Source organism: Alternaria metachromatica, assembly GCF_023757995.1.
Source record: "Alternaria metachromatica strain BMP 0045 chromosome Unknown scaffold_16, whole genome shotgun sequence".
In the NCBI taxonomy this organism is placed as follows: Eukaryota; Fungi; Ascomycota; class Dothideomycetes; order Pleosporales; family Pleosporaceae; genus Alternaria; species Alternaria metachromatica.
Genome location: NW_026055507.1, coordinates 1 through 119,143, shown reverse-complemented (window position 1 = coordinate 119,143; position 119,143 = coordinate 1). Strand labels below are relative to the sequence as shown.

General features: G+C 53.1%; 29 protein-coding genes across 29 annotated transcripts; 16 read left to right on the top strand and 13 right to left on the bottom strand.

The window, feature by feature from the left end:
- Positions 1–4,593: 4,593 nt before the first annotated feature.
- Positions 4,594–6,628, top strand: J4E83_006824 (uncharacterized protein; the record flags this gene model as incomplete). The annotated part of the gene is made up of 7 exons (XM_049333734.1): positions 4,594–4,832; positions 4,880–5,037; positions 5,090–5,259; positions 5,315–5,523; positions 5,575–5,654; positions 5,705–6,386; positions 6,439–6,628. The coding sequence occupies 7 exons, from the start codon at positions 4,594–4,596 to the stop codon at positions 6,626–6,628; spliced, it is 1,728 nt and encodes a 575-aa protein (XP_049186990.1).
- Positions 6,629–8,602: 1,974 nt separating this feature from the next.
- On the bottom strand, positions 8,603–9,986 carry J4E83_006823 (uncharacterized protein; the record flags this gene model as incomplete). The annotated part of the gene is made up of 3 exons (XM_049333733.1): positions 8,603–9,317; positions 9,368–9,680; positions 9,728–9,986. The coding sequence occupies 3 exons, from the start codon at positions 9,984–9,986 to the stop codon at positions 8,603–8,605; spliced, it is 1,287 nt and encodes a 428-aa protein (XP_049186989.1).
- A 2,423-nt stretch (positions 9,987–12,409) lies between these two features.
- Positions 12,410–15,333, top strand: J4E83_006822 (uncharacterized protein; the record flags this gene model as incomplete). Its single annotated transcript, XM_049333732.1, has 3 exons — positions 12,410–12,755; positions 12,817–14,068; positions 15,189–15,333. The coding sequence occupies 3 exons, from the start codon at positions 12,410–12,412 to the stop codon at positions 15,331–15,333; spliced, it is 1,743 nt and encodes a 580-aa protein (XP_049186988.1).
- A 1,867-nt stretch (positions 15,334–17,200) lies between these two features.
- J4E83_006821 (uncharacterized protein) lies at positions 17,201–20,557 on the top strand (the record flags this gene model as incomplete). The annotated part of the gene is made up of 1 exon (XM_049333731.1): positions 17,201–20,557. One exon carries the CDS (start codon positions 17,201–17,203, stop codon positions 20,555–20,557), a length of 3,357 nt encoding a protein of 1,118 aa, XP_049186987.1.
- Positions 20,558–36,108: 15,551 nt separating this feature from the next.
- On the bottom strand, positions 36,109–36,675 carry J4E83_006820 (uncharacterized protein; the record flags this gene model as incomplete). The annotated part of the gene is made up of 1 exon (XM_049333730.1): positions 36,109–36,675. One exon carries the CDS (start codon positions 36,673–36,675, stop codon positions 36,109–36,111), a length of 567 nt encoding a protein of 188 aa, XP_049186986.1.
- A 2,065-nt stretch (positions 36,676–38,740) lies between these two features.
- On the bottom strand, positions 38,741–40,234 carry ARP2_1 (Arp2/3 complex subunit, actin nucleation center; the record flags this gene model as incomplete). The annotated part of the gene is made up of 4 exons (XM_049333729.1): positions 38,741–38,905; positions 38,955–39,746; positions 39,804–39,950; positions 40,010–40,234. The coding sequence occupies 4 exons, from the start codon at positions 40,232–40,234 to the stop codon at positions 38,741–38,743; spliced, it is 1,329 nt and encodes a 442-aa protein (XP_049186985.1).
- A 481-nt stretch (positions 40,235–40,715) lies between these two features.
- On the top strand, positions 40,716–41,863 carry RPL5 (60S ribosomal protein L5; the record flags this gene model as incomplete). The annotated part of the gene is made up of 4 exons (XM_049333728.1): positions 40,716–40,724; positions 40,869–40,941; positions 40,992–41,145; positions 41,197–41,863. 4 exons carry the CDS (start codon positions 40,716–40,718, stop codon positions 41,861–41,863), a joined length of 903 nt encoding a protein of 300 aa, XP_049186984.1.
- An 856-nt stretch (positions 41,864–42,719) lies between these two features.
- On the top strand, positions 42,720–46,488 carry J4E83_006817 (uncharacterized protein; the record flags this gene model as incomplete). The annotated part of the gene is made up of 3 exons (XM_049333727.1): positions 42,720–42,810; positions 42,907–45,756; positions 45,806–46,488. 3 exons carry the CDS (start codon positions 42,720–42,722, stop codon positions 46,486–46,488), a joined length of 3,624 nt encoding a protein of 1,207 aa, XP_049186983.1.
- A 4,552-nt stretch (positions 46,489–51,040) lies between these two features.
- On the top strand, positions 51,041–52,434 carry J4E83_006816 (uncharacterized protein; the record flags this gene model as incomplete). The annotated part of the gene is made up of 5 exons (XM_049333726.1): positions 51,041–51,332; positions 51,380–51,403; positions 51,457–51,765; positions 51,829–51,925; positions 51,981–52,434. The coding sequence occupies 5 exons, from the start codon at positions 51,041–51,043 to the stop codon at positions 52,432–52,434; spliced, it is 1,176 nt and encodes a 391-aa protein (XP_049186982.1).
- A 762-nt stretch (positions 52,435–53,196) lies between these two features.
- J4E83_006815 (uncharacterized protein) lies at positions 53,197–53,871 on the top strand (the record flags this gene model as incomplete). Its single annotated transcript, XM_049333725.1, has 1 exon — positions 53,197–53,871. One exon carries the CDS (start codon positions 53,197–53,199, stop codon positions 53,869–53,871), a length of 675 nt encoding a protein of 224 aa, XP_049186981.1.
- A 1,298-nt stretch (positions 53,872–55,169) lies between these two features.
- Positions 55,170–56,093, top strand: J4E83_006814 (uncharacterized protein; the record flags this gene model as incomplete). Its single annotated transcript, XM_049333724.1, has 2 exons — positions 55,170–55,189; positions 55,241–56,093. The coding sequence occupies 2 exons, from the start codon at positions 55,170–55,172 to the stop codon at positions 56,091–56,093; spliced, it is 873 nt and encodes a 290-aa protein (XP_049186980.1).
- Positions 56,094–56,554: 461 nt separating this feature from the next.
- On the bottom strand, positions 56,555–58,498 carry J4E83_006813 (uncharacterized protein; the record flags this gene model as incomplete). The annotated part of the gene is made up of 1 exon (XM_049333723.1): positions 56,555–58,498. The coding sequence occupies one exon, from the start codon at positions 58,496–58,498 to the stop codon at positions 56,555–56,557; it is 1,944 nt and encodes a 647-aa protein (XP_049186979.1).
- A 1,683-nt stretch (positions 58,499–60,181) lies between these two features.
- Positions 60,182–61,275, bottom strand: SPE3 (putrescine aminopropyltransferase; the record flags this gene model as incomplete). The annotated part of the gene is made up of 4 exons (XM_049333722.1): positions 60,182–60,459; positions 60,557–60,945; positions 60,997–61,177; positions 61,245–61,275. The coding sequence occupies 4 exons, from the start codon at positions 61,273–61,275 to the stop codon at positions 60,182–60,184; spliced, it is 879 nt and encodes a 292-aa protein (XP_049186978.1).
- Positions 61,276–61,805: 530 nt separating this feature from the next.
- J4E83_006811 (uncharacterized protein) lies at positions 61,806–62,753 on the top strand (the record flags this gene model as incomplete). The annotated part of the gene is made up of 2 exons (XM_049333721.1): positions 61,806–62,036; positions 62,091–62,753. 2 exons carry the CDS (start codon positions 61,806–61,808, stop codon positions 62,751–62,753), a joined length of 894 nt encoding a protein of 297 aa, XP_049186977.1.
- Positions 62,754–63,011: 258 nt separating this feature from the next.
- J4E83_006810 (uncharacterized protein) lies at positions 63,012–64,067 on the top strand (the record flags this gene model as incomplete). Its single annotated transcript, XM_049333720.1, has 4 exons — positions 63,012–63,036; positions 63,089–63,461; positions 63,522–63,657; positions 63,708–64,067. 4 exons carry the CDS (start codon positions 63,012–63,014, stop codon positions 64,065–64,067), a joined length of 894 nt encoding a protein of 297 aa, XP_049186976.1.
- A 966-nt stretch (positions 64,068–65,033) lies between these two features.
- On the top strand, positions 65,034–67,010 carry J4E83_006809 (uncharacterized protein; the record flags this gene model as incomplete). Its single annotated transcript, XM_049333719.1, has 1 exon — positions 65,034–67,010. The coding sequence occupies one exon, from the start codon at positions 65,034–65,036 to the stop codon at positions 67,008–67,010; it is 1,977 nt and encodes a 658-aa protein (XP_049186975.1).
- Positions 67,011–68,406: 1,396 nt separating this feature from the next.
- J4E83_006808 (uncharacterized protein) lies at positions 68,407–69,662 on the top strand (the record flags this gene model as incomplete). Its single annotated transcript, XM_049333718.1, has 4 exons — positions 68,407–68,575; positions 68,628–68,815; positions 68,863–69,042; positions 69,096–69,662. 4 exons carry the CDS (start codon positions 68,407–68,409, stop codon positions 69,660–69,662), a joined length of 1,104 nt encoding a protein of 367 aa, XP_049186974.1.
- A 341-nt stretch (positions 69,663–70,003) lies between these two features.
- TUB4 (gamma-tubulin) lies at positions 70,004–71,535 on the top strand (the record flags this gene model as incomplete). The annotated part of the gene is made up of 4 exons (XM_049333717.1): positions 70,004–70,011; positions 70,067–70,661; positions 70,707–71,096; positions 71,146–71,535. The coding sequence occupies 4 exons, from the start codon at positions 70,004–70,006 to the stop codon at positions 71,533–71,535; spliced, it is 1,383 nt and encodes a 460-aa protein (XP_049186973.1).
- A 1,629-nt stretch (positions 71,536–73,164) lies between these two features.
- On the bottom strand, positions 73,165–74,133 carry J4E83_006806 (uncharacterized protein; the record flags this gene model as incomplete). Its single annotated transcript, XM_049333716.1, has 2 exons — positions 73,165–73,941; positions 74,035–74,133. 2 exons carry the CDS (start codon positions 74,131–74,133, stop codon positions 73,165–73,167), a joined length of 876 nt encoding a protein of 291 aa, XP_049186972.1.
- Positions 74,134–75,860: 1,727 nt separating this feature from the next.
- Positions 75,861–78,015, bottom strand: J4E83_006805 (uncharacterized protein; the record flags this gene model as incomplete). Its single annotated transcript, XM_049333715.1, has 5 exons — positions 75,861–76,198; positions 76,250–76,813; positions 76,858–77,120; positions 77,171–77,605; positions 77,654–78,015. 5 exons carry the CDS (start codon positions 78,013–78,015, stop codon positions 75,861–75,863), a joined length of 1,962 nt encoding a protein of 653 aa, XP_049186971.1.
- Positions 78,016–81,306: 3,291 nt separating this feature from the next.
- Positions 81,307–82,877, bottom strand: J4E83_006804 (uncharacterized protein; the record flags this gene model as incomplete). The annotated part of the gene is made up of 2 exons (XM_049333714.1): positions 81,307–82,629; positions 82,698–82,877. 2 exons carry the CDS (start codon positions 82,875–82,877, stop codon positions 81,307–81,309), a joined length of 1,503 nt encoding a protein of 500 aa, XP_049186970.1.
- A 1,157-nt stretch (positions 82,878–84,034) lies between these two features.
- Positions 84,035–85,021, bottom strand: J4E83_006803 (uncharacterized protein; the record flags this gene model as incomplete). Its single annotated transcript, XM_049333713.1, has 2 exons — positions 84,035–84,624; positions 84,676–85,021. 2 exons carry the CDS (start codon positions 85,019–85,021, stop codon positions 84,035–84,037), a joined length of 936 nt encoding a protein of 311 aa, XP_049186969.1.
- Positions 85,022–86,830: 1,809 nt separating this feature from the next.
- On the bottom strand, positions 86,831–88,096 carry J4E83_006802 (uncharacterized protein; the record flags this gene model as incomplete). Its single annotated transcript, XM_049333712.1, has 5 exons — positions 86,831–87,178; positions 87,226–87,484; positions 87,532–87,689; positions 87,739–87,923; positions 87,976–88,096. The coding sequence occupies 5 exons, from the start codon at positions 88,094–88,096 to the stop codon at positions 86,831–86,833; spliced, it is 1,071 nt and encodes a 356-aa protein (XP_049186968.1).
- Positions 88,097–90,729: 2,633 nt separating this feature from the next.
- Positions 90,730–92,747, top strand: J4E83_006801 (uncharacterized protein; the record flags this gene model as incomplete). The annotated part of the gene is made up of 3 exons (XM_049333711.1): positions 90,730–91,332; positions 91,397–91,942; positions 92,001–92,747. 3 exons carry the CDS (start codon positions 90,730–90,732, stop codon positions 92,745–92,747), a joined length of 1,896 nt encoding a protein of 631 aa, XP_049186967.1.
- A 3,689-nt stretch (positions 92,748–96,436) lies between these two features.
- On the top strand, positions 96,437–97,684 carry J4E83_006800 (uncharacterized protein; the record flags this gene model as incomplete). The annotated part of the gene is made up of 4 exons (XM_049333710.1): positions 96,437–96,616; positions 96,666–97,124; positions 97,175–97,413; positions 97,465–97,684. The coding sequence occupies 4 exons, from the start codon at positions 96,437–96,439 to the stop codon at positions 97,682–97,684; spliced, it is 1,098 nt and encodes a 365-aa protein (XP_049186966.1).
- A 909-nt stretch (positions 97,685–98,593) lies between these two features.
- J4E83_006799 (uncharacterized protein) lies at positions 98,594–99,018 on the bottom strand (the record flags this gene model as incomplete). Its single annotated transcript, XM_049333709.1, has 3 exons — positions 98,594–98,625; positions 98,682–98,820; positions 98,965–99,018. 3 exons carry the CDS (start codon positions 99,016–99,018, stop codon positions 98,594–98,596), a joined length of 225 nt encoding a protein of 74 aa, XP_049186965.1.
- A 2,174-nt stretch (positions 99,019–101,192) lies between these two features.
- On the bottom strand, positions 101,193–104,775 carry J4E83_006798 (uncharacterized protein; the record flags this gene model as incomplete). Its single annotated transcript, XM_049333708.1, has 3 exons — positions 101,193–101,275; positions 101,326–104,631; positions 104,691–104,775. 3 exons carry the CDS (start codon positions 104,773–104,775, stop codon positions 101,193–101,195), a joined length of 3,474 nt encoding a protein of 1,157 aa, XP_049186964.1.
- Positions 104,776–113,546: 8,771 nt separating this feature from the next.
- Positions 113,547–115,258, top strand: J4E83_006797 (uncharacterized protein; the record flags this gene model as incomplete). Its single annotated transcript, XM_049333707.1, has 4 exons — positions 113,547–113,853; positions 113,915–113,990; positions 114,048–114,862; positions 114,915–115,258. 4 exons carry the CDS (start codon positions 113,547–113,549, stop codon positions 115,256–115,258), a joined length of 1,542 nt encoding a protein of 513 aa, XP_049186963.1.
- A 1,568-nt stretch (positions 115,259–116,826) lies between these two features.
- J4E83_006796 (uncharacterized protein) lies at positions 116,827–118,770 on the bottom strand (the record flags this gene model as incomplete). The annotated part of the gene is made up of 3 exons (XM_049333706.1): positions 116,827–118,002; positions 118,056–118,580; positions 118,717–118,770. The coding sequence occupies 3 exons, from the start codon at positions 118,768–118,770 to the stop codon at positions 116,827–116,829; spliced, it is 1,755 nt and encodes a 584-aa protein (XP_049186962.1).
- Between the last annotated feature and the right edge of the window lie 373 nt (positions 118,771–119,143).

Sequence of the window (119,143 nt, the reverse complement as noted above, 5' to 3'; positions counted from 1 at the left end):
TTCATCTCGCTCACTATGAAAGATGTGCAACTTCCCGCATAGTTTCTCCTAATCTATTACACAAAACTTCTGGTACTCTATTACCAAAAAACGATCGTGAGGCGTCAGATGGACTTGTCGTTGCGTTGGTCTCTCCAAAACTCTTTTCATGTGTTCTCATGCAACGAGAAAGAAGCCTCGTCCATTCCTTCAGGATACCAATGTCAAAATCGCCGAGACTTTCAAAACAGTGCTATGAAAGACTATGTCATGGGTGTTCTCTGATTAGAAAGCAAGATACGGACCCCTCATGAAGCGGGGGCACTGGCAGCTAAAGCGCATACTTTCAGTATCATGTGTCCACCGAGGACCACCACCACTGCGCGAAAAGCAGTCGCCCAAATCAACGCCAGCCTCTATATTTACCTTCACGTCTTACCCAGATTCTGTGATTTACCATCATTGCTCTTGGGGGGAAAAGTGAAAATAGGAGGCTCAGAATCGATGTGTGGTGGGCTGGCCTGCTGTCACACTTACAGGGTCGGGGGGCGCAGTGGTAACTATGCAGACGCCCGCGATCGACACCTTTCGGAAAGTTACCCGATTAGGAAAGTATCCACTTACTAAAACTCTAGGGATATTACGATACGAACACTATTCTACAGTACATGGAATGGAATACAGTAGAGCCGAATGAGTCTAAGACGGCACACGTACTGTCGATATGGTTATCTCTGCAGCCTAGCACAATAAAAGCATCTTTACCAGTTATCTATTTCCTTCCAACCTGCAACTATCGCCGATATTTCCAAAATTGACAGTGAAGGTAACGATGTGGCGACTGCGTCCTTCCCAGCGCTCTATTTCTTCAAAAAAATAAATCCCACTCACATTCCATGTCTGCCCTGGCGTCCGAGATCGACCGAAACATCAGCAAGAAACCCAGCGACGTGTCTCTGGGACTACAATAAATACGTATGCACCACCGTGATGTCTTCCTCGCCTCCATGAGCGTATGAATACCTGCTTCCCTCCTGCTGTCCTCTTGCTTACCAACTAAAACATACCTTGGGTACCTCGATTCTAAAAAGATGAATCTGACGCCGCATGGTGCGAGTGCCTTTCTGGGACGCTTCGCGAAATGAAAATGTGGACGATGATCTCCGTATGAGGATCGCTGGGCGAACGGGTCCTCAATTCTCATTGAGACGCCGGAATCGAGCCAGACACCTGCTAAAGGGATACTCCGGTCTGAGTCATGTCTCCTTCTTGGCTTGCAGGCTACATCAAAAGCAGCTTTTTCCCGCTGTATGATTTCTGTGCAATGACTCCCTCAGAAAGCGCGTTGTTGCTTCAAAACATGATTAGGAGGTATTCATGTCTCCTACCTTCTTTTTTCTGATTAGCACACAAAGCTCTCTACCAAAAACTACAAGAATCGCGCTCATGGCCTGCCCGGGTTGTCTTCTCCATATGAAGATTTTCTACCCTTCCCAAATTTGGCCAAACATCAACCAGCTTGATCTGATGCGACCGGCTTTGAGCACATTAGGGTATTATATAACCTACCACTCCTAGGATCCCCTCTCATTCTTCTACACCCACCGGGCCTCCTCGCGTTCTAATAAAAAGACACCACAATGGCATCCATGTGCTCTTCGCTCCTCTCCCTCGTTGTACCAAAACGCTGAGCTCTTCGAAAAATGGTATGAGGACTCATTGCTCTATATTCATCCCGATACCATGTCTTTCCCAAAATCGCTAAATCGGCCGGTCATGAGTAGCAGTGACTGCGCTCGCGCAATAAGCTTAGCGCCAATTCAAGTCTGTATTAAGATCGGGAATCTTTCTCCCTGCATCGCTATTACCCACTCGAGAATATTCCAAACAAAAAGGAAGTACAAGAAATGCCATGTGTGCTGGAGTTCGGGTTAAACTTTACTTCCAACCGAAAGAACGAAAAGTCGCCAACGACGAATACCATGGGTGCTGTCGAGCGGGTTGCGATTCAACGGGACGAGAATTGGCGATGACGATCACCATCATCACCATTGACGACAGCATTCAGATGGACGGGTCATGGGGTTAAGCAGAGCCAGACATGTGACGGGTCCGTATGGAAACAAAGTAAACAGGAAGTATGACGAGAGTTGACAGAGGGCAATGCAGGATCAACAAGAATGTGATTGATCTAACAAACAGCATGCCACATCGTACAATCGTAGCCAAGTCGCACTTCGACCACACGTATAGCTTCTCTTCATCAAGATTTTGCCAGCACAGCCTCGAGTCATCAACATCTGGCGTCGTCATTGAAAGGTCGACAGCTAGTATATATTCTGCTCTTTGGTACGTTTTCTTCTCCTCAACACACATTCCAACTTTGCAAAGTAGCAACACTCACATCACCTTAAACAAATCACTCTCCAAGTCAATTAACAATGGCGAAGAAATCGAAGAAGGCACCAAGCCGGCAACACATATTAGACGGCGCCTTCGCAGCCAGTCCTCATGCTACTTCAGAAGGCCCATGGACACACCATTATGAGGACACAAATGGGCGCACATCCACGGCACAGTACTGGCCGCCAGGCCAAGATCCCCCAACGGGCGACATGCCACGCCACCCCAAAAAAGGATACAAGGCAGGCCGTGAGCGGGCTGAGAAGGCCGGCTGGGACCAACGTGGTATGAGAGAAGGTTTCCCCATGGGGCATTTCCAGGGGTTTCATGATGCATACGATGATGTGGAAATGGGAGGGCAAGCTTATGCGAGGGGGTTTCAACGGGGAATGCCCGTTGGAGGAATGTTTGGGTATGATAATGGGTTTGAGGACTATGCTCCTGGTGGATATTTTGATGACTATGATGGAGGATTCGATGGGTATGGCGGATATGGCGGGTATGATGGAGGGTACGGTGGATATGGGGGAGGGTTTGACGGTGGATACGGAGGATACGATGGCGGATATGATGGATACGATGGCGGATATGATGGATACGATGGGTATGGTGGGTACGATGACGGATACGGAGGAGGATATGGCGGAGGATACGGTGGTTATGGCGGAGGATTTGGAGGCTATGGGTTTTACTAGGCATCGCGAAAAGCTCTAGCGCCCGAAGGCGATGAGTGCTTTATGCCGAAATTCGAATGACTGCTTCAGTTTGATACGACGTTATTGTCTAACAGTAGTCTCTCCAACTCGCTGTTTTTCCCCCACGTAGGGTTGCTTTGCCGAAATAGGATCGATCAAGAATGCTACCACCCAACGGTGATATCTGTACAAAAGAACTTTCAGTACTTGAGCTGCTAACCTGACCGAATTAGACAAGATGTGAAAATATTTCGACTGCTGATATTTGCAGCGCATTCGGCCGAATGATAGGCTTTGCAAAGTCGCAACTTCGTATACTTTCTCACGCTATGCAACCGGGTCTCTTAATGCATGGACGCATGACTTGGTTCCATCGTCAAAACAACAATCAGCCATGAGATACCGGTGCCCATATACCACTCGGGCAGTATCGATATCTGGAGGGCGTGCATTTCCCATTTCGATGATCGATTGCCGCTTCGTGGCCCTACCGCGTCAACGGTGGCAATCTCCCGAACCAGATGTATAGAGCGTGCCGTGCCGTGCCACCACATAAAATGCGGTATTCGAAGCCGTGATGCCGATCATGGCAACAAGCACGGTGGTAGTGTGGCAGGTGCGACATGCCAATAACTCGGGGCCTCGCGTTCAGCCTCGTTATCGTGCTAGTGCTCGGCTATACAGCAAAAATAGACATCGAGGTGCTTTTTGTCAAGATTGAGAGATGTGGAGACCGTGAGGCGATGCTTGGCCGAGCTACAGCATCTGGCGAAGTGTTGATCAAAGATAGGAGGGGCACGAGGGAGGGACTGACACGCAACTATAAGCTTCGTATCTGGCGATCAGAGATAAGAGAACGCATGTAGAGGTAGTGTCAGGGTCTTGCGCAAGCGTTGGTGATGCGTGCGGTTACAATGCGAGAAGACCGCAGTGTCAGGAGGAAGAGCAGCCAAAGAAAGCATTAGCGTTACCGCTTTAAGCCTAGACATCACCTGCACGCGGGAAGGGTCCACAGATCATCGCAGCTCCTTGTTCACGACATCAACTCGTGCGCCACGCTGTAATCGCATACCCGGCTCAGGTAATGAGTGATGAAGAACAATATAGCGCTTATCTCATGTCTAGATCTAATAATGCCGACTACACTGACTACAACCTCGTGGCGTACCGCCGCAGATCCCCCTTGACTTTCTTTTTCTTAGCTTTTCTCAACTCAACTCAACGTGCAATCTTCGATGGCCCAACTCTCCTTAACTTCCTTTCCCAAGATGGTGGATCCTGGCTCGATTAGAGGAGTCACTACATACTGATCCGCATGCTTGGGAGTCAGCCACAACAGTCCCTGCGCCTGTCCTTCGTTTTGCGAGATACGCAGGATCTATCACATGGCCCATGCCTCATCAAACGATCGGTTCTGTTCTCATACGTCAACAACAATGTTTGATGGCTCTCTCCTTAAAGCTTTCGAGATGCCTCGTCATCCGCGGAAGCAGGCTGGTCGAGTTTCCTTCCCAAGATGCATTCTCCCTTTGTCACTCGTTCATTTCTTTTCGTCGGCTGTTTGATACACAGCATACGTGCCACTCCTTTAGCCAACGTAACTCTGCCTTCACACATTCCAGTTCCTAGCCCGACCGGCGTACCACCATATGACACGATACCCTCAAACAACAAGACCGAAAGATGGGACAGCCCAGAATACACATGGATCTTCCAGTATCCCCTACCAATACCTGCTGTGAAGGAGGCCAAATTGTAAGTACTCATCATGTTGAAAGTGGCCGAACGCTGACAGTGGGTAGCACCTACACCAATGAGACTACCGGTGCTGTTATCGACTACTACGAGGTGGAAGTCAAGGCTGCCACCCAACAAATATACCCCAATCTACCAGCCACTACTCTATACACATATGATGGGTCGTCACCGGGACCGACATTTATGATGCGAAAAGGGCGAGGTAGGTCTCGGCTTCATTATGTCTATGAAGTCAAAGCTGATTCAGTTATCAGAGGCAGTAGTACGATATACAAACACCAGTCCAACAAACTCATCAGTTCATGTTCACGGCCAGTACAACCGTGCTCCGTTCGATGGCTGGGCCGCAGACTACGCATTCCCTGGTCAATACAAAGATTACTACTATCCGAACGCACAGAACGCTCGAACTATCTGGTACCATGTCAGTCTCCATTGATCTCTTTCTACCTTTTAAACCACACGTTGACTTTTAACAGGACCATACTGAGCGCCAGACCGGCGAAAATGTATACAGGGGCCTCTCTGGCTTTTACATCATAACGGATGAAGACGAAAAAGCCCTCGGTTTGCCAACCGGTGACCACGATATCCCGTTATCCTTGAGCGCGAAGACATACAATCCTGATGGCTCGCTACTTTTCGATACGAACAACAACACTGGACTGTGGGGCGATGTGATTCATGTGTATGCGCACATTACTCTGGATAGTTGATTTTTGAGCTGACCCGGAAACAGAAATGGTCAACCATGGCCGTACATGAATGTTGAGCCACGCAAATATCGCTTCCGCATCCTTGACGGTACTATCAGCCGTTGTAAGTCACCCTACGAATCCTCCAGTTGCAACTTTGCTAACGGCATCTAGCCTTCGTTCTATATTTGCAAGACGATACAACTGAAGAGACCGTGGACTTTACCATGATCGCCTCCGATGGAGGACTGTTCTCCTATCCCGTCAATACATCGAGCTTCGCTATCTCCGAAGGTGAACGCTACGAGATCGTCGTCGACTTCGCCGACTTCCAAGGCAAGAACATCACAATGCTCAACGAGCGCGGAATGGTAGGAAACCTCGACTTCGCCGCAACTGATCGTGTCATGCGCTTCGTAGTTGGTGACACCGTGACAGACTGCACCAACAACGACCCCATACCATCCAAACTTCGCTACATCCCTCCTCCCCCGGAAACCAACGTCACTAAGAGTTTCAAATTCTCGCGAATCGACGGCGAGTGGTTGGTCAACGGTGTAGGCTGGGAAGACATCGAGAACCGCATCTTGACAAGACCTGTCCTGGGCGAGGACGAGATCTGGGAGTTGAGACACGGAGGTGGAAATGCCTCGCACCCTGTTCACATCCACCTGGTCGACTTCCAGGTGCTGTCTCGTACGGGGAATCGTAACGAGGTGATGCCATATGAGGCAGCAGGTACAAAGGACGTTGTGTGGATCGCTCCTGGTGAAATCGTCAGGGTTGTGGCTCGCTACGCACCGTGGGCAGGTGTTTACATGTTTCATTGTCACAACCTCGTCCACGAAGACCACGAGTAAGTTTTCTCGGATACTGTAGTCACGAAGTTTCATACTAACAACATGCAGCATGATGGTGGCATTCAATGTCACGAACCTTGAGAAATGGGGCTACGACAACTCCACTATGTTCATCGATCCCATGGAGCCCAAGTTCCGGCCAAAGAACATTGACGACGCGGACTACACAGAAGGGGCTATACGAGACAAGCTGGACTGGTTCTACAGTCTCAACGCCTACGAAGAGCGCTCTGAGTGAGGGGACGTGGTTACATATCGCCAAGCCTTCCTCGTTGTCCATTCTTCTTCTTCCGTATATACCAATGCCATCTATTTTTCTCATCTTCCATGGCACTGAGACCTCCACAGTGGAGTAGTGTTTGAAACTAAACATCTGACGCGTGACAAAACAATCCACAGATGCATACGTGTATGGAATGTGATCTTTGTTTTCGTTGAGTCCTCTACACGCATGCTCGCCAATCGGATTCGAGAAGGGCAAGAAACCTACCATTCAGCCAAACCTTCACCAACATCTTGGCCTTGACTAGTGGTTCACACAGTACCACCCTCACGTACGACAATCATTTCCCAGCCCCAGCTTACCATCACATGGAACTCTGTATAAGAGCGTACACGTTGACTGCCGAGCGGACCATCGGCCATTTGCATTAGCGACCGCTCATCTGCAACCCTCAACTGCAGGGTCCAGCATACCTATCGGCGCAGGTCGAACAGCCTGCCGCAAGGCTTCATTACGGACCGACGAGAACCAAAACGCCTCAGCCAGCGGGGAGACGGTAAAATCTGCTCACTTGCCAGAAGGGGAAAATGAGACAGACGGGATCTTCAGTGTCAGATTGGCTGTCAATCAGGATCACTGGTCTCATGTTTGACCGGCTACCCCCCAGCCTCTACATGCTTCAGCCTTGAAAGAACGCGCAAGGTAATTCCTCGTTATTTGACGTCCAGCATCGCCTGCAAGGCCACCCCAGATCGTCAGCGGCCGGCTGTTGTCAAACGAGTCGCGGGGTCCAGGGCCATGAGTCAAGCGCGAACTCAGACTGTCAGTGTCGTGTCGGGCTCATCTCGAGAGTTTAGAATATAGCCGTATGTTTGTCTCAGAATTGTTTGTAACACAATTCCGCCGTCGTCCCTCATCCACCCGTTGGAGAAACGATAAGATTGCGCGAAAGTGGGATGAGGATGGTTCGTTCGTCGTGTGCCCCTCGCAATGAGGGGGTCCACATGTGGCCCATGTTGCAACGTCGCCTCGTCGATCGATTCGAAACATGTCCGAGCTGCTGTGCTGTGCTCTACATACGGTACACCACGGCCGTTGGAAGATGTGTTATCCGTGCCGAGGACATGGTCCACCTATGCATGTCACATGCCGTCGTATCAGCATCTCGTAGTGGAGCCAGACACGAAATCGCGATGAGGGACCTAACCGTGTCTTCGCAACTTCCTCTTACAGTTGCGGAACACGTTCCGCCATTAACAGTCACGCAATAGACTCTCTCACAATCCTTCCAGCCCACAACACCCACAATTAACTTCCCACAGTCTCACTCCACATCTCTCTCTCATCGCGATCCCATCGGCAAGGCTGTTCTCGGCCGTTTTTCGTTGGTGACGTGGGCTGATATCATGGAGGCCGTCGTAATACAAGTGGTCGCTGGTCGCACTAACCGGCGACTACGAGCCACCTCGGCCCGACTCAGGCGGTTCGCAATACAAGCTTCGCGGTGTTGAGCGCCGTGTGGAAAGTGCCGGGTAACGCGGCGTTGCGCTCCTCGTCATTCCGGGTGGAAGTGATCGAATCGGAAGTTGCCGCCGACACTCGCTCGCTGCCTTTTGGTAGGATCTATCGTTGAGGCATTTGTAGGCGAGGTGATGGGATGAATAAGGCCGGATCGACTTGCTTGCGAATGCAGACGTCGGTAGTTGGTTCATGTAGATGGTCATTTGGTCTGAAACACGCGAAGCTCTTCGTTAGTGATCAAAGTGAGGATATGCAATAGGGAGATTGGCTGATTGAAGTGACGAGGCAATTTGTGCCTGCCGTGTATGAATTGTGTTTGTGTCTACTATTGCGCGATCTAGCTATGTCTATCATCTATAGCGACTGCTGCAGTGACTCTTGCCGAAATCAGATGAGGTACTACCCAAACGCCGTGCTATGCAGAAGGGAAAGCAAAGAAGAAAAAGAGAGAAGAGAGTCGAAAGACTTCTACTCCTCAAGCACACCAGTCTCCATCATGCTCTCCCGGAGAGCCTTCTTGTACTCGCGCTCCATACCGTGCCTGACGGCGTCGAGGACGTTCTTCACAATAGCCTTAGGCTCAAAGCGAGGTGTGGTGCCGCGCTGGTAGACACCAGTCTCGACTAGGATAGAGTACCAGTTTGCGGAGTCGGTGTGCTCGTTGTACTCGTTGGTACCCCTCACATCGGACTCGGGTGTGTCACCTACAAAGTAGACGGTCGAAGGAGCTGAGTTAATGCCGTGGGTGTCGCGACGCCACTCGGCAAGAAGGCGGGTGGCGAATTCGAAAGTGCCAATCTGAGGCTTGCCAAATGCGGTTGTCTTGAGCTCGCGGCCAGTGACAGCCTTGAACATGGCCTCGAGTGAAACACGGAGAGCGCCCATACCAATACGGGTAAGGTCATGCGAAGCACTCCAGACGACATCGTTGTGGGAGAAGAAGACTGGTGGGCCTTCGTCAAAGTTGGCAGATCGGGTTCCGAGACGACCGTTCTTCGACATCAGCAGGTCGAGGATGATCTGCTGATCCGATGCCCAATCGCGAGAATCGGCGAACACGAAAATGGCGTCAATGTCGACCTCAGCGAAGTTGCGGACTCGCGAGTTCTTGTATTCTTCCTCTGTGAGCTTGCGGAAGGGCGTAGTATCTTGGTTGTCTTTGATGATGTCTCCTGGAGTGACGCTGGAGCGATGTTAGTCGATGTCATGGACAGGTGTTGCGGGCGAACTTACACATCCTTGAAGCCGTAGCCCTCAGCAACAATGCGGCACTTCTCGCCCTCGCCTCCAACGACGAGGACGGTGTTGTACTTCTCTGCCATCTCCCTCATGGGTGTGTGCCCGCAAATGAACTGTCCAGGTGATACTTCCATCTCCATTTGCTTGCTGAGTTGAACGCATCGCTCGGCTTCAGTCTTGCCACCACCGTTGGTAACGAAGATGTATGGTACAACAATGCCGTACTCGTTTTCACCGTTGAGCATCTTCATGGCTTCAACGGCTTCTGGGATGGGTCGTCCACCTCGGATGAGGACACCATCGATATCTAGGATACGTTAGAAAAGACATGCTTTACCATAGTGACTAACATACCAAAAGCGAATGCGTATTTGTCCGTAACTGATGTCTCTGGGGGAGTGTAACCAGGAGATCCAGGAGTGTTGGCAGCGTCAAGGTGATGCCTGGCAGTCTCGAAGGCACTGGCGATCTCTGATGCTTTTGATGAGGGGGCCATGAGATGTTGTGGGGGGACGACGACTGTTGGGCCCATCTTGATGTTGTCGCTGGTAGCCTCACTGGCAGAGAGGCGACGCATGCCCGTTGAAGGGGCTGCTAGAGAAGGTGCCGACATGATGATGGAGTGTGTGGAGTTTGGGTTCGTGGAAGTTTGCAACGTGTTTGTTGCAAGAAGTTGTACAGTTGTGGTCTGAGCAACTCTGGAAACGCTGGAAGTCCAACAGCCTTTATAGTTTGCGAGCCCGATAGATAGGTAATGTCTCCAGAAAACCCCTCAAAGGAAGCGGAGAGAACTGTGGGTATGTGGATAAGTGGATATGTGGAGGTGGGTTGATGGTTGGTTTGCGCGCAGATACCCAGAGTTTTATACCGAAGAGACAAGGTAGTCTGTACTTCGCCCCCTACACTACTCAAACGTCCACTGCAACTCTAGCGGCACGGTACACTGCGCTTCTGCGTAAATGTGCCGGACCCTGGACGATAAGGGTATGGCTTGGGATTCTGTTGGATGGCATTGCGTAGATCTATGGCGTCACTCGGGCAGATTGAGGGCAAGGGACGGTTTTGCAACACCGGAATTCGATAGCGGTAGGGAGAGCCCAGGCGTGCGCTTCTGACATGTGGTGAGAGATTGTGGCATGTTTCTCGATGCCCATTCGACAAGTAGTCTGGTAATGTTGCAATAATAGTGGGTATGACAGTCACGGTACAGGGCCTCCTGCATCTCAGGCGGTCTCAAAGTATTGCCGTCCCATGCGCGCCATGTGGTAGACGGCCGCGGTTGGTGTTGCTGTGGAACTGTGTTGCAGAGTTTTGAGGGTCTTTTGCGCTAGTGATGTCATATCTGATTAGCTCGCATATCGCTTCGGCGCCTTGGAACAGCCATTCGAATCGGCTGGGGCATCCGCAAATGAAGAGCCTCAGGGACTCAGGGCAGGCGATGCTGATGAGTCCATCTGAAGTCTACCAGCTCCGATCGATAGCTCCTCGTTTCCGGCGAGAACCATCCGGCCGACAATTATCGCCAAGTATCGGAAGCTAGACGAGGCAACTTGAGGCTCAAACGTAGGCTATCTCGGCAGACATGCCAATCCGTCTTAGGCTCTTAGGCTCTTAGCCTTCGTCCGTCGTCACCATATTGAAAACTGACCTCGACTGAATAATACAGCATCGATAGAGACGCAATACACCTGCGATTCCATGCGCGGGCCTTATCGCTGCCTTTCACATGTCGAATGAGACGACTGACGCACCTCTCTTCCGAGTTTAGGCGCGTGCATTGAGCCATATCTCCCCAGCTTACATGTGGTGGGCCGCGAGTAGAACCAGTACCCACAGGCATAGTCTCAGGCCATAGCGCTTGACGTAACTGTACATGAATGTACACCGCAACTGGCGGCGCATGTGCAGTACGGACTGCGGCGCCAGGAAGCATGTATGCCATCATTCCGCATTATAGGATCGGGCTGCCATTGTGGATATGGGTGGTATTTACTCAAAACCAAGCTCAGCACCTGGTATAGAAAAAGACGAAAAGAAAACCCCGAGAACGAAAGCTGAACGACTGTTGACGATTAGTGGTTGGCGTAGTGGACGTAGATTGAGGCATTTGGGTGGGAACGCAACACGAGTGCCTGGTCAGTTTGGGAGAACACATTTAGCGGCCAGTCAAGTCACGCATCCTGTGCACATTGGCGCTTTCAGAATGCCGCAAGACCCGTTTAGGACCGGAATCCCCTCTGCAAGGAGCAATGATCTGAAGTAGCTCCAGCATTATGCAGGAAGCGCACTTATCGCGACCGGTGTTTTGGCTGCGAATTCTAAAGAGACGGATGAACGGGGTTTCGTTGGAGGTGGTGGACCTTTGTATGGGGCTTTGGTCGTCGAGCACGTTCTTCTCCACCTCTCCACGATTTCCCCAGGAGTTGCCCCGAAGTTTTCGAGTTGTGGATAGCTCTAAAATCGGCTTTGCAGAACTGGAAGCCCTCGCATATGTTGCTGTATGTGTTGAAGATGGTGTAGCAGCGCGATGATCTTTTAGGTCCCTTCTCCACCACCCTCTGGCCATGAACGTAGAAGATTTTCTACACCCACGGGGTTCCCGTCGCAGGGTCTCGGCACATCTGCGGCGGTCCACTAGTTTTGCGGAGGGAAGATGGAGGAGGCGCTGATCGATCAGGAGATTGGACCCTCGCATCTGTAGTCGTTTTGCCGCCGGCACGACAGATCCGAGCATGAGTCGCACAAGACACTCGAGCTGTACAGCTGAGTCTAACCGAGGAAGATGAGTAGGCCAGCGCTACGAGAGGCGGAGTGGCGTGCTGCAGTTGTGTTGCAGCTTCGGGATTCATGAGGGTGACGTGAGAGAGGAGCCGCTGAGGGGAAGGAGCAGCCCATCGCCAGTCGGCAAGCGCGCGCGCAGCACCTGGGCAGCTGCAACGAGCAAAGTGCTCATCCCCCAAGCACAACTCAGGATATGCTCTCCATCGGCCCGCGCATATCCAGAACAGCTCCAGGAGAACTGCGACGCGTTCGAATATGAACTGGACAGGTGGCTCGCTACAGCGCACCAAGAAAGCCAACACGGGCGTGGTCCAACAGCAGAAAGCATACTTTGCCCGAGCGCGGACACAGCTCCAAAATGATACCAACTCTCCCGTCGCTCCATTTCGCCCTAGCTACTTGCAAGACGATGAGGACTCCTACCTTTTAGGCATAGCACCATTTGGCTCAGGCTCTCTGCGACACACGGGGCACGCAGCAAAACGTCGCAACGAGAGCACGCAGCCTGAGCACACGCCAGGCAACTATCAGCCAACCGCAAAAGGTCGTGAGATAACGCCGCATGGAGAGTCGCACTCAGACGATCGGCTTACTCACAAAGGTAGTAGTGACAGCTTGTCACTCACTTGCCCGAGTGACCGCAGATACTAACAGATAGATAGACTTGCGTAACGGAAAACGCAAGGCCTCCGAAGTGGATACGGAACTGCACTTGCTCGAAGCGAATAGGAAGAGGCTCTTAACACAGAAAGATTGGGTCGGCATCGACCCATCGAAGCCGGTCAGTCTGCGGTTCCGCTCGAGCAGAGAGAAGAGCAAGATCGGCAAGCGCAGAAGAACGACAAGAGGACGCGGTGCAGCCCCAAGACGAAAGAACAAGGATGAATTCGGGAATGAAGTCCATAATTTTGCAGACGACGCCTTTGCCCAGGTCCATGGAGATAGTGGTCCACGCCAGCGTCTAGATGATGTTCGAATCCGGATTGGCACAGATGCAATGACAAACACTTACTCTACACAATTGGACCAATATGCGCAGTCGCATGCTTCCTCTGAATCCATGCTTTTCGACCAGGAAGAACCGCTTGCACAGCTACGCTCAGCGAAGCCACCTGCCGACCTTGAGCTTCTTGCAGCAACTAGTGCTTTCGAGCAAGCTGATGTTGCTTCCCGTGCGCCATCGACCGGTGAGCAACCTCAGCACTATGGCCTTGCTCGGCGCAGTGTAGCTAGTCCTTCTCCAGACGCTTCTGAGCAAAAGAGCTTTACGGGTGACCAGTTTGAGCTGCAGTGTCAACCTGCGAAGATGACTTCTCTTGAAAACGAGAGCTCTACGCATGACTTCCGACTCACACACCATGCTTACGGGGAAGAGCGCGCATTTCGTCTCGCCTTCAGCGGCTCCAACTCTACTGCAGGTGCCCGTGGTCGCACTGCATCGGATGGCAACCAGATCGGTGAGACAAAGCCTTTTGACGATCCAGACTCGGTAGGTGAGTCCAAGATGGGATATGTGCATCAGCACGATATTGATAGGGAACGATCAGTCGGCGTTGACGTTTCTGCTGCCAATACAATCGTCGATGAGGGTCCCTGGAAGACGTATCTCGCAATCTCCGATGGTTCAAGCCACTCCGACAAATCCATTCCATCCAGAAGCAGCGTCCCGCATGATTACCCCACCAAGAGACATAATAACGAAGCTGCAATGGACTGGTCACAGCATGCCACTCAAGGTCAGGGCAACGAGAGTCGCATTAGCTCGTCCTCCGTTTCCGCCTCTTTGCCGTCTTTGAAGAGAGGTGTAAGAATACCAATATCGGCGCATGCCTCCGACATGGCCCTCATTCGTCGGGACAGACCGGTCAACGCTGCTGTGCAAAGGCTGGACGAAGACGAGAAGAATTGGCAAGCGTTTGTTTTCCAGACCGACGATAACGATCAAGGAATGCATGATGATGCATGCAAGACATCCCCGCTGGTTCCAAAATACTCGGAGAATTCATCCTCAAGGTGTCTGCCACTATCTCGTGCCGTCAGCTCTGTCAGCCCTGCAACGTTCGAGTCTAGACCTCGAATTGCTTCTGGCACGGGCTATGACGCCTTGGAATCCAGAGCTTTAACGCCATCAACATTCCTCAACGACGGTTCATTGGGACATGGTGGATTTGTTGAGGGAGTGAGCGGGAATAAGCAGGGCGAGAAGATGTCGGGTCGCAAAGTGTTCGACGGGCAGTCCCATGCATCTCTGCAGAACCACGCTTCCTCAGACATCATCTCCTCAAGGGTCTTCAGTAGCACAAAAACGTCCCGCAACCTAGATGGACATGCCAGCGCCGTTGCACAGCATCCAACATGGTCGAACAGACGCATATTGTGCGGAAATTCGCAAGGGTCTTCCTCTGGCTGCGATATCCTGACGAGCGATGATGGGGCACTCCACCTCGTCGATCCTAACAAACGTTGACAAGGTACATGCTGGTTGGCCGTCTCAGTGCGGACGCGGGATGCCTGAGGCTGAAATTTGGTGGAAAGTTTCGGCTCTTCCTGTAACATGGATTCGCCATTTCATGCCTATCGATATCGCAACGTAGTACCGTGGTAGGCTAACAATCGGCGTGCGACCTACTGCCATGAGCGAATCAAAATATTTTATGGGGCCTACACGTTCTCATTGGCGCAGATTGTGTACGATGGGCAGTTCATGCCGCAGTCCGGTAGCATGAGCTCAGCTCAGCTCATGGACACAATAAGATTCCGATCGTCCGCGCTGCTCAACATCCGGACAGCATCGGCAGCGCAAACATGGAGCAGCAGAGTGATGCAAAAGTTCAATGCAGAAAGCCATGTGAAGATTTCGATATGAATGTGTGGAGGCATCACCCTTCGCACGGGAATGGGTACAGGGCACTGAATGCATGGTATCTTGGCCAGAGATGCATGTCATCGTTGCAAATGTTTCGAGCAGGCTCAGAGCAGGCGGGGCTACGTGCAGCGCTATTTCGGGTGAGCCCTACGAGTTGTGACAACACAGTGCCGGCCATCCTTACTTAGCGAACGGCAACGACGACAACGGCGAGCCTACCGGATATGCGTCCGAGGGGCTACGAGAGGCCGCTGGTGCCCAAGGGCCGAATGCGGTGCCACGACATCAGGGCATGAAAGGAATCAAGGCATGAAAGCGGCAGCTCAGAATACCTACTGCGCATCAAAGAAACGATTGGACAAAGCGCAACGATGGACTTTGATGCATCACACCGCCCCAAGTCACATGGACAGGACGAAAGTGGAAAGCCCGGCACGTTGGCATCGTGTGCGGTTGATGTGCGGGGGCGGTCGTGGTTTGATTGGCAGCAGGGCGCCAGGGGCAGGAATCCTTCCTTCTCGAAGCTGTGGAAAGTTTGTGGAACAATCACGCGACTCGCAGTGGCAGGGCGATGCGGATACGAGCATTGGGCGCACCGCATTGTCGCGCCATTCTTTGTGAGGAGCGGGACGTGCTGGAATTGTGAAGCAGCCGAGTCGGCTGCAGCAAATTGAGGGGCCAGCAGAAGGTTGGAGGGCGTCGACGGCGGATCCCTGACTCTGCGCCGGCCGTCAGAAGCCGGCTATGATGATGGAACCGTTGTGCCGGCTTCGCACTTGGGTTTCACTTGCCCGCGCGCCACGTGTGAGAGATGGGGGATTCCACCGCCACACATGGGGCGTTTGCAGCGCCGATGCGACTGGCTGGCGGGTTGTTTCCAGCGACTGTCGGCGGAATGCAGTACACTCGTTGCTTCGTGTGACTCGGACTCACCGTCTTGCTGTGCCAGGCCAGTCAGAGCTAGCATATTGCGCGCACACGATGTAGCAAACATGACGACGGCGCATCAAAGTTTTAACAGGCCAGCGCAACATACCGGTGAGTCAAAGTTGATCGACGACACACGAACCGAACAGCATCAGGGCCGCTGAGGTTGCTTCTTCGTGCAGCCATGCCATGCCCGCTCCGGAAGGCACGGCATCGTGACAATGGGCGATGGATCAGACTATGGAGCATGGCTCCCTGTGATGCAACTCGGTGGACAATGAACAAGAGCAGAACATGCACTGCCCTGTCATCGCATTGTGCCATGCTGCCGCGCTGGGTGCCTGTGGAATGCCGTGGCCGTGATCCTCAGGCGTCGAACGGTGAGGCGCCATGATTGGCGGACCCCATAGTATAACCATGGGCTGCGTCATACAGGACACCGTTGCTCAGTGGGGCCTTAACCAGTGTCGCGGCTCTCGCAGTCGAGCGCTAGGCCAGGAGACAAACAGGGAAGTGCCCTCGGAGCCCGAATTGAGCGGAGGCGGATGGAAGCCCGAATGACTAGGAGTCAAGGGATAATCGTGTGCTTGTAAGATTTAGCTGAAAATTCGGTGAGCGCCTTGTCTGTTCCTGGCCCAAAGACGGCCGCCAAGCGCAGCCGTTGCCCATATACTACTACCTGTCTGCCCTACAGCCCACTCCTCTCGCACACTATCCACCAACTATCCACACTACGCCCAATTGCAGACGCACAAGACCCTCACACCACCGAGTATTCACCACCAATTCCACCACCTCACTCACGATACGCCGCCTCACCACACCCTTCTCCGCATTTCCTGCAGCGCCCACTCGCGCGCTGACTGATTTTCGCCCGCCCTGGTCTGCCGACGCGATTCGCTTGCAACCCCCACGACTGCTCCGGAGTACTCAGATCCCAAATTATCCATGCAGAGTGCATGCAAGTCAATTCTCCAGTAATCCCAGCTGACCTGCGTCTGCATCTTCGCGCAGCGCGCGCTTCCCAAGCCCGACTCGTCATAGCCCAAACGCATTCCGTCAGTCTCACGATGCGAAGCTGCTCCTAGCCTACGCTTTTCCACCAGGACCCAGCAGGCTGTTGATCCTGACTGCTTTTATTACCCAGAGGCGCCCGCTCGCCGTTACGCTCCTTCTCCCTCACCACGGCCCGCGCCATGAAGATTTACTAGCCCGCCCCGTCACATCCTCTTGCTTGTTCCACACCACCAACCATGTCGCTGCTGCACGACGCCATCTCGCGACCGCGCATGCCCTCGCCCTCGCCCAGCTTTGGACGCGCCATCACCATACCCGCCCGCTCCAGTCCCGCGCTGACGGCCTCGTACCTCAATGGCTCTCTCAATGGCTCCCTGCAGTCCACGCCCGAGGGCATGGTGCCCGTCTCGTCCTCGCTGCCGGCCATTCCCTCCTACACCCTGCCCGAGTCGCTCCTGCCTCCACCACCCGTCCAGTCGCCGCCCACGTCCTCGCCGTCAGCCATGGCCGAGGCCCTAGGAAAGGGACCGGGCCTGATCCGCAGAGTGAGCCGCGGCGCGCAGGGCATTCCAGGTCGCTTCCGCCGAGGCAATGCGTCTGCGCAGCGCGACAAGAGCTCCGGCCCTGTCATCATGCGCCGCCGCAGCGACAGCAGGACTGCCGCCGACGCCGACACCGGCATCTCCGACTTCGACGCCTTTGAAGAGGAGGAAGCCGTAGAAGACCCCTTTGAGCCCATCCACGGCCTCGGCATCTCACACCCAACCCCCAGCTTCAGCTCGATACCAGACGCCGCCGTTGTCGCCCCCGTACGCAACTCGCGCCTCGAGCAAGGCACCGTTCTGAGAAAGATTACCAAGAAGGAGAAGAAGGAGATCAACCTGCGGCTTGATCTGGAATCAGCCAAGGTGTTCTGGGATTCCTCGCGCCCCTCCAAAGCCTTCTACATCGACGATGTCAAGGAGATCCGCTCAGGCCCGGAAGCTAAGCACTACCGCGAGGAGTGCAACCTGTCCGAGAACTGGGCCCCCTACTGGTTTACCATCGTCTACACCGACACAACACGCTCCAAGGGCCGGATACGGACCATGCACTTGATTGCGCCTGACGTTGGCATCTTCAACATGTGGACTCAGACGCTCGAGTCTGTGTCGCGCAACCGCATCGACCTCATGGCCGGCCTCTTGGGCTTTGCCGACAAGAGCGCAAAGCTCGTCTGGCAACGCGCAATGAAGAAGCGTGGCGAGGGCGACGAGACACTTGACTTCCCCAGCACCGTCGAGCTGTGCCGAAGTCTACACATCAACTGCACCGAAGCCACCCTTCGCGCCTACTTCCAGAAAGCCGATACCCTCGACGCTGGAAAACTAAACCAATCGCAATTCTTGTACTTTGTGCGCCGCCTCAAGGAACGCAAAGACATCAAGGCGATCTACAAGACCTACACGTCTGGCTCAAAAATTGAGATGGACAAGTACACTTTCTTCGACTTTCTGCAGCGCGAGCAAGGCGTAGACGTGAACGCCGATCTCGAATACTGGACCAACACCTTTGAGAAGTTTGCGCGTGCAACAAGACCCAGGATGGCTGCTACTCCGACCGAGGGCGGAGAGGTCCCATTGCCATTGGCCATGAACTTCCCCGCTTTCCAGACGTACCTGACTTCGGCTGCCAACTCCATCCTCAAGCCAGCCGGCCAGCCACAGGAACTCAACCGACCATTGAACGAGTACTACATCTCCAGCTCACACAACACTTACCTGCTCGGCCGTCAAGTTGCAGGCGAATCAAGCACTGAGGCGTACATTACTGCGCTTCAGAAGGGCTGCCGATGCCTTGAGATCGACTGCTGGGATGGCGCCGACAACATTCCGGTCGTCATGCACGGCCGCACTCTGACCAAGAGCATCCTCTTCCAAGACACCATCAAGGTCATCAACAAGTACGCCTTCACAGAATCACCCTACCCAGTCATCCTCTCGCTTGAGGTGCACTGCTCTCCGGTCCAACAGTCTGCCATGGTCAAGATCATGATGCAGGAGTTTGGTGACAAATTGGTTCTCCAGCCACTAGACTTCGAGTCGCAGTCGCTACCCTCACCAGAAGAGCTGAAGCACCGCATCCTCATCAAGGTCAAGCGTGCTGCTGGCGATGAAATCGACACCAGGGCTCTTATGGGCGAAATCACTTCCCGAAGACAGCGCAGCTTCAGCTCCCCTTGGTCGAGACCTGTCATACTGAACGACAACCTCATCCCAAACTCGCCTCTTCTTTCCAGCCCGCCTTCAATGAGCCCACCAGAGCGAGCAGCATCCTTCTGGGCAACACCCCGAACTTCAAACAACACGCTACCCACCTCCGCAGCTGTGAGCTCAGCTGAAGACAGCGACAGCCCCAATGCAACCACTGCCGAGACTGCTGAGGTAGTAGATGATCGCCGTAAGCCGAAGAAGGCCAAGACCAGCAACATCACGAAAGAGCTCGGCAACCTCGGTGTCTACACAAGGGGAGTTAAGTTCACAGACTTTGGCAGCATGGACGCAAACACCTTCAACCACGTCTTCTCTATCAACGAGCGTGCTTTTGAGAAGCTCACCAAGCCTGGAGCCCGGGAGAAGCACTTGCTTGAGGAGCATAACATGCGTTGCCTCATGCGCGTCTACCCTCACGCCTTCCGCATCAACTCATCGAACTTCGATCCTCTCAAGTTCTGGCGTCGTGGCGTCCAGATGGCTGCGCTGAACTGGCAAACCTATGACCTCGGTCAGCAGTTGAACGAGGCTATGTTTGCTGGTGGCGAGGATCGCACAGGCTACGTGCTAAAGCCCGCCGCCCTTCGTCTTGAGTCACAGACCCCAGTCATTGGTCACAGGAAGGCACCTAAGAAGGAAGTCAAGTTCACTGTGCAAATCATCTCTGCTCAACAGCTCCCGCGACCCCGCGGCCTCGGACAGGAAGCCAACATCAACCCGTATGTTGAGTTTGAGATGTACTGTGCCGAAGACATGGGTGCGAATGCCACCGGTATTGGTGGACAGGACGCATCTGCTCGCAATGGCCACTCTGGTATCGGCAACCCTCTGCGTAAGCGAACACGCATCGTAGAGGGCAATGGCTACAACCCCGAGTTCGGCAACGAGATTGATATGACAGTTACGACTAGGTACCCCAGCCTTGTCTTCGTCCGCTGGACTGTCTGGAACTCGCTCGATGCCCGAACCACCAATCACGCCCCTCTGGCTACATTCACGGCCAAGCTCAACAGCATCCAGCAAGGCTACCGCCATCTCCCACTTTACGACAGCAATGGCGAGCAATACCTGTTCTCCACTCTCTTCTGCAAGATCAAGAAGCAGGACATTGTCGACGCACCCGAGCCTGCCGCCAACGCTTCTTGCGGATCATCCATTGAGCCTACCAGCCCGCTTCAAGAGCCCACCAACACCAAGGCAAGCCGCAGCTTCGTGAGGCGCTTGATCAGCCGTGCACCCAGTGAGCGCAGGAAGCGCAAGGAAGAGCAACAACGCGCGGGAAGCGAGTCGCGCGAATCCGACCTAGACTCCATCAGTCGCTCGAGCACGTTCGAGCGATAGTGTAGCATGACGCCACTGCTTGCAGCTGACGACGCGCCACGCGTCGATCCGACTTGTATCATACATCTCATCTGTACCGACCTCTACTCTGTTATCCCACGGCGTTCCGGTTCGGCATCTTCCATTGGTGCCTGGCGCCACGACAAGGGTCACGGCAAACAATTCCGACCCATCCTCAATCCAAATACCGCGTCCTGGCGCAACCGCATTGTGTTGGCAGGCCCGCTTCCGACGGCTATCAAAACTCCATCGAACCGCAACTTGGCCTCGGCACTCAAAAGTTATCGTTGATCATGTGTCCTCTTGGACACTGATCGCCTCGTCCCACTCTTCGCTTCTAGCATATACCCGTTTCTACAACCAATACTTTGTTTTCACATCGGTCATCGGCGCAACACTCAACCATGGGGGACCAACAAGGATAGTTTGCCGGCGAGCAAACTTTGACCTTAGTTACTGCATCTTGGCGATATCCCATAGACTTGCTTCTTGAGCTTCATCGCTCGATCATTACCTGTACAAAGCTTCTACTGTTCTCTCTTATTTCCTTTGTTAGCAAACTCTTAACGACGCTACGACAACATCAAAACTGCTTTGCATAGCATTGTTTACAATTGCCGAGCCTGCGGTGCGGGGTTTTCGCATGGACGGTCGGCTGTTGACTTTTCGGGTTGTTTTCTTTCTTTCGTCTCCTCCTTCCGATAGAGGACGATCAATTTCGCTTCGATGCAGGACATGGTTTGGTGCAATCTTTTTCTCTTCACTTCTATACGTGGGCCGGCCCGGTCTTGCATGCTAGTCTTGCAAGGAAGAGGGGGTGGGCATTGGCGCATGTTCACTCTTTGGCCCTTTGGCTTGTTGTGGGTAATGGGCATGGCATTGGCGTGGGATAAGGTTAATCATCAGGAAGATACCACTCAACAAACATTTAGAAATGATACCACACGGCTTCAGCGCCACGATTGCGCAGATTTGGAAGTCAAATTTCCACACAACCCTCCTTCTCGATGCTTCCATGCTCTGACCACCGTGAATGATGACCACAGAAAATATTTTTCCCGTCGCTCAGGAGACTGGGCTGGACAGGAGCTGGCGGAAAGGGGCGATGGGTTGGGAGCGGGCTGGTCTTGCAGCCCGATCGACGCAGCCGTTCACGATCTTCGTCTCGAGAGCACGAGCTACGCTCCCTCTCAACCACTTCCTCGGAGCCGCACAAGGCCGCCGCAACGCATGGCGCACGGCAGACATGGTAATTTGAACAATGACATTTCCAGCTAACCTCTGCCTGCCACCACGGCCGTGGTTGACGTGGCTAGCTTCCGTCCTAACCTCGTGTTCTCTTCCAAGCTTTTAACCATCCGCACGCACACTACAGCTGGGCTTTACTATTGCAGTAGCTTCTTCGCGAAAATGAATGAATGACTTCTGTTTGCCAACACACCCCACACTCACTCTCCACATGCAGCACTAAACACGTCTTACTCCGCACCCCGGCTTCACTACATCATGACAACACTATACACTTACATCTGCAACCAACAGTGCCGTAGTATACCGCCCTAGCTAACGTGCGGAGAAAACCACAAGCTTAGCCACCTATTTCGTTGGCGTTGACAAAAAGGAAAAAGGAGCAAAAAGTCCGTCGTGGATCTGGACCGCTGTGGCGCACGGGTAGGGTTGTGAAAGAGCAAAAAAGTGTAAACCTTGCGCACGCATGCCCGCCCGAAAGCTGTTCGCTCGCTGGTTCGTAGGTTCCAGTGACGGCGGACGGAAGTGTGGGTTCAAAGTTCCCCGCAGAGCACGGGAACGCAAAAGCCACTATCCGGTCTTGCGGGTGTTGCGGATGTGGTTCGGGCGCAGAGGCTGGACTGGGCCATGGATTTGAGTGGGAGAGGTAAGGCTGGCCAGCAGGAAGTGAGGCAAAGTGGTGAGGTAAGGGGAAAGAAGAGATTGGGTTTGGGCAGTGGGCCTTGCGCGAATGGATGGAGATGCGCGATGGTTGGTGTTTACTGTACTGATGATGTGATGATGCCTCCGTACCGAAAGTATGGAAGGAACCGTTCGAGGCTGGCAGCCTGCGCGTGCGTTGGGGACACGCGAAAAAGCAAAATCCAAGGGCGGAACCAGGACGGCACGATCCGATCACCGCGGTAACGTTACACAACCTCCATGGCGTATTCAACCAAGTCAAGTCAAGTCAGGTATACGCAGACGAGTCAAAATTCGATAGTCTTGCTGCCTGCCTGCGGCTGTGCCTGTGTGACGCGAACTCTGGTCTTTTGCGGCTGTGCGTGCGCTCTCCTCTGCGCATTCGTCCACCTTCCTTCGTTTCGTTCCTTCCCGTTTCTGACCTATGGCCGTGGATTACTACGGAGCAGTGTGCAGCATGCAGATGGGCTTGGATCATGTACCGAGTCATGAGCCATGTGTATATATGTATAGTATGTTACACAGCATGCACGCAATACGTAGTGTCCGAGCGCAACGCAGCGTTCCTTCGGCCTGAGGTGTTGCTAAGTCTCGCTGCATGTACGCACGCACGCAGGGCACGCATGTCGCGGGTAGGTAGACAAGGGCACGTGTTGAATAGGTAAGTAGAGTTTCGGTTTCCCGCTGCTGGCGCTCTGCTCGCAACCTCTCGGAGGAGATCTTGGGCTTGAGGCACACATTGGGCATCGGAGATGGTGGATGCGAAAGCATGCAGAACATATGCGAGACATTTACGATGTGGATGTCACTCCCTCAGTACGTGAATGGCTCGCCTGGCAAGAGCTATCACGAATGCGACTGTCGCTTGAGGGAGAAAAACTTGGAAAGGATTGCGGGGCCGAGCTTTCATGTACGTGTTCATGTACGACTGCCCTGCGAGGCGGGTGGATGCGGAGCTGAGAACTGCCATGCGTGATTTGTTCGAAAGTCTATTTGCTCGGATGGTGATCCGATGTGTTTTACATGTCACGAGTATGCTGTGTGATGGGTATGTAGCAGCGGGAAAGGCAGGTGGGTGTTGTGCCTTGCGTTTACGATGCTGTATGACCGTGGAGTAGGACCGATTACACTATCTATTGCGGAGGTTGCAGCATGCACGAGGCTGAGAGTGGATGTTCGCTGCACCGAAAAAAGAAGATTCGAAAAGGTGAGGCATATCGGATTTGTGTCACCGTGATTTCTGATCGGTGAAGATGATGCTCCGATTCTCTCGTAAGCATTAAGCTGAGTTCTGAGTTCGCACGAGCCTCGGGGCGTTTGGTATGGGTACCTCGCTTCTGCGGGGCGTAACTGTTCTATGTAAGGACTTTGCGAAATTGGTAAACTCCGCAATTTGTGAGATAAGCGCGCTCGACTCAGTGGTAGGTGCTGAGTATCCACTCTGTTCCTTGACTGCGAGGCTTGCAGCGTGGTGTTTACCGCACGTGGCGCCGTACTCCGATCAAACGTCAAGCCATTGACTTGAGGCTGGAATGTCCTTCCCGCGCCTTTCGCATTCGCCGATCAACTTGAGCAGGCGCAAGCCGCGGTTACTCAAGACTTCTTCATCAAAGTCTTCACCAAGCAGGGTCCCACAGTGGATATGCGAACCAGGCGCTGAACAACGTGGTACTTCTTGTGGGGGCGGCGCATGAACTGATAGCCGGTCAGATGCGAAATCTTCCGGTGGGCTGTTGATCTTGTGAATGAGGCGTCCTGCATGATGAAGGCGCAGGAAGTCGACGCCTGATGGAGTCGATGTGAGATCGTATATGCATGTGGAGTTAAACATGAAGCTCAATGGTGCCGTGTCTCGCTTCGCATTGTCGGAAATATCGGATTGAGAGATGAGCGTAGTGCATAAGCTGCTGACTAGCAGGAGGCTTGCAGATGCGTGACATTATCATTGCGATAATGACGAGATGACCTACTTCGGATTGTTCTGCAGTACGGTGGTAGGGATCTTCGTGTCTCATTAGGCATTGTAGGTCAGAGAAGAGACTGCTTACTAACATATATCCAGGTAGCCGGTATATTTGTTCACCTGTTGAAGCCGCAAGTGCCGCGAGTAGGTGATCAATCAACATAGAGTGATTGATTCTGATGGCCCAAGTGTCGATCGACATTCTGAGTACGAAGCTCATTCGATAATGTTGATGTGGTTATCTATGACACGACTGTTCGAGCTGGCTGCATATGGCGTGGTTTTCAATGCGCCAGATATCATTGGCGCGGTACAGTCGATCATGTTGCTTCACTCCTGTTCCTTCAGCCCGCCGTAATATCGAATAGTCTGGGGCCTTATCCTTCAGCGAAGCGACGGAGTAAGCTGCGCGTGGACCAAAACGTGTACACGTAGCCTGGCGGCATTATACGGAGAAGTTTCATGCCTCAGCCAAGTCGTAACATGCGCCGTTTACGTATTTCGGGTCGCACGCCATTTTCGCTAGATATTGTGAATTTGCGATACACATGGACCGACGTACCTCGCGATGCTCTCTGAGTCCATGCAGCAAAGTCATGAAGTAGTGGCTTGCAGCTTGGAGGCAACGCCACCCCTGCTAAAACTATATCGCAGGCTGGCTGATACAGTGTGCGCATGTGGCTTGGAGGCAATGCCAGTGGTAGAAACGCATGCAAGTCGTGCCGCAAGACTGCACCCCGCATGAGGTAAAGAAGCGGTGATCGATCATTCGGCCAGTCCCGTGCGGCACGTTGTTGCCTTGTCTCCTGGAACCAACGAGTCTACCCGTGTGGATACTGCGGCTGCCGCCACTTCCAATGAGTAGGTGTGGGGCACTCGGATGCTCTCCGGCGATAGTGCTCGGCGGGTTGGCATCGTATTGCGTCGGCAGTACGCAGCATCGATGTAAAGAGACTGAATATATCGTCATGTATCAGTACATTGACGTTGTACCGTTACACAGACGTGGGGGTTGGAAAAGCTCGCTTCGTAGAAGAGCTGTCAGCAGGGGTGGCCAAAATTTGTGTCGCATTTCCAAGTCGCTGCATACACACTGTTATATCTTAGCAAGTAGGTAGTATGCAAGACTATGTCTTACATGTTGCTTGTGAATTGCGATACAAATTGTAGCCACCATAGTGCTGTTCCGGAGTTGGCAAACGTCGTCGATGGCGTCCCTGTCCGTTCGCTCTTGTGAAATGTTCTGCAAGCCGCGAAGACCTAGCTTTACGAGTTGTATAGAGTGCTCGGATAACGTAAGCCGCGCGCCCTTACTCGGTCATCGCGAAAGCGAGATATGGGGTGACTGTTGAGACCTCCGGGTTGGCATTTGGGCAAAGTTCCATACAAGAAAATCATACCAACCGCTGCGTTTGACTTCATACAAGAAAATGTACGCGATAAACCCGATAGATATCCTCTGAAATATGAGGAATCGGTGAAAGCCGTGGACGGTTATGGTGGGCATAGTCGAGTAACAATAAAGTAGTCCTCAACTCACACTATGTCGAGCCTTGCAAGTAAAGACTCCAAGAGAGTGTGCATGAGGGCGTATGGCTTCGACACATCCGTACGAAAGACGTTGGCACTAGAATAAAGGGTCCATTAATGCGGCTCTGCTGCAGGTCATTCCAGTGACGATCAAAAGCCGTTGTGAAACCTAGCAGAGCGCCACTGCCACAGAGGCGGGTCCTGAACTGACGAGGTATATAGAATGGCGGTATTGGGCGGACAAAGGAGAAAGAAAAGAGACTCGACTCGAGCTATGGTGTTTGAACGCGGAGTGAAGGTCTTGTGAAGGAAAGAGCGATGCCTCAGGTAAGAAACGCGCTAAGCCTTGTGCTCCGACATTCCGACCCCGCTGAATTGCTGCAACCTTGAGACACAATCTTTCGCCGCCACCACCTCTTGCGCGCGCAAACACGCCAAGCGCTACCACACAACCTCCCGCTGGAAATGGTGTGAGCAGTCGACCTGTTCATACTCTACCCACAACACCTCCGGCCGCAACTGCCCCCGACCCTCTGATCCCGACCCCACAAATTTCGAATAAAGCAGGAGCCTTGGACGCGAACCTTCATCATGGAGGGCGCCTTTACGCACATGGGCAACCACCTGGTGTCCGACTCGGCTGCCACCATCAACGCCGGTGACGTAGACGAGGGCATTCTCGACGGCGATCTTGCACGCGGTGGTCTTTCGCGTAGGCGACGCGCAGATGATGACGAAGAGTACGATGAAGACGACCTGGAGAGCATGGCCAGTATGCCAGTCGGCGGACGCAACGGCCAGTCTGCTATGCGAGCGGAAGACGCCGAGGTGGAGCTACCAGCACACGCTTGTAGGTAATGATGGTTTGGGAGGGAATGAGAGGCATACTAATGTCCCGACTAGGCGCATACTGTGGCATTCACAACGCCGGCAGCGTTGTTAAGTGTCTCGCCTGCAGCAAGTGGTTCTGTAGCGCCCGTGGCAACTCGTCCTCCTCGCACATCATCAACCATCTCGTCCGCGCCCGTCACAAGGAAGTCCAGCTCCACCCCGCCTCCTCGCTCGGCGACACGACGCTCGAATGCTACAACTGCGGTACCAAGAACGTCTTCCTCCTCGGCTTCATCCCCGCCAAATCAGACACCGTCGTCGTCCTTCTATGTCGCCAGCCATGCGCCTCCATGCCTTCGCAAAAGGACATGAACTGGGACGTGTCGCGTTGGCAGCCGCTCATCGAAGACCGCTCTTTCCTCCCTTGGCTCGTACCTGCCCCAAGCGATCAGGAGCAACTCCGCGCTCGCCACCTCAGCCCCCAGACTATCGCAAAACTCGAAGAGCTATGGAAGGACAACGCGAATGCTACGATTGCCGATCTTGAGAAGGGCGCTGGTCAAGAGGAGGTTATCGCGAAGGTCCTGCTCCGCTACGATGACGCCTTCCAATACCAGAACGTCTTTGGTCCTCTAGTCAAGATCGAGGCCGACTATGATCGCAAGCTGAAGGAATCGCAGTCGCAGGACAACCTTATCGTTCGCTGGGACATGGCCCTGAACAACAAGCACACGGCCAGCTTCATCCTCCCCAAGCTCGAGCTGGGCGACGTCAAGCTCGCAGTCGGCGACGAGATGCGCTTGCGCTATACAGGAGAACTCCGTCCACACTGGGAAGGCGTTGGATATGTTATCAAGATCCCAAACAACCAGTCCGATGAGGTGACGATTGAGCTGCGCACCAAGGGCGACCACAAGTCCGTCCCTACCGAGTGCACCCACAACTTCAGCGCCGACTACGTCTGGAAGGCCACTTCGTTCGACCGCATGCAACATGCCATGAAGACCTTTGCCATCGACGAGATGAGCGTTTCAGGCTACATCTTCCATCGTCTTCTCGGCCACGAGGTTGCTTCCGCGCCCATGAAGATCCAGATTCCCCGCAAGTTCAGCGTTCCAGGTCTTCCTGAATTGAACGCCAGTCAAATCAACGCTGTCAAGAGTGTTCTTCAAAAGCCACTCAGCTTGATCCAAGGTCCTCCTGGTACTGGAAAGACTGTCACCTCAGCCACCATCATCTACCATCTCTGCAAAATCAGCGGTAGCCAGGTCCTGGTTTGCGCACCTTCCAACGTCGCTGTTGACCAGCTGTGCGAACGTATTCATCTTACTGGGCTGAAGACTGTCCGTGTCACCGCTAAGTCTAGGGAGGATGTCGAATCTCCTGTCGGCTTCCTCTCCCTCCACGAGCAAGTCCGCATGAACGACACCAACGTCGAGCTCAACAAGTTGAACCAGTTGAAGAGCGATGTCGGTGAACTGTCAAGCCAAGATGAGAAGAAGTTCAAGCAGCTTACCCGAGCAGCGGAGCGCGAGATTCTGAACGCAGCCGATGTCATCTGCTGCACTTGCGTCGGCGCTGGTGATCCTCGTCTCTCCAAGATGAAGTTCCGCACCGTCCTCATCGACGAGTCGACACAGTCAGCCGAGCCAGAGTGCATGATTCCCTTGGTACTAGGATGTAAGCAGGTCGTGCTTGTTGGTGATCACCAGCAACTTGGACCTGTCATCATGAACAAGAAGGCCGCAACAGCTGGTCTCAACCAGTCTCTCTTTGAGCGTCTCGTCATTCTGGGATGCTCTCCTATTCGCCTCCAGGTTCAGTACCGTATGCATCCTTGTCTGTCCGAGTTCCCTTCGAACATGTTCTACGAGGGTTCTCTTCAGAACGGTGTCACCATGCAGGAGCGCATCCGTCGCGATGTCGACTTCCCCTGGCCCGTCGTCGACAGCCCTATGATGTTCTGGTCCAACCTCGGTGCCGAAGAAATCTCAGCCTCTGGAACATCCTACCTCAACCGTACCGAGGCTCAGAACGTTGAAAAGATTGTCACTCGCTTCTTCAAGGCAGGTGTACAACCTGGCGATATCGGTATCATCACTCCATACGAAGGTCAACGTAGTTATGTTGTCAGCTCCATGCAGGCAACAGGCAGCTTTAAGAAGGAAAACTACAAGGAAGTCGAAGTTGCCTCCGTCGACGCTTTCCAGGGTCGTGAGAAGGACTTCATCATCTTATCTTGTGTCCGTTCCAACGACCACCAGGGTATTGGTTTCTTGAGCGATCCTCGTCGTCTCAACGTCGCCCTGACCCGAGCCAAGTACGGTCTCGTCATTCTGGGCAACCCCAAGGTCCTCTCGAAGCATCCGCTATGGCACTACCTTCTTCTTCACTTCAAGGAGCGCAACTGCCTTGTTGAGGGTCCTTTGACCAACTTGCAGGTTTCGCTTCTGCAGTTCAGCCGCCCAAAGCAGACTTACCGTGGTCCTCAGCGCTACCAGATGGCCTACCAGCACGCCAATGCTATGACTTCCGGTCGTCAGGCTGGCTTCAACGGCAACAAGCCCCGCCAGGAGTACAACGACAACGGCTCAATTGTCGGCTACATCCCAGATGACGTCTCTTCAGTCCACTCTTCTGCTCTTGGTGGTGTCGGTGTTCCCTCCAATTACCCTCCCATGTTCTCCAACTTCCAGGAGTCATGGCCTCTTCCTGGTCGCCCCAACGGTAAGGGCAAGAACGGCGCACCTGCAAGCGTTGCTGGTGAGTCGGTCGCCGCTAGCGAGCTTACCGATACTCGCAGCGATGCACCAGGCGGTATCAGCCTGTCTGGCCTGAGCTTGAACGACTACAACAAGCCGACCTCCCTCAGTCAGTCTGATCGTCTCAACCGCTACGTAGAGACTACCCGCCAGGGTCCTAACGTTGGCACTGGCTTCGGTGCCGGTCGCGGCCTGCGCAGTGGACTTGGTGGCTTTGAGGATGACGATGCTCGTAGCGTTTCTACGGCTTTCGCCAGTCAGATAGGCACTGGCAATAACGGATACGACTGATCTCTTGTCTTATGATACCGTAGGAATTATTCCTACTGGGTACGTACCACGTTTTGGCTGCGAGCCTCTCTTCCACCCAACGGGGCAAGATGCTTCACAAGGGGTCGCCCGACCCACAGTGCGCTCCGTCGGCAGGACCAAAGAAGGCGATCGCCAGTGCGTTAGCACAGATATCGATATTGGATCAGATCCGCCCTGCAACCTGGCTTGCCGTCTTACATGCAGGTGCTATGTTGCATGCGACTGCGCCGACACTCGGCCTTATGCCGATATCTGTGCCAGCAAGACATCGTACTTCAACGTCGGCCCGGCAGAGGTGTACAGAAGACGCAAAGCAGGATGAGGATTCCGGTCGCAGTGCAGAGGTCTTTATGGACTATATCGGGGAAGTAGCATTCGATTCTTCACACTCCTTATTGCCCTTAGGGCCTTATCACGATGCTTGCATGTAGAAAAAAGGGAGAAAATCATACTACACTCGTGGCTAGAGAATAGAAAACATTGCATTACTATACCTCAGTACCTGAGCTAAATGATGACAGATATTGGAGATCAATGATTGACATCAATTCAGGTCGCTCTGCTTATCAAATGAAGCTATGGATATCGAGCAAGAATTTCGTGGGCTGTCTTTAATAGTCCAAACGCAGTACTCGACTATTCATGAGATCTCAGTAATAGTCGTATCCGCCATATCCACCATGACCACCATAACCGCCATACGCTCCATAATCGTCGTACCCACCATACCCTCCACCATAGTCATCATACCCCCCGTAGCCATACCCTTCATAACCCCCATATCCGTCGTGGAAGTCGTCATACCCACCATACCCACCCATGCCACCACCAGTGAAGTCATCGTAACCCCCATAACGATTATACATATCACCGTGAAAAGCACCTTGCTGATACATTCCTTCGTAACCATAGTCGGCACCCTCCTGATATCCATCGTACATTTCATCAAAGTTCCCTTTCCTGAAGCCGTATTGTCCACCTTGGACGTAGCCGCGGCCGTACCTAGTAAGATGTATAAGTCAGCATGGCGAGAAAAAATTGCGAAAAAAAGAATCGATTCTACTCACCCGGCCGCCCTTCCGCCCATGTGATTCTCAAAAGCCGCGTGAGCATAACCCATCTGACCGGCTTCGTCGTAGGTCGGCTGCCGTTCGCCGCGACGACCACGGTTTGGTGCATCGATGTGGCCTGAAGAGTAGTCGTGGGTTCCGTCGTCGTGTGTTGTGTGGCTCATTACATAGTCGCGGGGGTCGTTTGGGTCGTAGCCTGCGAAGGGGTCGGGGTGGTCTTCTGTGCGACGGCTTCTGCGAGAGCTTTTTCGGGCCATGGTTGATTTTTATGTGATTGGGGTTGTCAGGAGTAGCTATGAGAACGCAATTAAGAGGGTAATTGCTTTAGAAATAGAAAGAGAGTAGGTACTCGAATCTTTAGGCAAACTTATATATGCATGGCTACGATGGGAACGCTCCTTGATGACCAGGTTACCCTATTGAAGAACAATTGATACAGCGGTCTGCCAGCGTACAAAAATGGATGCCTTGACGTTGCCGCGTTCGCTGTACGATGTGCACTCATACCAAGCTGAATCATTGAGCGGATAGACTCATAGTGCTCGTAGCCAGGTGAGGCCACTGACGCACTCGCTGAGCAGAGTTCTGTGAAGCACACACGTTGCTGCCATCTGTTCGCAATGGCCGACACACCAAATCGACTTGAATGCAAAACACTCCAACACGTTTTTTGTCACAACCGCCTCACCCGACCAGATGCTCATCGAAGTCCTTCGCCACCGCAACAGTACCCATACGCGGCTCGCTCGTCTACTCTTGAAGCCTCACAATTGTTTTACTCCTCCACATATGTCGTCTCCATATGTATCCATCAATATGGAGACCTCACCTCACCATCGAGCAACGATTACCCAGCCAACAAGCGAGCTTGCCGCAAACCAACGCGCGTCGCCATGGGCCTGTATCCTGCTATGCTCGAGGACCCCACGCAACCGTTGCAGCAAGGAAAGCGGGCATGCCCGACGGCCTGATCACCCAAAGGAAACTAATCCCGAGTCGCGTAGAAATTTGAGACGCTTGATCCCACGCGTGGTTGCCGCAAAGATATCCATGTCCCGTTCGTGCATGGCGGGTCCCTATACGGTCCGATAATAAAGGCCCGACGCGGCTGATCTATGCTGGCGATCGCGATCGTGGAGGAGCGGTACATGTGACTATAGGAATACTGCGATCGAAGATTGCTCATTGATTTGTGTTGGGCTGTGGTTGGGTTTTCTTACTGTAGTCGTAAGCAAGGCTGTTAGTGCTGGTCAGGTTACTTTGACAACCTCCACCTGGTGGATGAGGTACCTTGTCGGTTGCTCCCAATTCTTGGGTCAACATCCCACGCTGACGTTCTCGACGCCTCTCTCTTCATAATCCATGACGAAACAGTCTCCTGCGTGAGTTCATGCTATTGATGGGAGACCTGGCGCAGTTGCATATTGCAGGTTTCCCCGCCATGCCATGCCTAGACGAGAAAGGTTTCCGTGCATGTAGTGCTTGACCACATCTAGGATGGACTCTTGAGCAGGCTCCGTGTATCTTTTTCATGCAATCCTTGTACCATTAGTGGGAAGCCAGCGATGAAGTGGCCCGCGCCCACCTAGGAAAACAACGGTGTTCCGTGATTGTACTTGTCCGCCTCTTGATGTCAACAATGACGCATAGGTACAGGTGAAGATGACGATGCAACCTGAACTTAACCTTCTGGATCCATCGTTGCATAAGTTGACTACGCACTGCGAGCCGACGGGTTGGTAAGACGAGAAGTCGGTGAGAAGATCTGACCACACCCTCCGCAAAAGCCCACGCGGCATTGCGGGGTCGCAGATGATGCGGCTCTCAAGTGGGGTTGTGGAAGATACTTGTTGATGTGCGCACTGTATTTCCATGGTGGTTATGATGTGGAGAGGGTTTAGCTGTGAGGCGGCTCAAGGGAGACTCCCGAGGCATCGTCAGGATGACTTCAAGATTCTGTGGAGCGCCGCATCATCGAAGTGTATGTCCGGACCATCGCGATGGTAAGATTGTTGATGTTTACATGCTCTTGCATCTTGAGGTATCCTTCACCCAAAGGAGCAGCGGAGAGCGGAGGGAGTCTAACTGCATGAGGACTAGCCTTGTTTGCGCATCCCAGATCCCAGCCCTGGAGCGCGACCGCCGCTGACGTAGTTTCTTTCAATCGTCATTTTGACTTTTTGATCCCCAGTGCCTTCCACATGCGAAATGATTGGCGTTCCTGAAACACATCCCCATCGTTCCTGGACGTTCCTGAATTACGTTCGACTTACAAATCGCGCTGGCTGTGGAGTAAGAAGTGGACCTGACTCTCTGCTACAATCGAATCGACATTTTCCAGACGAGGGTCCGACGACGACCCGATTCCTGGGCCTTCGATTCGTGTGTCGTCATGTCATCCGTCTCTCAGAACACTAGCTACGGTTCGAACCAAATTTCCCAAGATTATGGCGTGAGAGGCGCAATGGGAGAGTAAGCGGTGAAAGAGCGGCAAACGTACGGCCACGTGCGTCGACGTCGGCATGCTAACAACTGACAGAGTTCAGCAAGTCGACTTGGGCAGCGTACGCTAATGGCTTTCGCGTCTCGTGAAGTGGAGGCAGTGTCGATACGAAATACCTATCGTGTGCCGTCTTGTGGAGTTTGAAAAATACCACCGGTTACTCATCATTACCTGGACATGCACGTACTACTGCACCAATTATGCTCTAACTCATTGTATAGTAACCGAACCGAAGGTATTAGACGATAGAGCGACTTGCGACAAATGACGAGTAGCAGGTGCGGCTCTAATCTACCCTGGAGTACGAGCGATTGGCTCGAATGCAACTACTGCAATGTCGACTCAAGATGGACGACCAAGCGATTAGTATCTTCAAAATGATTTCCCTGATCTTCATGAGCGCACGCACGTGATCTGCAATCATCTCGGCGGTCCACGAGTAAGAGGCTGCAATCGCACCACTTCCTCCATCTCGAGGTTTCCCTGGCTCTCCCAGCATATACACGCGTCTCTCTCTGCATCACTCTCATCATCACGCGTCATCAGGGTGCCACGACCTTTGCGCACCACATATTTACTGACAACAGCATCGATGCCCGGGAGCTCGCAAACAGCCGATGCCGAATCCCTGCATAACTCTTGACCCACACACATGGCATTTACTCGGCATCTTAGATCCGTGAAGGAAGGCGCACGGGGCACAAGTCTACCACACCACACCAACCAACGGCTTTCGTATCAAAAGACGCAGGGAAGCCGGCCCCAAAACGAAATAACACGGCGATAAGAAAGACCCTGTTTTTCTGTGGCATTCCTGTGCGATCTTGAGCGGGCTGTGCCAAAATAGCATGTGCTGGCAGACTAAACGCAGTCCAACTTTCATCTCTAGTGCAGCTTGCGTTGGGTAGATGTGGGTTTAGGACAACAAAGAGAAGGTTATTACCAGCACATTTGTTGTACAGCAAAGCCCTAACCTCAACAACACAAACAATATGCGCAATACATGCATATTCCCGCAAAAACAACCGCCCATGCGCAACATGCAACACATCAATCACGGTTCCCCTCGAAAGCATCACGTCCAAACCCCTTCCGGGCCAAGATCACCCACCCGGCACACTTCACCCCAAGCAGCAACCCACCATGAAGATCCTTCACAGCACTGCGGGGCACCTTGCGCTTGGCAAATCTCACATCCCCCATCACCCATTCAGAATAAAAGGATGATCTTTAGTTAGACCATCTTCCTTTGTTCGCAAACACATGCAGGTTTACGCGAACGGCCTGCGGCGACCAACGCCAATGTCGCCGCCGAATGATCAACATGAACAGCGATATCTCAGCTGATATATGGCCATGTGTTGGCGATGATCGAAACATTTGGTCAACGGGCCGTCTAAACCTGCTTTTCGACTATCCCTTTCCCTTGGTTTTTGGAATCACGATTGACCCGGACATGTGGTGGTAAGTGCCGCTGGATGCGAAGCGAGAGTGCAACTGCAACCATAGCGGTAGCAGACCTTGGTCACATAGTAGTAGCCCATTGAAGAAATCGAACCAACCCAACCGTGGACATTTGATAGTAGCCCATCATCAAAACTGCCAGTGCAAAGCTGGATTGGATGCAGAGCGCAGATTAGGAAATTTCCAAACTGCAAAGAAAGAATCAGGGTCCGCTCGCACGGGTCTAGTCGACGCTACGATGCGTTGGCTTGCAACCTTAGTAACTATGGAGTGATGTGGGGAATATTCTGCATTCTCATTGCCGTGGTTGATTACATTAGGAAAGTGCAGGGAATCACGTTAGCGGTGGTAACAACGACTCAGTACACGTCTGTACACACGTCCGCTGGTTTCGGCGGCTAGCAGCTGATCGCGTGTTTCAGAGAGGCGAATGTGGCCGGCGCGCGCTGCATGCTGGGTAAAAGGATACGGGGTGGGCAAGTGGAGGGGCGTGATTTTTTAATGGGGGCGAAAGAATGGGGAAGGGAGGACATGAGTCGGGTAGGTCGGCATGCTCGGGTTGTACCTATCTGGATATGGCGGAGAGGGAGGGAGGGTGGAGGTGGCAGTGTTTGTTGGGTAAGATTTGTGAGATTGTAGATCGAGGCATTGTTGGCATGCATCACGGAGGCAAAAAATCATATGATGAATGGGATAGAGTTGAATTGTCATTGCTAGCTACATGAAGAAACAAAAGAAGACCCGTCATCTGCCCAGCTCGACACCAACTGGTGGAGCGCTTACAGCGAAGCTATGGACAGGCGAGATGCATGCATGCGGTACGTTTGTATACTCCGAGGATGAAAAACGCATAGTTGGGTATTTGAGAAAAAGCGATCGGGTTGCCACGCTCCAGCACTTGGAGTGTGTGGTTGAAGAAGAAGAATGTTGCGAGTCTGTGTTTGCTAGAACGAGCCGTTCCATCCGTTCTCCGTCTATTGTTTGTGTACGATTCGTGTGCTGGGTTTTTTGTTTGTTTGTAATGGTGATGAGGATGATGAACGCCGTTGATGCTCCGTGCCGTAGATGAAATAACTCCGAAATTGCTCGACAAATAGAAAGGCGTAGAGAGGCTAGTTGTTTCGGTGCCGTGTCCGAGTGCCAGTGCTTGAGTGGTGGTGTGTTTGCTTTTGCTGGTGGCGGGATAGTCAATGGCCACCAACGGAGGTTGCACGGCCAGGAGAGTACTCTCCCCTTCGACGAGCCTCCTCGCGGATGTACTTCTCAACGTGCTGGTCGGCTTCGGCACGGCTCACACCAGCCGTAAGGTAACCGCCGGCGTCTTCTTCGAGTTCCAAGGGAGTGACTACCCCAGGGCTGGCGAGTGGCTCCAGGCGTGGGCTCGTTGGCTTCGGTCCAAAGCCCCTGTGTTGACGGCTGGTGTTGGCGAGGAGTTGTTGTTGGTAGAGGTACATCTGTCTCTGGACCTCGTACTGCCTGTTGGATGATCGAGGCGAAGCGGGCGAGTTGGGGCTGTCAGGACCAGCAGTAGGTGTGTTTGCATGGCTTGAGCCTTGGGACGAAGCGTAGTTTGCTGGGTGGAAGCGGGGCAGAGAAGGAAGCCTCAGGTGTGCAGCAGGGCCGGTGTTGCTGGATTGCCGTGGGTTCATGGCTGGTCGACGTCGAGCCTGGGAAGGAATGTCGAGAGGCTGTGATCTGGGCGAGAGAGGCGAGCTGATGGCAGGCATGCTGCGGTCGGCAGTTCGAGAAGACATGTTCTGGTGGGAGGTATCGGATCTGAAGATGACTCGCGAAAGGGAAGGCGACGTTGGCGGAGATCGCATATGACGAGTGGCGAGTATATCTCGCGTTCACCTGGAGGAAGGAAGGGTGCGGCTCCGGTGAGTTGTTATATCAACTTCTCCTGAATGACAGCGAGGAGAGGGATAATCGAAAGATGGAGTACCGTGCTTGCAGGCAGCAAAGCACAGAGCAGCGGCGGTGTCTAATATATCTAGCAGCGGGAGGGTCCAGCAAAGGCTTGGGACTTGGTGGCAGGGCTCGGGGATGGTAGCCGATCTTATTGGAAAGGTACAGTGTTGATCTTCCGCTTGAAGGCGCACCGTCGTGCGGTAATCGTTCCTGAGAGGGTAACGAGCCTGATGCACGGCTCAAGTGGACCCCGTTTCAATGTGGTGGAAGCACAGGCGCCTGCTACTGGCAGCACACCAAGCCGGTGTCTATCAGTTGCAACAGGTGGCTGCGGGCCGGTTATGGCGGAGTACAGATGGCGCGTGTGTTTTCCCGAAACCTGGGTCCACAATCAAAGTAAGATGGAGTGCAGTGCGTCGGCTAGTCTGAGGGCGGCGCAGAGGAGGGAGGGTTGAAAGCTAATCTAACAGTGAATAGGATAACTGGTACACAGCGGCCTTTACATAGCTAGTACCGACGGAGGACAAGGCCGCTACAGCGAGGCGCGCCATGATAGCAGGCGCTATAATCTCGTCATTTCACCTCGCAGGCCTTGGTTTCGCGGTTTGGGCGGGGCGCTGAATTCCTGCCTCGCTAGCCATGCGAATCGTCCAACACGCCTAAGCAGCTTGTGCAGCTTGTCCGTTATGACGCAGTGCAGCATGCCCGGCTCATGATTAAGACCGAACACGTGCCCGCCTTAGAATGCCCGGCGCTAAACGCGTGGTGCGAAGACAGCATTGCAAACTGCCCTCCATTGCCCTGCAGCGCCGTGGAGGGTGTGATAGGGTACCGTTGCATCTGCAGCAGAGCCCTGCGCCAGGTTGCAGCAACGTCTTTTTTCTTTCACGTCCGCGCGCGTGCTCTCCAAAGTACGGTCTGATGAGACCAAACGGTAGCGCCTACAAGACATGACACCACCACATTGCGGCCGCAACGCCAAGTGCATTCCACCTGTGCAGCACAACTGCGACATTCTTCGCAAAAGGGCATGCACATATTGGCTGGATGTAACGACGTGAACCGATCGTGATCCATCATGCGCCTTTTTCTCTGTCTATCCCGAAGTTCACCCTAACATCGCCGAAGAATATATGTGCGATATTATTTGGAGGGAGAGCCGCTCGCACGGTACAGACAACGCTGCACAATCCCATATTACCCAACATGCGGAAATACCGCCTGAAGGGACTGCCGCCGAAGCCGCTCCTACACACAATTCTTCCATCGTCTACTGAGCGCTGACCGATGACGCCAGCGCACGAACTTTAATGTATGTGATGTTCTTCTAGAGAGGGTTCGGCTTTGCTCGCCGCGATGCGATGCCGTCACGTAGTCTGGCTTGGGCACCAGAGGACAGAGCTTAGCGCGGCAATCAGAGCAGTTGTTTGGGCATCCCGTCAATGCGTCAACTTGCGATGGAGAAGTTGTACTGTTGTACAGCTTGGTAGATCTCCCGCGTGCGGCTCAGGTAGATGAAGCAATGCAGCCGCCGGAGGAGCTCGGCCACATTGAGTCGGCGCACGCATTAGCATGGGAACAGGCAAAAGCAATCACCTCATACAAGAGAAAAGCTGAACAGGTCTGCAGACTACATTAAGGTGAGTACACGCAAAATGGATCTGTTAACATCGATTTAGACTCCAGGGTGTTCACTCTTTCCCTAGGTTGACGTGCAATGGAGATTGAGGCTGCTTATGGAACACCGAGGTAAATCGCGGCAAACAAGACCGCTTTGAGAAGGTGTGACAGGTAGTAAATCACCAGCGACATGTCTCGGATCACTCATGCTATTCGCGGTACGCAGCTCGTGTCGTGAAATTGTTGGATTTGTTGGTTGATGTATGTCGCTGCATGCTTTCCTTAGTATCATCTCGCGCCCAGCTTCTCCAGCGCCTTCGCGCCCTGTTCCTCCCACTCTGCCTTTGATATCCACATGTTCTCTTTGTCGGCCATGATGTGCGCGAGCACAGCTCCACCGAGGAACACCATGTGCCTTCGCCGTGGCGGGTCTTCGATGCGGACCTTGAATTTCTGTGTCTGTGTTAGCAGAGTTTAGCCGGCATAGTAGGTGTGTACCCACGTTGAGTCGCTCCGGGTTTCCGCCCAAGACCTTGGTGAGCCACAGCTGCTTGAGCTCCTTCTCCAGCCGACTTGGCAGACCTGGGTACATGCTGCTACCACCACTGAGCACGATGGCCTGGTATAAACTGCTCCTGACATCGACGTCGGCCGCTTGGATCGTGTTGAACAGGAACTCGGCGATACCGGGCTGCTCAACGTCCACGAGATGCGGCTGGAACAAACATTCGGGAGCCTCGAAGCGCTCGCTGCCAACCCGGATGACACGACCATCAGGTAGAGTGTAAGATTCCACCAGCACGGTTGTGTCTTCGCTAAGGCGCTGGTCCAACTCAAGGTCGTATGAGACGTAGCAGAGCTTTTCCTTGATTTGACGGACGGTTTCGAAGTCGGCGGTTCGGTTGAGCGCGTATCCTCTCCGCAGGAGGAGGGCGATGAGGTTGCGGGTCACGTCGCGTCCGGCGACATCGAGACGGCGTGTGAGATGGTTGAGGACAGTGCTTTCGTATACGGGCACAATATGCGTGACACCATCTCCCGAGTCGACGACCACACCAGATGACAATCCCTGCGCGTATAGAGCTAAGACAGCCTGGATCGCCACGTATACACCTCCAAATCCATAGCGCTCGAACATGACTTCGCACATGGTCTCGCGGTTCTTGAGCGGGTTCATCGGCGGTTCGGTGAGGAGAATCTTGCGGCCGGTAGTGTCGAGCTTCATCTTGTCGTGGAAGGTGTAGTCCCAGACGTGTTGCATGTCATCCCAGCGCTTGACGATACCATTCTCCATCTACGGACAAGACAGCGTTAGCTCGGGGGCAGCTTGAGATCTCGACGATGCACATACAGGGTACGTGATCTGAAGCATTGAGCGCGCTGCCGCTGCTTCGTCACCGCACATTATGTCTTTGAGCTGGATGTCACCGCCATCTCGCTCTTCGGTTCGCAGGATGGGTCGGCCGACTATCGAGGGAAACTGGTGGTCGGGGAAGTTCTGAAGAGGGACCTGTTAGCTTTTGCCGTGACCAGTCTGCGGCTGTATATAAAACATACCTGTCCGGCGTAACCCGCCTTGAGGAAACCGGTACCGCCATCGAGGACTAATTGGAGGGTAAGTAGAGCTTCACATGTAGCTGAGGCAGCTGCGCATACCAATGGGAGCTTCAGCCATCCTGTGCAAAGCTCGAAAGGGTTGTTGGGGCTGAAGGAGTGGATGTTGGAAGCTGGCCGTAGCTCGGGGCTGCCTGCCTTGAGGTTGACGACGTTGGCGGGGCGCATGGTTGGCCAGGGGTCCGTGAGCACTCAAACGGGCAATGCGAGGCTCACAACAACTTGAAATGCGTCACTTCATGTCTCCGAGATTACGAGATAACTGTAGAATGATAACAAGCGAAGAACAAAAGCAATGTACAGCATGTCTGATATGCTACACATCTCATGGCGCTGCAGAGCTGGCGTACGAATGAGGTTTCAACGTCAATAACCCATACAGGATAATTGACATGACTGCACCCAGAAGCCGTTCATTTCTTGGAGTTCTACATGTCTCTACAATCACTGTTTAGAATCATCCTTGGATGATGCTTAGACGTGGTCACCCACCTCATGCTAGTCGCATGGTCACCCACCTGGGAACTTGGGGAAGTCGCGACTTGCGCATCGCTTAAGGCATGGTCCGAGCGCCTCCTGCCCACTTCAATATCGTCGTTCTGCAACACCGAACTTTCTCTCCAGCCAGTTCAACTAACAGCAGGTCAAGATGCCTTTCGTAAGTACGCCCTGAATTGCGCCCGCAATGCACCCCTCCATTCCATTGCCATACGGCAACCCCGCTTCGACGAAAGTCGAGTGGAGTCTTTGCGAGATGCTTCGAATGCGGGTTTGAAGCGCCAATCGCTGACTCTGTCAAAAGTCCAAGCTCCAGAAGAACGATGCCTACTTCTCGCGGTACCAAGTCAAGTACAAGCGCCGCAGGCAGGGAAAGAGTACGTGTTGATCCTACTGTTCAAATCGCGACATCTCTGACAATCTGCAGCCGACTACTACGCCCGTAAACGGTTGATCACCCAGGCCAAGAACAAGTACAATGCGCCCAAGTACCGCCTCGTCGTCCGTTTCACCAACAAGGACATCATCTGCCAGGTCGTCCACTCCGAGATTGGCGGTGACAAGGTCTTCATGGCTGCTTAGTACGTCCCAGCGACTCTGTTTCTGCAGACACTCGACTAACAACAATCCAGTGCCCACGAGCTCAAGGCTTACGGCATCACTCACGGTCTTACCAACTGGTCCGCCGCCTACGCCACCGGTCTTCTCCTTGCCCGCCGTGTCCTCAAGAAGCTCGAGCTTGACGAGGACTTCGTTGGTGTAGAGGAGGCTGACGGTGAGTTCACCCTCACCGAGGCCGCCGAGGTTGACGGCGAGGAGCGCCGCCCATTCAAGGTCTTCTTGGATGTCGGTCTCACCCGCACCTCCACCGGTGCCCGTGTCTTCGGTGCCATGAAGGGCTGCTCCGACGGTGGTGTCTTCGTCCCCCACTCCGAGAACCGCTTCCCCGGATACGACATGGAAGGCAAGGAGCTCGACGCCGAGACCCTCCGCAAGTACATCTTCGGTGGTCACGTCGCTGAGTACATGGAGACTCTCGCCGACGACGACGAGGAGCGCTACAAGTCTCAGTTCAGCGGCTATATCGATGACGACATCGAGGCTGACGGTCTTGAGGAGCTGTACCAGGACGCACACAAGCAGATCCGTGAGGACCCCTGGAAGAAGGAGGAGGGCGAGGCCCCCAAGAAGTCCAAGGACGAGTGGAAGGCCGAGTCGCAGAAGTACAGGAGCAAGAAGCTCACCAAGGCCGAGAAGGAGGAGCGCGTCAAGGCCAAGATCGCCGAGATCACTGCTTAGGCTGTTCCTTTCTCTTGTTCCTACTTTGTTCTATCATGACAAAAGCACGGCTCTGGCGTCTGGGGATGACATGGAAAGGATGCCTGCCTTTGCAGGATACATCTACTGTACTTAGCCTCACGACCTCAATGAGATGACGAGACGGCAAGCCGCGATTGGCTACCACAACAAGATACCCCCCAAACAATGTGCCCCTCCTGTTCAGCGTGTGTGAAGTGTTCTCAAATAGCAACATGTGACACGCGCGTGTGGTCGGTAGTGGCCGACACCACATGGCGTGCTGTCGCGGGTTTGACCATGTGGAAAGACAAGCACGGGTTGCTGTTTTTGTGTGGCCATGACGGTCAGGTGTTTCAGCGGCACTGAGGGGACAGTCGGTAGTCAACGCTTTACTCCTCCGCGGAGACATCAGCCAGCAGCAGAGTGAGGCATGTGGATATGTTGCGATTAGGTTCGTTTCAAGGAAGAGGGCAGACGGGTATATAGTCCATCCTCGCAGTCGATCATGATGTTCGGCAGGATTGAGTGCGCGATAGAGCTTGGTGTGGAGAGGAGAAGGAGACCCGAAGCGCAATCAGCCGACACCTTTCGTCATCGGCCGGCTCCCACAGCTTGCAGTGCACGTTCGCCATAACATCGCATCGGCCGAAGATCGCACAGAGCAGCTCCCAGAAATCACGCAGCCGTCAGCCTCGAGCGCAGCGAGTCGTTGAAGTCGCACGGAACACGTTATCTGAGAGAGTTTGCAGCATTTCCAATCGGCGGATTCTCGTGGAAGCAGAAACCCCGCTGACTTCCGTCCGCCTCACCGAGGCCGTCTGCAACCCTGACGCATGGCGAGAGGCCTATATACGCAATGACAGCCGTACAAACACCCGGCGATACCGCGTCCGCCATGGAAGACATTCACGGTGTTGATGTATCATGGCTGCATCACTCGACTAGAGGTACGTGAGGCCCGCTTACCCTGCTGGGTGGAGACGTCTCGGCTTTGCGGCGCAACCCTGAGCTTGAGAGGCTACTAACATGTCGCGCCTGAGCAGACCATCACCATCGCCAGCAGGCGCCCTCGTCGCCCGGCCTGACCAGAGATGCGCCGCCCAAGACATCGTCGCATGGTGGCCTACCCGCCAGACCCCGCCACGACGAGCAGCAAAATAATGAGCCGACACCGGCGCCTACGAGACCCGCATCGCCGCCGCGACCGCCCCCAGCTGCGGCCGCTGGCCCAACTCCTCCACAAAAGATACCGAAGCGTCCAGCGCTGCTTGGCCGCGGCAGTACCGACAAGAATGGCAGCGGCACGACGCCACCCGACGCGAAGAACAGCTCGCGACGCAACTCGTGGATGAACAGCATCAGCTCCAAGTTCTCGTCGCAAAACTCGCCCGCCGCAACAACACACACCCAGGCCCAGGGCTCGCCCGCTGCTGCTAACGGCACAGCCAACGCGTCACCCTCGGCCAACGGCGCCCTGAACGGCATACAGGCAGCTTCGGGAGGCACTAATGGCGCGCCCGAGCCCTACATACCGCAGCAGCCTAAGAGCTCGTTCGTGGGGAACGTGTTGCGACGCCTGTCATCCGGAACCCAGGTCGGCACCGCTGGCAAGGTCTACCCGAACGGCGGCATGTGCCCGCGCAAGATCATGAACGTCGACCCCAACCGAGAGCGATGTCTAGTCCCGGAGCTGGATCAGAACAAGTTGCGCAAGGTGGCATTCTGTGTCGACGTTGAGATTGCTGGTGGACCCAAGTACAAGGACGACGTCGAGACAGACGACAAGACCAAGCGCAAGGAAAAGAAGCTGAAAGAGCGCGGCGAGGGTGAGGCACTCAAAAACCCGGATGCCGTGGCGGAGGAAAAGGACAAAGACGGTGTCGTCTCCATCGCCCACGAAGTCGTCGGCAACGATTCCGAGTCGAACCCAGAGGGAACAGTCGTGCACGAGGACAAGCAGGAGCCGAGCCGGAAGAAGGAGAAGAAGAAGCGATCCGAGGCTGAGCGCAAAGAGCGGAAAGAGAAGAAACGCAAGAAGGCCGAGGAGAATGGCACAATCCCCATGGAGCTTACTCGAGACGACGACAGCGCCAGTGCCGAAGGAGTACCTGCTGCGACTGGAGCGCCGACCCCTCGCGCTCAAGACCGCCCGACGATCGACCCGCTGCGTATTTACCGAAGATGTTGCCAGCTCCGCGAATCCCCCATTCTCAAACGCATCAGCGACCAGCTTGCGGCACCACGCGCGTGCTCCGTTGTTCAGCCAGGAGTTGTCACCTGTCTGGACCTGACAGGGTCGAGGTTGCAGCTGGCCGACGTTTTGACGCTGTCGGACTGGCTCGCCATCGTACCTGTGAAGAAATTGTTTTTGGAAGACGCGGATCTGAATGACGAGAAGATACGGGTCATACTCGCTGGTCTCCTGGCTGCCAAGGTTCCTGAGCCGCCGAAACGACGTGATCTATCCAACGACGGAACACAGGACGGGCTGTGCCAGCAAGGCTCATGCGCAGTCAAGAAGCTGGTTCTCAAGAACAACCCAAAGATCACCGCTGAAGGCTGGAAACACATCGCTCTGTTCCTATACATGTGCAAGTCCATCATGGCGGTCGACGTGTCGATGATACCGTTTCCCAAGTCTCGCCCGCAGGTGGCTTCCTCGCCCACGAACAGCACACAGGCGCCGTCACCCACCAAGGACGCTAAATCGGCAGATGTAGCCGAAATATTCTCCAAGGCCATTTCGGAACGACTGGGCGGTTCAGAACTTCAAGAGCTAGCCATGGCTGAATGTAACCTCACTTCGTCAAGCATCCGGAAAATCATTGACGGTTGCGTCATCAGCGGTATCACACGTCTTAGTCTGGCGACGAACGACATCGACGCGGAAGGCCTGGAACACGTCCTACACTACTTGCGCTCTGGTGTTTGTCAGGGTATTGACATTGGAGGGAACGACCTGAGATCATTGATGGACAAGATTTGCGAAAGTATCAAGGCCTGCCCGAACAGCCCACTCTGGGCGCTGTGCCTACAGGATACCAATCTCACCCCGGACGCTCTCAAGACACTTATTCCGACTCTCATCAATCTCCCTTCCTTCAGATTTCTGGATCTCTCGCACAACAGAGGCCTCTTCATGGGCCAAACATCCCTGTCTCTCCTTAGAAAGTACATGCCTCAGTTCAAAGAGCTGAAACGCATACATCTCATGAATGTCGATATGAAGCCGGAAGATGCGATCGCTATCGCGGAGATTCTGCCGGACTGTCCACACATTGCACACATCAACATTCTCGAGAACCCTGAGATAACACGCGTCGCTAGTTCGACCGACGAGGAGACACAAGAAGAAGCTGCTGCGCTGTATGCATCACTCACTCTGGCGGCCAAGCTGTCCAAATCGCTCATCTGTGTCGATGTCGATGTCCCAGCTCCAGAACAAGGCGAAGTCATCAAAGCTCTCGCCAAACAAGTCGTCGCATACTGCTTGCGCAACATCGAATCCATCAATGAAGTACCAGAGCTTCGAGCAGCACCGAAGCAAGTTGAGGTTCCAGACATCTTGCTGCACTTTGTCGGTATGGAAGACAATTACAAGGATACTGACAACGTGTCCAATGCTGCAGATAATGACTACATTGTGGGAGGCACAGGAATTGCGAAGGCGCTTAGCTACTGTCTTTCACACAAAGAAAACGATCTCCGAAGGGTGTCTGTCCCAGCAAGTGGTACCTCTACTCCTAGAAGCAGGAACAGGGTACCAGTGCTTGAAGAACCGAGCAAGGCCAGAGCCATGTCCAAGGATCTTCTCGAGACTGCGCGAAACACACGGTCAAGAATTCAGCCTGCACTTATCAGAGAGGCGAAGAGTGACAATGACCTGAACTACCGTAAGCTTTACCACCTTTCCATCATGTTGATATGCTAACATCCTGATAGGCCGTTTACTTTTCCTGGATACCACACTCCAAGGCATGATCCAACGCTTCGAAGACGAATACCCAGAGACACGTCTCCAGCCATCCGATGCCGCTTCCACTACGAGCTCCAAACTCAGCAGCTCACCACCTACCTCCTTCGTACCGACACTCGAGAACAGCGTCTCAACAGACTTCACCGCCGATCAATCCGACGAGGACGAATCCTCCACCCTGCGCTCGCGCCACAACTCCGACGTCTCCCTCGCATCCCGGCACATGTCCCTCGAAGAAGGACGACTCCACCGCTTCGGCCACCGCGTCCGCACCGGTCTTTTTAACCCGTCCCGCCCCACGACTCCCGACGTCTCCGAAAACCACGTCTCCTTCATCTCCGGCACGGCAGATGACCAAGGTCTTCCCGAACACCTTCGCACCCTACGCGCATACTTCCAGAACTACAGCGGCGACGAGATGAGGCATATGATTGAGGGCAAAGGCTGGGAACAGGCTTTCAACAGCGTCGTAGAGAACGCCGAAGAGCTGAGGAATTTGGAGAAGGAAGACCCAGAGCAGTTTAAATTATTCAAGGAGAGTCAAATTGCGGCGTTGAAGAATCGTAATCCGGATATTTTTGCGCCGGGCGAGAAGGGGAGGGAGAGTGCGGAGGCGGATGGTGGGGATGATTTTGCTATTGAGGATTGAGTTTTAGGGACGGGGCGTTGAGGTAGGGGTGGGAAGGCTGGGAGTATCGGGCGTGGAATCAGTGTAATATCCAAACTGCCGACATGAGCTGAGAATGGTGGTTGTGGCGCTGCAGCGCGCTCGCCAGCAGCTCAAGGTGTTCATTCTTTGTATATTTGTAACATAGAGCCGTGATGGCTAGCACAGCGCCATGTATGGCGTTTTCATTCGAATTCTCATTATACATTACTGTCACTTTGGTATTGGTTCAGACCGCTACGACCCGTCTTTTCTGCTTTCGGCTTGTCGCCCGTTCCGCATCGATGGATGGATGCAGCTTCCCGCACTTCACGTGACGGTCTCGTGATCGCAGTATTGGGTATAAAAACGTCCTTCTGTCTCCTACATGCTTTCATTCTTCATCGCACACTTTCTACAAGATTATCAAAATAACGCCGCCGCACTCCGATGAGTCTGTCTGCTGTCCTGCTCTTTCAAAGCTTCATTCAAAAACGTTCCCATCAGCGTCATGGCTTCTTCCTCGCCTTCCTCCGCTTTCTACCACAACAAAACTGAATTCCAGGCTTCGACATGATGGCCAAAAACAGTCCTCATTGGAACTCATGGTATTTGTTTCTTCTGAAAGAAATGCTTCAAATGCTTCATGGGAAAGACTTCGGCTTTGCAGATTTTCGAAGAAACGGAGATGCCAAAAAAAGGATATGTGGAAGCTATGAGATGCTCTCGGGTCTCTAAAAACTACGCACGACTGGTGCATGTGCGGCTACTTTTCTTGATCATAATCGCCGTGGAGTAGTATGATGAGAGGAGCTTTGAACCCGTTTGGTCTACTAGCAAGCTAGCTTGACGGGTATAAAAGCTGTTCTTGAGCTGCTCTCTTCTCTCTTTCTCTATCGCTCTCTAGTCTATTGTGGAAACCAAAATTTGTTGTCTGTTGTTCTATGTCTGGAGCTAGTCTGCGTTCTTTCTACAATTTCCAAACCCCCTTTTATACGCACTGATGGACTCGGCCCTCACGCGCGGGTACAAAGTACAGGCGTGCTCCTCTCATTTCGAACCCCAAAAAATAAAAAACTGAACAGTCACGTCGTATGAGAAACCTCCGTCTGCTGTTCCCAAAAACAAATTTTGTCAGAGCCATGTGCTGGGTGGTGCTTTGCGACATCAAACCAGGTTCTAAAATCTACATGGTCTGCACCAAAGCTTGTCGAGCAGTGTTTTATGCCGTCCAAAAAGTCTACATTATCCGTTCATGGTTTGCCCGTCTTTCCCTGGTCTTCTCGTCGAGTGTATAAACTCTCGATTTGATTCTCTTCTTCTCCCTCATCACCTTACAGAAGAAGGAACCTTTACCAAAGCATGTATACGACGAAGACATGTCTGTGCGAGACTCTTTTCTTGCGACACAAGTCTCAAAACCGACCACCGGTATATGCATGACCTGTCCGTGCTGTTCGAGTCGACAAAATTCGACTGCCATTATGGACATGGTCAGAGAGGCAGAATGAGCCAAATTGAACGTGATGGAGAGATACCGCCGCATGTGGTTAAAAGGCCTATCTTCACCGGGCATGGAGTGTGGAGTGCTTTGGTGGCTCGACTTATCCATCCATCTGAAAATCAGAAACAAGAAGTCTATGGAAACGAATTTCTAATGCTTCTGTTGTACACTTACTTCAAAATGGTGTAATAAGAACTTTCATGTTCCGGAAGCAGCCTCCAAACCCCACACCGAATGCATCGATGCGGTCGAGGGTGTTTTCTACACTCTAAAAAGTCCACCGCCTACATTAATGTCGCTACGTCTCAGACTCTGCCTGCTCGCCACGTTGGTATTAGCGCGAGCTGTGTATAAAAGATTCTTGTTGCCGCAAGTGTACTGATCTCTTCTTTTACACCATCTTCAGCAAAAAGCTGCGAAACTACCAAAAATATCACTCTTTCCCCTCATGCTGTTCGGCGCTCCGGTTCTCTTCCCTGGCCGGCATCCAAAATAGAAGATGCAGCTGCTTATGGTTCGCCTCTGCCAGTCTGAGCATTCTTTGCCATGTCGGAAAAGAAAATATTGACCCGAAGGCTTCATGTTGTAGCGCGCACGGTTAGTCTTAAAGCGTTGGTTTCAATGTTCATGACACAAAGTGTACTACGACAGGACCATGAAGAGCTTCCTGGGTATCCTGCAAAATCCCACCACTTGAGAAGAGCGTGAGAAGCCGCTGATTCCGAAAACATGGAGTATGTAGATATGGAATGCCTCCGCCAAACTTGGGTATACTTCCTCCATGTCGCGACTTCGAAATCAGCAACGACCCTGACATGAACTGTCTTGGAGCACTGCACAGGTGGTGTATGAACCTGAGTCGATGATTTCCAGCTCCATTCCATGGATCTGAACGATACTTCTACTTGAAGCATAGTCTGGCAACGTCCGTGGGACTCACTATATAAACTCTGTCCTTTGCGCAGTCCTCTCTCCAACTTCAAAATCATCTTCTTTCTTTCCAAATACTAAAAAGAGTTTCTTAACGCACTATGGAGCTTGCTCCGTGCTGGCACCGTTCATGTACTAGAGTGGTGTTTTCTCCGCGCCGAAAGATCTCAGGAAACGGATGAAGAAAGAAAAAGATACTGGCAACTTTGTTATGAGTGATGTTTTGTAGCACCCGGATTGGGCTTGGAGCCATGTAGAGACCCCCTTCCGCTTTGACTGCTCTCCTTCTCAACACAACGAGCAACGTCCATGACATCGTATGCCTATTGCCCACCCTTCGTGCGTCTTTGGCACTGATCGGGACATGAATTCAGCCCGGGCTGGTTGTTAAGATGAAATCTTGGTTCGCCGTATGATTGCGATAGCTTTGATAGGATTTTGTCATGGCTGCCCAGGTGGTTGAACTAGGGATGTTGAAGCGCCGATGGGGTGTTGACAAATTCGCTGGACCGACTTGGTTGAACGTAGACAAGAGCCACTGACGAGATTACCAGACAGATGAGAAAGTCAAACAGATGGTTCGTGAACGGGTCTACGACTAGGTATAGTAGCACCAGGTGCAGTCGTATTTCGTATTTCGCAAGACTCTTAGCATGTAGCAGTTTGGTGGCTGCCGCCCAACTGCATTCTGGTAGCGTTCAGGGTCTGACGAAGACACGAAATACGAAACACGAAGAACGCATCTGGCAATGGTAGTGAACGCGACTACACCTACCTTTACTGGCCTTCGGCGATTTATGCCGCGCCCAGATGGGGGAGTAAGTCGTTCTAGCGTGTTGGTAGACGGCCGCTAACGGGTTCTCAAATATTCGGCGACGGAAGCCGGAGTCTGGGTCCTTCAACGACTTCCTGTCGATTACGCCACCGATCCGTCCCCGTCATCTCATGGCGAATGGGACGCGAGCGGGCTGTGCTCCATGAACGCCAGACTGGGACGCCGGCCAACTGTTCTCAGATATCCACGCGACTCCGAATCTTGAGTCTTCAACGACTTCCTGTCGATTACGCCACCGATTAGTTAGGTATCTTCCTCATGACGAATCAGCCACAGGCGGACTGTTCTCCAGGATCTACCCGCATGTTCTAACGCCACACTATAATAGTATGCTGCCTTTGGCGAGTATCTACCACGTGAAACTTCAGGCACATGCTGATTTGGACAGGGTTGACGTGCGTCCTGAAAGACCTCGGGAGGACCCCGGATCGTGTCAGGCCGAGATGTGAGCCACCTTAGCGCGCCTCGGGGGTCCGATGGTGTACCTGATAATTGCTTTTTTGGTAGATTTTGAGCCTCAAAACACTTTCAGGGGCCATTAACTAGCAAAATTCATGATGATGTCTTTGGGCTGCTGGGGAAAATAGCATGTTGCCGGGCTTTCCTATTGATGCCGAATGACAGTTGAATGACGAGCGTTCAGGGTAGGAGCGGTCTAACGGAGGCAGCAACAGCAGCAACACTACCCTTACCAAGGGATTACTGACACGCCCCATCACCCAAAATGTCTGTTGTTTCCATTGCGCACCTTGAGGATAGGTTGGAGGGTAGGAATGTGGACATTCACTCGACGGTGACGCTAGGCATTTGCCGACTGCCCAAGCCAACGTCTCCAGCCACATGAACTTGTCGTCATCTGTTGCCCTGTTGAAAGCGTTAAGAGATAACCCCGACAATGTTCCATCTCTAGACTAATACAAGAGTCGCACCGTAGGAACTTTCGCATTCGTCAAAAGTTTAAACTTGTCCAGAGTACGTTCTAGACATTCTCCAGCACGTGGCAGCGGATGCAGTTCCGATCGACGCTATGTTGGCGAGATGCCGATTCCCGTCCACAGGCACCATCATGATGGTGCGTGTTTAAACTTCCCGCCCACAAATACCATCAAGATCGTGCATGGCTAAACTTTGTCGGTGCCATGAACTCGGGAGCATCTCCGCAGATGGTGTTTGAGATCCTTTAACTATGCCTCGCGGGCCAGCATCTGTATCTTGAGCAGCATCCAGTCCACTCTCGTAGTCACAAACAACACTCATTCGCTACGAGAGCGCCTCCAGTAGACGCCATGCTGAACGATCTTTACCGACCCGGTGTCGTGAGCGAGCCTTGGGGACCACTCATCTCACCCGATTACACAGAAGACGAGTTCACCAATCTCGATGTCCTTGTCGCTTCCATTCCATGGGCCCTCACGTTGGCAAACGTTATACTCGCTTTGTGGCAGATCTACCATCAAACCAAATTGGCGAAAACTCCGATTCGAAGTCCTTATTTATGGATGGCCTGGTTGGAGCTGGGGGCTTGTTTTGCGTTGGGTCTTGTTGGCTACCTGCATGTGCTGAAACACATTCCAGCGAGTGAGTGTCATCCATGCCCCCGAAGACACTGTATTGATAGTTTGCAGGCTTTGCTTTCTACTTTGGAATCTGTAAGTTGCATCTACCGAATTGATCCTTCCACTACATCACTAATGCTGCATAGTGGCCTGCTGGAGCTTCCAGGTCATGCTTCTTTTCCAGATTATCGTCAATCGCATCAGAGTTATTGATGTTAACCGCAAGCACGGCGACAACATTTTTATCGCAGTAACTGTCTATATCACGGTAGTGATCATCAGCGGCTTCATTATTTGGATCCCAGCCCGGATGCAAATTAGCCACTATTGGGAGTTCATCTCAGCGGCTTGGGATCGCACTGAGAAGTGTCTATTCCTCATTATCGATTTGGCGCTCAACTGGTACTTCTTGAGAATGGTGAAGAACAATTTGATCCGCAACGGTCTCACGAAGTGTAAGCCAGTCCATGCGCATGCTACACTACAAGGTTAGCGCTGACAGTTATACTTACATTCAGACAACAAAATCGTTCAATTCAACCAGCGCATCATCGTTCTGTCGATTCTAATGGATATTATGCTTATCGCCGCTACCGCTATTCCCAAAGCCTTCGTGTAAGTTATTCTTCACCTATTTGTCTAGCTCTGTTCTAACGATTCGCCATCTTAGCTACGTCCAATTCCACTCGCTGTGCTACCTCGTCAAGCTCAACATCGAAATGGCCATGGCCAACCTGATCAGACGCATTGCCATCTCGAACTTCACCCGAACCGGCGCAGTACACGAGTTCAAGGACCCGTCTACCTATGCATCAGAATCTTATCACAATACCTTCGTCTCCAATCGCGGCAGTGTCCAGCTCGGCAGCGTCGGCAACATCAAGGCAACGACACACTACACCGTGACATCCGAGGCCAACCCATTCCCAAACAGGGGGCGTCAACCTTCGCGTGTCGAGGTGGATATCTCCAAGGGGAACACGGACAGCTATAGTGGGACGAACCGACCGGTGATTGTCATTGAGGAGCCGGAGACGAAGAGCTTGGACGGCACGACAGAGGTTGCAGAGAGTTACCACACTGACGATGAGGCTGTGCTCGTAGAGAAGCGGGGACATTGGTGATGTCGACTCGATCGATTTCTTCGCAATACTTGCTTCGATAATGGATGCAGTACAGCTCAAGCCTTCGCATCGCGGCAGACCGCACTACGGAAATTCTTCCAATCGACTAGTACTCGATGCCACCGGCGCCCGCGCCAGTTTTGGGAACTTTGAGCCTACTTTAGGGTTGCAGCATGGAGTACTTGTGCGGATTTTCAACGAACTCATTGGATTGTGCCACGACAAGGATGCTGGGACATGGTGTGCAGCCGATACAGGAGGAACAGTTTGGTCATGTGCTGAGGATAGCAGTAGTAAGACCATCGTGTTGCACAGTCTAGCTAGAATGTTGTAGTGTCTAATCATAATGATAACGAGCGGCGGGGACTTCCTTCCGTTTTTACCTCACTCGACATCAACACAGCAAGCAACGTTCATGACTTCGCATGCACGTTTCTCACTCTATCAGTCATCGTGGAATCCCACGTCTGCTCCAGACACCTGCGGCATTCGTCAGAGTTTGTAGCCATGCGCATGTAGTAGCCTGGTACATCAGCTTCGTTTACCGTGCCACATACCACCTAACCTATCTCATACTAGCGCAAGGCTGCAACGGTAGTAACGCCCGTGATAACAGCGTCTTAACATGCTGAACAGATTGCTCTTATTTACTACTTCGACTCCACCTATTTCGCCTTTCCAGAAACCATCTACGTCTACCAACACTCAATCATACGTACACATCTGCCCAAGCCACTCCTCACCTCTATCTTCCCCGCCGCTATGGAACAAATCACAAAGTTTGTCGACCACCTGTACACGTATCCAAGAGTCGACCAGCTCCACGCGTACCCTGAAGATTGGGATGACAAGTCGCAAGAGGACAAAAACCAGTTTATGGAACAGTTTCTGGAGCATTGGGGCTACACGATTTACAGAACATACTATGGCCCTGGATCTGATGAGCAGTGGACAAAGCTGCTTAAAAACATCACCGACGGTGTGGAAAAAGGTCTCGCCGAACTGGAGGAGGCGGACAAGAAGCCTGACGCTGTCACGAAGGCAAGGGATCGGTTTCGACTCGATGCACGCTCCCTTCCCACCACCTTGAACGGATTGACACTGGAAGACCTCCGGCAAGTGTATCGGGAAGGAAGTGGGGGCCAACCGATGAGGGGGTTACAGCGCAACAACTGGGGTACTACCATCTTTCTGTTAGCGGATGCTCAAGTGCTACAAGATCCTGACCTCAATCTGCTGAAAGTTGCGGACGCGAAGTATGACCCTGTTGCTGCTGTGCCAAAGAATGCCCGGGTTGGTCCGCAGCGATACTTTGGATGGTTCACCATACCAACGACAGCCGTTTTGGACTTTTACAATGAGATGGACATATTCACATTTGAGCAAATCTCCAACCATGCATTGCCAGGAACACACTGGGATGTGGGGTGCAAATAATTGGAAGTAATAGGCTACATATGTGTGCCGGAGACGGGTAGAAAAGGGAAAATGAAGTTATGGTTACTGCGAGAGGGCAGTTGCAACGCTCACCAAGCGCAAACATCCCCAGGACCAAAGTTTATTTGAGTGAAGTGTATCAATGCAAGTTTACCAACCAATCCCACCACGCCCACCACCTTTACCGACTTCCGTGTCTTGATAGTCTCAATCTATGTCCATATTACCACCTACTTCCATCTCTCCGCTCATAGCGATTCAAACAAGTAGGACATCCCGATAAAACCTATACCCAGTCCGAGCATGACAACACGAAATGTTACACGAGACTCTCTCTCGTAGTCCCTCTGTTTTCTCTGCTCTTTCTTCTGCCGTTCCTTCTCCCGCCGTTCCTGCCGCTGCGTCTGCTCGCGGACGCTTTCAACATCATGCACCAGACTCCGTACAACCCGTTTCGCCTCGCGCTCAGATACCTCATGTTTTGCAGCAAGCTGCTTGATGAGGATTTTCTTTATCAAATCCTCCCTTTCGCGGCGGGCGGCTTCGAGGTTCTTGGTGCGGACATTGTAGTTTTGTTCGCTGTCGGCGCCGGAGTAGTCTGTTGGCGGAGTGGCTGCGCGTGTGACATAGTATTTTTCGATCACTTTGACCAATTTGTCGTCTGGCAGGAATGGTCCTCCGGTTAGAGGCGCTTTGAGGTAGACCCGTTCGTGTGCTATAAAGGGGCAGGTGGCGCAGTGGAGTGCTGGATTGTGGGCGATATGTTCTCCAACGCGTTTTGAGACGGGCGTTGCAGAAGAAGACGCCGCTCGTACTTGTCGCGAAAGTGGTCTTGAGGCGTTCAAGATGCGTGTGCGCATCATGGGTCGAAGAAGCGACATTTTGGTGAAGTTGAGTTGGTCTGATATTCAAGATGACCTCGTGAGATGATATGGCTACGTAAGTTGTTTGAAAAGATTTTCTGCATGCCATGCAGGCAGCAGGATAGTATTTATCCGGTCGTGATAGTCATCTGGTTCTCTACGGTTTTCCGTTGTAGTACCACGGTTCCAGAGAAGACACTCCACCAATCTTGACACATCGGGAGGAACCGGCTTGAATACCGCCAACTCAGCCCCTCACACAGTCTCTTTGCTGAATAATTGCTGGTATTCACTTCTGCCTTCGCGACTTGTAGTTGCCATAGCGACTAGTCACTGTACTAGTAGATATGTAAGAAGAAGCCAAGATAAGAACAGCCATTACTACGACTTGTCAAAGACTAGAGCGCGAATTTATCCAACGGAAGTACCAACAAGATGAACAGAGATAGGTTCCGGTAAGCCGCTTGCATCTACTTCTTCCCATCCATCGCTGACTCTACACCCAGCTTTCCCGAAGCCCCGGATGCAATCAAGTTGTACATCATCGACGCCGCTTCTAAACCGATCGCGAGGTACACCGTCCGTAGCTCCAACCTAAATACTTCCGGCTTTCTTCTTGCGCTTCTACAGGATATCAGTAATGGATCGATTCAAGTACCCTGGAACGGTTCCCTTCCACATTTCGAAATGTACTGGCTATGGCTGATAAGCCATCAAGTCAAGACGACATCGGAACTAAAGCGGACCATTACAAACAACCATACCGGAGGTCAGAGGACTATGCCAGGCATCACCACGAAAGAAGACTACGCCGATCTGCTCCGCTGCTGGGAGATAGGCCTTACCTTCAAAGACACGTGCTTCATGGACATGATCGCCTCCTCGATTATCGACCGGCTGAGGGCTTGGGCTGAAACTACTCCCTCTACTTCGTCGCCACCCTTCATTTACGCACTCTTGTCCGAACTCGTCCGTAGCATCTACAGTCGTAGTAGTCCTGAGACGCCTATTCGCAGACTGATAGTCGACGCCGTGGCTTACTTTGGGCGAAACGGTGATTTTGTACATTTTGCTAGCGAAGTTGGGTATCCGATGGAGTTTGTCAAAGAGGTCATGCTTGCGTTGGGTAAGCGGAAGGAGATGCTAGAGACGCTGGCGCTTGGGGGTGGTGGGCAACCGAAGAGTATCTTGAAGCAGAGCTCTGGCGGCGGCGCGAAAGTGGTCAGGTTCGGAACCGAGCAGCAGGGCGGTGGCGGCGGTAGCAGTGATCGTGTACAGAAGGAGGTTTTCGCGGAGAATGAGTGTGCGTATCATTTACACACAGAGGTTGGGGCGCCGTGTTGGCGGACAAGCGTATAGATCGTGCGCTCAAAGACAAGCTCAGAAGTCAGATATGGATTCAAGGGCAAGATACGACACGTATCAGAAGAACAGGAACATATCATAGCCAACGGAAGGCAGGCAAGAGCGCCAAACCAACCACGTCTCTATTTCATCACCACCACGACTATCTAGTATCTACTACCACCAAACTCATCTACATGCTTTCTAAGGATATCATAGCTCTCGCAATATACGCTCACCAACAAACCAACACAAGCGAATGACGTGAAAAAATGCTGTAGAAAGATGCATGCTTATGTGACTGACGTCTACTCAAACGACCATCATATACACAACCAAAAAGGAAACCACCGGGACCCGCCCAAGCAGCAATGACGATGCGTGAGTGGATGACCAGTGGGAAGAGAATAGACAACGTTCCCCTATCCGTCATATACACATCCACCTCTTTCGCAGGCAGGCAAGGGTGGTACAACCTACAAGAAAGGCAGCACCACACCCTTCCTCATCGGACTGCCCCTGCCATCCACCGTGCTGCCCTCAGCACTGTATCCAGAATCGCGATCAACGTCGTCATTATCAAAGTCGATGTCGAAATCTGGTTCTTTTTCCTCCTCAGCTTCCTCGCCATCCTCGTCCCCGTCCCACGCTTTCTGTGTCGCGCCGCGCGAGTTCCAGCGGAGCGTGCGACTGATGCTATCGAACCACTCGGTGGGCTGGGAGAGGACGGTGGGGAAAGGGTACTGGGACGCGGCGATGGTGACGTGGTCGCCCTGGCGGAGCTCGACGCGGCCCTTGCCGTCGAAGGCGCAGTAGGCGGTTGCGCGCGACTTGAGGGGCACGGCGATGCGGAGGAGCATGCTGTCGTTGAGGAGCATGGGGCGGAAGGAGAGGGTGTGCGGGCAGATGGGGGTGAGGAGGATGGCGGGGATGTCTGGGTGCACGAGCGAGCCGCCTGCGGAGAGGGAATAGGCGGTTGAGCCCGTGGGCGTGGAGAAGATGACGCCGTCGGCTTGGACTACGGTCAGCAGGTTGTTGTCGCCGTACAGCTCGAGGTTCGAGACGTAGGGCGATGGGCCGCGGTCGATGACGAGCTCGTTGAGGACCTCGAATTGCTCGGCTTCAATGTGCGATGGTGAGCCCTGGGCGGCGGCGTTCTTCTGGTACCGGTATACCGTGCATGTGAAGCGCATGCGTAGGTTCACGCGCATACCAGTTTCGCACATGATCTTGTCGAGCGCGGGCCTGTACTGTGCGAACTCGAAGTTGGTGAGGAATCCGAGGCTGCCGAGTGAGAAGGAGAGGATCGGTGGCACGATGCGCTGGAAGAGCCATGAGGTGAAGAGGACAGTGCCGTCTCCACCAAGAGTAAGGACAAGGTCGAAGATCTCAGGGGTTTCCCAGCATAGATCTGGCGTCCACCAGCGAAGCATGTTCTCATAGCGTTTGTCCTTGGCCAACAGCGAGGCTGCGTCGAAGCGCTTCGACTTGCGCAGCTTGTGGTCTACGTAGACATTCACTCCCACGTCTGAGCCGTAGCGCGAGGTCGTCATGAGCCATTCTGCCAATTCGCGCGTGAGGTATACAAGGTTGTTATCGCGCGCCTTGGTGACAATCATGACATTGCGCACCGTCATCTTGATGGGTCGGCGCTGCAACTGCTTCGAGACCTCACGGACGCTGTTCGCGGTCTGCATGAGTCGCGAATGCGATATCGTGTCGTCCTCGGCATCGCCCATCTCTTCCATGACCTTTCCAAGGTTCACAGCCTTGTCAAACTTCTTGTGGAAAAAGCATGGTGATGCGAGCGCAGCCATCTTGCTGGCGGAAAGGTCGGCCGAATGCAGTTCCAGCTCGTTGAGCGCCTTTGCGAGTTGCGAGTGCGTGATGCTCTTTGAGCGCGCACTCTTCCCTGCACTCTCCATTATGGCGGTGTCCATGGACTGTGACGTCGACGATGGTGGTGGCCGAGACTGCAACGCCTTAAGAATGGTCTGGCGGGGGATCGCAGAGTCGATGGAGCAGGCGTTCTTGCGGTGCTTCCGGATGCGATGCTCGCCAAAAGAGGGCACGCGCGGGAGGACGGAGAGGTTCTCGATGGACGAGGACTTGGTGATAACGGTGGGGTCGTCGTTGCGGGAGGATTCGTCCGAAGTCAGACTGGCTGGATCTTGTGTTGCAGCGGGCGTACCGCCAATTTCTTGCGTTACTACCGATGCATTATACGGCGCGTCCTGGGGGCAGTGGACGCTGGTCTGCGGAGGCTGTGGAGACTCTGGGCGGGTGGGATTATTAAATGAGGCATCGGCATCGACGGGGTTAAGGTCGGAGAAACTTGAGTTGGGCGCCTGTGGGGACAGGAGCGGATGAACCTTGGCCGGACTAAACGGCTCCCCATTCTGGTATGTTGCCGATAACATCGTCGCTTGATTCTGTCTTAGTGATCGAGCTTCGTTAAGCGCGCTTGGTGTGCAGGTTGGCGAGTGCGATATTAATCGGCGTCGTTATTCGGTTGCGGCGGCAAGTGTGTTCGCAAAGTATGTACAGCGAAAGATGAACGTATCCAGACAGTTCGGTCAAAGGTAATAAATGCTCCAGGCAAAATGAAAAGGAGAGGAAGGAAGCGAGGGATTGTACTACTGCATGGGCGCGAGTCGTAACGTTGTGTGATGGCTGCTAACGGTGATCGTGTAACCCGTCGTGGAAGTAAAGATTATATTGAAGGAAGAGCCCGGCTCGACCTTGTACAGAAAAGAAGAAGAAGAAGACGCGAAGTGTGCACGACGGTGTCGTGGCCGAAAGAGCGAAGGCGCAGGTGGGGAAAGAAGGTGGTGCAGCTTGAGGCAGGTATTAGGCACGATGCGAGACCTACTATATTCACTCTCCGTCTCAATGACATCTCTGCCACCGCCATTATGGAGCAGTGCCACATCACGATCCCATGCGCCAGCCTCAAACCAAAGATTCCGCCATCTGTAGCGGCTAGCCCACCGGCAACGTTGTGACACTTCGCGTGTCACAAACTCGTGGGTCCACGCCGGAGCATCTGCCAAACATAGAACGACGCTTCACCCCAAACCGCGATCTTGACACAGATCACAACGGCCCAGAAGTTCCTGTCATCCTGTCTTCGCAGGCACGCTCCACAGCATGGCCACACCGCTGGATTGACAGAATCCTTCGATGACCCTGAGGTTCGTGGTCGAGAAGCGCTCGCTCACCGACGGGTCTCAGTTGTCGGATCATACCGACACCCTCCGTGTTTGATCCACACTTCGTTTACAAAGCCACAGCGGGTACTACAGTCAAGGGGAATTGTAATCGTGATTCAGTACGAATCGCATCACCGCAAAAGTTATGCCATCTGTCGGCTGTACTAGCGAGATCATTTGGAGGACGAAACGACCCAACGTGGCCTAGTCCGCAGCCAACAGTAATCGGTTGCTTCGAATCTTCATCTGGTACAGGAGAGTTTTAGACGAGACAGCTCACTCCTCGCTAAATGTAGACCTCTTTGACACGTCTACCGGGCGATTGCGGACTGCATGACATTGCTGCCGTTAGTACCGATGGCCCACAGACCTCATACGCCGCGCATGGCTAAGACATGGAATGGAAATGTGGCAAGCGTGTACGGCACACGTCGCGTGGAACATTGAGTGAAGTGGGCTCATAACCGCTACCGACATGGTTGCAGGGCCCGTCTCCGTGTCGTTCCCGTCCACTCACAGGCCAGCGACTGTGTGTTTGCCTCAGAGCTCAAGCTGGTTGCTGAAACTCGCGCATGATAACAGCCTGCCCAGGCACCATTTCTCACTAAGCGTCCGAGAGCCTCAACTGCCGATGTCCTGGAAGTTGGACGCATTGTTGTGCGCTGGCAAGTGGGGTGCGGTCCGAAGCGCAAGAGGTAACCAGGCGCTTGTGGCTGTCATATCGCCGGGTTGGTGTAGAATGTTAGTAGTTAGCAGAACAATCACGCCTAAGCGTATGCAGTCGGAAGTATCGATATTTCGTTGGGTATGACTTTACAGTCTTTTGATATTCATCACATATCGTGGTATCTAGTGAGGTCGTAACGAAAAGAAATTCGACAAGCCAGACGCTTATTGGAGAGCCTTGCGAGCAAATGTGGGCAGAACGAAAGCCGCCTCGTGGATCTCCTTGCTGTAGTACCTGCAAAGCTGCTCCTCCTCTTCGGTAGACCAGCTGCGAAGGGGCTTCTTGAGGTCGCGGTTGGCGTCCTTGCTGCAGACCATGAAACCGATCTGGCCAGAGGGGTAGGTGGGGATGGTGGTGTAACCGTACTCGACGTTGGGGAAGACCTCCTTGCAAGCCTTCTTGAGGTTGACAATGAGGGGCATGTGAAGCCATTGGTTCTCGGCTATACAAGAATGTTAGCCATTGACCAAAGCAGCACCTTTCCGGCGCATGGCGGTCGAAAAGTGGACGTGAACTGAGCGGACTAGGAGAGGGCTTACAACCTTGGGTGGTAATGACACCGCCTTCGCGGAGCGCACCGTTGAGCAACTCGAAGTAGGACTTCTGGAAGAGAGCCTCGGCGGGACCCTCTGGGTCGCTGGAGTCGGTGATGATGACGTCGAACTCGCCCTTCTTGTCCTCGAGGAACTTGAAGCCGTCGCCGACGATGGTGGTGGTCTTGGGGTGCTCGAAGCCGACAGACATGCCGGGGAGGTATTGCTTGGAGAGGCGGATGACAGCCTCGTCGATGTCGCAGAGGGTGGCCTCCTTGACACAGTCGTGCTTGACGACCTCACGGAGGACACCACCGTCACCACCGCCGATGACCAAGACCTTCTCGGGGTTGGGGTGGGCGTTCATGGCCAAATGGGTGATCATCTCCTGGTATCTGCTCTACTATTAGCTATTGTCCGCGTTTTCCCATCCGGTTGTGACGTACGAGAACTCATCGCGCTCGGTGCATTGAATGACGTTGTCGAGGACGAGGACGGTACCGTAGTTGGTCGACTCGAAGATGAGGACGTCCTGGTACTTGCTCTTCTCGTGGTGAAGAACCTCCTTGACCTGGAGGGTCATGGCCTGGCCGGGCCACATGCCGGAGATCTCGCGGAACCAGCCATCTACACCGAATGTCAGCAATTGAAGTGTTATAAGTGTATGACTGCTGTAAAAGTCGAGTTTACTTACCCTTGATGGTAGGGTGTTCAATGGCAGGCATCTTGAAGGATTTGTGTGTAGAAAAAGGTGTATAGAGTAAAGGTGATCTACGGGAGTAAACAGCAGATTGACAGAGCTGTCGCCGGATATATATGGGGACCTTCAGGTTGGCGGAGTTTTTGCTGGTGTTTGCGTTGGGCACAATTTTCTAGGCCTATGCACGTCACTGGTCGCGCGCGCCGTACCTGCCCCGCCATCCCCCACCATCATCCCGGGAAGGTCCAGCCGCAAGGCATCTACATTGGGTAGCATTATCTCCATCTCACCTCTGCACTTCATGCTGCCATCCCACGTCCCTCCTTTGCGTGATTTTCGCGGGCAGACGGCGCGGATGCGACACCGAGTTGATGTAGAGGGTGGCTAAAGCAGTGCTGACAACGAGGGCGGCCGTCAGCCTGCAAGGTTCATACTAACACGCAAATGGGTGTAGACTGCAGGTAGGAGGAGCATAAAGAGCCGGGGCGCAACGCTCACAATGAGATCAACACGTTGTTTCATTACCACTGGGTATCACTCAGAAGCGGCCCAAACATGACCGAAGTCGTCCCAGTGCAAGATCCAGCCCAGGAGGAGCGCAGCAGAGTAGAGCAAGTCGTCGCGACCAAGGCATATGTAAAGGATCCCGAGCTACTACCATGGTACACGAAGCAACTTGAAGAGCCCAGTCCGGAGACTCGAGATCTGTTTGAAGGATACAGCAAAGTACCATCAGCGGACATCATCACGCATATCAAACGTGTGAGAGATGAAGCATTCTCGGTCGTGAGTCTAGTCTGCCATGCACAACAAGAGCGAGCTGTACTAACGATCTTGTAGTTCCCGTATCCTTGCTTGGGAAATTGGGGTTTCTTGAACTTTTCCATCGAGAAGAACCCGGCCTACCAGGAAGTCCTCAATCGCATTAAGGACGGGGAGCAATTCCTCGACCTTGGATGTTGTATGGGCCAGGACATCCGCAAGCTGGTGCACAACGGCGCGCCCTCGGAGAACACGTACGCGTCCGATGTCAAAATAGACTTCTGGGGCTTTGGCTATGATCTGTTTCTTGACAAGTCAACTCTGCAGACACGTTTCATGGAAGCCGACATCTTCGACGCCAACTCGGAGCTGAAGCAGGTAGACGGCAGGATCAACATCATCAATGCCGCCTCATTCTTCCACCTGTTCGATTGGGACGGTCAGGTCAAAGCAGCTAAGCGCGTGGTCCAACTGTTGAGGCCAGTGGCTGGAAGTCTCATCGTTGGACGCCAAGGGGGCAAGCCTGAAGCCGGCAGCTTTTCACACCTCATGAAAGAGCAGACTGCTTTTTGGCACAATCCAGAGTCCTGGGCGAGGATGTGGGAGCAGGTTGGGGAGGAAACTGGAACGGAATGGAAGGCTGAAGCTGTGCTTGGTGAAGAAGATCTATCGAAGAGGATGAAGACGACGCTTGTGCCTCCGGGTACTAGATTCATGACCTTTACTGTCCGTCGGGTGTAGCGGCTTGTCGTTAGGGGTAGTATTTAGTGTTGATAGATATAATCGTTGCTTCATATGCATTTATCCTCTATCTATTGACATGATAGTTGCTGCCACATGGGGATTGCGGAGCAGCAGCCAATGAGCGTCATGCAGGGTCCGAGCAGACAGGCCAAACTCAATCTGGCTTCAACACGATTGCATCTCCAATCCATAGCCCATTGATACCAAATCTCCCCGTCGCTCACTCAATAAAGCCACCTTACACATACTCCAACCATGGACCCCTACTCGCCCGAAGGAGGTTCGTGAAAGCGCCGGCCACGCCAGCTCAAGCCCCGCTAACGACCGTCCAGAGCTCATAAACATCCACTCGGCCTTCCATGCCGGCGCCTACCAGCAAGTCCTCGATTTCGACACGTCGTCCTTTTCCGCGTCAAATGCGCTGCCCGTTCGCGTCCTCAAACTCCGCAGCCAAATCGCACTGGGCCAAGCACAAGCCGTTTCCAGCGAGCTCGCATCCGAGAAGACTCCAGATCTGGTCGCAGTAAAGCTACTGGCAGACTGTGAGCAGGGCAAAGACGTAGTGGATCAGGCGAAGAAGCTGGCAGAGCAACATGGACAGGAGAACCTGACGGTGCAGCTTTGCGCGGGCATCGTCTTGGAGAGGGCGGGCGAGACGGAGGCTGCGCTTGATGTGCTGAGCAAGCACCAGGGCAGCTTAGATGCGTACGTTAACAGTTCCTATGTATGCACTTTGCGGAGGCATGAAGACTAACCTTCTCACAGAGTAGCACTCATTGTACAAATCCACCTCCAACAAAACCGCACAGATCTGGCCGCAAAAGAGGCCCAACGCGCACGGAAATGGGCACAAGACAGTCTGCTAGTGAACATTGCTGAGAGCTGGGTTGGCATGCGCGAGGTAAGTCCCTAAATCCGGCTGTCACATGCCACAACACTGACACCACTCAGGGCGGCGAGAAGTATCAGTCCGCATTCTACGTCTTCGAAGAACTAGCCACGACCGCTCAATCCACCTCCCCACACTCGCTCGTCGCACAGGCCGTATCGGAAATCCACCTCGGCCGCCTCCCAGAAGCCGAAGCCGCTCTCCAACAAGCCATTTCTATCGACGGCACCTCAGCCGACACAATCGCAAACCTCATCGTCCTCAACACATTGCTTGGAAAGAAAGAAGAGACTGAGCAGCTGAAATCACAGCTGCAAACATCGGCCCCACAGCACAGGGCAGTCGCAGATTGGGCGAGCAAGAAGGCCGAGTTTGCCAGTGCCGCCGCCAAGTACACACCAAAGTTCGAGGTTGCTTCATAGGAGGAGGACGCTTTTGCGCACTTGGTGTCTACAGGAGTGGCGTATCAAGACGTGGATGCTATGCAATGTGGGCCCAATATCAGGCCTGGAGAGACAACATTCGACGGCGCTACTTAGGAAAAGCGGAATGCCACGACTGTGGAACGAAATATCACGAATATGTTTACGCATCCGACGGTGCAAGACTTGAAGGCTGCCGGTACGTGGGCATCCGATAGCGATGATGAAAATGAGAAATATTACAAGAACAAATAGACGACATTGCAAACATGTGCGTGTAACGCACATGCAATGGTTTGGAACGGAATTGATAGCAATCCAAACGCCTGTCACCTCTACACCCCTTTGACATTCCGGACACCATACAAGCATGCTACTGTCTACCCATGTCACTGTTATCTCTAGCAGCTGTCAAAGCTACCGAAATATTTACCCAAGGAATCCCTCCGGTTGCAGAGAAGAGAGACGATTTAAAAGCACTGATAGTCCTTCCACTAACTCAGCTGTACACAAGAGTGTGGGGGCGAAAATAGGTATGCCTCAGCCTTGCATGATATCTCGAATCCATATCAGGAAGGCCCGTGCACCAGGGTCCTTCACAGTCACTGTGGGGTAAACGTCACGATAGCATAGTCCATCCACTTCACATCAACAAACGGAAAAATACCAAGTGTATCTAATCAAAACGTATGTGGCTTCATCTACTGCCTTACTCAATATCCTCTCCACACTGACAAGGCTGAACGTACCTAGGTAGGCAGTCCCTCGTGTAACACACATCTGTGACATCACACCACCTACGCCCGTCAGCACTTGAGCCTCACCCCGCAAACAGCCAGCCGACACCGACGCGTGTCTACCTAGTTTAAAGACCTAGGCTCCCAGCAACCCGGGTTTAGAAGCAATGACCCACCGCCATCCCAGGGCTAGTAGTAGCATACCGCCAGCTCCACGGCACGCATCATCATGTCTTCGCTACTAGAATACCGACCTCTAGCTCAGGACGAGTTCCGGCTGCTCATCCTTATCCCTGCAGTGTCCATAACAGCCCCACTGCGAGTGCACGTTTTCCACGATAATGTGTACAACCCCGAAGCTTCCTACGCCGCACTATCGTATACCTGGGCGTCCAAGCTCGAAGGAAACGACTACAATAGCAACGACGTACTCGAGTCTGTGGATGTAGACGGACACGAGACGTTTCTGCACCAGAACCTAGCCAAGGCACTGCGATCTATTCGCCGTGAGGTCCCGCAGTGTATCTGGGCCGACGCGCTGTGCATAGATCAAAACAACATCCCTGAGCGCAACGTCCAAGTCACACTCATGCGACAAATCTTCTCCAACGCAACGAATGTGTGGGCTTGGCTCGGCCCACCGGCGAAAGGAAGTTATCTAGCCATGGACTTCCTCGCCAACCTAGCCAGTCGTGCTGATGAAGAAGGCATCGGCCCATGGCTTGGAAACGAAGGCATGCACCCAGATACCTACCCCACATGGGAAGGTCTCCGGGCCCTAATGGCGCGAAACTGGTGGAAAAGAGCCTGGATAGTACAAGAATTCGCGCTAGCAAAAGACGTCGTCTTCATCTGCGGAACGCGCCGTCTCTCCGCTGACGCCCTCGAAGCAGCCGACCACCTCATCTTCATGGAATTCACACCTTCGAAGAACGAACGCGTGACGGCTTTGACACGCGCCGTGGACATTAACCCCCGCGTCCTCGATCCAGCGCGCAATCTCATGAGTCTGCGTCGAAGACTACAGGAGGGAGAACAGCTTTCCGCGTTAGCGACGCTGCAGATGACGAGGTTGACTAATGCGACGGATCCGCGAGATCATTTGTTTGCCAAGATAGGGCTCTCTGGGACGGAATTGGTGCAGTTGTGTCCGCCGGATTATAATGCCCAGGCGGAGGATATTTGGTTTACATTTCTCAAGGAGTTTATACGGCAGAAACAGGATCTTTATGTTGTTTGTCTGGCGGGAATGCAACCGCGGACGTATAATAAACTTCCGTCGTGGCTGCCGGATTGGGGGCCGTCGAAACCGCAGTATATGCTCTGTTCGCTGTTGACGGGGAGGCAGTGGCCGTTTTTCGATGCGGCGAGTGGTGCGGCTGCTGTTGCGACTATTTCGAGCGAGAAGATGGAAGAGGGTATCTTCCTCAGGTGTAAGGGACTTGTGGTCGATACTGTAGACGGCGTCGCGGGCGATCCGTGGTGGACAGACACGAAAAACCCGACGTCTCTCCGGCAGTCGAAATGTAAGAAGAATGCGTATGGAACGCAAGTCGGTGCGTTTGAAGCGTTATTGAGGACAGTCACCGCCCACACGAATCGTATGGGTGCTTGGGGTCCTCCTCCATCGGAATTCAACACCATCTTCGCGAAACGGTGGCACGAGTTGAGAGAAACGACGGCTCCATACGAGGCTGATGAAAGTCAACCCAAGACGCAATCTCTTCCCCTTCCGTTCTACATGCGTGCGTCAGGTTTCGAGCGTGCATGGCGCAGTATGCGCAATTTGAAGTTGGATGGCGTGGAACTACACGAGCATGTCGAGGCGGGTTTGATAGACGCACAGAATAAAGCGTCGAGTTCGGAAGCCTCAGGAGAGGAAGGGCAAGTCGATTTCTCGATCCCGGCACCGTTTCACCCGCTGTGGACTGCGCTTGAGCATAGCGCTGGTCAGGTTTGCTACGAGAGGTTTGTTTATACGACTGAGGGAGGGTATCTCGGGGTTGGTTCTTCTACTGTAGAGCCGGGGGATAAGGTTGTTGTATTGCTGGGGTGTAAGGTACCCGTGGTGTTAAGGCCGCTGGAGAGAGGAGGCTATCAGCTCATTGGGGAAACTTATTTGGATGGTGTTATGTATGGTGAGATGACGAAGGATATAGGGCAGGGTGGGTCTGCTGTGCCGGTTGAGGATCTCGATATCTTTTAGGCGTGAAGAGTCGTTTTTGTTGGGCTTCCTTGGTTGATAGCTGCATCCATAAAATGCATGACTGCCAGTACGACGACTAATCCAGTAGCTACTGTATATTGGCAGGCTCTCGCGAGGCTTTGAGCATCGGAAGCGAGATCTCGGCCCTAACGATGTACGCCAACGGTGCTCTACCATATAGGCTATTTCCAAAGTTGTTTTGTCAGCTGCTGGAAGTCAAACATGTCTATGCGGGCATCTTCAGTACTGTCAGCGTGCAAGATCTTGGGACCGTTTGGAGAGGTCTTAGCAAGGCCGCCTACTGTCTTCACTCAGCCTCAGGCACGCCGCCAGAATACTAAGATCACCACTACATCGCGCGAACAAACACCGCATCGGCCCCGCGTCTGCGAAAAAGGCGGATCCAAAAAGACACGCAAGATCCACGTGAAGCGATTAGATAGGCAATCTTAGAACATCCGCATGCCCGCGCCGCCACGCCCGAGCGGTCAACGGCATGCGCAATTTTTACCAAAAACCCTTGCATACACAGGATGACATGTACGTGCCGTGCATACGGGAAAGTCATCTTCCTGACAGACAACAACCCGTGCGGCATGCGTGCGCAGCTGCACGCAAGAGCAAGCAAGCCAGGACCTGATCGACGCGCCACGCGCATTTAGCGGTAGATCAACCACGGCACCGGATCTGATGGAATTTCACCACACCTTCGCGCGCCTCCATCACCGCAGTCCGAGAAAGACCATTATTCTCCGGACGGGGGGCGGTGAAAAGACGCATGATGTTGCGTAGGGAGAGGGATAATCCTACTTCTAATAACACATCATACAATCGCGTTATCTGACACGTAACTTGCTGAGACAAGGGGGGTTGCATACCTGCAACTCCAACTGTTAGTGGCGCCCGGGAGCTGATACATCCGGAGCTCGATGGCTCCATCTTGGAACGAAGCTTAGCCTGGCTTGCCAGCCAATGCGGGACAGGCTGTGTCTCCATCCGTCTGCAATTTGCAGCTACCTATGCCCGTTGAGGTAATGTGGGTGGCTGATTCTGGGACGGATTCGGTATCCTGGAGTGCAGTTGTGTGGGTTGGGATGATGGGTCCTGCTGCACGGCGCATTTTTGCTGTGTGTTGCGGCCAGAGAGGGCGCGTTCGGCGGCCGAACGTAGGGAATGGGTCGTAGAGATCCCGCGCCGCAAATTTGCCTTGCGGGTGGATGTGTGGAGAGGGAGATTGTGTGTTTGTTTGCCGTTATAGATCGGTATCTTTTGTCCTCACGTTGAAGTCGCGCATACGTTCGTTCGTTGTCCTTCGCTGTACATTCCCCGAATACCACGCTACCCAAAGGTTCCGCTCCGTCCGCTTTCGGAACCGCCGCGCCAGAAGCATTTCGTCATGTCTGAGGTCAGGATAGACACCGACTGCGCATTCGACGTGCAAACACCATTGTTCGAGAAGAAAAAGATGGTTGTAGGAGTACCGCCGGTGTTTGAGAGCCTCACGAAGCAGCTCGACAAGATTGTAGAGCAGCCACTACTCGGCCCGAAGACCAAGTTCCCCGCAGGTAGGAAACCTACTGAGTTCTGGTGGCGAATGTAAATTGACCAGCTGGATAGCTACATTTGCGTTTGCGCGTAAAGATGTATCAGGCAGGCGGCTACCGCAGGCTATTGCCCATCGAGGGTACATGGCTAAGCACCCCGAGAACACTATGGCCTCGTTAAGAGGAGCAGTCGAAGCGGGCGCAGATGCTCTTGAGACAGACATACATCTGACGAAAGATGGTGTAGTCGTATTGTCGCATGTGAGTTGATCAAAACTTAGCCCGATCGTATACTGACTCTTGTGTAGGACAGAAACTTGAGAAGATGCTTTGGCAGGCCCGAAAAAGTTATAGATTGCGACTATGAGTTTATAAGCAAGCTGAGAACGCTGCAAGCACCTCATGAGCCAATGCCTCGTCTTATTGATTTGCTCGAATATCTTGCGCAACCTGGGTTGGAAGACATCTGGGTTTTGCTCGATATCAAGGTATGTTGTACTAGCCGAGTTGTACAAGCACTTGCTGACGCGATACGATACAGCTCGATAACGATGCCGACGATGTGATGCGCTTGATTGGTGAAACAATCAACAGCGTGCCCGCTGCTCCATCCAGACCGTGGAGTAAGCGCATTGTCCTCGGGTGCTGGGCAGCCAAATTTCTTCCGCTATGTTCGCGATATCTGCCGGGCTTCTCGATTTCGCATATTGGCTTCTCGACACTCATTGCGTCACATTTCTTCAGTGTGCCGAATGTCTCGTCCAATATGGCCCAGGCCATCCTCATGACGCCATGGGGCAAGATGTTCATTCGGCGAGCTCAGGGCGACGGTCGGCCCGTGTACGGATGGACGGTGAACTCGGAGAGCCGGATGCGTTGGGACATACGGCAGGGCCTTGACGGCGTGGTGACGGACGACCCGAAGCTATTTCTGGAGGTTCGGAGGTCATGGCACGAGGGAACCCAGGACGGCGTGACGCTGCTGATGTGGCTGGATGTGCTGCGGTACAACTTCTTCTGCATGATCTATACCTTTTTGTTCCAGTGTTATTTTGGGTTCCAGGGCAAGTCGTTAGTCAGGATACGGGAAGAAGAGGAGGAGCAATAGACTAAGTACGCGAATATCAAGAACAACATTCAGAAGATATAGTGTCGTCGTGAGAGTGGCGAGTATCTGGATTGGCATGGTGGAGTCACCTTATGCAAGAAAAAAGCTGAACAGGTCTAGAGCCTACATCGACGCTAGGTCACCTATCTTGTAGGTTTTCACGTCGATGTAGGCTGCAGGCCTGTTCAGTATTTTTCTTAGTTGACGTGGAGTGAAGGCCATGGTGTTGGGTGGTCTTGCGTGGAGAGCTATGACGGCAGGGTCCAAATATTTGGCGACCCGACGCGTGCACCCCGCCCAGAGCGCGTTCGCATCCCACCACGTCGCTGACCACCACCACCATGCCCAGGTACGCGCGCGTATATCTCAGACTGCGGTCACATGGTGTAGCTAATCGGTATCAGAGAAATAATAACACTGCAGGCGGGCCAGTGCGGCAACAGCGTCGGGCAGCAGTTCTGGCAGCAGCTGTGCCAGGAACACGGCATCAACCGCGACGGCAACCTCGAGGACTTCGCGACCGAGGGCGGCGACCGCAAAGACGTATTCTTCTATCAGTCCGACGACACCCGCTACATCCCCCGCGCCATTCTTTTAGATCTCGAGCCCAGAGTGCTCCACTCGATCCAGTCGAGCGCCTACAAGAACATCTACAACCCCGAAAACTTCTACATACACAAGGATGGCACCGGCGCCGGCAACAACTGGGGCATGGGCTACAGCATGGGCGAGCAGGTGCACGAGGACATCCTGGATATGATCGATCGCGAGGCAGACGGCTCCGACTCGCTCGAGGGCTTCATGATGCTGCACTCCATCGCTGGCGGCACGGGCTCGGGTCTCGGCTCCTACATGCTCGAACGCCTCAACGACAGGTTCCCCAAGAAGCTCATCCAGACATATAGTGTCTTCCCCAACACGCAGGACGGCGACATAGTGGTCCAGCCATACAACAGTCTGCTGAGCATGAGACGGCTGACGCAGAATGCAGACTCCGTGGTAAGCTGCCCAGTGTACTCGCATATGTTCATACTGACCTCCCAGGTTGTCCTCGACAACGGAGCCTTGACTAGGATCGCTGCAGACCGACTGCACGTTATGAACCCGTCGTTCGAGCAGACCAACCAGCTGGTGTCTACCGTCATGTCCGCCAGTACCACGACCCTTCGTTACCCCGGATACATGCACAACGATCTTGTTGGCATCGTCGCATCGCTCATTCCCACACCGCGCTGTCACTTCCTCATGACTTCATACACCCCCTTCTCTGGCGAGAACGTAGAGCAGGCCAAGACAGTTCGCAAGACAACCGTCTTGGACGTCATGAGACGACTGTTGCAGCCTAAGAACCGCATGGTCTCCACCAACCCCACCAAGAAGAGCTGCTACATGTCTATCCTGAACATCATCCAGGGAGAAGCGGATCCCTCAGATGTATGTTCCTTCCTATTGACCGCTTGAATCTAGCTCACTGACTTTTCAGGTACACAAATCGCTTATGCGCATTCGCGAACGACGTCTCGCTACCTTTATACCCTGGGGCCCTGCTTCCATTCAAGTCGCGCTGACCAAGAAGTCGCCCTACGTGACCTCCTCGCACCGCGTCTCCGGACTCATGCTCGCAAATCACACGGGTATCGCCACGCTCTTCAAGCGCATAGTCGCACAATACTCCACCCTCCGTAAACGCAACGCCTTCCTTGAAAGCTACAAGCGTGAAGTGCCCTTCAAGGATGGTCTCGGCGAGTTCGACGAAGCTAAGGAAGTCGTTCAGGGTCTGATTGCAGAATACGAAGAGGCTGAGGATGCCGACTACTTGACCAAAGAGACGGCGCCGCCTGCAGACGAGGAAGCTGACAAGAGAGTCGGCTAGAAGTCACCTGAGCAATTATTGGATTTGGCATCGGCGTCATTGGATGGTGCAGTGGAGTCAAGGGTACCCGACTTTCAAGTCTATTTCGCGGCGTTGGCGGACATGCAACGTAGGCTACAGACCTACCGTGATTCTGAAATTTATCATCTTCCACATTCTTCGAATCGTCGTACCGATTGTGGTCATCATGGTGGAAGATATCACGGCTCTTGCTAGTTCTGTAAGGGCGGACTGATTTGAAGAGAACGCCAGGAGTTTGTATGGTAGCGAGCGCAAGATAATCGATCCATCGAGGTCTACCACGGATCGCTAATTCAAGAAACCAATCCACTGACTGTGTGGTTGTAGGCATGTAGCAGATTCACCGTGGTACCGTGACTGGAAAGCTGTGGTGATTGTCATTCTCTTGCATTTCTATTGCTGACCCAAATCACTTCAATGGAAATAACCACAGGTCAGTGCGTTGGAATCCACGAGTGAACAGCAAGGCTTCACTTCTATACGTATAAAGTGTACGCAGTCCTCTCCGCATAAAATACGTCGTAGTAAGTCAACTGTGCCTACTCGCCTACGACTACACTCACTACCAAATCAACCAACCACAGAAATACACAACACCCCGTAGGAACAGCCCAAGACACCAAAGCTTTCACCCAAGATGTTCGCGTTAAGCATCCGCTCCATCACCAGCTCTAGAGTCGTTGGTCCCCTAGCCATCTTCGCCCTCTCCACGCAAACCCGCACCCTCTACTTCTGCGGCCCTAAGCAAGGCGATCACGATGCAGACCTACCCATCTCCGAACACTACCACGCGCGTCTACGGACATCTGATCTAAAACCAAGATCCACCGCAGACTCCCCACAAACTACTACGCCCACCCATCCTACCCCTCCACCCACTCAGCCTACCACTACAACAGACACAATCCCCACCCTTCGTATCTCCGTCACGCACGCGCCACCACGAAACTTATCAGCCCGGTATACAATGCCGTCTGCCAACAAGCACGAGATCGAGAATTTTAGGAAGGCGTTTGGGCAGATGGAGGCCGCAACTCACGATGTGAACACAGACTACAATAACACCCTCGCCATTATCCAGGAGATTGCAAGGCTGCAGTTTGAGCTTAGGAGGGGTCAGGTAGAGGGGAAGCCTTTTGAGGAGTTGGAGAAGATTAGGAGGGAGATTGAGGATTTGAGGAGTGTGTTTGAGAGGATTGGGAGGAGGTGGGGTATCTAGGCTTCACGTTGACCAAGAAAAAAACTTGAACAGGCTTGCAGCCTACATTAACATGTAAGCGTAGAAGACAGATGACCTAGCGTTGATGTAGGCTCTAGACCTGTTTAGTTTTTTTTTTCTTGTGTGAGGTGGCTTGAGGAATATAGGGCGGTGTTGGAGAGTGTGGATATGTGTGGTTCTATAAAGATTAGTCGCGCAGTAGCTTGGATGGAGTCTTGAGATCACCATGAAAGTCATGTTTGAACAGAAATGAACGTTCTTCGAAACTAAAACCAGAATGCAAAACGATGAATGGTATACAGCACATTTCCCACCTCCTTCCAACGCAAGAACAACGCCTCTCCAAGCCTCACTGCCTCTCATATCCATGCGGCAATCATACATCCCCCTCAAGCCCCATTCTTATAACCCAACCCCCCAGCCTTAACATCAAACTCAATCAACTCATCCAATCCACAAACCTGAAACAACTCCCGCGGGCCATACCTCTTCCCATCCCCCTCCACACTCTCCACATGCCCCGCCTTCATCTGCTGCACCGCCTTCCTAACCGCAGGATACACCACCTCGCAGGCCAGCAGCGGGAAAATAGCAAGTTTATACCCCATGGCCTTGCATTCTTCGACCGAGAAATCAGGGGATACGCCGCCGGGGACGCTGTTGAAGAGACAAGGTGTGGGAGATAGATCGGAGCATATGCGCTGCGCGTCTGAGGCGGTTGTCACGCCTTCCAGAAACGCCATGTCTGCGCCTTGAGCGACTGCCGCACGGAGACGGCGTAGGGCTTCTTCGTACCCGAATCCTTGCAATGCGTCCGTTCGAGCGATGATGACGATGTCACCGCCACTTGCCTCGCGCGCTAACCTCGCAGCCCGGATCCGCGCTTCAAATTCCTCGATGTCGACGAGTTGCTTGCCGTTGAGGTGCCCGCACCGCTTACTCACGATTTGGTCTTCGAGGTGCAGGCCCGCGACGCCCGCGCGGATGTACGAGGTTACTGTGCGGCCGACCATGACGGGCCCGCCGTAGCCTGTGTCTGCGTCGGCGATTAGGGGGGTCGACGGCGAGAGCGAGGCGAGCATGCTGGCGTTGGTGAGCATGTCTGTGAAGGTGGCTATGCCCATGTCGGCGGCGCCGAGGCGGGACATTGTTGTTCCTGCGCCTGTCTGGACATGTGTTAGCTGGGTTGGTTTGGTGTTGTTTGATATCGTGGGGGGGATGTTGGTGGATATGGAGATGGGGAGATGGGGGAGACGTACCATGTATAGACAGTCTACGCCTTCTTGGAGGGCTATCCGCGCTGTGAAGCCATCGTATACTCCGGGACAAGAAAGGAACTTGTTTGGATCCGCGAGCATGCTTCGCAGTTTCTCGACGGCCGTCATCTTCCTTTCTGTTTGTCCTGCTTTGCTGGATCCCATACTGCCTTCTCTTCTTTCGCTTTGATAATGCCGATAACAACGATAACCCAGCTCTTTACTATGTATGCGCGACCAACTCTTTCTTAATACCAAAAGCAGCAAATGCAATCAATTCAAGGGGTATAGTGTCCTCGTCAGGCATCAAAACGAGCAAGAAGGTACACCCGACAGCCTGACTTTAGCCCGCTGAGACTCGGCGTCTTGCGTATACACTGTGGCGGGCCGCAACAAGTAAGGCTGGGCTACCCACGAATAGTCGACCAGATGCGGCAGCGATGGCCTTACGTACCCGTCCTGCGAACTAGGATGCTGTCAACCCGAAAAGCGACCGCGGATTTGGGAACAGTATCTAATCATTATCAACCAACCGGACCTAACTCCTACAACCTTTATATAGAAAATCTAATAGCTGATCTCGAAATAAGCATGAAAGGGTAATAAGATAGTAACCACACCACTTCTTTTCAGTTGAGAACGAGGCTACGCCGCAGATAGGCAGACCCGGGTATGCCATCCCCCCGTCTTTCTCGGCCAAGTACTCCGTAGCCATCTGTTTTGATCAAAGATCTTCTTTTTTGCGATGGCGAAAGCGAAAACACTTTCTCGGATGAACATTCAGCCAACCCTATAACATCCAAAATAGTGAAAAGTGCACAACCCACAAACGTCATATCCACACCCTCGAGACGACGCGCAAAACACCAAGCGAAAAGCCGCAGCCGTGGTGGTGACCACCCCCGCAACAAGCCCTTGTTCCTGCTGCTGACGTAGTGTGGTGCCGATGTTCGCCGGCAGTTTGACCGGTAGGAGCGCCATGCTTGTCCCTTCTCACTGGTCAGACAAGACTGCGAAATTCAATTTCGCCGATGTCCATGGTCGGCGCGTTGAAGGCGGGAGGCGATATCGTATGAGAGAGGATTTGGAGGATGGAATGCCCCGTTGGGTATGCTGGCCGATGCCGAAGTCTCCTGGGTAGGCGAGCGAGCGCATGGGGGGTTGGTGAGAGGGGTAGACTGGGATTTAAAGTGAGCTGGCGGCCGGCATGGCGGTTGCTTTGGTGTTTTGTGTCGGTTCCTCTTTCCTCCTCCACCTGGGTACACGCCTTTGGACTGTGGTGCACAAGGCGCCGCTAGTGGCCCATCAGGGTCAGGCTGCGCGACGAAGGCACTACAGGTGATCGCACCCACGTTTTGCTTTTTGCTGCAAGGTTCGTCTTGTACCTGTCGGACTGTCCCCACTGGAAGAGAAGACCCTTTGTTATCATATACGCCTTGGTAATTCATCTTCATCGCGTTCGGAGTTCGTTCGGTCAGGCCGGCACACCACCCCAGCTCTTTGGCGTCGCGCCTGCTCCCAGGAAGATGCAGCGTGCATCGAAGCGATCGAAAAATTTGCGCCACCGCGATCCGTTCCTGGACTATCGTCTAGCGGTGTTACCGATCCCGCGATCGCGATCCCGAATCCAGATGTCTACGTTTGGGAGGTCTTCGTAGACCGTATGTGGCGTCTGCAATGGACGATCGGGGTAAAGTATATTCCATGGCATTGCGTATCTGAGTAGGTATACGGTATCTGAACGCTTCAACTCCCGCACCAGGCGAGAAACCGCTATTATTACTCTTCCATCGCGTCCGATTCATCCCCTCACGCGGACCCTACAACGTCTAACCGTAGGTATATCCCATATTCGGGGCGCCTCCAGGCCCTGGTGCTGTCATCATTGGATTCATAGGGCCAACCGGCACATTGGGCATTTCCGCATTCGAGAACTCAAATCCGGCCGCCCAGTCGTAATCGGGAAATTGATCAAGCATTGGCGGCACTCCATAGTCTGGACCTTCCCAGGCATCGAAGCTCATTACGGACGGGTCCTGTTGCATCTGAGGATTCACCAAGCTGGGGTCGAATTTGGTCACTGGGAGTTGTTGTTGCTGTCTCATCGCAGGATCCGGAAGTTGCTGCTGGTGCTGCTGTGGGTGTTGTTGTTGTTGGGATGGGTATTCTGACATGTTTGTTAGTTAAGAGCCCGTCAGACTTGACGTAAGATGCTTACGAGGTGGGTTCTGCTGGACGTTCTCGTGCGATAGAGTTACTTCGTCGCCGTACGGATTCTTCATGTTGCTGAACTCTTCTCGCCAGTACCAGAACATGTCGTAACTAATGCTCATGCTCAATCGCGTCCTCAGCCTTAGATATAGCGATTCCACACGGCCATCCTTCTTACGGAACACCTTATCGCTACCCCACAAATCCTTCATGATGTGCGCAGTTCGGAAATGGATATCTCCTGGTTGTAAAGAGACGTTCTTGAGAAAATCATACGCCTGTGAGAAAGCTCGCTCGCCCGCAAGCACATCCAGATGTTGAGCAAGCGGACTTCGAACAAGTCTAAGAATGGTAAACCCAGCCAGAGTAATAGTTCGGTCAATGAATGATTGCGAGACAGAGGGTAGGAAGATCTTTTGTGTCGTCTGCATTGTCGAAGCGGACTGGATAACTGAGATGCAAAGGGAATAGAATCGTGAAAGACCCTCGGCATCGGGTCCAGGGTTCGTAGGGTGGGCGAAGAAATGGAACGCCATTACGTGAATACGTGCACAGCTGAGTTGCAGGGTATCTATTTCGTTAGCTCAAGTTTCGAAAGAGCCGGGTCAGACTTACCGAGTTCACTTGGAGAAGATGGGGCCAAGCTGAGGAGTTGCGAGTCGAATATGCCAATCAATGATCGTAATACACGGACATCACAATGAATGGATTGTAAGTTGGTCTTGCCCATGGCAACCATGGCACGCATGAGGATGATGTAGACTTTGTGCAGGAACTGCAGGTCAGACGGGAGGTATGGAACCATGTCTTCACGGTCTTGTTCATCGCCATCGAAGAATGACTCAGCAAGAGGTGGTATACCTTCAACACAGCTCGTTCTAGATAAGGTTAGCGTATGTCACAGTATTACTTCTTTTGGAGACCTCACCTTATGGAAACGATGACGCAACACAGCCAGAGCCTGGCGCGTTGCACCTTGAGCGACTGGTCCTTCTCAAGCGGCGTCCTAGCAAAATCCTGGCCAACACCTGCTATGTGCAGACCAATTTGTGTTGCTAGATGCACTGCCGATCCACACATGAGGTGTGTCGTATCTTTGTACATTGAGTTGGTGGGTAGTCGCCATGTGCACAGAATTAGTAGACCTTGGATGATCGGAACTTGTGAGGTGCGTAGCGCCATTGAAGAGAACGCGAGCTGGGTGATGGGCTGACTCGTCCTCTCTAGGACTTCGTGTTCAGAGTACCGCCGCGATCCCGTGACCACGATAGTCCAAAACAAGAACGGCGATTGGTCATAATAGTCATTCGGCCCTATTGAAGGGTCCAAGATAGGAAAGAGCGGATGGTATTGGGTGAAGTAACTGCGGTCATGTTAGCATAGATAAGAACGACATCCTGAGTCAACGTACATGGTGAAGCAATCGTCAATCCTCTTTGAATCGAGCAGGTAGCCGTCAATCACACGCGGTACCGTGCCATGATGATCGGAGCCTTTTCGCGTCGGCGGCCGCGAGTCGAAAGCTGGTGACATGGAATCTGATGCATCTGTCCTTCCGGAAGGATCAGAATATGTGCCCGAAGCGTGTTCAAGCGGACCGTAGTTTTGCATGTCGACGGTCGGCGATGCTGTCGATTGCGGGTAGTTTGCATCGCCAGGATTCTGCCCCTGCCGCATATTCCATCGCAACTCTTCCAATTCGCGTCGCATCTCTGCCTTTGTTTGGCGCAGGTTCCTGGTTGACGTGGGAAGAATGCGGCATTCGAGGCCCATCTTCTTGCAGCGGCCGCATGGGTCATGCGGTACCTTGTGCTGCTCGACATCACATCGGATCTGGCAAACAAATGATCAGTAAACCATCTTCGCCATTGCGGACGTTGTCGCGATGCATTGAGGTGGGGAAGTACCTTTTGCTGTCGGCACTCGACACATGCCTTCCGTCGCGGAGTGGTCATGCTGGCCTGATTCATCTAGTAGGTATCCACAGGGAGTTGGCGAGCGGCAAGCATAGACTACTATAGTATTCCGCGTCTCAATCGGCGAAAAAAGGCATATAAGAAGGTGTAAGGTAGGAACTTCGCCATGAACTGAAGAACCACACTCGCGATTAGCACCTACGTCGTCATCAGGGCCTGTTGCAGCGGTGCGAATCGGATGGCGGGGGAATGGGACCGAGTAAAGGACCGATGGTGATCCTTTTCTCAGCAAGCACGTCTCAAAGTTTTTTCTCAGCGTCCCTTGGCTTCTCGCCCTGTGCTAAATGTTTCTCTTAATAATGTGCCATGCTAGACGACGCTCGTGCGCAATGAGGCTAACAGGCTTTGTTGTCTGTGTGGAAGGAATGCATGTCGAGACGCACGCGATTTTCATCGGGACCCACTTTCGCGCCTAAGCCCATGCGGACCTAGTGTTTTGCGTAATGCTGTCTGAGCACTGCACTACTTGCATGGCCGGCCGCCATGTCATGTCGAGTGAACGCATCTCTTACACTGTCACCCAAACAGTCCATCTGTTGGGCACTCAAGCTTTTGTGATCACCGTGGCGCAGCCGTTTTGCCACGCCTAGCTGGGGAGCCAGCCACGGCGGCCCTTCTCTCCGCCGCTGCTCTTCACCATCAACCACCTCACTCTGCCAGCCCTCAAACGTGTTTGGTGGGTCGAGTCAATGCAGTCGTACCTGATCCTCATCTTGGATGACACCCCTTGCCCACATCGGGCCTAGCAGGCACGAACGTCCCAGTAGCTTCACTCCATGGGCGGGCGCTACCCATCCGGTGTCGACGGCTCAAGTTCGCGTTTAGAGTTCGTACGAAGCCACTTTGCCAGGCATTCGACTCCGGCATTGCACTCGTTGCGCCACATCGAAGCGAATGCGACGTGAGGAGGGCTGTGTGCCATGACAATGCGTCTGTGGCTGCCGCCTGATTCCGCCTCAAAAGCAATGAACGACAGCGGGATTTACTGACTCTAGCACCTTCACACGTGGACTACGGACGCTCATAGCTCTGCCTTGGCCTCCTGCAATTCCCAATGATCGTCTAACACATGATCGCTGTGCGCCAGCCGCTTGCTCGGAACGGCAAAGCTGCCTCGCTATCATAACCAGCTCACAACACTCGTCTCGCTGTCCAAAACAGCTCATTCCACTTCACCGACTCCAAGCGCGCGCATGGTTCCCCTGGTCCTGGCGAGACTCACCATCCCCACACACACTCCTTCCTTTCTTCCATACCTTCTAGCTCAGGGTCTCTCCGCAAGCCACCTCGCCTTCGTAGGCAAGTCGAGCGTCCATCCCCACCAGCTCCGCGGAAGACAGATGCAGCGCAGATCGCAACGGACTTGCAGATCAGCTACACCAAGTAACCTCATCCTACCCATGGCCAATGAGCGTGTGACATCGCTATCTACCGCACATCGCGTACCAACAGCCAGCAGCGCATACAATTGCAAAGGCGGAGCAGGGCGGGGATGCCGGGGAGGATTCTCGGAACAGGATGTATCCATCCTGTCTGCATTAGATTAAGCACAGCCCGTGTGGTGAAGACGCTCGGTCGGGTTTTGCGTCCAAGTCCGCAAACAGAAGTCGTATCGTAGGACTTGCATGTACCTTGCAAGCTGCGACAACTCCAGACTCCGGAGATTTTCTCGTGACGTTGTCTAGCCACGTTCTTTTGTTTGCTTTTTCGAGGCGGAGTAACGGAACTCGGAGCCTCGATCGAACCCACATGGCACAATGTAGGGAACGGTACCGCTTGCTTTTCCCTCAGTTCTGGGCCACTACCTCGCCGTTCCTGGAGCTGTCCCGTGTCTACCGAAGTGAGGGTGTGGGTTAGGTCCCGTCGACCGAGGAGAAACACAGATACCGATAATTTCTCCCGTGGAGTAAGTGGTGCCACGAGACACACTCAGAGTGCAGCTACTTTCGCTACCACTGAACACACACATCGATTACATCTCGAGACATTTCAAAAGACTCCTGATCCACTGCAGTAGGAGCATTCTGCATGCGAATGCAAATCTCTACACAGCCTCCGCTAGATTGCATCTCGAGGTGCCTCCTACCACGATTATGGCACACGACGTGGTATGGAAATCTCCGCTTGCGCTGTTGTCCGGATGGTTCCATGAATCAGCTGCCAATGTGGTGTACGTACATGGCGCAAAGAGCGCTTAGCCTACCCGATGGGTCGACCCTTCAGCACCCAGATACTGCGCAAACAGGAAAACGAGTCCAGAACCACAATATGGTCGGCGTCCAGATAACGCCTCTCACTGCAAGATACTGCGCAGGCAAAGGAGGCAGATCTAGAGCCGACATATCGACCGTCTCAAATCAACGCCTCTCCCACTGGAATGAGAGCCTAGAACTACCAAGTCGGCGAAGGGAAACAGGAAATATTGACAGTGTATCTCAAATTACAGATCTCGTGATCCGTCAAGCTTTGCCTCCACCCAAGTATCGAGGAGACGCTCGCTACCAGCAACACAGCGAAGGACTTATGAACATCGACTAGGTCTTTCGGAATGCAGACTTCAGCTTCCCTCAAGTTTTGCCCCCACCAAGGTCACCAAAGTACGTTTTCGATGACCAGCTCGAACCAAGGCCAGGCCCCAGTCTGGGTCAAATGCGTCTTCTCTTTTCGCCTCCACCACGATGTTGAGGAGAGCCTCGGTATCAGCAACCGAATGAAGCCACTCAAGGAAAGCTGCAAGTATCCAACAAATAGCCGAATGATACAAGGTAAAGGATGTTCAGGAGAACCCAAAGGCACACAATTGAGAACTCACAAGCCAGCAACAGAGAAACAATATTAATCGTAACAGATTTGTTCATCGATATCAATCTACTTCGTCGTAAACGCAAATGCAGTGGTATAAGAATACAGTATAAAAAGAAAAAAGGAAAAGTCGAGCCAACTTCTAACAACAGTAGACATCCAGCAAAAAAATGCGTACCGTTCATCCGCTCCCTCGCATCTCAATCTCGATCAGAGCACCTCTCCCACTCCCTTCTTCTCATCTCATACTCATACCCCTCTCATCTTCTATATCACAACCACCTTCTTACAACCTGAGACCACGACGCATAACCCTCGCCTTCGCCGCAGCACCCACATCCTCCGCACCACCATCCGGGTTGGTAACCGCACCAGCAAACCCAACAAGGCTGTTAAACTGATCCGCAAGCGCCTTGTTCCTGTCTCCGCCCTGAACAGCCGCAGCAGCGCTCTCGCAAGTAGCCACAGCAGCCTCGTTGGCTTCGCACACGTTGGTCAGCTGGTTGCAGAGCGCGTTGGTGATGATGTCCGGGTTGAGGGCTTCGCCTTGGCCGCCGCGCGCGAGGGGGTCCGCGATCTGGAAGGTGAATTCGTCGGCGGGGCGCCCGTTCTCGCCGCCTTGGAAGGTGATGGTGGGGGTGCAGAGGCCGAAGTCTTCGGCGCCGCCGGCACCGCCTGCTGCTGCGTTGCCTCCGGCGTCGGCACCGGCACCGGCATCGGCTCCAGCATCGGCATTGTTGTTGGCGTTGTTGTTTCCGGCGGCGGCGTCTTGCTGGTTGTTTGCGTTGTTACCGGCGTTGGCGTTGTTGTTGTTCTGGTTGCCGGCATTGGCGTTGTCGTTACCGGCTGCGGCATCTTGCTGGTTGTTGGCGTTGTTTCCAGCGTTGTTGTTGGAATTGCCAGCGTTGTCAGCTGCGTTGTCGTTGCCGGCGTTGGCATTGTTGTTCTGGTTCTGGTTGTTGTCGGCATTGCCAGCGTTGTCGTTACCAGCCGCAGCATCGTTGTTGTTACCAGCATTGGCGTTGTTGTTCTGGTTGTTCGCGTTGCCGTTACCAGCAGCGGCATCGGCACCAGCATCAGCAGTAGCGTTACCAGCGTTGTTGTTCGCGTTGCCGGCATTGGCAGCTCCGTTACCAGCATTGGCATTGTTGCCAGCGTTGGCGTTGTTACCAGCATTGGCATTGTTACCAGCGTTGGCATTGCCGTTACCAGCAGCCGCCTGGTTGCCACCCTGAGCAGCACCGCCGGCAGCAGCACCACCAGCGGCAGCACCAGCACCACCAGCCGAAGCCTGGCTAACAACGAGGTCACCGAGACCAGCCTGGTCCATGAGATCAAAGACACTCAGACCATCAGCAGCCAGAGGGGAAGCAGCACTGCTAGCGCTAAGGGCAGCAGCATCACCGTTGACATCGACATCAGGGTCAATGAGAGGAGTGATACCACGAAGTTCAGCAGTAGCCGGAAGCGAAGCATCGCCGCAGACGTTCTGTGCGTTGCCGCCAGCAAAGGGGTTGGTGTTCTTCTCCGCAGTCACCATGCCAATAGCAGCAGCAAGGGCATCAGCACCGCCACCGAGTTCGGTGAAGATCTGATCAGCACGGACGAGCTAATGTGTTTGTTAGCCTGAGACCCCGGGGATGTGGAGGTAGGGTAAACAAGTGGAGAAGCACATACCTTATCGCAAGAGTTTGCTCCACCGAGAAGGTCAGAGATGGCCGCACCAGCAATGGTAGCAGCGGCACCACCATCGCCACCCTGAACTTGACTGATAGCGTCGATGGGGACTTGCTCCTGGCCGAAACGGGCCTGGACGTAGGCAATCATAGCCGCGATGATGAAAGTCTTGGAAACCATGTTTGCTGATTTGTTGTGGTTGTGATTTGGAATCGAAAGAACGATAACAGTAGTAATGCGTTAAACGTTAAAAGTGGAGGAAAACGAGAGACTAGCTCTTGTAATGAAAGAAGTAAGTAATAGGTAGATGAAGTTGATATAAAGGCCGACCTGGGCGAAAGAATGGAAAAAGTGCTGTAAGAAGCGAAGGAAGGGGAGTTTGCTGGATGCTACTGTTGACTTTGCTGTTGTCGAAGTTGCTGGCCTTCCAATCTGTGGGCGAGGTATACCAGGCTTATATATCACATTCATCTGTGCCTCCGTTCCCGCCACTCTCTCTCCAAGGGACTCACCTCCAAGCGCCATGCCTGGGGGAAGGATCACTTGGACGTCTCAACCATGCGCCCAAGACGTGTATCCCGCCTTCGATCCGACGCCCAGAACACAGCGGGGTCGTGAAAACGCAGTGGAAAAATGACAGAGGGGTGTTCGTGCCAAGGCGTCATGCGCTCTTGAGCGTGCTGGAACGTATGATTGCCGGGCTGCGACTTCGCTACGCCTTAGGAGCCGTCTGTTAAGGCTTCCGTGCGGGGCATCGACTCAGTGGACTGACGTGCGTGCTGCCTGATGTTGGGGGTGTTGTGACGGCCTCAGTCGCGGTGGGGTTTCATGTGACTTTGCGACACGGGACTACGCCTAGAGCGTAGTATAGCCGCCGTCAACAAACGTCGCTTGACAGCGCCGATCATCAATGCGTTCGCACCTTGAACTTCCATTCGAGTTCTCAGAGACTCTTTGCGATGCATGAAGAAACAGCGAGATGCTCGGGCAGAAACACAATGCAAGGGAAATGCACGTAATGGTGGTTATTGACGGTGGTATTTGGAAAGAAGAAGCGGCCCCGTCTGGCGTTATATGCGATCAAAACAAGCTGCTCAAAACACCAGGACAATGCGCGAGATTCGAGAGATGAGTCGAGTAAATTCGTAATGCCTTCTGTCAAACGAAGGACCGTAGGGAGGCGACCGTTAAGCCGCGGGTGTTATTCCTGGTCACTGCGACCGGTTTCGCACCTACGCAGGCGACATCAAAATCCCAAGGCCAGCAATCCGCGAGTCCATGAAGTGATTCTCTTCGACCTGGTCATGCATGTCTATAACGCCAACGCTATGTACTCACTACAACCTATCAAGCTTCCTCCGCAACAGCCTCGTCCTCTTCATGAGCTTCTTGTACTTGTGCTTCTTCATCTTGAGCTTCCGTTGCCTCTTTACACTAATCATGTACATGCCATATCTTCGTCGCGCAACGTGCTGGCGAAATGTGCTTGGCTTCCTCTCTTGCGCGGGCAGCGGTACTTCGGTTATGCGCTGGTTGATGCTGGCGGAGAGGCTTTCAGCGGAGTGTGACTCGGCCTGAGGCGCGCTCGCTAGTGCATCGTACGGCTCGGGTGCCGCTGGTGCTCGGAAGGGAACAAGGCGAGAGGCCCAGTCTTCTACGTTTTGCTGTGTGGGTTCAACATCGAGGTGGTATACCTCTTGTTCCGATTGTATCGCATCGGCTCGCTGCTCCTCTTGTGCGTCGATCTCGGCGTTTACGCGGTCCAGGAAGCCAGCGAGAACGTTCTTGGTGGCTTCCATTCTTTGCACGTCATTCGCCCGGTTTACGTCAAAGAAGGCGTCAAATTCGGCGGTCGACGTCGCGTTGGGGAAGGAGCGCGAGATGGAGATGGGGCGGTGGAGGCCGAAGAAGGCAGATAGTTTGACATCTACAGTACGTCAGCATGTGGAAGGAAAGGTGCATCCCCGCGGCATCTTACCGTCTTCCCGGAGGTGGTTTGTTGGCGGCACAAAGGGCACGTTGTTGCCTGTGGTAGCCGTCGAGGGCTCCTTCAGCTTCTTCGTCTCCTTGGACTTCTTGCCGGCGCCCTGGAGCTCTGCCGTCGCATTCTGATCTATTTCCGTGGGCTTCTTTTTGCTGTTCGGGGGTGTGGACGGCTTCGAGGACGAGTAGCGCCGCTGGTGACTGGGTCGGAAGGGTTGTTGCGGCGCCGTGCTGGTGCTCAGCGCAGGGCGGGCGCAGCGGGTGAAGACATACGACGTCGCTGGCGCAGTAGCGAAGGTGTTTGCAGAGCGGGCGACTCTGCCAACAGCGGGCGAGAACATGGCCAGCTGGGTGGAGGGGTATTGGGTATGACGATGGTGTTGATGAGGCTCAAGGCCGGCTATCAGGACTTGCTGCAGGTGCTCCCACGCCAGCGCCGATGTTTCCCCGATGCGCACTAGCATTGGCAGCCACCCGTCACGAGAGCATTGCACATGTCAGAAGCGTGAAGCGGTCGAGAGTACGGTGAACGTCCACGAATATTTACCTAGGTCTCGTGACAACATGTCGGTGTATGGTCTAGATCATATCCCCCATATGTTTTGATGATGTCTGTTGTTAGAGCATTGTGGCTAAGATGCACCCGCCTCTGATATTCGCTATCTGCGATATAAGATACCTAGGTACTGTTCTGCCTATGCTAGAGCACTGTTTGCACCGTCAAATCAATCTTGTCCATACTTGCACATATTACAACCTAGCTTGCTGGCCTTCTCTTAGTGTCTACCTACGACAACACATGGTGTTAGCAAGCGCCCACTATTACCCTCTCACAGGCATCGTCCCCTCCTCAGAGCAAGGGATTCCCCCATCCACACTACCTCACTTCGCATCCCCCCACAAACCACACTGCCCTCACCAACAGGACCCTTCTACTCACTGCGCCAACACTCTTCGCATGACCTCACAATCCCATTGTGCGCGCCTGACCACCCACCCCGCATGTCCAATGCATCGCACTGCACTACAATCCATCTCACCCTTTCTATAACACATCCACCCATATTGTCTCTTTACACCACAAACCGACGCCACAAGTCCCAGCCAAGCCACCAGCTCAGCCACTCCCTCGTTATGGAGGGATAGACCCTCCTCCACTCTGCGACGCGACGTGCGAGTCAAACGTCCCACGCCGGGTTGAAGCGGCACGGACCGAGAGCGACTGGCTCGGTCTGTAAGGCAACCACGCCGCAGAGGCGCATAATGCATGGGCGTTGACGAACCCCGCGGGATTGCGGCTTTTTACCATCCTGATCATATTTCCCTTCGCTTGCGGTGGGTAAATCAGGGTAAATATGATGCAAGTTGCGAGTTGCGTCCCTCGGACATGGGAACATGGCTATGTAAGTGGCTGCATATGCAACGACACAGGAAACGGAAACTACGGGAACCGGAGTACGTCAAGATGGAGAATGTCTCGGAGCTGGGTAAGATGGTTTGTTGATATTACACTGCAGCAGCAAAATGTACCTCTTCTGCATTCCCTGCTGCACGTCAAATGCCATGTAATATGTTTTTTGGACATGGCACTGCCCAACCCCAATCTATGACCCTGCCCACTCGCAGTGAGTGACTGCGCAGGAGTACTAGGTACACAATACCCAATGAACGGTAGTTGTCCAAAGTCGAGATAGGGAGGGAGATTTTGTCAGCCTCTGTATCTTTCCACAGTCGAGTTCCAAGACATGCTCGTCTCCTCAGATCTGCAATACACTATGAATCTACAAAATGCGTTTATCCGCTTACTAAAACAAACCAAGAGAGAAGAAAAAGAGACCAAGATCAAGACTAGAATCAAGACCAAGAGATTAAGTCGTGAGATCGTCATGTACTGGCGAAGATGATGAAGAAGCGGAGAAAGAGGTATCGGGGGTATAAAATGGAAAAGGGCCGTGGAAGTCGTCTCTTCTCGTCCACTAAAAGTCCGTTGCTACTCCGGTCCCGCCAGGCGGACTATCCGTTTCTAGGGCAGGTGGGTCGACAGCGCGGGCGCGTGTGCGTTGTGCACCCCTGCTTTCGCGTGGGCGCGCGAGCGCTCTCGTGGGCTGTGTGTAAGACGGCGACGATCGCAACGCGACCATCCGTGATTACTATAGTATCAGTGCGTTGAGGTTGCGCTGGACGATCATGTCTTGTACAGACGCCATGGTGATCTTGAGCAGGTTGGTGTCGGTCGCGTTGGTGTAGTGGACGTAAACCTCCTTCTTGGGCTGGCGGACGAGGTTGCGGAATTTGTTGGCGAAGAACTCTTTGCCGGCCTCCACATCTCGGTCCCCGCCGGTGTAGTCGGAGAAGACCCTCCGGATTGGGCTCATGCCACTTGCTATCTTGTCGGTGAAGAGATCGATCTTGTTGAGGAAGAGGATAAGCGCCGACTTTTCGAAGTATTTGGAATTGGATATCGACTCAAATAGCATGAGAGCTTCGTGCATTTGGTTCTAGTGGTGTTAGTGGACGTAGCGTGTATGCTTAAAAGGTGACTTACGCCATTCCGGTCTTCTACTAGCACGTGGTCGTATCCGCTAATGGCCACGAGGAAGAGCACGACTTGCACGTTGTCAAAAACGTGGATCCACTTCTTACGCTCTGAGCGCTGACCACCCACGTCGACCATCTTGTATGTCAGGTTGCCGAGCTCGAAGATGGTCTCGGAGATACCGGTGGTCCGTAATCGCGTGCGCAGGATGTCTTGGTCGGTGGGCAGGAAGTCCCGTTGGAACAGACGGTCGATGTTTTGGAAGAAGCTGAATTGTTAGCCTGGGAGTGGTAGAGATGGTGGAGGGGAACGTACTAGTTCAGGTTGTCGTGCAGCGCATACTGGTTGCCCTTGAGGATTGTGAGCTGGACGCCCTTGTCGGCCCAGAGCGAGTTGAAGGCTGTGTGGAACTCTTCGGGCATGGGCTCCTCGGTGCCAATGTCGGGCGCGGAGTTGACCATCTCGGAGTACCGCTGTCGTCGGTTAGTGGTGCTTGGGCAGGAGCCATTGGATGGGACATACAATGTTGTCGTCGTCCTCAAAGTCAATGTCGTCTTCCTGCATGGCCGCGTAGATGGTCTGGAAGGCCGAGACCAGGTTGTTGAAGATGGTGGCCCGCCATGTCTTGCGCTCGAGGCTCTGGAATCCGCCTGCGTTGATGATGCGCATCTGCTTGAGGACGGTTGATTTGCCGCTCTCTCCGGCACCTGCACTCTTGTCTCAGTCACGCTGTATCACCGGGGCCCGTTCAATGCATACCGAGTAGCAGCAGCTTCACCTCGCGCTCAGCCCGCTTCCGGTCGGCGCGGAGGTTCTTTTCGATCTCGACATTCTTCCTCGACTCGGGGTCGGTGGCAGAGGGTTTTCGTCCGAAGCACATGATTGCCGGTGCCATAAACTGCTATGGGTGACGTCGTGGAGGAGCTGAGGCAGCGGCGATGGAGAGGAGAAGTCGCGACACGCTAGGGATGGGCTACAGCATACAGCAGTAGCGAGGTAGCAGTCAAGGCCTACCATGCGTGTTAGCTGAGGTCCTAGCGGGCTGACTCGTGCAGCTAATTGGAATCTGAGGCGAGCGGGAGACGCTACCGGAGGTTGGGAGGGGTGCAGTAGGCGGTGGTGGTGGTGGGTGGTGTACGGTGCTAGCAGAGGGCGACGCGACTGAACGAGGGACGAAGAAGCAAAAAAAGTATCTCAATGGACAAGCAGGAGGGCGCAAACGAGACACTATGCAGCACTAACAGACGACTGAACAACCGGGACGGTATGCGACTGGCCTAAGAAATAACGTGTCGGCAAAGAATCCCTGATCTGCACCGTTCGCGATGAAGGCCCATGCTCGCAGCAGCAGCCGTGACCCAGCTGGGCGGGCAGGATGATATTAAATGTCTTCCCGCGACACGGCGGCCAAGGGCAGGTCAAGCGTGCACGCCCGACGTTCGGATGCCAGTCCCCCATGCGGACGCGATCGGCGCCCGCAACGTGATGGACGACGTGAAGCCACGAGACACGGCAACCTGGCGCGACGATCGATTCCCGCTGCATCCAGTCCTACCACGGGCTAGGAAGCCTGCTGCCGCCGCTCGCCAACATGACTAGACATCTGCTCCCCAACCTGATGCTTCGGACCTGTACCGGTGCCTCCGCGTTTCACTCGTCCACCGTAGGGGGCTGCCTCTGTACGCTGCTGGCCCTGCCTCCGCAGCGAGTGCAACATCACTAGCTCCTTCTGCCGGCTCGTGCACTGCTTGCCCAACTTTCGCCTGCTTTCTTCTCCGTCATGATGCATTCCTGCGCGCCAGCTCGCCCGTACTGCTGCAGGACGGCCTAGGAGCAATCCCGACTATGTTTCAGACGCTGGATGGCGGCTCTTTCCGCGCCATACCTCCGAAAGTGGACCCACCCCATCACCTCCAATGCTTACCCAAGACGCCTCGTTTCGGCCTTTCTCTCTCGACATGTTTGTGATTGCTGCCTCTCCGGCCCTTTTCACCTCACTTCAACCACTTCAGCCACTTGAGCCCGAGGTAACTCGCTGCGACCCCCACTCGCTTGGTTCAACGGCCGTTCCCCATGGCCACCTGGATAAATAGCGAGGAGCCCCTAAGGGACCCACCGCAACATATTCCACGAGCGTCCAAAACCACAACGAACTAGCGCCGTTCCAACATCCTCAAAGGGGCGGACCGTCCTCTGCGCGGGTATTCGGCTGCCTGCGTGTCTGGAACCCTCCTGTTCCACCCTGAACCCACTCGATGAAAATCCAAATGTGCCCTCTGCACGTCTGAACACGGCCAGCGCGATCCATCGTGGTCCATCGCACGCCGACGTGACCGTCACACAGCATGCCGAATGGGAATCTGACCCGTCTTCCTGGTTTGACAGGCAAGCAGAATGGCGTGTCTTTTGCTTTTTGTGTTTCTGTCCCGTAACCGAGGCTTAAGCCGCGTTTTGCCATTGCCTTGTCAGCATGTTTTGTTCGTTTTTGAGGGGACGTTGATCCAACATCGTATCCTGAGTCAGCCAAGAGCCACGTTCCCGTTTCCAGGTCGCATGTCCATCTTGGCGGGTTGTGGGGACCATGGGGAGCTCTGGAGTGGGTGACTTGTTCTCTCCACAAGTTACATCTTAAGTAATCAGCATTCCGCGATCGCCCTGACAAACTTGTGTGACGATACTTCGACGTGTAGGTCTAAGAGTTGCTATCGTCCGCGGGCTCTTGCTCAGCTTAGGTACGTCCTATTATAACGATGGACATTTGTTGCCCAGGTGGCAGCTCTGATAACGACAAAGGTACCTGGTTCATGTCTCTTGTCGAAGATCAGTCCTCTCTTCAGTCAGGTCTCTCAGTTTCCATCTCATCGTCCACCTTTTCCATCTTTCCTGTCTCCTTCCGTCTAGGAAAAATGCAAAAAACTAGAAGTCTACATTATCTCAGGAAAGTGTGAACTTTCGCTTGTGGTCGAGTGTAAATTACGGCGCAATTGTTCAGTTTTTTCCTTGTATGAGCGTCTCCGTACTCTAGGTAACTGCCAATTACCCGTTCCTCCTGCAGTCGTTGTGTTGGCGCGATAAAAGGTGAAGGCAGCGGCTCTTTCTGCTACCACGTGACCACGTAGTCCATAATTTTGATTTCTCACTTCACCGCGAACATGACTTGATTGGATCCTGACTATTGCCATCACTCTCATCGACAAGATTGGCTCGGTTAGGTGGCGAGAGTACCTGCCTGCGTTGTTGCCCAGAGGCCGAGCGCGACTGCCCTTACCCTCTGTCCACAAACACGGCGCCAGCTTCACCCCACCAACCAGAATATTGCACCCCCAACCCTCTCGAACAAAGCCGTCCCGCGCTCTCGTAGTTGTCTACAGTCAATCGTAAGTCGTATCCCTCACTCATCGCATTCGACTACATCGTGCGCAACGGCGACCTCACTTTTACATCCAATCGTAGTGATTGACAGCGACTCACATCAAGCACAGAACTCCGCGCTCTCTCCATCCACCCCGCAACATGGCGTCCGCGAAGCCCTACATGGGCCCCGTTTCTCTCGGATACTCCAAGTATGCTGCTCCGCACTTGAAGAAGGCAGCTTTGGCCACGTCCATCAACCCATCTGCATCTATTGCTGCTTCTCCCCCCACTGTCGACAGCGTCATCGCCACCAAGGAGCAGATTACTACCCCCAACACCAGCAACTCCGATGTGGCCCTCAAAGACGCTCACCACAACGCTGACGCAGACAGTGGCGCTCACGGAGTCCTCAATACAGCTCAGAACAACCCAGATGCGCAGCTCGCCATCTCCCAAGGTAATGCTTTGAAGGAACAAGTCGCCAAGCATGCCAAAAAGTTCACCAGGACTGTCTCGACCACCGTCACCAACACGCGCCGACTGTTGGAGCTGATCCGCGCAGAGTCACCGGATGCGACCAATCCGACTGTTGAAGCCCTGTGGAATGAGCTGGAGGCGCTCTTTGCTGCGGCAAATGAAGCCAAGGAGAAGCTACCTGTATTCCTCGAGAAGCAGCGTGATAACATGAGCTTGTATCACAGCTCGATGGTGAACGAGGCCATCAAGGATTCGCAAGACGAACTCAATACCCAACACAAGAAGGTAAGTGGCTCTCAAAAGACTCTTCGTACCGATGAAACATTCACTGACCTTACATACGACGCAGGTCAACATCCAGCACAACCTCATTCTCGAGCATCAAGAGGCTTTCCTTGCGCACAAGGAGCAGACTGCCGACAAGCTGAAGGAGCTCGAGGCCCTCCAAGAGCGCGTCTCACGCCTGACTCTGGAGAAGGGCAACTTGCGCACCGAGATCGACAACTATGCGCACCTCCTAGAGCAAGCGCGCTCTACAAAGGAGGAAGATCTTCGCAAAGTCGACGCTCTCGAAAAGGAGTTGGAGACTCTCGTGGAATCCAAGAAGCAGCTCCTCGCAGAAGCCGACACCCTGCGCAAAGCGCTCCAAGACGTCCAGGCTAAGACGAAGGCCGACGAGCAGGCGACAACCGATCGCTTTACCGACGAGCTTAAGTCGACCGCCGACCTTCTCGCGAAGGAGACACAGAAGAACACGGCTCTGAACACCATGATCAGCCAGTTGAAGGGAGGCGAGAGCACTGCTAGACTCGAGGCCGAAAAGGCAAAGAAGGAAAACAGGGCTCTGAACGAGCGCTACAGCAACCAGGCAGCTGAACATGGGAAGGCATTCGCGGTAAGTGGCTTTGACATAATAAGCAAGTTAAGTGCAAGTTAAACTAACATGACTTTAGAAACTCAACGAGCAGACCAAGCAAGTTGAAGGCCTGAAGATCGACCTTGGTAGTAGCCAGAAGGAGAACGCCGAGCTCCAGCAGCGCCTCGTGAAACTCGCCGATCTTGAGTCTCAGGTTACCGAACTCGTGCGAGCAAAGTCGACTCTTTCTGAACAAGTCAGCACTCTCAACGCCAATTTGGACGCCAGCAAGAAGGAAGAAGCCAAGACCAAGACCCAAGCGGAGGGCCTTCTGAAGAAGCTCGAGGGTCTCGACGATGAGGTTGACCAGCTAGAATCGGAGAATACCGACCTTCTCGCCAAGCAGAAAGAGCATAAGTTTACCGTACAGACCTGCGAGTCCCTCAAGGAGGAGAACGCCAAACTCAAGGCCGATTTCAACGAGCTCAAGGCCTCCAAGAGCCCCACTTTCGCTGTTGGTGGCTCTCCGTCTTTCATGAACGAGGAGAAAGCACGTGCTCGGGAGGACAAGATCAAAGAGCTCGAGGGGACCGTGCTAGAATGGACTGAGCTGGCTAAGCGCTCCTACAGCGAGTACAAGGAGATGCTACCCACCTACAAGAAGGCCGATCAGTACCGCCAGGAGGTCGTTGACAGGGACGAAGTCATCCGGGGCTTGGAGCTCGAGCTTACTCAAGCCAAAGTCTCGAAGACTACCAATGGTGTAGGAGCTGCTGCCTCCAACGGTGATGCTCTCTACTGGAAGAACAAGTATGAGGCTGTTCTGCTTGCCGTTGACAACTAGGCGCTAGCTTTGGTTCAAGCCCAACTGAAAGGCGGATGAGGATTGCGACGGAAAGTGGAGTGTCGGGGGTATCTCGATATGCTTGACTGAGGTAGTCCCTTTATATGACATCAAGACATAGCTGGTACAAAATTAAGATACTGCCATGATGGAATCTCACTATTTGACACTGAAGACCATAAAAGAGGTAATGCAGCCTACATTGGTATAAGAGTGAACGTTTTTAACAATCCAGGGCAATGTAGTCTCCTGGGTAAATTCCATTGCTAACTAATTGCGACATGGGCCGAGAACAATAACAGGTGCGCTACGACTACGTTGGTATAAGAACGAGAGATGTTGAGATATCAAGGCAATGTAGACTTCTAGGTCATTCCTATTGCTAGCTATTTGAGACGTGCACCGAAGGTGACGATGGGTATGCTGTAGCCTACGTTGGTGTGCAGGCAGAGGTTTGACCAAGTTTTAGGGTAATGTAGACACTTAAGTCATTTCCATTGTCTTGTAGAGAGGATAGGGTGTCTGTATTCTCGTAAATAAAAGCATATACACTGCGCAACGATGTACGCTGACTGCTCAGAGGTAGGAGGTCTGATTTACACTCCCAGAGGACCGCTTTCTTCTCGGAAGGCAGCATGCGACGGTAGAAGAGGCGTTGTTGGGAAGCTCGGCTTCGCGGGTCGAGGAATATACTCGGGGTCTTGGTCGTGTATGTGAACGAGAGCTCGACGTGGATGTTGTTGCGGCTGGATAAGCATCTCGTCTTTGGTGAGGTGTTGATAGTCTCCCGTCGGCGTTGTGGCCCGCTTGGGTGATCCCGGGTTCAGCCGCCGTAGGACCACGATGACTGGCGTCTCAAAAAGCCTTGCAGATTCTTACTCCAAGCTTCCGTAGATATACAAGCCGACGAGCCAGGGTTGCCAGGGTTGCCAGGGTTGCCAGGGTTGGCTGTAAGTACGCACCCGGCATCCATCAACCTGCGTTATCCAAGGGTCACTGAGTCCGTCTTTGAATGCCTCTCCCGTTACCTTTCCTACTTCTTTCCCCGTTGCTTTTCCCATTTTCTCACCCCCTTGTTTGGAGGTCGGCTCGCTAAATCCATATCCGTATAATACTCCGATGGCTAGAAACGTTATACTGGGGGTGAACAGTAGAGCGAGGATTGAGTATCTGCGGATGTTGGACACAGGCTTCTTGACCTTAGTTGTGTGTCGATACCTAATTTTCCCTGGAGACGGAATAGAAAGGGTGATTCGAGGTATTGGTCTTTGGAAGCGGGGTGGTGAATTCTTCGGTGATGCTATAGTCTTCTTGTACGGGCCTAAGGACTGGATAGACGATCGGAAGCCGCGAGATAGGGTGCGGCTCCTTCTTGAGAAGGTGGATGGCCTTGCAAGTGTACAGAAGAGTGACATTATTGTTGAACTGGTTGCATGACTGGTTGTGAGGCGCAGTGCGCTTGCCGGCGTTGTACATGGAACCATGTTGCTGAACTGCGTATGCCAGGACCTGTTGTTGAATGTAGCTGTAAATCGTGTTCTCCTTTTTGAGATGTGAGAAGAGGTTTGTTCCGCAGTGGTGACTGCACGGTCATTCTAGATTTATCATAAAGAAATAGTACCAATAAATCCATCCCTTGGTTCACCAGAAGGGCGCCATCATGGCCGAACCATGGGTACGTTCGCGAACGTAGTCGTATCTGCCAATGCCGTCGCTTAGATTACCAGACAGAAACAACAACTCGCTGAGAATTCGCCCATGACTGTAAAGTGTTCCCGATGGAGCAAGTTGAATGGAGCCAGGCGACTAAGACTGCGGATAAGTGAAGGTTCTCGTGAGGCGTGGCTGCCCATGCGGACGTTGGTTTACAACCACCCGACTCAACCAATCTCGCTCACCCTTCTCAAGTCGCAAGGGCACGCGCCCTCAACCCCTTTAACAGGGGATGCTTGTAACATTGAAGATCATGTCCATCCACCCAAATCTACAACCAAGAGATCGATCTGAGGTCGGCTAATAGACACGTTTTGCCGACAAAATTTTCCAAGCACGGACGAGCCAATCGCATCCGAGGACTTCGAGGAGGCACTGGCATGCCGCTTGGACGGCGATGCGCACCTGGCGAAACGGGTCTCTAACGGCGTCGAAGAAGGAGCGAGCCCTAGATCAACTCAAGATCTGGCGAACGGGATGAATGCAATTTCTCAATCTGAACTCGACATGCGCCTGCGTGTAGTTTGTTCTGGTTCCTTTAGTCCTGGGTTCACGACGGTTGCGCTACATCCAAACCTGATATCGCGCGCCGTTGGAGCGTTACAGGATGTCGAACCATCGCGAAGTGGAGGGAGTAGGAAAAAAGGAACGAGCATCTTGAGAGATTGCACAGCAAGTGAGATAAGAGCGAGAGAGAAGGAATGCCGCTATACATGCCCGATTGTTTTCGCTTGAAGGTGTGGGTAATGAGTAATCATCATCGCGCAACCTTCATTTGTGAATTCTCTGAAGTGATCCAGCATCGCTCCTCCTATACTGCTAACCGATGTGTTTGTTATAGCATGGTATGTCGGAAATAGAGAAGAAAAAGGGAGGTGTTCGTCGCGCGCACGATCGAATGACGTCCTCGTTCATGCGCCCGGATATGCTTTACCCGTTTCGAAACAGCGCATCGGCTACTGCCCCGGCGTCTCTCAATCTGAAACACTTCCTTCCACCCCTTCCCTCGCGATTCATCGATTTCGTGTCCAACTCTGCGAAGAAACCCAACAGCAAAGTCTGCGCGCTGGGGATGCCAGTCATTACCGGTCGGCATAACTGCGGCTTCCCGGGCCTACCCATTCCGTACCATACGCTCGGCGCAGCTGAGCTGGTGTTTGCAATGCATCGATTAATATCGAGCCGTCCCCCAAGGTTAATCGCAGTTGTAATTCTCCGCCAGTACACGGACGCAGTGGCGTCTTCCGCACGTGGCCTGTTTCGAGCGACGTTGGAACGACTTTGGAACGTTGCGCACACCCAGGAGAAGCAAGCACGGTCGCGGTCGCGGCATTTGCCATGTTTCGCACATCTGTGCGACGTTGTCCCACTGTGTGGCAGCTATCTCAGTAGCCATGACCATCGCTGATCTGAATGTCGTCAAACCACCGCTTAAAGGGCACTGAGCAGCTTCTGCTTGCTTCTCCCAAGCGGACTAAATGACGGAGCCCTTCCGCGTCAGCACAAGCCATGGGAGGCTCGCCTGCTAACGTCTATCTCAGTTAGCAAACACGAGCTTCCCCAGGATACATCGGAAGACACAGCTGTTATCGTGCGACGGCGCCCGGGGCTTGCCCACTACCGGCATAGTGGTTCCACCAACCATCCTTCGAGATGGGACTCATTTCAAAACCTCCGAGTCTGGAATGTCAAGCAGATTGTCGCTTGCTGGGCTGTGATCGATGCTAACAACAGGAAATCCCTGGAATCCTTGCACGGGGATGCGCAAATGTCATCTAGACCTCGTGCCGCTTCGCACTTTACGGCGTTTCTTGTTCGTCGTTTCTTCCACCCACCACCCCGGTCATTCAGTGTAGAGTGCCGGAGGCATTCGTTCGTTCGTTTCTTAACTTTGTCGGTCTGCGACTACATCTCACTCTTTACGGTTTCCTTCATTTCGCTTCTATGCCGCATCCCGTTCCGACCGCTGGGAAAACATGATCCGACGGAACCACGATGATTCGGGTCACCACTACGTGGATCCTTCGCTCGAGTTGAACATTGGGCTATGGGCGTTGTTTGCTGGTGCATCACTCTTCCTGGCGCTCCGGATATGGATCAAAGTCACTCGTCGCCACGGTCTCTGGTGGGATGACCACATCCTCCTCGTTGCATGGGTAAGGCACCTGTTGGGCTCACAGATAGTCGTAGCTGATCGTGTAACAGGTCTTACTTGCTGTCAACAACGCCATCATCACAACCGAGTATGCCACAGGCTATGTGACCGACACATGGGACGATCGAATGCACATACTCATCAACATTACTTCCTGTGGAACACTGATCAACCAATCGCTCACCAAAACCGCCTTCGCCGTCACTTTGCTCAAGCTGACTAAGAACTGGGGCCAATGGATACTATGGTTCATCATTGGCAGCATGAATGCATACATGATTGCCAAAGTCATTCTCCAATGGGCAAAAGTGTGCGGCAAAGAATCCTACGACGTCTGGTACCGGTTGGACTTCTGCCTCGATTCAAAGTTCAGGGATGATTTCAAGGAAGGCGGCAACGTATACAACATCATCATGGACTTTATCCTCGCAGTCTTCCCCTGGGTCATCACGTGGAACCTCGACATGCGGAAGGTGGAAAAGATTGGGCTTTGTGTTGCCATGAGTCTGGTGCGTCGCTTCAAGTATGCCCCTATAATTCACCACTGACTTTGGAATAGGGAATGTTTGTTGCGATCGTATCTGCTGTACGCACAGGCTGGAAAGACGAGGGCAATGTGAAGGACGAGTGGTACTTCTGGCGCAACGCTCATTCCAACATTTGGTATTCTTCGGAGATCGTCGGCACCATCATCGTTCAGTGTATACCCGTTTTGCGACCTCTCCTCCGGGACATCAAGACTTCCCTTACATCGAAGAAGCTGGCGTCCACCGCAGAAGGAACAAGGCGACGCAGCCGGTACGTCCTTATCCTGTACTGTCGTTGTCGCAGAACGCTAACATCACACAGAGCTCCATCCCTTTTCGGCTTCGGTTTCGGCCCCGGCCCAACCATCGGCACCAAATCCACGCACAAGGCGCACATCTACTCCGATGGACGAACCACCTTAAACGATACGAAAAGCGAGAGTTGTCCCGATTCTTGGGACACGCAGGGTATCTACCAGAAGAGGGAGTTTGAGTTGACCACCATGGAGGTCAAAGCGCAGAAGGGGAACGAGATGGTGTAGATGGATGTAAATACGTTGGCCACCTACGGGCGGGTAATAGCTAGGATAGAGAATGGAGACGCTTCGCTGCGATCTATGTATACGTTTCATGGAGATTTTGAGTGATACGAACGCTACGGTTGTTACGGTCCATATGATGATTAGGTAGCGATATTCGAGGGCTGGCTTGGAAGTTACGATGCAGCATGGTTGGTAGTGGCTGAGTTGCGCAAGTCTTGCGCTCGATTGCTTGGCGCCTTTCGCCTTCTTTCTTTGTACATATTTGAGATGGGGTATGGATTACCTGTGTTGTAGTTTGGTAGCTTCAATTGACCAGAAATAACATTATGCGAATGTTCTGGAAGAATGCATCAACCCTCCCTGGATATCACCCCGTTCCTCTCTTCGCCATATCTCTCCATCCCCATCCCGTCTCAACCCACGCGCAAATCCCACCATCATCTAATACTTCTAACCAGCTCTCTAAGATCGCCACCTTCAACCCACTTCTCCTCCCCTCCACCGCCAACACCCAATCCGCCTCCACCACCTCCACTAACACCCCACCCTTCTCCTACATCGCCGACTACCCTCGCCGGCTGACCACCCACCACAGATCCCGACGCAATGACCATGTTCGCTGGTACAACGGTATGTGGTAATATCTTGACGTTTTCCTTAATGATAGCAAAAGGACCGATATTGCAGTGATGCCCGATGTGGACGTGTGAAGAAATGGAGATAGCCTGGACAGTCGAGTTGGGTCCTGTTGTCACTCTTAGCATGACGTACACCACACCACACATCCTCTAAATCATCGTGCCCAGACCCATCTTACAACACAACATGGGAAAGAAAGCGAAATGAACAAACGTACCAACAAAAACATTATCCCCAATCTTCATCGGATAATAATGCACCTGGCCCCTACTAATCCTGCTCGGCGGCTTGATCACACTTCCCTGGCTGATGACCGTACAGCGCCCTATGCTGATGCTCGTCGGCGTCACGTCCTTACCTGACGACGAGGGTGCCGAGCGTGTGGGGTGCAGGTCGCCGCGCAGTTGCACGTCGGCCATGATGACGGTGCGCCCGCCGAGCGTGATGTTGGCAGTACCGGTGATCGCGCTGCGGCGGGAGACTTTGTTGCCAGAATCCTGGGGGTGGTGTTAGTGGGGAGGGCCATGATTTAGGAATTTGGTGGAGTGTGGAAGTGGGAGATGCTATGATGATGGGGTGCGCAAGACATGTATAATGTTTTCCTGGTCTTTTGTTGATGAGGAAGGGTAGGAGAGACATACGGTCTCGATGTATTCCCCCTTAGGAGCGGCCTTACGCGCTGCTGGGCGCGACATCCTGATAACCGATACGCTTCTTGTTCTCTGCTATGCTTTCTGTGAATCGAGTGTGATGATAAATAGGCTATTTGCTGAAAGAGAGACGTGAATGTGGTTGACGTGAAAGAGCGATCTGTAGCGGAAGGTGTACGCGACCCAAGCTCCAAATCTAGCCAATCAACGCGTCGCAGCCAGCTCTTCGCGTGCGCATGGCAGGTAGTCGCGAATGACAGCCCTTACACCTCGTTTTTCTGCCCACGTAGAAACCGTAAACGGAGGCATAGTCAAGGCTACTGGTTCAAAGGGCTGAGGTTACTGTAGAACTTTGTAGCCGACACCTACTCAGGTCTCTTGCGCAACAAGTCCATGCTGTCGCCGCATAGAAAGTACCGCGCTCTCACAGTAAGCACCACAAACACACTCCATATGGCATACCAGACTCCAATTCCCATCCACATATTCCCACTCCACACTCACCAATCGCAACCTCAGCCTCAGCCTCACCCCCATCTCACATCATCGGCCCTACCACCCCCAACACCATCGCTCAACACACTCAAAACGTAACACATCCCAAGACCGGCCTCTCACCCCAATCAATCCCCCATCCTCTCAAATCCAGGAACAGCAACACACGCCCGATCCCTCCTTCCCCAGCCCACCCTGACCCTGACCCTGCCCACTACCCTTAACTGACCCTGTACCCTGCGCCGTCTCTCCATGTCATGTCCGCGCTATTCCCATGCGCCTACCCAATCCCATGATCACTCCGGAGTTACCTCCGACACTGTACACGTTTTTCTGCGGCTGGCGCACCGGCTGCATCGCCGCCAATGGTGCCGGCCGTGTTCCATGTCATCCGAGCGCATCCGGGGGATTGATGGAGACTCGCACGCTCGTATGTACACGTGGTGTGTGGTTGCATTTGGGTTAGTGCGTTAGTGCTTCGATCTGCGTACGAGTGGTTTTACGCGTAGGAGCTTGGCGAAGGCGGCGGCGGCGCTGCGTGGTGTGTTTGGGTTAGAGGAGTGAGGCTGTGAGGCTTAGTGTAGCTTGGGCTGGGCACTGGGGTAGTGTGAGCATCGAGGTGTTGGTCATCGGGATGGCGGATTGGTTGGGGGGGTTTGTGTGGTGTAGTCTACCGTGGAGATGTGCGCGGAGATGAGGGTATGTCCAAGTCACGCAACATGTCTTTTGGTAGCTAGATTTCATTTCGTGAAAGGGTCCAGATCTTGATCTTGCTCAGGTGGCTTTTGGCTATCTTTGGGTTCAAAACGGCGTCGCCGCTGCTTGGTTCGAGAACAACGCCGCAGTCGTAAGCCACCCGCTAAGATGGTGACACAGTACAACGAGCGAATCAGAATGCTTGGTGAACCTGAATCTCATTGTAGGGGTTGCACCGGAGAAGGCGGTTGAAGTATCAGCGGCACATCGCGGAGTCACAAGGCATAATGGAGTTTGGGGTGGTAGATTTTTCATTCGTGATGCAGGTATTCCCTAGCTGCGTGATCAAAATTGACTTTTTGACCCATTGTCCCATTTGCGCCGCCCATACCCTATACCCAGGTTGTCGTAAAGGATTGTTCGTAGTATCATCTTACTCTGCGCGTGTTACAGCCACTGCCGGGTCAGACACGATTGCTCTCCAGCAACGTGCCTCGATACGTAGCGCCATGTGTACGAATTCCTAATAAAACCCGAAAAATCAAGATGAGAAGGAACGCCCTGCGTCCTGTCCCCAACGCCTGAAATGACAAAAAACAGGAGTAGTACTGGCAGCGATGTCGTCAAAGGTGAGTAGACGGATGGTGACTGCACGTATCTCTGGAACCACCCACACCGGAATAAAGGATTTTTATTATCCATCATTCCGGTGTGGGTAAAAAAAATCCTTTATTCCGGTGTGGGTGGTTAAGAGATACGTGCAGTCCACACCGTAATAATATGTACCTGGAAGACGGGGGTGCTCTAGCTGTCGCTAAGCGACCGAAGCAGTGCGTTTGATCCAGATCAACGAAGCAAGCTGTACAAGAAGGCCCATCAATGAATGAGGGTTTGGTCGTTATTTGAGAATGTCGTAACCCAATGGAAAATGTGTGAATAAAAGGGTATCCGAGAGGCACACACGGTGCAGTAGGCATATCGACAGCCGAAGAAGTCTAGTACTGTACAAGCTCGAAGAAGGCAGATGATCACTGGATATGAAGCGAGTTTTCTGCTCGCTGACTGATGTGCTGGGCATGCGCCTCGAGTGCACGAGCTTGGACATGGGTTACTATTGTCATATTAGCAGACGTTGTACAGGTTTTGAGCAGGCAGACTCACCAGGCCAGACAGCGGCCTTTGACAGCATGTAAGCCGTCACCATCAGCAACTTGGTTCCGTAACCGCAATGCCCGAGGTTGGAAAGACTACCCAGCATCGGTAGGTTGTTGGACGATATGTCGTAAGCCAGCTTCATATCAGCATGGTGGAGGATATCAGAGATCTTCTGTAGCAGCTTAATGTCTTCCTCCTCAAGAAGTACAACAGCTGGCACGCCCGCAAAATCAATCTCATCTCTACCGAGCACGCCCATATGACGACCAACACGGTCTTGCACAGTTGCAACCCATTCAGCAAGGACCTGAGCGCAATCGAAAGTGCACAACGCGGATGAGTTGGGAAGCTCCCGAGCCGTGAAGTCAGCGTACGAGGCACCCAGTTTGTCTGCCATGGAAAGGGAGTCAGCAGCGTAGAAAGCGGCCTTTCGGAGATGCCTTTCGCGTTTGGACGACTGAGAGTTGGAGAAACCGTTTGCCGCATTTCCGGGACTCACGTGGTCCTGTGAGCCCATTTGGCCTGGAGAACCTGAGTTGAGATCCATCGATGCAAACCTCTCAGGTGTCCCGTCTGCTTGGCCGACGATGTCAATGCCTCTGGCGAGTTCGTTCGCCATGCCGTCAAAATCGCGCTGCCACAAGAGCTCCTTCGCGCGACCAAGGTTGACAAAGAGCCTGACATAGGCCAAGTCTAGTAATGGGATACAGTCGGCGGAAAGAGGACCAAAGGGACTGGGGCGCTCAATACTGTGGTTCGGGTTGGCCCTCCACGCGACTTGCCAGGCCTTGAGAGCGGGCTCCACCTGAGCATGCATGGCCTCTGTCTCTTGGGCCTTCCACAAGCGACCGTTGTGTCTGTTCCGCGTTTCCCAAATGTAAACGTGCATAGCATTGATCAGCACATAGCAACCGAATGTGCTGGGCCGGATGTCGCTCTCAGAGGGTCCGTTCATTGGCTGCCCGCCTGCAAATGCCTGGGGGTAGGAGTTTCGCATCCGCGAGGTGGTATTCCGTGAACTGGCTTCGAGAAGGTATGTCATGGCCGAGATGAAAGACAAACCGCGTTGCTGAGCGATCATTGGTCCGCCCATAGCCACCCACGTCTGAGGACTGTCAACAGACCAGAGATCCTCTTCGCAGGGTAGGTCTAGATGTATCTCTGAGTTCAGTATGCGTGGAGAATGCGCGTAAGCGGATACAAGCAGACTCGACATGGAGAAGATGGCAAAGTAAGTCCTCTTACGCTCTTCGATCTTCTTCCACTGAATCCACTGGGCGTGTTCGTCCACACTATCTGCATGTTGGCCAAACTGCGAGCTCGATTCGTCAGACATCTCCACATTGTCGCCATTAGTATGGTTGGGTGGACTGGAAGAAGTCTGCTCTGGAGCGGTTGGCTTATCCAAGCCAGCAGCTTTAGCAAGGCTTACAAGTGCTGCGCAATGGGTGCTCGCAACCTCAGCGGCCTGTCTATCGCCACAGCTGTGACCGAAGATGAGATTGAGCAACATAGCCTGCACTAACCAGAGTGGTGGTTTGTTGATGTGGTCGTTTGCGGCATTCGACCCGTTGACAGCCGAGAGTCCAGCTTTGCGGCGCTCGTCAAGGTAGAATAGAATCAGCTTCTTCGCAGCCTCAAACAATTCTTTTGCGACATTCTGCTCATATTCGTACAAAGCACCTATCGCGGCCATGGCGAGGATGAGACATCCACCGCCGCCAACCATGGTATCTTGGCTGTAGTTTCCGGCCGAGCGAAGTTGGTATGTGTACGCCGGGGTATCAAAAGAAAGTGTGGGGATGTGCAAGAAAGGTAAGTGCGGGTGGAAGTAGTGAATGTACGCATTGACGTAGCGCTGGATGTCGACAGTGCTAGGGAGTATACCAGCCTGGGCTGAAGGTTTCCCGGTACCATTGGACAGAGGCGAGCTGACTGCGGGTTGCGAGAACCTCCGTTGAGCTCCATGACCGTAGCCCATGGCTTGAGTCAAGTTGAACATCATAGCCTGCCGCGTAGAGTCTGTAATGGTTTCAGTGGAAAATGATGAGACAGAACTGTGCCTTGCGCTGCCGTTGAATGAGGAAGATGATATGCTGCGGGCATCAGAAGCGAAAGTCATGGGCGTCTGAAAGTACTGATTCGGCATACCGGGTATACCAGCTGAAGGGCTCATGGCCACTAAAGGAGGTGGAGTAGACGAGTAGAAATCGTTCTGAACGCCCTGATCGCCTAGCTCTTGTGAAGTGTTGTTGTTCATCATAAGCTCAGGGAAGACCGGAGCCATGGCATCGAGTGTGAAGGCGGTTGGGTTGATGCTGGTGTGCGCGACTAGAGGGTTGTGCCACATGGCTGCTGAGTTTTGTTGGCTTGAGCCGTCCAGCATCATGTCGTTGAAAGCACCCTGACTCGCAGTGCTGATGGCCGATGGCGAGGAGCCGTCAAGAGCCGACTCGTTGGCTCCGGTGAAGACCATGTTGCTGTCGATGCCCATTCCCCAGCCGAAATCGTCTTCCTCAATAGGATTGTTGCCGGCGAAGGGATTAGCGAATTGCTTGAAGGGCGATTGTGGAAGTGCGATGCCTGCGTTGAAGTGGTGCAGCTGGTTCGGGTTAATCGTAGAAGCCGCTGACGAGCCGAAGAACTTCTCGAGCTCACGGTCATCAGAACCAGCCATGCCTGGGATGGGAGCCGTGCGAAGACCGCCACCCATACCGAATCCCATATGGGTGTCTAGTCTTGGTAGACCGTGAGACTGGCCATGGTTGCCGGCAGCTGTCGACATGCCCCTGTAGTCGAACTGACTAATTCCCGATAGGCTCGAATGGTGTGAATGACCTGGGTGGCCTCCCCTGCCGCCAGCTATCGAAGTTCCATGTGTGGCGAGAAAGCTGTTGAGGGCGGTCGGGTCGATGTGGCTGATGGTGTTTGCGCGTGGCCTCATGACATTGCCCTTGGCGCCGCCCACATTGCTTGAGACCGAGTTCTTGCGTACACGGGCGGCAGGGTTGGGCGGCAGGCCGGTCGTGCTTTCCCTACGTCCATTGCGGGGTCTTGTGTTGGTCGCGCCTTGTTGGTGGAGCTTCTGCTGGTGACGTAGGAGGAGGTCGCGTCGCGCGAAGCATCTCGTACATTGGGGGCACTCAAAGGGCTTCTCTTTTGTGTGGGATCGTTCGTGTCGCTTGAGGTGCTCTAGGCGCGCGAATGAGCGTGTGCAAGTCGCGCATACGTGCGGCCGGGGCTTGTCGTTCTTGGGCGGAGGGAAGGTCTGGACGGTGGGCGAGGTTGCGGGCTTGGCTGTAGATGCGGAAGCTGCGATTAGCCATCTTTGTCAGCTATCAGGGTGTTGTGTGGCGGTCGCTCCTACTCACAGTTGCTGGCGCTGCCTGAACCGTTGGAGTCGTCGCCCGGCGAGGTCGCGGGGCCTGGCAGGCTCGTGCTTTCCACTTTCGCCATGATCATGTATCGGATTGGCAAAACACCAATCAGGTCCACAATCGAGTCGAAAATACACCCGCCTCAAGGTGACTGGAAGCGGACTACTGATGGTACTGAAATGTGAGCTGTCTTGGATCGAGCTCGTTGCAGCTCGCGGGGCAGCAAGCTCTCGGAGTAAACAAAGAATCTACTGAATCAGAGGCTGCCAACACACACAAATGTCAGCGAATGATGAGGTACGACCAGCTGGAGCAGACGAAAGTACCTTGTATAGGCCTCTAAGGTGGAAAGAGCGTCTAAGAGCTTGTTTACGCAGCGTCTCGCGGCCGCAGCTCGTAGCAGTGGGATATCAAGATGGAATTGGATCTTGGGATGACAATGCTAATGTACAGCAAAAGCCAATTGATAGCTGCAGGGGACCTTGGTCGAAGTGGTCGGAGGTAGGCAAGCTGGGTACCTGGCAAGGACTCGCAACAAGAGCAAGCCTACGCTGAGGGAAGAAAGGTACCAGGAAAACGGACGTGTGATGTAGTTGGTCCGGTCCGTACATAGGTCGGCGTGCGTACGTGTCTACCGCTGGTCCCGGAGAGCGTGAAGCCAGTGCGAGAGGCCTGTGGTCAGCAGTAGCAGAGGCAGTGGCAGATGGTGGAGCTGGTTGAGCACGAGGGTCCAGCCTTGATGTAAGCGTCTGTACCAGCGGTGCTTGCTGGAGGCGCCGGCGGCTTTTGGCTGGTACGGCCCAAAAGGCTAGATTACAGCGCAGACACAACCTTCGGTCCCGGGCAGAGCAATTGGGCGACGACACAACGATTGGTCGGAGGTGCAGAGGGCAGGCCGAGTCTGGGGATTCGGGCACGGGCCAAGGTTCGCGGGACGAGAGCTATTACAACGAGCAGCGAGAGTCAGGAAGCACGCAGAGCAAGTCGCACGCGGTCGAGCTGTGGCGAGGGAGCTGGAGGTGTCGAGATCAGGCACAGCGACGGCGACGGCGGCCTCGTCGAATTGTAAGCAGATCCCCAGACTTCACGGCTCGTAAAGCTTTGGAGCTAGGCGGCGAGTGTGTCATGCAACTGGCCAGCGCCCCAGGTTCTTCGACGGGCCTGCAAGCACCAGGGCTTCTCCCAAGTGGAGCCCCCAGCAAACGGCCATTCTGGCGCAGGGGTCCTGTCCGGAGTACTTCCGTTGCGATGCCCTCGCCTCTACCTGCGCGTCTGAAGAGGCAGCGATGGGCGTCTGCGATCAGCAGCGTCGCCTTCAGGACTACTCGCGGCTTGGCTGCAGCAACTGCGCCAGGGGCCCACAGCTATGGCCTCGGCTCCCTGTAGCAATCGTCCTCGCTGCAGTACTGTACACTGCACACCACCCACCTCCGTTATTAGTGGAATCGGCCTCGAAGAGCAAGCCGCAGCATCTATAACATGCTCCCGACGAGGGCGGCTTCATTTCGCCTGGCGGAGATAGATTGTGGAGCTCCAATGGCCTGCCGGTTGCATATTAATTGGCGAGAGAGCTACTCGTCCCTGAGGATACCCAGAGTACCGCACGGGTCTAGAGGCACGACCATGCTCGGGCTTCCGAGAGCGAGTTTCAGCAGCCTGTCACCGATACTGGCGAACGATGCTGGGTGCTGCAAGATGCGCGCACAACAATGGGCCTCGCATACACGGCCCATGCAGCTGCGGCCGTCAAGCGCCTAACTATAGGAACGGGCAACTACTGACAGCACGCTATGCCGCCAGCGCTCCACTCAGCACCGCCGGGCGACTTCAATTGCTTTTACACAGGCGGATAGCTGCTTGCGCTGACATCGGTGAGGGCTGCAACACCTGCAAACTTCCCCAGGAAATCCAAGGTCGAGCCTGCAGAGCTTGGACGGCGGCAGCAAAGGCGGCTAGCCTGCTTCGAGATCTGGGGTAAAGCATGGACTGCCCAGAGACCCATGCCACATAGCGCCGCATGACCACGGCCTGCAAAGTTCCCATCGCCGTCGTCCTAGCCCTTGTCGCTGCTGCTCGACCCGCCCACCTATCACCACCTCGCAGCGTTGATCCCGTCGTCTTTGGCCGTCTGTTGAGTACATGCGCTTGCTGCGAGAACCGGTACTGCAACGTCGCGAACCACAGTTGCCCCATCGTAGCAGCGGATGTGGAAAGAGCCGATGGCAGCGACGACAAAAATCTCTCACGCCCTGTCTCATTCCGCAGGCCGCGGTGGGTATACTACTGCACCTGACCTTCGGCAGCCCAGGACCCTGACGTTCTCGGTCTGTCGCGTCGCCCTCCTACGCGTACTGGAGCATCCACCGCGCATGACGGCATCGTCAGGCTACTATCGTCTTTTCGGCCTCCCGCTACGCTCGCTTCGGCTTAAGCATCATGCTGCTTCGCCAGTCGGGTCTGCATTGCCAAATTCAAACTTCGGCTATGACCATGCTGCTATCTCGCGGTTGAAGTATTGCAAGAGACCCTAGCCAGTGACGTTGCGCTTTGTGGCAATGAAGATCGGCTGCTGGTGCACGACCACAGTAAGCTCGTGGCTGATCTACAATCGAACGGCCACATGGTGGAGCCACGGAGCAATCCTTCAGCGACACCAAAGCCATCTACGTCAATCGAAGCACTGTAGAAGATGTACCGAACGAGCAGGAGCAGCTTTCGACTTCCTACTGCTGATCGTGGCTGTAAATGTTCGCTGAGCCACTTAAGATCGTCTATGCAAATGCAGTTGTCAACGCACATACCACTCGATCTGCATCCCGGTCCTTGTCTATACTTTCTGACATCTCACCAGATTGCTCGCCAAACGCAAGTATCGATGATCGATAAATTCCCCGGCGAAATATTTGCATGGCTCTCCCGTCACTTCTGCCGACAATCCCAGGTGGCTTGGCCATGGAATGAAACGTTAGGATTTGTACAATCCGTCGCGATTGGTGCGAGGAGAGCAAATAACCACTGCGCGATAGCTTGTGTAGGTACCAGATTTGCAATGTTCGCATCTGCCAATGCGCGTCTTACCACCGAGCAGCATTCTCGCGGCCGCGTAACGACGACACGTTGGACTGCTCGTGCAGCATGACGTGCTTCCTTTGTGCAACCATCGGGACGAGTCTACAGCACAGTCGCGAACATGATGCCGACCGACCATGCAGATATCTAATGACGAGCGTCTGCTTCTTCCCGTTCGCTTCAAGCCCGCTCGAACCGATGACGCACGCCTAACCCGATAAGGTTATCCCGGCGCACTCCCCAGACAATTGCCCCTCGTACTTCATCTCGACGTCTGCGAACCGCCAGCAGTGTTGCGCCCTGCAGCTCCACCTATCACACACCTGCATGAGGCATGTATGAGCCGTTTTCCGTTACCATCCGCACTGGGAGCTGTTCGGAGTAACAGGTGCGAAAGCTGAGTCTGGAAGCATCACAAACACAAGCTCACAACAGATCAGCGTGCACGCAACGCAAAAGCATGGTGTTCCACTCAATTGCACGCAAGGTAACGGCACTACGTATTTTGCCTTAGGCGCACTGCTTCTCTTGTTCTAGTTCGCTTAACGCAGTCGAAAGATCACCCCATATTACTGCAGTCGTTTGAGCCTCGACGTTGAGCGCCCAAATATAACGCAGCATTGCTGACGCCCAGCAGTCTACCCACTGTATAGCACCAGGAGAAGCTAGACCAAGTGGGGCTTGACACACGATTTGAAGCGACGCTAGGATTCTAGTCTGCAGCTCACGTACACGCTTGGTACGTACCTCGCCGCATCCTAGGATGCACTGCCGCTTCGCCACCTAGAGCTCTGTACCTGTGACCCTAAGCGCGAGCGACTACTTGACGCTCAACCCTTTCGATTGAGTTGTCAAAGAGTCAGACCCGACGTCATGGCCACAGCGACACGATCCTGCAGGAGCTGCGGTACTTTGCACCGTAGTCGATTATCACCTGCCGCTTGGCTTTCATCGCCATCTCCCGATAGGTCGAACTAGACGTCTTCCGCGGTAGCCGATACTACCTCTAAGTCCCCGAGTTGTTGTTCCTGTGACACCTCCGATTATGGTAAGCTTTCGGTCTTTCACTCACCCGGCTCCGCGACATCTTGAACATGATGTGTTGAGGCCGCGTAGGAATACACTATCACGATTATGAGGCGTTTGTCAATACTCGGGAGTAAGGGTGGCTGTTCTTTCGAATGCAATCCTGCTACAGCATGCAGATGAAGCGAAGCTCAGCGGTTCGTCGCAAGCTATCCCAGGTAAATGCGACTCGAGATCTAGGGTCTATCCTAGCTGCCATTCCCGACCCTGTGGCTTGACACGTCCTCTTACCTGTTGAGTCCGTCTTTTGGCTTTATTTTCCCATTAAGTTGCGTAAGCACCGTTTAACTTTACGCATCCTTCCGGCTATTTACGGTCGCCTCATCTTCTTCCAGAAACCAATTCAGCCTCACGTGAATGAGAATTCCTTCACGGCGATACCTATTTTCTGTTCCCGCATCCCAACACCCCACGCCGCCGGGAAAAACCCTTCGCCTCCGCGCCCCAGAGTTCTCCACACAAGATCCACTCATCTATACCAAGAAAAGAAGTCCACGGCTCAACAGCGGCAGATGAACAGGCTACTAGCCATCCGCGAACCTACTAAGTGGATCGATCACGGTGGCTATGTAACATCACGGCGTCCAGCTCCGCGCCCTATTGCGAACGGAAATTCGTTACGACGCGGATACTTACTCCGAGGTACTCTTGCTACAACCTACACTTGCATCGTGTGGCAAGTCAAGAATGATCTCTTCACGACAACAGGCAATCCGGCTACGGGATACCGTTCACAGCTCCTGCATGCTGTTGTATGACACGCATAATGTTACGCAGCCTGCTGACGCAACACCAAGTCCTTTTTTTGCGCAGCCCTTTTCCAGTTTCACACGACCGGTATCTGGCATGCATGCGAGAATGTGTATACCGATGTTCGGGCGAGAGATAGGGTTTCGATCTGGGGTGTGAAGGCTAGGCCTGATTGATCGCTGTCGGGGCGGCAGGTGATGGTATGACGGCATGGCGCTGGGTGCGGAACTGGCCGCTCGCATCACGTACCGAGTTGCTCTCCCACCTTGCGATCTGGAGGGCTTGCGAAGATCTTCGGGACTTTAATGCGTTGTTTCTTTGGGACTAGTGGTGTGGAGGTGGTGTGAGCGGGAAGTGTAGAAGAGCTTGGAGAGCTTAGATGACGCTGCATCACGAATAACGAGCAACACCTGCTCCTGTGTACACACGAAAGCAAAGGGAGGTTCAGTCGTATCATTTTGATCTTGAATCTATCTGTTTCGCTTCTCCGTCCAACTTTCTCTCATGCTACCTCAATCGGTCTACTCAGACCTCCGTCACCATATGCATAACCCTTCAATACAAGCATTGTAGGCATGCGCAAGTCTATCCCTTCTATCGTCTTCCTGTATAGTCTGCACCACACTTTTCGCATTCAGTCTGCATTACGCTGTTGCCCTGTACGAAGTACAACACTCTGAAACCGATGCCTTGGCAATGGCGCATTCGCATATAAATTGACCGTTTTCCTTCCTCTCTCTCCTACCATGACGATTGACCTCTATATTTGACCAAAACAAAAGTCACACAGAACGCTCCGATGATTTTCGGCGCGGTCTTGGGCTCTAAACCGAAAACGACCAAGATCATGTTGTTGCGCTATCCTTGGAGACACCACCCTCTCAGCGCATCAAAAACACACTTCCTACAGTGTCAAAAACTACATGATTGCCGATTGATGTCTTTGAGTCTTTCTTCTGCTTTGCACAAAAATGAAAAGTTAAGATTGGACATGTTGTGGCGAGCGCGAAAACAACTATCGACTGCCTATATGTGGACGACTTCCATTTCAACTCCATCAAAACTTCAATGTCCCTGAACACTCGAAAGATGATCTGGGGCTATGCATGGGAAGCACCGGGGGTCTTCTCGTCTCTCGATGTCTCATGTTCTCTCTTCGCTCTGCACCTCGGAACCAAAAGCGCATTGAGCTCTTCCAAAACCACAAGCTTGCCGATACATGTGTGGTCTGCTCTGAGACAGACCACCCACCAAAACTACCATGCCGGTCTCCTATGAAAATATCGATTCTAGAATTCATGTCATTCGTGGCATGTGGCTCCTGCGAGTACCTGCGTCGATGCGAATGCCCAAAGAAAAGGACAACACTGATGCCTAATGTTGCGCAGGCGCAGGATCAAAAGACACATTTTCCCAACATGGCTTGCTATAAATACACCAGGATAGTTCTTATGCTTCCTCTCTCTTCTTTCTTTCTCCAAACATCTGGCTTGCGACTTCCAAAAATGAATATTTGCCAAGATATGGTGCAGAAAATTCGAAAACACGCAGACATGCTGCGATTATCTATCTGAGAACGCAATCAAAAATGGATGATCATTGGGCATGCCTGGAGTCGGCGGTGGCTTTGCGAAACACCAAAAAGCTTATATCGACGATTTTATGACTGGAGAAGTGGTTCAAAAACGCACCCAAGACACGCTATGTGGCCTTTCTGCCTTCCTGAGATAAACAGGCCCTAAAAATGGATGAACGGGTGGCATGTGAGTGGAGAACGGCACTTCTGAGATGACATATATAAACGTCCTCTCGGCGCCCTTTCTCCATTATTCTTTATACATATAGCACTGAGTACCATTTCCAAAGCCTCATAGGAGCCTTTGATGTGTCTTGAGATCTCTTCCTTCCAAAAAGCCGCATCAGTGCATCATATGGTTCTGCGAGAAGTCGACGAAGATATAGCAATGATCTCGGCGTAAGTGCTGCGCACAGAAATACTGTACTATCTGCTTTATGCTGTGTCAAGATCTATAGCCTGCTGCTACATAGCAGCTAGCCCTTCCGCCGCTCCGCACAGTAACAGCAATTGAGCTGCTTCCTACCGATATCGCACCAAAATTCTACCCTTTATGATACATGTGTGGGAAGGATACTTGCCGATTCAATACTATGCTCGTTGGCACGAGTATATAATGCACTTCCTTGCGCGACTCTTTCCTCTTTACTTCCTCTCGAGTTTCAACACACTCGAAGCGTTTCTTCTCAAAACACCCAAACAGAAACGGCATGTGTGTGTGAAAGATTCAGCGGCTTTCACTCCAACGAAGTAGCCGTCTTACAGCTACACAAAATAATCACTCCCCCCCGAATATGTCTGCTCGGGTCTCAATCTCAAAATTTTACGGTCGAACACCTGCCGAGCTTGCCCTCTTCTGCCCAATTTTTGATCAAAAGAACAAACCCTCGAGTCGCTGGCGAGCTTCGTCGCTGAGATACGGAGTTCCTATCCTAGTAACTAAAGTGGGCGATGATCAGTGAATTACCGTGGGCTGGGCTGGAGCATATAAATACCTCCTTGCCGCTCGCTCTTATTCCTTCGGCCAACACACCAGGTCTTAGCTCTATCAAAAACTAGCACTGGTCATAGTTATGTTTCTGAAATTCCAGAACCAAGAGATTATGTCTCTGGCTGTTCCCTCTTTCTGCTCTCTCAACCGAGCCTGATCAAAACCATCAAACGAATGCACTATGGGGAGACAAGAGACAACAATTTCCTAGCACACAAAAAGACACATGGTGCCACCGGATGTCTTTCCGTCCTTCCACCTATAAATTTACCAGCCTTCCCGCGTCTTCTCTTGTCTTACTACAATCTGTCTGGCCAACACCAAAAAGATTGGACGTCGTCCAAATGTCTCCGGCCAAAGAGGCACGAGCGACATTCCGATGGCTTTGCCTTCTTTTCTTCGTCTTCATGGCTTTATCTCCTTACTCCTATAGTAACATTACATCAGCACCCCGGTGCAAACCACAGAGCATTTTATATCCACAACATATGGACTGTGACCAAACAATATCGACAACAACGTCTTGTGTGCTACTTCAGCGCGGATGCATAAGCCCAACGTCAATCTTGCTCACTCCTTCTTCATGAAACTACCGCATCTTCAAAAACACTCAAAGATACAAGAGAGAGATCTTATGTCTCTCAACGAAGAGTAGGATGTTTTATGAGAGATCTACTTTGCTTTCTCTCGAACGGTTTCCAAAATCATCACCATGACATCCCCATGGCAAAGGCGGCACGAAGTCAAATTTGATATTTCTAGATGCCGAGAATGCCAATTCGATGCGAGCGAGGAGAGTGCGGTCGCTGCAGGAAGTCCGAGCTACTCTCTAATGCTGATGGTATATGAGTAGTGCTTTTTTTTAACCGGGTCACGCTTCTTCAGTTCGCAATTATCGGGACCTGGTTGTCGCAGGATACAAATATTATATGCAAGGTTTAGTTGTGGCACCTTGGCTGTCTAGAATGAGAATCAACAAGCATTCCGCAGGCAGATTTCGGTCTCTGTTTTACCGGAAGCTATTAGTCGAGCATCAGACATCCACCCAATCTAGTCTAGCTCCTACTCGGGCTCGGTCGCCCGTCGCCGAGTGTCTTTTCTCCACGTCGGCCAGCCCGTCCGATCCACCCCGCAAACCACTCCGCATCGTGAGCCGTCCACAATGACCAGACCCTTGCTCGGTAGATTTTGCAAATTCATCGCAATAAACTACTGACTCGTTAAGAAAGCTTTCGGTGATCGTCATCGACGCTTGTGCGTATTGACATTCTACGGAAGTTACGATCGGGCCGAGAACCACGCGCCATGAAGAACAAATACTTCGCATGTCATCGTAAACGAGCGCTTCACTCCTTCTCACGATCCTGAAGTCTCTGCCATGCTGCACTTTGCTTACACACAGCTCACGTTTGCCGCGTTATTAGCGGCAGCACTTTCTAGCCCTGTGGACCATGACAGTTGTACTTCGTTACGACACCATGTGGACTACGTTGTCAGCTCCAGTCGTGTAAACACTGGTGGAATTGCAGAGATATCAGCTGTGGCTGCCCAAAATATCACGGAGACAAATACAGCTTCCTTCTGCCGTGTTGTTGGACTCATGCCATATGGTCCAAATAACACACTAAATTTTGAAGTCTGGCTACCCGAAACCGAAAATTACAATGGGCGCTATTTGTCGGTCGGTACGTATTGAATCAGTCAGATCAACGCTTGTGCCTCGTGGTTGCTGACATCATCATGAAGGCAATGGCGGACTTGCAGGCGTGATAGATTACCAGGCAATGGCGACGAATCTCAACTCTGGCTTCGCTGTTGGAGGGTTTGTTTTTTGCCCCCTCTGTATCTTGCCATGTTGAGCTAACTTATAGGCCTCAAGGTGTGACTCTGGACATTTGGTTTCCGAGAACGGCGTTTCCGAGCCAGGAAGCTATGTTCCGTTCCTTCACTCATATGCCCAGACCGCAGCGTGGATCCGGGATTCGATCGCGATGTTCACTGTACCAGCAAAAGCCATCACAGCGACGTTCTTCCGAAACCCGCCACGGAAATCTTACTTCTCAGGCTGTTCTACAGGCGGTGCTCAAGGATATGCACTGGCCCAGTACCATCCCGATATCTTCGATGGTATTGTTGCAGGAAGTGCCGGCAACTGGTACTCCCACCTCATCCTTTCGTTTCTGTGGAACGGCCTTCACGCACAGAAGCCTGGTGGATTTCTAGCCCAGGACGTACTCACGTTTGCAAGGGATGCAGCACTGGAGAAGTGTGATGACATTGATGGCGTAAAAGACGGAGTGATCGACGATCCAAGCAAGTGTGATTTCGAAATTACATCACTACTGTGCCGGTCCGGGCAGGCTCAAGTTGAGAATAACAGAACGACATGTCTGAACCAGACGCAACTTGCCACTTTTGAGGCGTTCTACGCTGGACCTGGGGCCGATGTATACCCCGGGTTTGCAAAGGGATCGGAATCCGAATGGCTTCTGCTGGAAGAAACTCTCTACACCGCGTATGCAGTACCTATATTGCAGAACCTTGTCTTCAAAAACTTGAGCTATGACTACACCACTTTCGACTTTCAGAACGACGTCAAGATTGTGGACAAGGTTGCAGGTCCTTTAATCACCGCAACATCCCCAAGACTCGATGCATTCAGAGCTCGAGGTGGAAAACTTGTCGCATCGCAAGGTTTGTCGTCCACCAGATTTACACGAGCACGGAACCAGACTGACACGGATAGGCTGGGCTGACCCTTTTAACGCGCCTATTTGGCCAATCGACCAGCACAACGAAGCGAAAGCCATCTACGGCGAGGCACAACTTAACGATTTCTGGCGCTTGTTCATGGTCCCGGGTGGTGGTCACTGCGGCCCCGCTGCTAGTTATCCTCAGGTTCCTGGAAAGTACCACTCTCTCGAAGCTCTCATTCCGTGGGTAGAGGATGGTGTAGCTCCCGAGTACGTTCTGGCTACGGAGCCTTCAGATGGAAGTAACAGGACTAGGAGGCTTTGCTCATACCCACAGCATGCAGTGCTGGAAGGTCAGAATGCTGACCATTACGAAGCATATACTTGCATCGATTAGCGGAGCAGCCATGATCAAATAAAGGGGTATCGATGTGTTATGCAACGACGTTGTACATAAGAATAGTTGAGGCGCATCAACGTCCTCGCGAATACATCTTGGAGATGGGATTCCTCCTCTCAATAGCTACTCCAAAACATGCCGAACCTCTTTGTGATGTTCCTGGGAAAACAAAAAACCCCACGAGGTCGTCGATGTGGGCGTTTCTCCTGTCCCGCAATGCTTTGTTACATCAAAATTCTACCAGCACAGGGTTGTTGCGCAGATTAGCCAGGTCGCAGAGAGAATAGGAATGTGCATCATTTTCTTCAGGGATAAGAGAAGCTTGTGCAGATTGGCAAAATGTCTTTGCCTACCAAAACAACATCCGATATAGGTTACATCTTGCTGCCGTGCTGTTGCGCTCACATGTATAAATCGCCTCGGCTTCCTCCTGCTTCGATTCTAGACACCTCTCCGGCCTTTTACTACACCAAAACTGTTAAGCAACATCTACGATGTTTGCGAAAGAAAAAAAGAAATATATGAGCGCCCATGTGCTTTCTCCAGCTTCCAAAATACAACACTAGTAGTCTCGTATGGAGACCGAGAAGCAGGCGTGATAGCTCACCTGTCAAAACAACGCGGTCCAAAGCTTTAGAAAGGCTGTGGTATGCTCCGGTCGAGAGATTCTGCATATCTTTACTCTGGAAAGTCAGAACGAACTGTTGGCATGGCGCTTGCCCGGCGACTGCTGAGTATATAAACCTCTCCGACCTGCACTCTTCCTTCCCACTTCATAAAAGCATCTATCCGCTTATTTTCCCAAAAGAGTTCAACGAGATTTGGTATGTCTTCGGATCCAGTGGCATCATCTTTACATCTGCCTTCTTCCAACCATCCCTCTTTCCAACAAACAAAATACGCAACCTACGAAGTCATGAGTGCGGAGAAGGGTTGTCAAAAAGCCATCTTAGGTATTATCATGGATACTAAAGTCAATCCGAAATACTTCCATGCGAGAAAAAAGGACTAACTTTCTTCTAAAACAACCTTCGACTTAAACATGGCCAACGGGACCTAAATCGATGTTTGGCAAACGCATGTCTTCCGCTCCGGTGTGTGCTGTGGAATCAAAACAAACAAGAGAAGATGCATGGAGAGTGAGTAGCTTCGTGAAAAGTCTAGAGGAGCTGTTAATGCTTCTGTCCGAAAAGATGAAGCCCTATATACAAGCTCCGTTTCTGGGTTCCCGCCGTGTATATAAAGCCTTGTTTCTCCAAGTCTTAGATACTGTACCACCTTGCTTCTCAATCTAAAACGCGCCGTTTCGGCTTCATGTGCCTGGAAAAGTACTGCAACCACTGTCATGGTGAGGGCGGTCTGTGCGATTGACTGGATGAACAAAACTGGGAACATCAAGTTCTATGCACTGTCTTTCGGTGTGGAGTGTCAAGGCAACAGATGTCCTACCCCGATACATCATTTCAAAAGCGCCGGTCATGTTATTCATGTCTGCATTTCTCTGGAAGCTGACCGAAGTCTCGATCACACATAGTCTCCATAACCATATATCTGTGTTCCGGTGCTTATATTTCAAAGACACCACCCATGCCCACCCTAACATCCACAAAGTCCGGCCTCCATCCCTTATACTGCACAAGCCCCCTCTTAACCTCCCTGACTCTCTCAAGTCTCTTCTTGCCCTCCTCTTCCTGCGCCTGCCTAAACGCATCTTCATCGATCTCAAACTCGTCCAAACTGCCCAGGCTTTCTTGTCTCGGCTTCGGCTTGCTCGCTGCGTCGCTTCGTCGATGCGCAGGGTTCTGGCCGGTGAAGGCTGAGATGCCGGATTGGATGACGTCTTGGAAGGACGAGTGTGTGCGGTTGGGGAGGGCTTGACGGGATGGTGCTCCGGAGAGGTCGACGTCGTCGAAGCTGTTGGAGCTATTGTAGGGGTGCGAGGCGTCTGCTTGGTCGTCGATGGGGGGTTGCATGTCGCGGCGGCGATCGCGCCATACGCCACGACGGAGTTCGAAGTTCTCTTCCTCAAGTTCACGCACTTTGGCAAGGAGACGATCGCGCTCTTCGTCGAGGAGCTCCTGAACACTGGAGTCTTCGATCGAGCCGAGATCTGCCTTGCGACGTCGCTGCTCAGCCTCTCGGAGGCGCGCGTTCTCGTTGCTGAGGCCTGTTATGCGGGTCCGTAGCTCGGTGGCTTCGCGCTCGATCTTCTTGTGCTCTTGCAGACGCGTTTGGTTTCGTGAGTCGTTGTCGCGGTGTAATTGTGTGAGGGTTTCGATCTTCTTCTCAAGCAGTTCTGCGCGCGAGACTGAGTCTGAAGCCTTGCGGTTCGCCGTGCCCAGCTCAGCCTCTAATTGTGCAATGCGTGTCTGCGCAGAGTCGCGATCCGAGCCATCCTTCTCTGCCTGGTCACCAGCCTTGTCCAGGCTCGCCTTGAGATCCTGTAACTCAGTCTTCGTTGAGCTTGCTTCTTGTTCTGCCCTTTGTACGGCCGATTCCAGGCTTGTAATTTTCGACTGAAGCTCGTTGTTCTTGTTCGTTTGCTCTGATAGCTGTCTGTTGACGTTCGATATCTCCAGCTCGAGTGACTCGATAGTCGCGGACTTTGAAGCGACTTGCGCGTTCAGATCGTCAATGGATGCGCTTTGGCTAGGCGATGCGGTCGACGTGCGGCGTATGGACTTGTTGCTCTGCGTTTGCGCCTGCGCAAGTTGCCTCTTCAGCGATTCGACTTCGGCTTTCTGTGCTGATGTGAGTAATCTGTCCCATATCCAATGTATCGATGAAGGCATACCAGCTTGTCGGCCTCCTTGCCTTTCTCTACCGCGAGCGCAACATCGCCTCTGCCTTCTCGCAGCTCCTCCAATTCTTCCTCGCCCTTCTTCCATCTGGTTTGGTTCTCTTCAACTTCGCTTGCCAGTCGCTTGTTCTCCTTCTCGAGTTCCTCAATCTTCTGTGCTTGTTCTCGGTAGACCTCACTTGCGACCCCTCCTCCAGGCGACAGAGGTCCACCAGCAGCTCCCGAGCGGTAGAAAGATTCGGACCGCTGTCGCGAATCGACGGCGACTGAAGGCTTGCGGCCGTGCGACGGCTTGGGTACAGCTAACTCGGAGGGCTCGTCGTCGTCCTCTGCTGGCGGCTCTGGCACGCTTGTGGCTTCTACGGGTTCTGGCGCGACCTGTTCGGGCTTCTCTTTGGGAGAAGTTGCTTCGGTCGGGGTTTCAGTCGAGGCTTCGGCTTCGGCGGGTTCCTCAGTCTTGTCTCCCTTCTTCTTTCCTCCACCCGTCTTCTTCGCCTTCTGCTTCTTCAATTGTTCATACTATACGTATTTGTCAGTTTCGTCTTAGCTGTAATGAGCCTTTTCGAACTTCGGCTATGAAAAGACATCATTTCCAACTGCATCTGAGCAATGGCAGCCTTCAGGAAGTAGAGAGACCTGTAGAGGGAAGACGTACGCGTTTCTTCGCCGCTGCGATCTTCTCCGCCTTCTCCTTCTCCTCGTCTGCCATATTTTTTCGCGATCGTGTTGACGTGTTTCGGGGTCTAGAGGTAGCTGTGGAGCTGTTGAGCTGTTGCGGGGAGCTCCAGTCGTCACTGCTCGGTGATGCCAACTTGCCCGCACCGTGAAAGTGCGCTAACACGAATCGAGACTAACCGCATTCCCTCGATGCTCGAGTCTGATGCACATGTAAGGAAGGAACTTCACGATTGAGAGTCTTACCAATGTTGGATACCTTCAATGAACCTTGAAACATAATCCTTGCTTTGCATGAGGCTCTCAACTGATTTTGGATTGATCTACATTTGGCTGATCTATCTCTAGTGTATCCTTCTACTGAACATGGATCTGACTTATGTCTCTATGTTGTATTCGTCTGCCAG